We start from the raw sequence: 144,179 nt of genomic DNA, 5'->3' as shown, positions 1-144,179 counted from the left end.
TAAGCTGCATCTGTAAGATGGTGACTTACCATTCACCCCCTTATGGGAGAGTTGGGGTTAAATGAAATAAACCCTGTGAAAGCACCTTGCAGAGTACCAGCACTTAGTAAGTGCTCAGCAGCGGATCCTGGCTCCCCAGTGTATGGAAATAAAAGATGAGAGAGAAGTTGGGTCTTTGGGGTTTTGATTAAGGGGTTAAGCGTGATAGAGTTGATTAATGTGAGCAACCAGTAAATGGTATTTTAAAATAAATTTATTTTATTTATTTTAAAATTTATTTTAAAATAAATCAAGTGAGCTCATTGCCAGGAGTTAGGGTGGCTATAACAGAGAGGAAGGGCCTTTGCAGGGAGTAGAACAGTCTGTATCGCCATTGTGGCACTGGTCACAGGAATGGGTGCTTGTGACAAAATGTCATGGCACTTACACCGTCCCCGTGACACTGAAGCCAATGAAATCCTAATTCGGTCTGTGGTTGTAACAGCCCTGTACCTACGTCGGTGTCCCGGTTCTGATATAACACACGCTGGTAACGTAGGATGCTGCCATTGAAAGAAGCTGGGTGAAGGGTCTACAGGGGCCCTTTGTACTGCTGTTGCAACTTCTTATGAATCTCAAATGATTTCTAAATAACAGGATTTTATTTTTTTTTTTGCGGTACGCGGGCCTCTCGCTGTTGTGGCCTCTCCCGTTGCGGAGCACAGGCTCCGGACGCGCAGGCTCAGCGGCCATGGCTCACGGGCCCAGCCGCTCCGCGGCACGTGGGATCTTCCCGGACCGGGGCACGAACCCGTGTCCCCTGCATCGGCAGGCGGACTCTCAACCACTGTGCCATCAGGGAAGCCCCAGGATTTTTTTTTAAAGAGAGTTCAGGGATCACAGTTGAGAGACTGACGGGGCCGGATATGGTCTCAAGAGATGGAGTCCAAAGGAAATTAGTGCCTGGCAGGATTATCTATCTTTGTCACTTTTAATGTTGTGATTTTATTTATATTAATCATGACGTTAGCTGTCCCTTAGTGAGGGGCTTTCATGTGCCATCTGCATTGCACATTAGATTGTCCACGTGACATGGCCATTTTGGGGGATTCAACCTAATACTTGCCCATGACAGCTGCCCTGTTTTATAAATGAGTTTGAGGCTTAGAAGGTATGTGACTCAAGGCCACAGCACTGGAAGCACAGTGGGGCAGCCGGAATGTGAACTAGTGTCTTTCTGGCTCCATTTTTTTACACAACACATCTATGTTTGCTGCATTTTGAACATCACTGGTAAAAGGAACAGTGTATAAAATGACTCCTTTATATATATGTGTGTATAAATATGTATATATCTGGGAATTGGGAAACACAAAGTTCTGTTATGTCTCCTCGTGTGATGTACACCTTCCTATCCTGTTTGTCTGGAAGTGGAAATACCTATGGTTCAGTGCAGCTATCCCAATCCTCAGGGCCTGGGGCATCTTGGCCTCCCCAGGTCAGCAGCTCCCAGCCCCGCTCGGAGGCCAGCGAGGCATCCCCGAGTCTGCTTACTGACCTGCACTGAGGCTGCTCCTTTTCCTCAGGTATGGCGTGGCGGTGCAGGACTTTGCAGGCAGCTGGAGAAGCGGGCTGGCTTTCCTGGCAGTGATCAAGGCCATCGACCCCAGCCTGGTCGACATGAAGCAGGCGCTAGAAGACTCCATGCGGGAAAATCTAGAGAAGGCTTTCAGCATCGCTCACGACGCCCTTCACATCCCCAGGCTCCTGGAGCCAGAAGGTAGATGTGGTTCTCTCTCTTTCTCTTTCTTCGTTTTATATATATATATATATTTTACGTATGTAACACCTGCTGTCCAATCTGGAGAATACAGAAATATCTAATGAAGTCATTTTTATATCTCCTGTATTCCTGCCACTGAGATCATTTTCCCAGTATTTTTCCTTACATCTAATTACAATTTTTTTACCTAATTGGGATCATTCAGTGTATGTATGGTTTTGTATCCTACTTTTTTTAAACCTAATGTTATAATTGTGACATAAGTATGCTGATAGGAGGTCCCCATTACATATTTTTACTGGCCGCATAATGGTCCATTTAGTGGGTGCACCAAAATTTACTTAGCTCTTTACTACTGGTGGACATCGAGGTTGTTTCAGAATAGTCATGTTTATATATAACGCTGCAATGAACATCTTATTGGTTAAAGCTCAGTGTGCATCTCAGATTATTTCCTCCAGGACCAGGTCCCAACAGCGGAATGAATGACACAGCTAGAAACTACACACCTTTTTAGGGCACTTGGTTATCTCTGTCAAATCGCCTTCCATGTGGATTAGGCTAACTTAGGACTCCCTCTGGCAGTGAGTGAGGGTCCCAGCTCAACAGACTAGCTGATGGGGCAGGCAGTGAGCTGGCTGCTGGCAGGGAGGGACTAAGACAGTAGGGAACGACAGAATCTTGGGTGCAAGGAGAGCTGGAGTCTTCATTCCACCTTCTCTGCTCATCAGCCACTTGTGAGGCTTCACTCAAATCATTCCCCTTCTCTGCGCCTAGATTTCCTGAAGTGTACAATAAAGAGAAAAAACCTCCCTGGTCTGTGGGATCCTTCGCCATCAAGCATCCCAAGATCCCATGTAAAAACCACGTGTTCTTGTTGGTGGGAATGTAAATTGGTGCAGCTCTTATGGAAAACTGTATGGAGGTTCCTCAAAAAATTAAGAATAGACAATCATGTGATCCAGCAAACCCTCTACTGAATATATATCCAAAGGAAATGAAATTTAAAAAAACAACAAAAATAAACCAACCACCTCAGGAATTCCCTGGCAGTCTAGTGGTTAAGACTCAGTGCTTTCACTGCTGTGGGCCTAAGTTTGATCCCTGGTCAGGGAACTAAGATCCCACAAGGCACACTGCATGACCAAAAGCCCCCCCAAAACAAAAAAAAAGCCCCCCCCAAACCCCCCAAACAAACAAAACACAAACAAAGGAAATGACGTTGCAATCTTGGAGAAATATTTGCACACCAGCGTTCACTGCAGCATTATTCACGATAGGCAAAGCATGGTAACAACCGACGCGTCCATCAGTGGATGAAGGGGTAAAGAAAATGCTGTGTGTATGTACGATGGAATATTATTCAGCCACGAAAAAGAAAGAACTCCTGCCATTTACCACAGCACAAATGAACCTGGAGGACATTACGCTGAGCGAAGTAAGCCAGGCACAGAAAGACAAATACTACATGATCTCACTTATACGTGGAATCTGAAAAAGCCAAACTCATAGAACCAGAGAGTATAAGGGTGGTTACCGGGGGCTGGGGGTTGGGGGTGGGGTGGGAAAGTAGGGAAATGTACAAACTTTCAGTTATAAATGAATAAGCTCTGGGGAGTCTAACATACAGTATGGTGACTATAGCTAATAGTACTGTATTGTGTACTAGAAATTTGCTAAGAGAGTAGACCTTAAGGTTTCTCAGCACACCAAAAAAACCCAAAAAACAAAAAAGGTAACTCTGTGAGGTGATGGATGTGTGAATTAACTTGATTGTGGGAATTATTTCACAATGTATATGTATGTCAAGCCATCATGCTGTACACCTTAAATATATACAATTTTCATTTGTCAATTATACCTCAATACAGCTGGAAAACAATTTTTTAATTAAAAATGTCTTAAATAAATAAAGTAAAAACCGTGTTTTGCGTGTCCTTCTAACTCCTGTGTCTCTCTTAACAGACATCATGGTTGACACGCCAGACGAGCAGTCCATCGTGACTTACGTGGCTCAGTTTCTAGAACATTTCCCGGAGTTGGAAGCCGTATGTCTGTTTTCCTTACCTATAATTCAGAAACCATACATTTCCATCAGCTGGCCGTCCCACGGAGCTTGGGGTTCGGGCTGTGTTGTTCTGTGTGACAGCTGTAAGGATCAAAACTCGATCTCAAGCGCTTTGCCGCTTACTCATTTCAAAATCATAGATAACGTGTATGACATTTAAAAGCAGAGTGGGAAGCTAGGCACACCTCTTACAAACCTCTTCCCATCCCAGACTTCATTAAGATTAGAAGAGATGCCCACTTGTAATATGTCAGCTACTTGATTTTCTAGATGCAGATGGAACGTTTTAGCAGTCTACCAGATTTTATCAGAATGTGAAAAATTCTCATAGACAATGACCATTCAAAAGCATGCCTTTTTATTTTCAGAATCTGAGTATACTTGGTGACAGAGTGTTTGGAGCAGAATCAGACCCTTTAGAAGTTGTCATGGCTCTGTTGAACCTCCAGCCAATCTAGGCATAAGCCCTAGATGATAATAACGATGATCACAAGGATAACAACGGTCCTTTATTGAATGTATTGGAAATCTGCTGAACACCTACTGCTGGCTCGGGGGAACTTAGCAATAAGCAAGATGGATGAGGTCCCTGACCTTTTGTAGCTTTGTTCTAGTAGAGGAAACAGTTGGCAAGTCCGCGAACATGTCATCATTTCAGGTAGTTAGACGTACTAGACAAAAAAGAGAAAAGCATAAAGAGCTAACACTTGCAGGGAGAATGGGCCGCTCTTTTAGCTGGAGGCTTGTCAGGTAACCATCCCTTGTGTCTCTGGGCTGACTGCCACCTCTGCGATTCCACTTGACTTGGTATCGTTATTTCCACTTTGTAGAAGAGAAAACAGATACTCTAAGAGGCTTAGCTTAAAGAGCTCTCCAGGGTTGCCCAGCTACCAAGTGTAGAGCTGGGGTTTGATCCCAGTTCTCTGTGGTTGCAAAGTTCAGGCTTTTAGATTGCTTACAACGTATGCTGAAACTGAGACCCCATTTTGCATAGCTCAGAAGAGCCAGACTGGGTCTTCCCCAGGATGTGGCTCTCATTCCAGTCCCTACCTATGTGTGTGTTTCCCGTCTGTTTCTGGCCCACAAATCACTTTCCAGGGTACTTTAGAAGCAGGCATTCCACGGGCTGGAATGTCAGTTCTTCCACTTGAAGCTGTGTGACCTTGAGCCGCTTTCTTAACCTCTCTGATACATGTCCGTATGAGATGCCATCTGTAAAATGGAAAGATGACCCACGTTTCAGAGTTACGTGAAGAATAAATAGATACATAAAGTACTTACTCCTGTGCGCGGCACAGCAGTTGATGCCCAGAAAATGGTGGTGATATTATTTTGCAATTTAATCTTCATAGGTCATTACTAAATTCTGAAATACTAGGCACCAGGGATTTTATTAGCCCTGAGCTCTAAAGCTGTAGGCAGAGTTTAAAATTAACTAAAATTTATGATATTTGTGTGAGTCAAGGTCACGGCCGGGATTCAGCAGATCTGACACTTGGATCTCCCCAGTGCTGGGGTCAGAGACTAGGACTGGGGCAAGAGAGGTTGAACAAGATACGATACCTGGAGTAGGTCATCCTGACGCATGGGACACAGGGCATCACCACAGAACAGCCCATTGACATCCCCGGGGATACAGATGAGCCATCCCAGCGAATCTAGACTCCCATTAAACCGCTGTTTTTTGTAAGCTTAACAATTCAGCTGAGTTTAGTACATTTCAGTAAACATTCATTAAGCCCTGACTGCGTACCAGACACTGTGCCTGGCTTTATGGCCCGACATATGGTTTATTTGGGTAAACATACCATATGCACTTGCAAAGAATGTGTCTTGTGCAGTGAAAGTGTTGACAGTCTTTAAATATCAATTAGGTTGAGTTGGTTAATATGCCGTTCTAATATCCTATGGACATACTGACTTTTTTTTTTGCTTTTCCTATCAGTGAGTGTGAGGGAGAAAAGTTAAAAATCTCTGACTTATGATCGTGGATTTGTTGCGCTTCTTACTTCTGTCAGCTTTTGCTTTATGTATGTGGAAGCTCTGCCACACATGTATACACATTTAGGACTGTTGTCTCTTCCTGACGGCATCATCATGTTATTTTATTTTATTTTGTCTTGGAGTGTCCTTGGTCTGGCAGGAATATAGCCATACCAACTTCCTTAAGATTCGTGTTTGTGTGATACATCTTTTTCCATCTTTCTCCTTTCAGAGTATGCTTATGTTTAAAGCACGTCTCTTGCAAATAGTATGGAGTTGGGTCTTGTTTTTTTGTTTGTTTTTTTTTTTGCCGTACGCGAGCCTCTCACTGTTGTGGCCTCTCCCGTTGCGGAGCACAGGCTCCAGACGCACAGTCTCAGTGGCCACGTCTCACGGGCCCAGCTGCTCCGCGACACGTGGGATCTTCCCGGACCGGGGCACGAACCCGTGCCCCCTGCATTGGCAGGCGGACTCTCAACCACCGCGCCACCAGGGAAGCCCATGGGTCTTGTTTTTTTATCCATTCTGACAAGAATTAGTGTGGCATTTTATTAGTGTATTTTTTTACCATTTACTTCACGTAATCTCCCATCTTGATTGTTGTTTTTTATTGGTCCTATCTGTTTTATGTTCCTTTGTCCTTCCTTTCTAACTTTTTTTCTGATTATTCAATTACTTTTTTGGTTTCCATTTTATCTCCTCTGTTGACTTTAAAACAACATCTCCTTGTTTTATCTTTTTAGTAGTTTTCCTAGGGGTTATGATATTCATCTTGAACATAACTCAGTCTACTTTGGATTACTATAATACAACATTAAATAAAATACATATTTATATATTTTTATATATGCAACTACGTCATTCCACTCACCTCTTCTCCATTCCTTTGTGCTGTTATTGCCACTGACTTTCTTCTGCATATGTTTTAATCCTCAATGCTGTGTTATTATTTGTGCTTTAAACAGGAGACTTTTTAAGAAAACTTTTTAAATAGTCTTTTATATTGGCCATACATTTACCATTTCAGGTACTTTTCATTCCCCCCTTCAGCACCAGGCTTTCATCTCTGATCCTTTCCTTCAGCCTGAAGAAAAACCTTTGTATTTCTTGTAGTATAGGTTAAGCAGTTATTTTAGACTCTTTATTTCCTAGTTCTAACCCCAAGTTATCTTTGGGTCTACTTCTAATGACTATTGTTTCTCCTGATTATGGGTCTCTTCTCTTGCTTATTTGTGACTTAAATTTTTTTTATTTTATGCCAAATCTGGTGTATAAAGGAGCAGTACAGTTGAGGTAGATGACATTTTTCCCCCAGAGAATATAGCCCTTGCCCAAACATGGACCTATAATGAGGAGCTGATCATTTTGACCTTCTCAGGAGCTGATAAGGGCTCTGTTGAAGTTTTATTTAATTTCAGCCCTCCAGTTTCAAGCAATTGTATAATGAGGTCAGTCCACCCTCCCTACCAGTGCATTGGGAGCCACGCTCTGCAGTACCACCAAGATTGCTCTCTGCTTTTCAGCCCTGCTCGCAGCTGCTGCATCTTTTTGTTTCTAACTGAAGTGTAGTTGGTTTACAATGTTATGTTAGTTTCTGGCGTACAGCAAAGTGATCCAGTTACATACATATATTCTTCTTCATATTCTTTGCCATTATGGGTTATTACAAGATATTGAATATAGTTCCTTGTGCTGTACAGTAAGTCCTTGTTGGTTATCTATTTTATATATAGTAGTGTGTATATATTTACCTCAAACTCCTGATTTATCCCTCCCTTGCCTTTCCTCTTTGGTAACCATAAGTTTGTTTTTTACGTTTGTGGGTCTGTTTCTGTTTTGTAAATAAGTTCATTTGTATCATATTTTAGATTCCGTGTATAAATGATATCATATGGTATTTGTCTTTGTCTATCTGCCTTACTTCACTTAGTACGATAATCTCTATGTCCATACATGTTGCTGTCAGTGGCGTTATCGCATTCTTTTTTATGGCTGAGTAATATTCCATTGTGTGTGTGTGTGCGTGCGTGTGTGTGTGTGTATACACCACATCTTCTTTATCCATTCCTCTGTTGGTGGACACTTAGGTTGCTTCCATGTCTTGGCTATCGTGAATAATTCAGCTGCATCTTACTTAGCAGAAGTCTCTGTGTGGGAGAATTAGTATATGAAGAGAACTAGTTTTGTGTTTGGGCCCCTTCTAGATTCAATCTCTCACGCCAGCCCACACAATCAATAGATATTTAGCTGATCTTTCCTCATCTCGGATGAGTTCGCTCTCCTGTCCATACCCAGACCAGGCAGTGGCCCACAGGTATGAACTCACGGACAATCTCTGCTCACTTAGGAAGGGCTCATCCTTCTCCAGAGTTCAGTTCATTGATATGTCTTTGCAGCCATAGCTTTAAAAAAAAAAAACACATTCTTTTAAACTTTGGTGTTCTTACATTTCAGCAGGAACAGTAGTCATTTGCCAGTCTACATCTGCATCAGAACACTTCCATTCCTTCTGAAGTGCTTTTTCCACTTTGGTGTTTGTGTTTTGAGAGGGGACGCCGCGTGACACTTAGACGCTCTGCTGATTTCACGTTGCCCTGTATTTCTTGGCAGGAGGATTTTGCGGATTCCGACAAAGAAGCCCCTATTGAATCCACCTTCGTTCGCATCAGAGAAACCCCTTCTGAACAAGAGAGCACCGTCTTCTTTCTGACTGAGAACGGGGAGCGTGCCTACACCGTCAACCACGAAACGAGCCACCCGCCACCCTCCAAAGTCTTCGTCTGTGACAAGCCTGCGGGCGTGAAGGAGCCCTGCGTTACCAGCCGGGAGCTGGCAGACAGCTACTCTGAGTTCACGCACCAGATCATTGACCAGGTTCTCCAAGGGGTCCCAGGGAAGATCAACAGCACCGGCGAGCTGGCTCCAGAATCTTCAATCTTATCATCCAGAAAGGACAGCCAGAGGTCCACCTCTCTGCCAATCAAGAAAACTGTGCACTTTGAGGCTGACACCTACAAGGAGGCCTCCTGCAGTAGGGACCCTTTCTACAGTCCAGACCTTCACTTCGAAGGAAGCCCAAGGGAGACCAAGGAGTCGTCCAAGCAGGACGGACAGGTCTTGGCAGCTGAGGTTGCTGAGGAAACACCGAAACAGGAGGCCCTGGAGATCCTGGAAGCAGCCTCCAGTGAGGCCCCCAGCGACGTGTCTTCAGTGGATGGTAAGGTCAGTCATCCTCCGACTTCCCAGACCTTTCCCTCCTGGAATGGGGCGTCGGAGAGGGCAGCTGGCCCAGGGGAAGAGGGCCGTTCGCCGTCATCCCTGGGAGAGGATACCATTGTAGCCGATTCCATGGAGATCGAGGTTAAGCTGCTGACTGTAGAAGCTATGGATAAGGAAGACTCTTTCGAAGGCATACCATTAAAAGCCTCGAAATTTAACAGCGACCTCGTAGATTTTCCCTCCACCAGCCAGGCTTTCCACGAGGTTCCTTCGCCTCATGAGAAAAAACCTGCCGAGGAGGAGGCGTCCGAGGATCGTGCTGAGAAGTTGCGTAAAAGGAGAGGTAAATCTGCCCACAGGGAGACGGATTTGGATGAGCCCCCCGTGAAGCCCAACCAGCAGGAACCTCACAAGGACCCTGGACCAGAAGACCAAGGCTCTTCTTTGGAGGCACCGGTGGATAAAAAGCCAGAAGTGTATGAAAAGGCCAAGCACAAGTCCCCCCGGCGCCGTCGGGGTGAGGAGGGAGGGGAAGCCGAGGGCCCGCGGGGCCTTGGGGGAGAATTGCCTTCCAATCCAGCCAACAGCAGCAGCAGCTTGGAGACCCTCCGCAGCCCCAGCGAAGAGGGCCTGGATTTCGAGCCGTCTCCACCGCCCTCCAGGATCTCCATCATCCCCCATGACCTTTTCTACTACCCGCATTATGAGGTTCCCCTGGCTGCGGTTTTGGAGGCTTATGCAGAAGGCATGGAGGATTTGAAAAACGAAGAAGTGGACCTCGAAGAGCCAGAGGGGTATCTGCCGGACGCGGGGGCCGGGGAGGCCGAGGCCTCCCAGAGCAGCTGCAGCTTCGCCGGGCGGGGCAAGGGCCACCCCCAGGCCAGCATCGTGGAGGATGCCAGACCAGCCTCGGAACCCAGTCCCCCGTCCCCTCAGGAGGACCACCAGCCAAGTGAGGACGCAGAGAGTGTCCCCGTGCAGGGCCACCAGGTACTTGACTGCGGGTGCGGGAACGCTGAGTGGGTAATTCTGTGCTTCTCCTAAGCTCGGCTTCTTCCTCCATAAAACGGAGAAAGGCAGCTTCCCTCACAGGCATCCCAGGTCCAGAATTTAAGGAGACACTCACTCAGGCTCGGGCAAGGTCAGGGTTAGCACCCGAGAGGAACACTTGTCATCAATTTTGCACCCTGGGTGTCTCGCTGGCCTCCCCCTAGTCTGGGCCCTGCCCACAGGCTGCCAAGGAGATCAGATGAGGCCATGCTTGAGGTGCTTGAGGGTCCAGCACAGTAGTAGCAGAAATCCTTTTAAGTAGTGATCGCAGCTCTACCTAGCGCGCACTTAGCGAACCCAACCCCGCGGCAGCCTGAGAAAACCAGGCCAGATCTCACACTGGACTCCAGCCTTGATTTTTAAAGGGCTTTTGCTTGTTGAGCACTATTGTTTGGCTCCTGTGGTTAGAAGTGGGTTGTGTAAACAGGGCAAGGCGGACGCGCACTTCTGAGCCGGGGCAGCTGGGCACGTGCTCCTCTGCCACCTCGTGTCTCCACGTCATCTGGCCCAGCAGCTTCAGAGGGCCCCCCCGCCAGAGTGATCAGTGAGAGGGTGTGGGGAGCCCTGACTGCATGTCCCTCTGGGTCCCCCTCCCCACCCTCCCCTCCGGACAAGCCCACCTCCTCCCTGCCTCCCAGCCTGCCTCCGGGCTTTGCTGGAGCTGGTCGCCCCATCTGGACGCCCTTCCCCACACTTGGCTTGGCGAGCACTTACTCCTCTTCAAAGCCCAATGCCAACAGCATCCCCTCCCGGGAGCCTGCCCAGCTCCTCTCCAGGCAGAGCAGCCACTCTTCCATTTATAGTGATAACATTCTCGATGGTTCTGTAGTGGACTGCTGCTGCTTTCGTGGGTTGTGATTTTCTCTCCTGGGAGAGAGTGAGCATTTGTGTATTGATCTCTGGGCTCCAGAGGCCAGCCTGACAGGAAACAAGGTGCATTGCATGACAGTTTGGGGTATCAGGTGAGGGCAGGTAAATTAAACCCTGAGGTGCTGGAAAGTCAGGACAGGACCCAGCGGAGGCCCAGAGGTGCTCGGAGGAGTGAGAAAGCCTTGCCCTGGGGAGGCTGCAGGAGAAGGGGAATCTGAGTAGACTTAAAAGGCATTTAGGATTTAGATGGGCCAGAAGTGGTAGAATCATTTATGGGTCTGCCAGCTCCAGGCAGTGGGGAGTAGCTGCCCGAGTACTGGGAGGCCTCAGAGTTCTCTGGCACTAACAGTCCAGAAGCCACGTGTGGCCGGACCTATCCTTTGGTGCCGAGCACCCATTCTCTGTCCGTCTTCGGCTGGAGAAGAGGGCTGGGTGGCTCCATAGGTGCGAGGGACCTGCCTGCCACCTTCCCCTTCTGCCCAGGGGCAAGGAACCTAGTCCTGTCCCCTGCCCCTAGCCCTCTGTCTGCTGTCTGTCAGAGCAGGCTTGTCCTGTGGGAGACCCGAAGATCCGGCGGGTTGAGAAATGCCCCTCAGTGACATCAGGTCTCGGGGTCCCCAGGTTGGGGGATGACAACAGCAACTGGGGTGATTCTCTGGATTATTACAGGCCGAAAAGCTCTTTTAGAACAAAAGAAAAGGGACTGGGATTGGGGAGAGCCTGAGTTGCCTTTCTGCCCTTCTGTGTGACTTAGAATGGCCAATGAGCGCCTAAGTTCCCCTCCCCCAGTGATGGAGTGTGGCCTGTGGGCACGCGGATTAGGCATCCGAGGAGCAGGTGCCCACTGCTCCCAAGCACACCTTGCCATTGGCTCCCGAGTATAGCCCTAGCCTTGATCCCTGTGAGTGAGCAGGGGCGGGGGAGGGGAAGGGGTGCAGCCCAGGATGACTTGCCTCCTGGCAGAGAGGATGACGGGGTGGAGAATTTCTCCGATACCTGGCCCTTCTTTAAAAAGAAAAGAGAAAACTATCTTCTAAATGGACTAGAAAATGGCAAGTTCTACTTCCAGTCTTTAAGAAAGTAAGTCCTCTCCTCACTTCACCTTTCAGAAAAGGTAGCATTTGCTCATTGATAATGGAGGAGCAGCTGGCCTTTCAGATTGCTGAGAGCGGTTTTAATTTCTGCAGGGAGCTTTGTTCTCCTGGGCTGCACTGGCCGGCCACTCTGATCCCCTTATTGGGACACCTGTTGAGCAGGTTTTTCCAGCCCCTGTGAGAATTCTTGAGAGGTGCTGCCAACAATTCTCACGCTTCTCGATTTCACGTGGGAGCATCGCTGGTGGGTTTCAGAGTGCCTGGGGGCGGGGGCAGGTGGAGGTCAAAGATTCCTTATCGTATAAATGCTACAAAGGTGGCACTACCATACACCTTCGGCCAAAAGCACGGTGAAGATACATCTCTCCAAACACAGGAGCCACCTTCACACCCCTTGGCCCACCTGGCCTCTAGGATTTGTTCCTCTGTTTAAGTGGATGATGGTTGTGTGAAGGGTCCAACCATTGTCCACTGTGAGGCACATCCTTTATAGGAAGCACTGTGGTATAGTGGGAAGAGGCTGATAATCATTATACCCATTTGACAGACAAGGAAACCAAGGATCAGAGAGATAGTCAGTTGCTCAAGGTCAGATAGCTGACTTAGCCAGGATGTGAAACCAGGTCTTACTGACTGTAAAACCCATGCTGTTTTCGATCCATCAGTCTGGAGCATTTGGAACTCTGCCCGGGGAGCAGCAGTTCGGGTGGGCTTCTCCTCCATGGTGGGCTGTGCTGGAAGGAACCCATGGAAGAGGCAGGATTGGAAGGGGCGCCCTAGCTGGGCCTCGGAGTCAAGGTGGAGCAGGGCGCTGCCGGGTGGCGTCACGCACTCAACATCTCAGCGTAAAATTCTGATTTGTGTTTGGTTGTCATATCCTTCAGTCCCAGGAGTTTCCAAACTCGGAAAACTTAGCAAACCCATTAGAAGAAAAGGTAATGGAAGAACCGATCAGTAGTAAAAAAAAGGAAAAAAGAAAACATGTGGACCACGTAGAAAGTTCAATATTTATAGCACCCGGAACTGTTCGCTCCTCAGATGACCTGGAAGAAGACACCTGTGACCACAAAGTCCTTTCCAGGTATTTTATTAACAACTTCTCACCCCAGATCCTGAGCTGGGAAGCTACTCTCTGAACTCATCCCATTTCTGGTTTCTGATTGGATGGGGGACGCAGGGGTGGGGCTGGACAGCAAGGGAAACAGATTCAGGCAAAGTCCTCATTCTTCACACCTGGGCTCCCCCACTGACCTTCCCCCGCCATCCCGCCCCCAACCAATATCAGACCTGCCCGTAATCGGCAAAACCAGAAGGACTTGAACTTTGCCTTCTCTCCTCGCTCCACGTAGCTTCGGGTGGAAACTGGCAGGGAGCAGAGAGGTGGCTGAACCGTAGGTAGGGGTGGGGTATGAAAAGTAATAGCCTTGGAGACTCTGCCGGCCGTCTCTGGCCCCTGATAACCTCCGGTCAGTCTAGGTAGAGACCAAACTTAGCCGTTTATAAGCATCTTACAGGATCAGAAGGGAGGCACTGGATATGCGTGGAGGGGACCATTTATCACTGTCGCATGGAAGCTGGACTTTAATATGACCGCTTCACCCACGAGTTTGGGTCCAAGGCAGTAAGGGTGGAAACTTGAGGAAACTAACATGACTGTCTCTGTATCAGGCCCATTCACATGCAACACCTCTTTCTCCTGTGGAGCAATAGGGCAGGGCCACTTTGACCTGCAGTAGGCTAGTATCCCCACCAGCTCCATGAAGTAGGTAGGGTGGGAATGATGATCCATTTCACAGATAAGGAAAACTGATCAGAGATGTAAATATTTGACCAAGGTTGCCAGTTAATCAACCAGGAGCCAGGATGACAGCCCAGGCCTCTGGTTGGGTATCTTTTTGCCTTAGCCCCGAGTGAGCCAGCTTTATTGGAAGATCAGAGAAACACATCAGCCTCAAAGATATAGTCAGAAAATTAGCCTCCTCGTGTATGAAAGGAAAAGAGGTGGTCCACCCAAGAGCTAGGCAGTCAGCAGCATTGTGCACAGCAGGAAGCACTGAAAAGGGAGTCCAGGTCCCAGGTCTCAGCGCAGGTCTGACTTTAGCTTGCAGAGGACGTCTGGTGAGTCCCAAGACTTCGGGATACTTAGAAAAAGAGACCCTTTCCTGCCCCCAAATCCTATGATTTTTAAGAATATGTGGTCTGCTTTCTATTTGAAATTCTTTCTCGCTGTTTTCTTTTTTTTTTTCTTTTCTTGTTGACGAGGGCTCAGTGTGTCCCTTTTCACATCATCCTGCTGTTTGTAAACACACTCCACCCCGAGTGGGTCTACTGGATACCATGTCTCATTTCCATCACTAGGTCAGAAATCAGAGCTTGCCTAAATCCACATGTGGCAGCCTCAGGATGGGGGCAGCAAGAAGTTCTTGGTGGCACCAATTCAAAACGTGTCTTTATTTTGCAGGACAAGTCACAGTGACTCCAGCATTTACGTTCGACGACATGCTAATAGGTCTTTGGAACCGGTTAGTATGTGAATTTCTTCTTCTTTCATCCGGCCCCTGCTAATCAATTCCTTTCCATCCTTCTTCCTCCCCAGCCCAGAGCTTTGAAATTACTGACTTGCAACAGCTATGCTTTGGGATAGAAGACAAGCAAATTGAAACCTTGTCAGTAAGCATAGTCCAATCAGATGTCCAGTTTGGGCAATAGGGGATGTAAATAAAGTGATGATTTTAAAGCCCAAAGGCATCTTTGTCATAACAAACGCATCCAAGACCCCACCCCTGCACACTCGTCCAGAAAGATCACGTTCAAAGACAGAGGTGCCACATAAGCAGAGGGTTCGCTTTGTCTTCGCAACCACTTAGCTGTGGATGTGTTGGGACCCAAAGCCCTGGGATCCACAGCTTGCCCTGATTCAGGTTGTTATGGGGGAGGGGAGCCTTCCATCCGCCCGTGGGAACGACGTAGAATACTGTACAGTCATTTTACTTTGGAACTAGATGTTCGCAAGATTGAGAAAATCATGGCATGCTCGACTTCGTACGTTTAAGATCATTTCATTTTCTGTTTCAGAGATTTCATCTTTACTAATTGGGTTGCGGGGTTTTGTTTATGAATCTCACTGTAGGATCATTTTAGCTATGCTCAGTTGAGGGACACAGCAGACCAGGATGACAGAAGAAACCGAATGTTAACCAGGTAGGTGGCGGTAGTCCAAGCTTGGGGGGGCTGAAAAGGATATTTTTTCTTTAAGTTTGCAGCCTACCTTCTGCGGGGGGGGCTATTCTCCAACAGGGCTGTGTTGGATAACAGTATTAATAGTCTGGGCTCATGCAAGAAAATACCCGTTCCGGAAAAAATGAATGGAAATTGAATATGAGTGGGAGGGGAAGGTAGATATGAATTCATGTTGATGGGCAGGGCATGGTTCAGAAAATGACTCGGTTTAAAGACAGGTCTGGGTCATGAGCCTGTGGCTGTATTTAGATGACACAGTGGTATAAGCTGGCCCTCCGAGGCAGAGCCAGGCAGAAGAGGTAGGGATGGGATACTGTGTGTGTTCTAAACGCTGTAGCCCCTGACAACTGTGTTCATTCCGTGTCACCACTGCAGGTACAATACTCAGAAGCTCACTGAGCTGATTTTACAGTTTTATGACATCAGAACAGACATGAAGAGGGAATGCAAACATGCCAGGATGTCTATGAAATTATTTCTTACTGTTGGAGAACTAAGTGACCTAGACTAAGAGTGTCGAATTGCTCTAACACCGCCCGTTTAGAACATAGGCAGAGAAATCTAAAACTCTGACAACTCTGAGATGCCCCTATCTCTGTTAAAGTTATTGAATCACTTAATTTAATTGATTTTTAAAAAAATATTTGCCACGGATTTGAATTGGCTTGGGAGGACTTAGATTATTGGAATGGAAAGAGCTTGTCTGAAAATTGCCCAACACCCAGGAGTGTAATCTTTACAAATCCACCTGTCTGGCTACTAAAAAAAGAGGCAAGATTTGTTTCCCTCCCCTGCCGTAAAATGGAAATATTAATTCACGTTTTCCACCAGGTTTGACATCCTGATAGGAAAATAGTACTTTCAGCTTTTATGAGATAGAGTCTTAGAAAATTGGACCCGCAAGGTTGAGAAGTGCAGTCGTGTTTTCCATGCTTTTGAGCATTTATTACCCTTGCAATAAAAATATGCAGTTTAAAATTTCTCTAAAAACAGTTTTAAGAAGGAGAAAGAAATTCTGTCCGTTGTCTGTTATCTGTGTGGTAATCGCTGAGTTTCCAGACCAGGGCAAAGGTTTAACCCCCTCTTGGCATGGCCTTTCATTGTATCAGGAGATGCTCTAGGGAGGAGGAGGTAGTTTTCGCTTCTCATAATCTCCATCGCCCTGATGACCCTGAGAAGCCCCAAATGACCCTGAGAAGCTTACGCTCTAGGTTCTACAAATGCCTCTGTAGAGGCCCCCAAGCCCAGCTGCAATCAGATTACGGCTTCTGACCCTTTCCTGTCACCACCACAACAGTCCCCTTCTGGGCTTTCTCCACCAGGCAAAACTAAAATGTCACTTTAGCACTACCTTCTGTTAAAATAAGAGAAGAAAGATACATCCGACCAAAATCTGGTAACCTGGTAATTATTTGCAAGGTTATATTCCAAAAACAAAACCAAAAACTTGGTGGTACAAAGGTGTGTCTTTTTGTTGCTGATGGCTGTTTTTAAATGATCTGTCATCAGGGAACCTCCGATTCTTTCTTCAGATTCCTTAGGAAGTCCCCTCTATTCCTAGGGAAGAACGAAGAGCCATCAGCTTCTAACTCTGTGTTAAGGGCACTGCGGTGTAAGGGAAAGCATCCTGGAAGGGTGTAGACCTGGTCCAGGTCCCAGCTGTATCACGAAGTCATTGTATGGCCTTGAGCGAGCCCCCCTCCCACCCCCTCTCCACGCCCGTCTGCAGAATGGGGCTAACAGCTCCTCCCTCTTGGCGCTGTGAAGATGAACTGAGTGCGGTTAAAAGCTCAAAGCATCCCGGGACCCAGCCCTCCGCCAGGGTCTGCACCTCACTGGGAAGCCCTCAGCTCTCCAGTTGGGCAGTGAGGCTGGAGTACAGGGAGGGAGGGGGCTCCACTGGGCTGGGGACCCGCTTGTGACTGCCTTGGTGTGTCTCCTCTCCTGCAGGAAGGCCACCAACTCAGGCGAAGCCAGGCCGCAAGAGATCCACAGCCCACAGAGCGACTCGCTGATGCAGTTCGTCCAGCAGCCAGACGTGATGTACTTTATCCTCTTCCTCTGGCTCCTGGTTTATTGCCTGCTGGTCTTCCCCCAGCTGGACCTCAACGGACTCTGATGTGTGCGTCTGCATAATAAAAAGACAGGATCCTGGCCAGGGGTGGGCAGTCTCCTTACTTCCTTTTATTGCCTGTTCTGGATGGGACACTTCTGCAGATGGTGGAGGACCTCCGAGGAAACTTAGACTCCCTCTCTCCACTTTTCTTTTTCATGTTTCCTTTCTCTCCTGTAAGTCCTAAGCACGCTTTTCTCTTTGGCTATGGACTCAACACTCAGGTGTGTGGCCAGATCCTTGGGTGGGTTTGTTTGTGTGCCTTGCTGTCAGGTATTAAGCTTTGTTACTAATACTCATAACTGGGTCTTAGCTTGCCCCACGCGCTGGTTTTTAAGGTCCCAGATGGACCTGAGTTTCTCGCCTCCCGATGAGAAATAGGATGGATGCCTCAGGGAGACCCCCGCTGGGAAGAAAACTGCCCTACTTTCCTCTGAGAGGGGAGTCTGAGTGAAGGTGCTGGGGGTCTGCGCACCTGTTGTGGTCTGGTGATTGGTCGTTTTCTTTGGGGGGATATCAGAGCAGCACAAAGCTGCCGGGTCCAGCAAAGGGCGTCCATGAACGGCAAAGTTCGAGGAAAGCGAAGGCTAGCTCGTGAGCTGCAGTGCACACTTGTTCACCCTCGTTTTCTTTTTTGTGGGGGGCATGCATTTTAATTTTGCTTTTGCATTGATTGAACTGAGGTAAAGCTGTGATTTTCAAACCTTTCCCACCTATGGAATCCTCCTTTCAAGTGGATTCTCAGGGGCCAGTCTAGTTGATACATGAAAAGCAGAGCTTTGACTGACACAGGGCAAGGCCTGGGATCCCTCTCGCTTTGCCCGGGCAGCTCCCAGCTCCCACTCGTGCCTCCTGAGGCATCTGTGCTGGTACCCAAGGCCCGGCAGGGCACTGTCAAAAAAAAAGCCCCCGAAAGCCCCGAGGAGGAATGCAGAAGTGGCCTGGCTGAGAATGAGCTCTGACTGATGTTAGAGCAGGAAGTGGTCCAGCACGTTCCTGCTTCGAGAGAGCTTTTGTGCACACCTGCCTCACAGTGTGAGTCTCAGCACGGGCATCTTTCGTGGTCAGTTATGATGGGTTTCTTGAAAAGGAAAAGGGTTCCTGGAAAGCACCCTGAGAAGTAACCAGAACGGGCAGGTGGTGAGAGGACAGAGGCATCCACGTGCCCTTCCGTCTTCCTTCTGCCCTGGGCTCCCTCCGCTTCCTGCTTCCTGTCAAGATGCAGGCCATGCGTCCCTGTGTATTACTTCCTCATCCCGTTGTCCTCCCCCTCAGAAAGCGTGTATATGGGTGAGACTTATAAACCCACAGCCTATTAGGTCAGGAGGGGCAGTTAGACGGCATCTCCTCTGCTGAACCCAGAGAGGCAGAGCTGGTTGGCCAAGATCACACAGCCAACCAGGAATGGAGGCCACCTGATGCCCCATCCAGAGCTGTCCCCTCTTTTAGGGAAATTCCACTGGGCCCGTGAATGTCCTGAAAAAAAATAATAATAAAATGAATAGATAAGAATGTCCTCATTTAAACAAAACCAAAATTTTTAGGTCAACCACCCACCTTTGTTTTTTCTTGTGTTCTTCCCATGAGGAAGTTTTGTTCGCTTTCAGGCTCATTGCCTGTTCCTTCTAGAATGCCCTCGACAGCTCTAACAGCTTGTCAGCTGACACACCAGCTTTGCTGTTACTCCAGGAATCACGCTTCTCTCTCAGCAAGGCAGGGATTTGCTTATTTCAAGCAGGGGATCTCAAGTTTACAGAATTCCAGCATGGCCAAAAGAATTGACGTAGCGCATTTGAGTCGATGACAGCCAAAGCCTGGCCTCTAACCCACTCTGGCTATAAGCTGCTTTCTCTCCACGAACGAATCTAAGCCTTCCCAGCTGAAAGCTGTTGGGAGTTTGGAGCGATTCCATCTCGAAGGCCTAGTGTCCCATGGAAAATGAGCTAATTAGCGAGCTCCCTGGCATCACTGCAAGCTGAAAGGTACAGATAATAAAGATTATGTGTGTGATACTTTATAACCCTGGACACCAGACAGCCCTCACCTAAATTAGATGCTTGAAAAGCCAGGGAGGAGCTGACCCGGACGTTAATCATTTCACTTTACGGGTCTAGACCTTGTTCAGAGAAGCCTCTGCGGGTTTCTCCTCTCACCCATTACAAAGTGTGATGTTGTTTAAAACCATCTACTGGCAAGATGCCTGAAAGTCATTTGGTTCAGGGTGGCAGCAAACTGATTTTTTTTAAAAGAAAAAACAAATCTCACTTGATTACAGGCGTGTGTAAAAGAAGTCAGATATAGAAGGTGGGTGAGAAGCCTGAAGGACAAACCACTCCATGGCTTCCATTTAAGAATTTTTAATTCTTATCTAAGTAATACATGTTCATAGTTTAAAAAGAAACAAATACTGTAAGACTTAATGAAAACTAGCAACCCCTGTGGGTTGCTCTCTAGAAGTAACACTTTCACCTCTTTTAGCTGCTTCTTCTAATGTTTACCTTTGCATTTCTACATAACATGCTTATACTTCTTTTATTTTTAAAATTAATCTAGAAACATCTACTGGCTTGCTACCGTGGTAGAGAAGGATCTTGCTCTTACCCGTACCGTGCTTTGTTTTTCCAGTATAGTTAGATGTGTTATTTGGTACCTCTCTCTTCATTGTGGGCATATGAGGACTGTTTACCCGTGAGCCAAGTAGTGTGCTATATAGCTACACGTCCTTCCTCGTCAAATTTCTTCTCCCTCCTTGATGATGATTGATGATGATTTTGGTGTGGCGCATTCCTTAGTAACTTTCTTAGAAAAGAACATGCGAAGTAAATATTATTGTAAATATTTTGAGATTTTGCATAACTTAAAATATCCTTATTCTGCCCTTATCCAGGTGTAGCTGGATATAGAATTGTGGGTGGGAAATAATACCACCCATCGTGGTTGTTGAGATTCCTGATGCCATTCTGATTCCCAGGCCTTTAGCTGCGACTTGGGTTTCTCCACCCTCCCAGGAAACATTGAAGATCCCTTCATTCTTAGTGTTCTGAACTGTCCTGATGGTGTTGTACCCTTGATGGTGTACCTCGTGCTGGGTTCTCATGAGAAACTTCTTAAATTTTCTTGTAATTGTTCACATTCTTTCTTTCTGTACCACCTGTTGTTCCAATGTTGGACCTCCCAGGCTAGACCTTTAATATTTTTTTATCTTTTCTATTTCTCGTCTCTTAATTTATTTTTTTGATCTGCTTTCAAAGGTAGTTGTTTAGCTTTATCTTCTCAATATACCTGATGAATGTTTTATTAATTTTTAATTTCCAAAACGTTTTATAGTGTCCTGTTCTTGTTTCATGGGTGCAGAACTTATTTCTCTGTGGATGTTCATGATAATGGGGTTTGGGGGAAGTTCTTTTCTGCACTCTGTTTTGCCTTTATTTCTTCTAAGTTCTCTTTCTCTTAGTCGCACTCTGTCTTTCACATTACAAGTTTTCTTCGGATATCTAGTGATCCTGTGGATCGGTTCGTGTGTAAGAATGATACATCGCAAAATGGATAGGAAGTTCTGTGTGTCAACTGGTGGATTTTTCTGTAGGGTCACCAGGTGGGCACCTGGACTCTTCACGGGAGGACCACACATATCAATATTTGCAGGTCTTTTCTCACTGTGTTTCTTTAGAGGTGTTTCCACTTCTCTCCTGCCTGAGATAAAGGGACATACGCAGAGCTGCTACTAGCCTATGCAGGGCCCTCATGCAGTTTCAAAAAGGGCATTCCCTCTGAGTGGATGGATGACTTAGATATAGGTGCCCCTCTGAGCAGAAGCCACCCGTGGGCACTTGGCCACACTGGCAGAAGCCATCTTTGCCTCTTTCTCCAGGGAAAGGCCTGAGGAGCAGAGTAAGGGCTAGATGTTAACTCGCAATTGCCCCCTTAGCCAGGCACCTTTGTGCCGTGCACGGACTGGAGGGCTGTACCCAGAGATGCCGGCACACACCTGAGCGCCCGCATCCTGCTTCTGAGCAGGCATCTCATCACAGTCAGTGTGTACACTCACTGAATTGCTCCCGCCTCGCTGTGCCTGGTGTCCCTGGGTTAGAGCCCCTCCGCTTCCCCCCCCCCCCCCCCCGAGGAGTAGGCTGCTGGCGCTGCTGGGTCCTGGTGCCTCCCCTCTGCACAGGCAGTGCGTGGTGTTGGGATTCCTCGGCCCTGCTCCCGTCTCCCTCAGTTCTGCCCCTGCCATACATGGGTCGGCATCTCGCGCCTGCTGTCATCTCCTCTTCATCCCTTTGTCTTTATGATTCCATCCCTTCCATTCCTTGGTTCTTATTTCCCTGGGGTTTCACCAGGGAAGACACCCTCTTGAATCGCAGGTCCCACGTTTGCTCTCTCCCTGCTTGTTAGGTGGCTCGCTGCTCTGTGGGCGCGCTTGTGAACGTGCCCTGAGTCCTGCTGAGGCATGGTCTGTGAGTGCCTTCATATAACGCTGGGCCAAGTGAGGAGAGGCGAGAGGGCACCTGGAGCTCCCCTGGATGCCCCGGTACAGATAGGACTCTCCTTCCTTCCCTCCTTTCCACCTCCTACCCCGACGAAACTATCTTAGAGCTCCGTTCCCCGCCAGACTCCCGCTTCTTGGAGTTACGCACTTTCTAGGTTTTCTTTGCCACCGTCCCTTCACTGGGAAACAGGTAGTCCGCACTGGTGTCGGCCAGCGAGCAAACTGGCTGCTCCCTCTGTTGGATGGCTGTTTGGAACTTTGTGAGCAATTCCTCCCGGTCAAGCCCGGCCTCTGTAGGGAGTGGGGCTCCCACCAGGACTGGGAACCAGGGAGTACCCCACTCCGTGCCCCCTAGAAGCCACCCTGGGCACAGGCTGCTTCTCCCTTTCTGGGGTTCAGCTCTCTCTTCCCGTCCCCATGCAGTGCGAGCCTGCTCTTTGTGAGGGTCGAACTCGTAGAAGGCAGAAGATTTGGAGCCTGCCTGCCTGGGTAGTCGATCTTCATAGATTATAGGTCATTTCATAGCCTTAGGGATCACATAAGGGTCTAGTGCTTCATTTAAGAAATGAGAAAACTGACGCTCAGGAAGGAGAGATGACTAGTCACACTGCTAGTTAGTGCCCTCGGGAGGGACGTCCGGACGCCAAGTTCCCTACAGAACTCCAGCCTCCAGCCGCTGCAGCTCAGATGCACCTCCCTCGTCACCAAGGACTCAGGACATCACAGAGCTGATCTCTCAAACACAAGCCCGAGCAAACAAGGAAAGAAGGTATCTCTGAATCTCAGAATTCATGGTGGCTTCTTTGTTAAGAACTGTTCTCTTTCCGCGGTCGTGTCATTGGAGAGCACTCCTGTGACACACTCTTTCATGCAAGCTCGGATTTTCTTAACTCTCCAGCAGACCCACTGCTGTTTGGAGCCACGACCTTTCTTTCCTTTGGCTTGGAGACCTTCCCAGCCATTTCTGTTCACGTCCTCAAGTCCCCGAGGTGGTCTATGTGGGAGTTTCAAATCAACGTGGTTCCTCAGAACCTTCCCAGTGATATTCTGGCCAGGAAACAAGAGCCCACGAAACCCTCCGGGTCCGCGTGTGTTATTTCTCTTGCCCTGACATTGCATCATCTCTGCTGAAACCGCCTTTGGGGAGAGACTGAACGTCTTGGGGCTGCAGCTGCTGGCTGGAGTCCCCACTGAACAGCAGGCTCTTCCTCCGGCCCGTCCAGCTGCTCCTGGGATGAAGGCCTTGGCCTGGGCTGAGCAGCTGAAGCCTGAGAGCTGGCGTGAGTGATAACTCGCTTATTTGCTGGAAATAGCTGCGGAGTTTGCCTTAACGGTTAGCCAGTGTCAGGGAGCCAGGAAATGAGACGTGGGTTCTTTGCTGGACGTTGAGTCCCGTAGATCTTCTCGGCTCTGCCTCTTGTCAGGCACCTTGTTGAGGAGCAATAGTCACGCAGGGAAGTGAGCCCAATACCCGTGAAGCGTGGACCCTGCATGCATTGCGCCCAGAATCTTCCATTCCGATCTCACGCAGACCCCGTGGCTTCAGGCTCCAGGTGAGCCCTGGCCCTCCTGGCTCTGACGTGTGACAGCACCACAGTGACCTGCAAGCCGTCAAAGTCCTCCACCCCCGTGGGCGCGACCAGCTTGGGAAGGGGCAAAGGCCTGGAGGCTCTGAGCCCCTACTTCCCTAGGGTCAGCAGAGGCCATCAGAGTTCCGGGGCCCCTCTGACCCTTCTGGAATTGCTGGACCCCTCAGCGGCGGGAAGACCGACTTAGGTGCTTATAATTCATCTGAGAACCTTGATGAAAACCCAGCCCTGGGCTGTAGCACCAACAAGCCAGAAAAATGTCCTCGTTGATGGGAAGAAGACAGCCAGTATTTTACGCTGTTGGACCACGTGGTTTTAAATACACACGCCACTCAATAATCTACCGCCCTGATCCCACTGCTAACTTCAAGATCCCTGACACTTAGATGTCAAGGCCAGCTTTCATCTAGCAGGAATCTCTTTAACTGAAACTCCCCCTGCCCTCCTCTTTTTTTTTATCACTCCCTTCTCCCTTCTCCAGGAGGATTTATGGAATAGGGGAAGAGGGCAGGTTCAGGAATCAGCCAGATCTAGGTTCAAGTCCCCGCTGTGTCTCCAGATATCTGGATGACTGGGCAAATTACCTCTCTGAGCATCTTCTGTGCAGAATCGACACTCAGTACGTATTTGCTGAGTGAACAATAGCTCCCTTGTGAGCTTGTTACAGTGTCGTAAAATGCTCAGTATCTCCCTGTCTGCATGTCCCTCCTCGCCAAGCTTTGACTAGACCTCCTTTCAGTTCGTTCAGTTTACCATGGCTGCTTCTAGCCTCTCTCCAATCTGCCTCCATCTTGCCAGCTGCTCTCTCAAACCTAGCTCATGCCTTTTACAAGAGGAAGCCGAAGCCAGCGTGTACCCACAGACTCACTGGACCCTTAACAACAATCACGGGAGGTGGTTCTTTCAGAGAGGAAGCTAAAACACAAGAAGGAAAGATGACAAGGTCATAGAGCTGGCAAGTGGCAGAACCATGATCATAGGACTCTTCCTTCCAGATGTTGATTTCCACCCTAGACTTTGCTGCTTAGAAAATAAGTCATGCCTTAATGTGATTCTCATTGTTGGTGAATTTGGCCTAGTTGGCAAGCGTGGGTGGAGATCTCAGAGTCGGGCGGGTTTAGCAGTTGCATTGCAACCCTCACCTGGCGTCCTTCCCCTTCCCAAGTTTCTGCATACTCTGACCCCCGCCCCATATCAACACTGCTTAAATATCTCTTTCATCCTCATTTGGTAAAAATGATTAATATTGTACATCAACTATACTTCAATTAAAAAATAAATTTAAAAATGTGTAAATGACTGAGGACACCCCAAGTTCAGGTTTTAACCTAAGGTTGCAAATTGACAACCAAAATGACTGCGTCTAAAGGCCCATTAGCAGCATAACCTCAGTGTCTTAACATCCAAGATTGAATGACTTTAATTAATGCCCCCAGGTAGTCACTCTTCACTTCTTCTCACACATGCTTTTCAGGGTAGAAGTGAGGCTTCCTCCTTCAAAAAGCAAATCTCACTGTGCTGGGCAGAGCACAAGTTAAATAGGGATGAGACCATGGATTACTTGGAGGAAGTTAGAACTGGTTGGCCTGTGAGATAGGAATCATTACTTTTCCTTTGTTTTGAATTGAAAAGTTGTGATTTTTGCATTGTTGCAGAAAGGAATAGAAAAATGTCTCCTAATAGGTCTCTCTTCCATTTGCAAAAGTTCAGACTTCTTTTAGACCCACCAGAAGTCAGTAATAGCCTCTTCTCTGTAACACTTTCCTATGAGGACAGACACAACATGCCTGTATTCCTAAATGTCACACAAGGATTGAGACACTTTTTAAAAGGAAACTCTGGGGACTTCCCTGACTGTCCAGTGGTTAAGACTCCGCTTTCCAATGCAGGTGGTGCGGGTTCGATCCCTGGTCGGGGAACTAAGATCCCACATGCTGCACAGTATGGCCAAAAAAATTTTTTTTTTAAAAAAAGGAAACAAAGTGTCTGTAACCTAGAGAGTTGACATTATTCCAAAGTAGGATAGCACTGGCCTGGTCATCAGGACCCCAGGTCCTAGCTCCGGCCCACCTGCTGTGACACCTTGAATAATTCATTTACTTCTCTGGGTGGAAAGGTGGGAGACCTCTTTTTAAAAGTCTTTCCTAGGTTTAAAAATCCAAAGGTTAGGGCTTCCCTGGTGGCGCAGTGGTTGAGAGTCTGCCTGCCGATGCAGGGGACGCGGGTTCGTGCCCCGGTCCGGGAAGATCCCACATGCCGCGGAGCGGCTGGGCCCGTGAGCCACGGCCGCTGAGCCTGCGTGTCCGGAGCCTGTGCTCCGCAACGGGAGGCCGCGTACCGCAAAACAAACAAACAAAAATCCAAAGGTTAGCAAATTAGGTTTGTTTTTATTTTAATCTCAGTAAGTGGCCTGTTTGCTTAGAATAAATGCACCTCTGCATTTGTAAGTGAATTCCAAAGCTTAGAGCATGGCTCCCGGCTTTAGTATCTGAGAAAGGTCCCTTTGGAAAGGGTTTGGTAAAATAAAAGGTAGTCTGTTGAAAGTGTGGGGTGAAAGTTTGGAGTAGAACGTGGGAGAGCTGCTTCCTAGGACTCCCAGAACCAAACTGGTCTCCTTAAATTAAGTCAAGCATCCGAGGCAATTTTCTTGGATACTTTGAAATTCACAAGTTCAGCTGCAGGCATATATAGATGTAAACGACTGGACCTTCCTATCCTTCCCATCTTTTTCCCCGTCCCCTGGTAGACTCGAAATAGATAGGCACAGAAATTCCACTCGAATCAGAGACTGCTTGCACTCTAGCACTGGGTCCCTGAAGCCAAAGACTGGTATGTTTGCACAGAATGTCCCTGGGGTGGGAGTGGGACCGGGGGAAGGGGTGCCATGAAGCAGAGACCCTGTCTCCTTGAAATTGCACCCTGAGTTAGCTACCTGCATCACTTGCGTTGGTGTTGGTAACATCAGCCAAAGACAAAGAGTAAAAGAGGAAGGATGGTTGTTCCCTACCGTACATGGTCAGGACCAATTATTAAACCTGGAAGCAGGAGCTTGTTCAAAGTGTATTGTATTGGATGATGGTAGGTATTTATTTTTTCAAGGTCTGTAATACGTTTAACAGATTTAATGCTACAGTTTCTTGTAATGTCATGGCAGGACTTCATTGATAATGTCTGAATATTTTTACTGAGAGCTCTAAGAGAACCATTGAAAAAAAAGCAAAATGTTATTTTGTAGTACGAGAATTATTTTGTCTATTTAGCACATACATAGCTGTAGCTTTGTAAAAAAAGGTATCTTTGTAAAAAAAATTGTATGGACATGCACTCTTATTTATTGACTATTGTAAATGAAGATATAAATGACTATTTGCATAATTTATACCTGTGGGAAATTAACTGGAGTATTTGTTATTTGACTGTTTTCTATTAAGGACTATTAGGCGTGGTGCTATGATGAATGGTCTTGTAAAATTACATGTAACCTTAAGAAAAATTTTGAGTATAAATTTCATGAATTGACCAGCTCATTGATAATTCTTATTTCCATGTATGTTCACGCCTTTGCCAACCAGAGATGACTCTATCTTTCCTTTGTCCCAACAAAGAGTACTATTGCCAGGTAAAAGTGACACCAATTGGCTGTAGAATTGTAGAGACTGTAGGGAATCTACCCTTTTTAACTATTAACTTGTTTTGAGCCTTTGCAGGTGAACCTCCAAGAAGGAACAATAATGGTAGTGATGGTGGCTCTATGGCCGTGGAGTTACGCTGCCTGCTTGGGTTTGAATCCTGGGTCTGTCTCTTACCGACTGTGTGATTTGTAACAAGGTACTATAGTAGCCTGGGTCTTCCAGAAAACAGAGCCTGAGTCAAACCTTATGTGCTTACACATCAGTGCCGGGGGGATGGGGGCGCGGGTACAATCCCAGGGCAGCAAGAGTGAGGCAAGGAAGGAGGGAAAGCAAACCAGAAGTGGTGCAACAGGTATTTGTCGTGTACCTACTAGGCATCCGGCACTGTTCTGGTTGCTGAGAATAGAGTAATAAACGAAACCAAAGTCCCTGTACTCGGAGAGCTTACATTCTAGTGGCGGAGAGAGACGTAAACAAAATAGGTAACATACACAGTATGTCAGATACCTATCAATAAGTGCTGTAAGAATGATCAGGACAGGAGCGCCAGTTTGGGGGTGGATGGGGAGGTGATATAGTGTTAATAATCAAGAGAGGCCTCTTTGAGAGGGAGACATTTGACTGAAGACTTGAAGGAGATGCCAGGACAAGTCACTCGAATAACTGGAGAAGAGCTGTCTAAGCAAAGGGAGGAGCAGGTGCAAAGGCACTGTAGTGGGATCATGGCGGTGTTTGTAGGGGACGCCAAAGAGCCTGGTGTGGCTAAAGTACAGTGAGTGAGAGGGGAGAGAAGTAGGTGAGGAGTTTACTGGGGCAGGTCACGTAGGGCTGTGTTGGATGTTATAAGGACTTTGGCCTTCACCCTGAGTGAGCTGGATCCCCTGGAGGGTTTTGAGCACATGTTGACTTAACATTGTAGCAGGCTCACCCTGGCTGCCATGATGAGAATAGACTGGGGAACAAAGGCAGGGCATGGAGGCCAGCTAGGAGGCCACTGCAACAGTGCAGGGGAGAGGTGACGATGGTACAGACCAAGATGGGAACCGTGGTGGTGATGAGCAGTGATTAAATCTGGATATATTGATACTACGAGAGCAGACCCTCTGGATTTGCTAATGGATTGGGTGTGGGGTGTGACAGAAAGGGTCGAGAAAGGCTCCAAAGTTTGGCTTGAGCAGCAGGAAGGGTGGAGGTGCTCTGGGCTGAGACGGGGGAGACATGGGAAGAACAGGTTTCGAGTCTGAACTTGCCACGCTAAATTGAGATGACTGGTAGATGTCTCCTTTCCCAAGTGTACACGGTCCTACAGTGTGGGGAATGCCCCGGGGGTGACTGATCACCTGCCAACCCCGGGATGGCCCAGCCCCGATGGCCCCCTAGCTGCTCTGCTGCTATGTCACGTTTGAGGCTTGGGAATCCCTGATGGGTTTTGGAAGCCCAGGTCCCCGGTGTACCAGGAGGCCATTCCCGAGGAGCCCCCAGACTGGGTGCTCTCTCACTGCCCCCAGCTCTGCACCCCACCCCAAGGCGGGCCTTCCCTCCTCTCCCCCTGCTGTCTTTTAATCTTTCGAACACAGATGCCAGAAGGCCCGTCATAAACCTCCCTTGACATGTGCAGAAGCTGGTCCGTGCTTGAATGGAGAAAGTGTAGGGTGAAAACACATCGAACTATCTGATCATATTAAAAAGGGGGCGGGAGGGTAACATAGGAAGAGAGACCCCGCACTTGGATCGCTGAAGCCTGTAACCAGCTGTGCATAATCATGTTTGAACTTGGGGGCTTGAGTCTTAATTTGGACAGGGTGGCGATACTACAGAAAGCTCAAATGAAGATGGGGTGATGTTTTAATTTCCATTAATTGTCTTAACACATAGGATTAGTTTTAGCTGCCTCTGACAGAAAACCCACAAAAGCAGTGGCTTAAACCCAATGGAAGTTTTACTCTTGCCTCTCTGAGAGAGAGGCCATCGATCCAGGTTGGCTGGACAGCTTCTCGTCCTTCCCGCGGCCCCCAGTGTTCTAGCTGCATCCTCCCTAGACCACCATCTTTGTCCTCGTGGTCCAAGATGGCGTCTGTCCATCCAGACCACACATCCGTGTCCTGTGCTGTGGAATGGAAGGAGAGGCAGAAGTGGGCCACCCCGCCTGTAAGACTTCCCAGAAGAACCACACATCGGCTTTCATCCCATTGCCTGAGCTGAGTTCCCGGTCACAGCTGCCAGAGAGGCAGGAAGTGGGTCCTTTGACCAAACACTCTGCTCAGTGAATTGCTAACAGGAAGAGGGCTGTAGGACAGCTAGCAGCTTTGGTGACGCTGGGCTCAGTCCTGCCTGTCAGGTTGGGCCAGATGTGGGCAGTTCCTTCCTTACACAGTCTTGTATGGAAGGCCTTCTGGGTCCACGGGGCTAGGTGTCAGTGGTAAAGACAGGAATGAGGGCTTCCCCGGTGGCACAGTGGTTGAGAGTCCGCCTGCCGATGCAGGGGACGTGGGTTCGTGCCCCGGTCCGGGAGGATCCCTCGTGCCGCGGAGCGGCTGGGCCCGTGAGCCATGGCCGCTGAGCCTGCGTGTCCGGAGCCTGTGCTCCGCAACGGGAGAGGCCACAACAGTGAGAGGCCCGCGTACCGCAAAAAAAAAAAAAAAAAGGAGAGGAATGAGATCAAGTCCATCCTTGGAAGGAGCTCTCTGTGGAGCCAGAGAGGAAAGTGATGCCTATGGAGGGCAGCTACCGTTTCTTCCTTTCTTTCTTTTTTTTTTTAAATAATAAGCATGAACATTTAATTGCATTGGAAAGCAGGGAGAAAACTCACACAACTGGATAGATGGTATCACTAAAAAATCATGATTAGCATTGCCAAATGGGCACTGCTACCATTTCTGGAGCACTTTCCCAGATGCTGGACTAGAAATTCATTGCATGATCATAAACCTTTCAAAACATCCCGTGGGGTGGTGGCCACATCCTGCCCACGAGAAGGGGCAGGAAAAAAATGAAGGTGGGGGAAAAGGGGGGCAGGACAAATGAGGGTGGGAAAAATGATTTCATTCACATGCTGCCCAGCTGAGTGAGAATAAGAACATGGGGGCACCAGACTTTCCCATCACGTCAGCCTGCCTTCTGTGCCGCCCAAGAAATGGCCCCCGAGAGAACGTGAACTGAGGCACGGGGTCCACGGCTGCTCTGCGATGGGGCTCACAGAGGCCCCGAGGGACAGAGCAGCTGCCAGTTCCGGTCTGAGGCCCACATCCTGCCATGGGGCGGAAAACTGGACAGGGGAGCTTCCCTGGCCACCCTGTATCAGGGTCAGCTCTCCTAGGGACCCCAGGTAAGTCTCAGCGTTCCCAGGCCTCAGTTCCTTCAAATGTGAAATAGCAATAACAGCCCCAAGGCAAGGCCTGAAATGAGATACTGTCTGTGAAAGTACCCAAGAAATAACCCAAAGACAAATGTTCATGATATTAGAAGAGCATCCTTCTTTCTTTCTCCCTTAAGCAACAGAGTCCTAAAGTTCCAATTATTTTTGTCTTATAACTCAACCCCCTCCTACCCAATATTCATCATTGGCAGACTCTTTTGTGCCACTGCCATAACCCTCGAAATGTCCTGACAGCTTCAGTGTTCTAGCTAGACAGCAGCATTTCTACCCTACAGTTCTCTCTGGCCCTGGGCAGCGATGTCCCAGCTACTGAGATTTGGCATGAAGGGGCAGAATTCATTCACGTAGAGAGCTCCACCACTGCCGACAGTTTGAGAGCCCTTGTGTTAAGTCAGCCCTACTGGGTTATGTTGGCCGGTCTGTAGTGACCACGAAAAGAAACCAAAGGCTGAGTGTCGTCTTTCATCTTGTAAGTTGATTGTCTGTTTGGGGGCGGGGGTGGGTACAGTTAGCTTTCAAATCACATAGGTGCCATTTTATGTGAAATTACTCGCTAAGAAATACCAACATTAGCTCAGTCCCTGGAGACCCTGGAGGGTCCCAGACGACACCCCTTGCAAGAATGTACCCCCAAAGATGGAGCCTGGTGAGCACCGTGGACTGGAGCCCTGCCCATCTGAGCACAGAGTTCCCTAAAATCAAAATCTAGGCCTTCCCAAGCTATGTGGTAAAGGACATTTTTTAAATGTATTTATTTCCAGTCTATCATAGACCAACTTTTGTAAAATACAATACAAATTAAATACCCCAAAAATGATATTAAAAATGACATAAAGAATACAAGGCCTAATTTTTTATTATTAGATTCAATAGACAAAAAATTATCCTGTTGCATCCCTGGAAGATGAATTTACCTTGTAGAGGCCCAGGTACCTGCAGGAAGTCAGAGACAATGCCCATGAGTAGCACTGCCTGAAACCACCTGTACCTCCTATCTTCTAAAGGGAAATTATCATCTTTGTTTTTGTCTCAATGCAAGCACATAGTTTTTCATGAATAGTCACTACTTATCTAAACTAGGTCACAGCTGACTGGTTTATTTTCTAATAATTTTCAGTTTGCTTGCAAAGAGTACAAGGCACTTGAAGACATGGGGTCTAATTTTGTTTTGATGGTATCCCCCTAAGTTTCATAAAGGCCTGTGGTATTTCTTATTTGACCGATGGTATAGCTGGACTGAGAAAGGTCATTTGATTTGATGAAGAAGAGGGACGAGGGGCAGCCCCACCGCAGCACCCACTTGAGGTAGCCGACACCACACAAGCCCATCCCACCAGGGCTGCGCAAGTGCCCTGGGAAGTGGCTGATGAAGGAGTCATAGGAGTTTTGTCCCAGCCAGCCTGGACCGGTCCAGCCATGAGCCTCCCTCACCGAACACAGCTCTGGCAAGTAGGCCGGCCCGCCACTAGAAGAATTACATCCTGCCGGGGCAAGGCACTGTCTTGGGCCTGTGGCTACCAGAGATGTAGGAGATTTTGTCCAACTGTCACCCTGCAGACACAGGTGAATGCCTGGCTTCAGTAAGCCTGCATCCTCCAGGATCATCAAGGCACCAGACAGGACTGAACCAAACCAGACTTCTCCCCACCTTTTAAACACTCAGGGAGGCCTGGACACAAACTGGGGAGGGGGTCAAATCCTGAAATGTCCTCCTATGTACATCATGTGAAATAGTAGCTGGTGTTGCACTCCAGGGACCAATGAGACCTGTAACCAGAGATGGACACCCCTTTTCATAGATGCTATGGGAAGATGTTTAGTTTTCCTAAATCTGTCAAAAAGCAGTAAGCTTTCACTTTTACCAACTGTGTGATAAGTGGGATAAAAGTCTAGGCTGCCCTCCCCTTCTCTAGCACATTCTATAACTCATGTTTCAAAGTCATTATTAAGAACTAATTCATGGACTTCCCGGGTGGCGCAGTGGTTGAGAATCCGCCTGCCAGTGCAGGGGACACGGGTTCCAGCCCTGGTCTGGGAAGATCCCACATGCCGCGGAGGAACTAAGCCCGTGCGCCTCAACTACTGAGCCTGTGCTCTAGAACCTGCGAGCCACAACTACTGAGCCCACGTGCCACAACTACTGAAGCCCGCACGCCTAGAGCCCCTGCCCTGCAACAAGAGAAGCCACCGCAGTGAGAAGCCCGCGCACCACAACAAGGAGTAGCCCCCCGCTCGCTGCAACTAGAGAAAGCTGGCACGCAGCAACGAAGACCCAATGCAGCCAAAAATAAATAAAGTAATTAATTAAAAGAAAAAAAACTAATTCATCCCTGGGTCTGTGGTAGATGTGGTCTCCACATCATTTAGGGACTAAATTAAGCTGCATGTTAATGGAGATCTGGCTATGATGCTTTCACCATACAGGGTTAATGTCTCACACAGGACATTGAAGCGGTTGGTCCTGAGGTGCAGTGGCTCCATGATGTCATCAAGGGCTCAGGTTTCTTCCGTCTTCTATTCTGCCATCATAACATGTGGCTTCCCCGTCATGGTCTCTTCTGGTCACAAGATGGCCTCTGCAGCCCCAGCCTCACATCTCTGTGCCAAGAAAGTAAAAGGAAACTACAAGCAGAAAATAAAACAGACCCCACAGACTCTCATGTAAAACCCATTAGCCGACACTGTGAAATATGGCCAGCCCTGGGCTGCAAGGGAGGTTGGGAAATGTAGTTCTGTAGCTAGGACTTTTGCTGCCCCGTGAGAAAGAAAAATCTGTTAATAAAGAAAGGAAGAACAAATCCCGGGGAGGCAGCTGATCCTGTCTGCTCCAGCCTCCTCGTGTCCATCTTGGGAAATGGATTTAGCTCATTATTTTCCCAATGGAACAACTGATGATAATGACCACTAATTAAGTATCTATTACAAACCAGAAAGGTTGTCAGGCACTTCGTGTTCATGTTCTCCTTCAATCTTCACAATAATAACCCCGAAGGTAGATTATTATCCTCCCCATTTTATAGATGAAGAAATAAATGGAGACTGAGAAATGTCAAGTGCCTCGTCCAAGGTGGCACACAGGCAATTGACAATATCTAATTTTTAACCCTGATGTCTCTGTCGCTAAAATCTAACTTTCCACTGTAGCTGAACATACATCTTGATGATTGCCTCAGAGGACGGGCTGGGGCTGAGAGATTTTCACGTGGAAGATTATTCTTTGAAATTCAGCATCTTTTGTATCCTGGCTATGTTCCTTTGCTGCCTGTCTCATGGGTTAACTCACTGATGTAAACAATCTGGTACGCAGTCTCAGATGGCCATCTGCTTTATTTTGGTTTCCACAGATATTTTTGTAGCAAAACTCCTGTAAACACAAGTGCTTGAAAGTTCACTCCTCTCTTGGAGTCCAGTGGAACCTGAGTCTTAAGGAAATTGATCAGTGAGAAGTCTTAGTTCCAAGCAAAAGAAATTTATTCTGGATGATTAAGCAGAAAGAAGTAAATTAAGATGATAGGGATGGAGTAGGAATAATGCTGGGGAGGGGCTGGGAAGTGTGTTGTTTGTTTATTCCATTTGTATAATTAGCCATAAATTCCTCCAAAATTAAATAAGTAAATAAAAGGATATGGGCTTGTTCATAGAATTGTTGGGAGGGGTAGAGAACCAGGTTTGAGGCTAAAGCTTGAAGAACAATACCCAATTTGTTGAGAAAATCTCTGCAGGGGTCCTGCCCCACTGAGCCCTCAGGAAAGGCACCAGCCCCTACCCCCCCGCTGCCCATTCAACATGAAGAGCTCAACCTTGCAGGTCCCCACCATGGTTGCCTCCCCCAAAGCCAGATGCCCCCATCACCACCACACCAGCAGCAATACAAGAGCCTGTTTTCTCACTTTGCCCACTTCCAAATCAGTTTTACATGGGTGTGTCCGTGCCATACGCTAGCTTCAATTCTCATAAGAGTTCTCGTTCTTATATTGGGAGCAGGACTCCATAGGCAGGAATTTCTCTAGGTGTAGAAAGACCATTCAAAAGATGGGGGACGGGTAACACGAGGGATCCTTGCAGTGATGGAAATGTTCTGTATCTTGACTGTATCAATGTTAGTATCCTGGTTGTGATATTGTGCCATAGTTGTGCAAGATGTTACCACTGGGAAAAACTGAGTTGAGGGTACAGAGGAGCTCTCTGTATTACATCTTACAACTCTGTGTGAACCTACAATTATCTGAAAATAAAAGTTTAACTGTAAATGGCATTAAGAGAATGAAAAGACAGGCCACAGACTGGAAGAAAATATTTGAAAAACATATCTGTTAAAGGACTTGTATTCAAAATATACAAAGAACTCTTAAAACTCAATAAGAAAACAACTCAACTGAAACTGAGAAAAAGATCTGAATAGGCACCCACCAGTGAAGATATACAGGTAGTAAATAAGCATATGAAAAGATGCTCAACATCATATGTCATTAGGGAACTGCAAATTAAAACAACATGAGATACCACTACATACCTATTAGAATGGCTGACATCCAGAACACTGACATCACCAAATGCTGGCCAGGCTATGGAGCAACAGGAACTCTCATATGTTGCTGGTGGGAATGCAAAATGGTACAGCCACTTTGGAAGACACAGTGGCAGTTTCTTACAAAATTAAACATAGTCTTACCATAAGATCCAAAAATCATGCTCCTTGGTACTTACCCAAGTGAGTTGAAAACTTATGTCCACAAAAGAATGTACATGAATGTTTATAGCAGCTTTATTCATAATTGCCAAAACTTGGAAGCAACCAAGATATCCTTCAAGAGGTGAATGGATGAAGAAACTGTGGTACATCCAGACAGTGAAATATTATTCAGCAATATAAAGAAATGAGCAGGAATTCCCTGGTGGTCCAGTGATTTCATGATTTCACTGCTGAGGGCCCAGGTTCAATCCCTGGTCGAGGAACTAAGATCCCACAAGCCATGGGGCACAACCAAAAAAAAAAAAAAAAATGAGCTATGAAGAAATGAGCTACGAAGTCATGAAAATATAGGGAGGATTCTTAAATGCATATTGCAAAGTGAAAGAAGCCAGAATGAAAAGGCTACATACTGTATGATTCCAACTACCTGACATTCTGAAAAAGGCAAAATTATGGAGACAGTAAAAAGAACAATAGTTGCCAAGGTTCACAGGGAAGGGTAGGAGGGGTTAATAGGGGAAACACAGGGGATTTTTAGGGCAGTGAAACTATTCTGTACAATACTCTAATGGTGAATATCTGACATTATACATTTGTCAAGACCCACTGAACTATACAACACAAAGAGTGAACCTAGTGTAAACTATGGTTCATCAGTTGTAACAAATGGATGCAAGATGTCAATGCTAGGGGAAACTGGAAGGGGGAGTAGAGTATATGGGAACCTCTGTACTTTCTCCTCAATTTTTCCCTAACCCAAGAACTGCTCTACAAAATAAAGTTTACTAACTTTTTAAAAAATTTAATTAAAAAAAAAAGATGAGGAACAGCCATGATTATAACAGGGAGTTACTACAGAATTACCTAGAGGGGTTAGAGGGGTGCAGCATTTAGAGGATTAGAGGATCCGAACAATCAAGTCACATAAGAGAGAGCATGAATTGTAAATAAATGCGCGGGTGGAAAGGGCAACCAAAGAAACGTAACAAGTGCTACTTTAAGCATGTTACATTTATAAAATGTAAATAAAGCTATTATTTTACACTTGCTAAATTAGCATACAATTTCAAATGCGCCCTGGTGTTCACCAAGCTGTGAGGAATGTGACAGGTTAATAATACCTAACCAGTGGCAGTTAGGTAGGCACTGAAGAAACACTTCTGCTTGTAAGTGTCGTGAGCAACAGCCACACAGATGTTCATGCCCTTGGACCAGAAAATTCTAGAGGTTTATTCTAAAGAATGTTTCCTGAGGACCTAATTCAACAGAAGTTATCAGCTTATTGTGGGATATTATACTCAGGAAAAATGGCCTTGTCTCGCTAATAAATTGATGACATTTTAAAAAGCAGGTGTTGGGGAGATGTTACAGCATAAAGGAGACTTATAACAATAAAATGCAGTGTATGGACTTTGTCTGGACTGATTTGAATGAACAACTATAAAAAGCCTGGCGGGGTTTTTTTGTTTGTTCGTTTTGGGTATCTGGGGTAACTTTAATATGGACTGGAAATTAGATGATATTAACAAATTATTAACATTGTAATGCATAAAAATGGCAGATATTATGTTTTTAAAAATCATTACCAGAGAGGCATTGTGAAGTATTTATGGGTAAGATGGCATGCTAAAGATAATCCAGCTTTTATGTACATACACAGTTGGCCTTCTGTATCTGCAGATTCAGCCAGCTGCAGACTGAATTCCATCTGCGGTTGGTTGTATCCACAGATGCAGAATCCACGGATACAAAGGACCACTGAACTATGCTATTTTATACAAGGGACTTGAGCACCTGTGAAGTTTTGTATCCATGGGGATCCTGGAACCAATCCCCAGTAGATACCACGGGACTGTATTTTACCACAATTGTTTTTTAAATCCAGAAAAAAACCTGTAGGGGGTGGGGAAGTGAGCAGGATAAAGCAAGGGTGGCTAACAGTTGAAGATTTATGATGGGTACCTTGAAATTCCTTATACATCTTTTTTTTTTTTTTTTTTTGCGGTATCTGGGCCGCCTCTCGCTGTTGTGGCCCCTCCCGTTGCGGAGCACAGGCTCCGGACGCACAGGCTCAGCGGCCATGGCTCACGGGCCCAGCCGCTCCGCGGCATGTGGGATCCTCCCGGACCGGGGCACGAACCCGCGTCCCCTGCATCGGCAGGCGGACTCTCCACCACTGCGCCACCAGGGAAGCCCCATTATACATCTTTTATATGCTTGAAAATTTCCATAATAAAAAGTTTTAAAACATCCTATTGTGGCATACTACTAGCAGTACCTTGCTATCTGTTGTAGGTATTTAGCTCAGCACGTCGCCTCTTAGTAAAGACAATTTCCCAGCCTTCCTTGCAGCTACGTTCAGCCTTTCCTGTTATCAACATCCTACACCAGAGAGGTACATTTTGTTACAAGTGATGACACGTCGTGATCACCCAAAGTCCTTAGTTTACATTAGGGTTTATCTCTGGCTTTTAATAATGTCTATGACGTGTTCCAAATGCTTTTAATCAGAGTGCAGTTTTTAGGGAATCTCTTCAATAACGTTTTCTAACAATTTATAGCTAACAAGGATAAACAGGGTAAGCGAGTCCCATGGCTTTTAATTTATTTAAGCAAAAACAACTGATTAGGAACTGCCGAAACGTTAATAATTCCACATGATAGATGAAGTACAGAGTAGATCACAGTGGAAATATAGAGCTCCATCTACTGTAAATACTTTGAATTGGATATCTCTGGGTTTTGTACTTTATGGATCTTAGTTTGCTTTCACGGTGAATTGAATTTAGGAGTTTTGTAAGTGATTTCATGCTCTGAGCATTTTGCAAGACTCTGAGAGATATACATGTAATTAACACGAGGATGCTGCCCTCAGGAGCTCTGAACAGTTGAACAGTTTTAAGGCAGCCTCTAGCCCAGGCTGACATTTGGTGATCTGCCGATCCTGTGTTGCCCAAGAAGGGCTGAGGTTTGAAGATATAAAAGGAATTACTTTGCTTTCCCTAAAGCCACAGTCATTGGGATGGGATGAAATTAAATGACCCTCGGGAGGGGAAAGGACTTTTGGAAAGTGTTGGAGAGGTGAGAGGGAAATGGAAATCTAGGGGTGAGGGTAAGGCGGGGCCATGGTGTTCTCAGTTACCCTCAGCTGACCAGCATTTCAGGGTAACAAAAGGACATGGTCAGAAGTGATGGTTCCACGCAGGGCCAGGTGACCATACCCTGCAATAAGTGCTAGAATAAAAGTATACGCGATGTGCCTTGAAAGGAGACAGAAGGAAGACTTTGTTCTGCTGCAGGGAGTAGGGGCTGGAGCAGAGAGGCATCAGGTCTCAGAATGGGGTGACCTCAGGAGGCTTTGTAAGGGCACAGGAAGAGAGGAAGGGCATTTCAGGCAAGAGGAACAGCATGAAGTACTGCACAGAGGTGTGAAATTTCATCATGCGTTTAGGAAACGGCAGGCTGCTTGGCTGAAGTTTAGTAGGATGGTGGGGCAAGAAGATACATAAGCAGGGACCAGCTTCTGCAAGACCTTGAACTCCAGGGTGATAAGTTTGCAAACACTGGGAAGCACTGAGAACTTCGCAGCAGGGCAGAGACGAGAACAGTCATCTGGAAGCAAAGCGGAGGTGGATTGTAGCGGGTTAAGACTAGAGATCAGAGAGACTGGTTGGGAAGCTATTATAACGAGTTCAGAAGAGAAATAGAGGATCGGAACCAGGGCAGTGACAGTACAAAGAGGACAAAACAGAATCTCAGAAGGAGTTCAAATTCGCCTCTGCAATGGATGGCACTAGGCCACTAAGTGGACTTGGGTGACATCTTAAACAGGACAGGATGTTCGGAGAAGGAGTGGTCAGGCATCTGATTTTGATCCACCTGCTGGCACAGTAAATGGCACATAAAAAGTGTTCTATCCATGTAATCTACTATTATTACCGCTATTATTATTATTCTTACTTATCTCAAAAACTACATCATCTTTTGTTGATTTTTTCAGATACTCATTTTCATAGATACTTTGTAGGAAAGTTATATAATTGGCTTTCTTTATATTAAGCAAAATACAATCACTAGAATCACAGAGATCTCTAGAAAACCTGTTTTATTGCATACAAGATCATTAAACTTTAAATCAGAGCCTTGGTAACTTAGTCTATTCAATGTTGTCCCATAAAGCAACTGCAAAGGATTAGGGTAATACTACACCTAGTTTACCTTCATCTCCTGCCCTCACACTGGACCGAGAGCTTCCCAAAGTCAGACACTAGGACTTATTTGCCATTGTGTCCCCAGTGTTTAGGGGAATATTAGAATATGGCCAGCGCTCCAAAGACTTTTGCTGAAGAATGAATGAATAAATGATGGATGGATGGATGGATGGATGGATGGGTGGGTGGTGGGATGGATGGACGGAACAATAAAAAAATTAAATCCTTGAAAAAAATCCCTTCTTTTGGATTAAATATAATGTGTGCCATACTTGAAATTGGTCAGATGATTCAGCCAAGGGATGAGTGGAATGAATCCTTGCCAGACACACTGGAACCCACAGTGAACAAGGACCAGTCAGCTGCCCACCCAGGAGCAGCTGAAGTAAAGCCACCTACATCCCCCATCTCCAGAGCAGTTTTCTCAGCTAGCAAGATTCATCAAAGAGGGCAGGATTTTGCCCAAATAATTTAGATTCAGTTTCTAATATTGTTCAGATTTTTCTGCAGACTTCACAGAATTTTTGTATTGGGTTATTGATACCTCTACCAGAATAAAACCCCAAATGCCAGTGATCTAAACAAGGTACAAGATTATGTTTATCACCGAAGTTCAGACTCAACGGTGGCTCCAAGATACTGGGATTACAAATTCTTTCCATCTTGAAGCTCTGTCATCTTCAACATGCAGCTTCTATCATCTTGTCTAAAACAACAGATCTGGTTCCCTACCACTGTATGCCCACCCTATTCTAGTCCCAAAAAAGGGAGAAGAGAGGAGGTCATACCTAAAGGTTTGACACAGAAGTTGCACACATTATTTCTGTTCACATCTCTTTAACCAAAACGGGGTCACATGGCCACAACTAGCTACCAGGGATGCTGGGAAATGAAGCATTTAGTTGGCTATCCATATGCCTCCCTAAAACTTCTATCATTCTAGAGCAGGGGTTGTTAGCCTTTCTTATGCCATGGACCCCTTTGTCAGTCTGATGAAACTGCTTCACAGAATTCTCAAACAAAATTTTTAATTAAAAAACGTTTAAAATAGTTGCATTAAAAATAATGTGAAAATAGTTGCAACGTGCTTCTTATTATTGCATTGATAACAAATATGGCAGCAGGTTTTTTTTTTTTTTCTTGCGGTACGCGGGCCTCTCACTGCTGTGGCCTCTCCCGTTGCGGAGCACAAGCTCCGGACGCGCAGGCTCAGCGGCCATGGCTCACGGGCCCAGCCGCTCCGCGGCATGCGGGATCTTCCCGGACCGGGGCACGAATCCGTGTCCCCTGCATCGGCAGGCGGACTCGCAACCACTGCGCCACCAGGGAAGCCCAAATTTATTATTTTTTATTGAAGCTGCCATATCTTTGGAATTCTAAATCACCACTTTGAGTTACTTTTGGTTTAGGTTTCTCCCACGTGATGTGTGCTGCATGTTTTAACAAACTATTTGCTTTCTCTTGTTAATCTGCCTTTTAAGTACAAGAGTCTCAGCCAAGAACTCAGAAGGTAGAAAGAAAATTATTTTTCCTCCCCTACAGCTGCCAGCCTGGGCACTGGGAGAGCTGGGAGCTGGGGGACCTGCCTGCTTTGCTGTAACTGGTAATGCTTTAAGCTGGATGGCTTGTCAATAGTCCTTGTTTGATCACCAATTTGAAAATTTGCTCCATGTTCCAGCCTTGTTTGGCCCCAATCTATGGTTCTGGGCTTCTGCCCAAGTTCTTGGTTTGTCTCCTGGTTCTTTAAGCAAAGGTTCAAAAACAGCCCTGGGGGCTTCCCTGGTGGCACAGTGGTTGAGAGTCCGCCTGCCGATGCAGGGGACGTGGGTTCGTGCCCCGGTCTGGGAAGATCCCACATGCCGCAGAGTGGCTGGGCCCGTGAGCCATGGCCGCTGAGCCTGTGCGTCCGGAGCCTGTGCTCCGCAACGGGAGAGGCCACAACAGTGAGAGGGGCCCGTGTACCGCAAAAAACAAACAAACAAACAAAAGCAGCCCTGGATCCTGCCAACTAGGCTAGAACTTGGATACTTTGCTCAGCCTTTTCTATCTCATTCCTTGGAGCCCCACACTATTATCTAAGTATCCTCACTTACCAGTTGGAATCTAATCACAAACTAGAAAATTATGTGAAGTCTTGACGCTGTCTGAGAATCTTATCTGCTACTGGGCCCCATGCAACAGATTTAAGTCCTCTTGGACCAAGCCCAGACCTGTCAACATCTTTTGCATCCTGGGAACCTCGCTGACTCTAGTTTACAGGTGCCCTACTCTCACAAACCCCGACCCCCATCCAGTTCCTACTCTGCCTTTTCTCGTTGGTCCACTGCTAAGACCCGTGATGACTTGCCATTAAAGGCATCAGATAGCCAACAGCAAAGGTGGGAAGATCTAAGACTAAGACTAGCCTTAGGGAATGCAGAGGAGTTTCTACTGTTGTGGTTTTTAATGAGATGTATAGAAATACCTCCACCTAAAATATTCTTTCCTTCTGCTGTTCCCTTGTGTCATCATTCCTCCACCCCAAACACATACCTAGCCCACAGGCTCTCTCAATACTGGAAATACTCTCGTTTGTGATTTTCCCTTTTGGAGTGAAAATCATTGTGATTCCAGAAATCTCTTTCAGAATACTAATACATACGCCTGAGAGGGATAATAACCCATCATTATCCGTTAAAACTTTGCAGTGTCCTATTTCCTTCTTGCTTTCAATGAGCTGCCTGCAAATGGGGCCCTGAGGAGATAAATCACAGAACATACAAGTGTGTGTTGACTATACACCCAGCTTGTCTAGGACAGTGCCAGTTTACAAGTATTGTTCTGATGTTATTTTTAATAGTGTCCTATTTCACTATTGCCCAGGTTTTGACAATAATTAAATAGTCACCTTAACGAAGTGGGATGAGTCAGGAGCATGTGTTTTATTTGGGGAAGGGAAATCTGGAGGAAGGATTGAATTTACCAAGGAGCAGCATGAAGTATTGGGAAAAGGTTGTTGGAGAGGAAAAAATGCCATAAAGAGTGTTGAAGACAACTTTGTCCACTTTAGAATTTGTCCTTACAAATCTCCCAGTGTCTCCCATATGTCAATGAACCTGGAAACATTACGGATTGGCTTTGGGAGAGCATAGCCTAGGGATAAAAAGTCTAGTGACTCAGCCCTTGAAGTCAGTCTTGGGTTTAAATCCCAAGTCCACTACTACCTGGTGTCTGACTATGTCCTTAATTAACAAATCTTCTATTGATAATCTATGTCCTTGTCTATGAGCCAATTTATTTGCAAAATTGGGATAACAATAACAGCCACTCTTAAAGCAGCAGCGAAGGTCAAATAAATTAATGCATGTAAGGTATTCAGCATAATGCTTGGGGCATAGCCATCCCTTGATTTCATCAGTTGATACCACAGGAGTGGGTATCTTTGGGATGGTTTGTCCACCTGTCATTCTCTGAAAACCTATCTCACTGTGGTAGACTGAATAATGACCTCCAAAGATGTTCAAGTCTGAATCCCTGGAACCTATGAATGTTACCTTAGGTGGCAAAAGGCACTTTGCCGATGAGTTTAAGTTAAGGATCCTGAGATGGAAAGATTATCCTGGATTATCTGGGTCAATGCTAAAGGTAATTATAAGTGTCCTTACAAGAGGGAGGCAGAAAGAGATTTGACTACAGAAGAGGAGAAGGCTATGTAATGTTGGGAGCAGAATGATGCACTTTGAAGATAAATGAAGGGGCCATGAACCAAAGAATACAGGTGGCCACTAGAAGTGGAAAAAGGCAAGGAGATGGATTCTCCCTTCAGAGGTTCCAGAAGGAAGCAGCCCTGCCAACACATTGGCTTTAGTCCAATGAAATTGATTTCAGACTTCCGACCTCCAGACTTGTAAAAGAATACATTTCTGCTGTTTGAAGCCACTGAATTTGCAGTAACCTGTTACAGCAGCGATAGGAAACTAAGACACCACCTATAGTGGGAGACTCAACAGCCTTGGTTCTTTCACTTGGTCTAAGAGTGGACACATGACTTAAGCTGGGCCAATCAGATTATTTCTCCCAGGTTTGTGGAATTTTGAGCTGGGACTTGTGGGTGTTAAGTCACATACATGGCAGAATGCCAGAGAGATGGTGTGCGAACTTCTGCGGCCAAGGTTCTCATACCTCTCCTGCTTCCTGCCCTCCCCCAGATTATTCAGCAATCCTTCGGATACAACAGGGATATATTGTGGGATTTAACAGCATCCTTCCAACAAAATCCCTTTGTCAATTAAGGTAGCAAGTTTTGGTTTTTATTAGTTGCCACCTCTCAAAATTGATTGATACAGACAAGCTGTAATGAATAATCAACTAAGAAAACAGCATGTCTGCAACAGATCACTGGCTGCAGCCTTTCTGGCAGCACCAGTTCAGGCTTCTGTGGCTTTAAAGCAGACAGCAATGGCTCCCGCCAGAAGATGCTCTGCAGCACATCTGAGCTGCAATGCCATTCCCAAAGCAAAACTCCTAACAATGCTAGACTGCTGAGGAAATAGCTCACCTTGGCCTGGCACAGTCAAAGGGGGCCTGGCGCAGCTCATTTTGGGGGGAGGCCTCAAGGAAATGTCAATTTGAGTCAAGATGCACATTCTTGAGACGCTACTGGATTTTTGCTGAGAGACCATGGGTGGGAAATTGGAGAAACATTTCCACTGCCCGGTCGCCAAACCTCACAGGAAAGACAAGACGTGGATAGTTTCACCACCTTAAAAACTCATGGCTCCACAGAGCACGCCGTAGAGCTCTTCAAAGTGGGTCTACTTCAGGAAAGAAGCCTGCAGCTGAAACCTGGGGCTCCACGAGAGGCGGCCACAGATGAAGCCTGTGGAAATGCGTTTGTTTCTGCTTCCAGCCTAGTCTATATTCTTTGGTATCTGTTCAAAAGCCGGTTCAGTGACGGTCACTTCGAAAGGACAGATGTCTTTACCTTCAGGGTTCATTCGTTCAGCAGGATTTTACTGAGCTGTTGCTTTGTGCCTGGAATGATGCAACGTGCATGAGGTGCAAAGAGGAATGTGGCACATTTCCTGCTCCCAAGGGGCTGCCAGCTCATGTGGGGAGACACAGCGCCAAGGGAGTGGTGAGTGCCACTCATGCAAAGACTTGAATTCTCTTCTCTCTCTCTCCCTCCCCGCTCCCCCACTCTCTTTCTTTCTTTTTACTTTTCCTGTGTGTGGACTTTGGAGATACAGGGAGAGTAAGACACAAGCACCACTGTTTGTGTCCTTGAGGAGCTCGGCTTAGCGGGGAAGTGGGCTGGGGGACCAAGGAGGAAGCATGAACTCACTTTGGGGGAAAGGAGTCAGGGAAGTGACGTGATGAGGTCATAATCAAGTAAAGTTTTGAAGAACAAGGAGCTCTGCAGACAGAGACAAGGGGAGAAGGTTTTCCAGCAAGTACCTAGAGAATAACTCCGTTAATAAGCCAAAACACAGGGACCCAAACACCCTGCCTTTGGAAAGGAGAGTGTTTTCCCAGCAGCACGAAGAGGTCAGTGTTGCTGGAACCTAGGCAACAAGGAGACCAGGGAGCAGGATGGGAGGCCAGAAACCCAGATCGAAGCTGGGTCATGGGGGGCTTGAGTGCCACGCTCAAAAGTTCGGATGGGGTGCAACTGAAGAGTTTGAGCAGTGGGACGAGCTAATCAGGTCTCTGTGCCAGAAAAAAACTGGCCTAGAAGCAATGTGGTATATGACATAGGGAGAGGTGCCCCTAGATCTGAAAAGAAATGAGTTTTTAGGTGCTAGAGAGTTCAGGGAATTCACACCTAATAGCCTCTCTTTCTCCTCTGAATTATTAAGTAAGAGAGAAGTTTATAATAGGACACTGAACAAGCAAAGGAGGTGGCTGCCACCAGTGTTCAGGTCGGGATGGCATTCCGGGGGTCAGCTATGTGCATCCCGAGACCTTATTGATGGCAGAAGCATTGTATAGTGTTATGGGCTGGACTGTGTCCCCACAGAATTCGTATGTTGAAGCCCTAACCCTCAGTACTTCAGAATGTGACCGTATTGAAGATAGGGCCTTTAAGGAGGTGACTAAGGTAAAATGGGTAAATAATGGTGGGCCCTAATTCAATGAGCAGTGTCATCACAAGAAGAGGAAAGTAGACACACAAAAAGAGACACCAAGGGTGCGGTACACGGAGGAAAGACCATGTGAAGACAGAGGGAGAAGGTGACCACCTCCAAGCCAAGGAGAGAGGCCTCAGAAGAAACGAAACCTCCTAACATCTTGATCTTGGACTTCCAGCCTCCAAAACTTTGGGAAATAGGTTTCTGTTGTTTAAGCCTCCCAGTTTGTAGTATTTTGTTATGGCAGCCCTAGCAAGCTAATACAGTATGTCAAAATTCTCCCAGATACTGGATGTACATAGGAGAGTCTTAGTCTGTTTGGACTACTATAACAAAATACCACAGGCTCGTATGAATGACGAGAAATTTATTCCTCACAGTTCTGGAGGCTGGAAATCCAAAATCATGGTGTTAGCATGGCCAGGTTCTGGTGAAAGCCCTCTTCTAGGTTGTAGACTGCTGATTTCTTGCTGTGTCCTCACATGGTAGAAGGTGAAAGCAAGCTCTCTGTGGCTCCTTTTATAAGGACACTCATCTCATTCATGAGGGCTCCACCCTCATGACCTAATCACCTGTATAGGCCCACCTCTTAAAACCCATCAACTTGGGATTTCAACTTATAAATTTTGGGGGACACAAACATTCAGATCACAGCAGGGAACTACCCTGGTAGTATTTTTATTCTGATTTGCTTGGCTCATGTCACACGGGGAAGATGTAAGAGAATTGCATGGAAGAAAATCTGTGAGGGTGAGAACTAAGAGGAAAAACCATAATAAATTTAATTTGTCTAAGAAAATAGGTTGGTGAGGGGTAGTGAAGAGAGAAAGAATGATAAAGTTATTTAAAATCAATTTTAAAGTCTGTAGTTTGGTTTAACCACATTAAAAAAAATCTGGGCAAACTTGATTTTGTAATTCTTAGCTCCTTTAGAAAATCATTTATCAGAAGTACTAACACCGCGTGAATGTTGTTTACTATGTAAAATGCAATATAAATTAAGATTACGTGTTTTCCAAATGAAAAAGAGCTGATGCTAAGGTAGAGGAAAATTGTTTTATTCCAGTTGGTGGGAAAAGTCAATCAAATGCTGTGACACTGATGTGAGTACCACATGGCTGTAATTTTTCTGTTGTTTTATTTTCCCCTGTAGGAGTGAAAAGATGCTGAAACTCTGTAGGAGAGCTATTCAAGGTACTGGGAAAAGCAGAAAGTAGTTTTAGATAACTTCCTGGTAAAAGATTGCATACTCTGGAGGTCAAGGTTCTTTAGTTCTAAATTAAACAAGCCTCAGGGATTCAGTACTGATGTGAAGGCAAAAGACATCATTGAAGTAAAAGTCAACTTGAAAAAGGAGATGAGTTAAGTTCACTTAAGTCTAAAGAGAGGCATGATATAATTATGACCTGGGGCAAGGAAAAAGACACTGAATGTGCCCCAACTGGTATATTTTTTCCCCACATTTTATTCTAACTGAAGATGCTATTTGAGTAGATTAAGTTTCATGTTTAACTGTTTTAAGTATTTTGTTAAAAACAGAGCAAAATAACAACAAAATTTTAATCCTGTGACAAAGGCTGCTAATTAATCACAGTTAGCAAGGCTTTTTGGTCAGGTGGAAAAGCTCTACTGCCTGGCAGTGTTCTAACTGCACCTTCAACTTTCTAGAAAATAGAGCCTTGGTGGCCTTGAAACCACAACTATAAAAAAGGAGAGTAAAACACTTACATTTTTACCTCCCAAATATGTCTAATTCAGCTACATCTCTCTCCCATTAAGCCTAACCTCATCAAAGCCACCACATCTTTCACACTATTGCAAACAAACACTTCAGTTTTGCTCTTCTGCATTTTCTACACTGGCTGAATGAAGTTAACTTTTTCAAATGTACATCTGATCACATCACATTTGGCTTAAGAACTTTTCTATGGTTTCTATGAAACAGTAAATCTTTAACATGATACACACGTCCCTTTGCGTTCTGGTGCCATTTTCCTATCTCTCATCTCTTGCTCTCTGTTTGGGTCAATACCGGACTTTTCAATTCCTTGAATGAGCCATAACTCCTTGTTTTGGGGGTTTGGGCATCCTGTTCCTTCTACCTGGACTGCTTCCTATCCTTTACCTGGCTACTAGTACTTCAGTTCCCTGGAGCCCTTTTGTAGTCAAACCTCTCCTTCTCACCTTTTGCTCCCAGCAACCACAGATGTGATTTCTTTCCCTATAGTTTTGCCTTTTCCAGAATGTCATATAAATGGAATTCTACAGGATGTAACCTTTTGTGTCTGGCTTCTTTCACTTGGCATAATACTTTTGTGATTCAAGTGTCATTGCCTATATCAATAGCTCGTTCCTTTTTTTACTGTTGCATCGTCTTTCATTCTCCGGCTGAACCACAATCTGTTTCTCTATTTGCCAACTGATAGACATTTGGGTTGTTGCCAGTTTTCAGCTACTGTGAATAAGGTTGCAATAACATTCACATACAGGTCTTTACGTGGACATTTGTTTTTATTTCTTTAAGGTAAACATCTAGGAGTGAGATTGCTAGGTTATATGGAAGGTATATATTTAAATTTATGAGAAATTGCCAAGCTGTCTTCCAAAGGGGCTATTTGCATTCGCATCAGAGTATGAGAGTTCTAATTGTTCTATATTCCAGTCAGTCCTTTTAGCCATAGGTTAGTTATTTTAGCCATTCTAGTAGGTACGCGATGTAATTTTTTTTTTTTTTTTTTACGGTACGCGGGCCTCTCACTGCTGTGGCCTCTCCTGTTGCGGAGCACAGGCTCCGGACGCGCAGGCTCAGCGGCCATGGCTCACGGGCCCAGCCGCTCCGCGGCACGTGGGACCCTCCCGGACCGGGGCACGAACCCGTGTCCCCTGCATCGGCAGGCGGACTCTCAACCACTGCGCCGCCAGGGAAGCCCCGCGATGTAGTTTTAACTTACATTTTTCTAATGACTAATGATGTTGAGGAACTTTTTATGTTTTTGCTGTTTGTATATTTTCACAGATAATGCTTCTGTTCAAATAGTTTGCCCATTTATTTTAGTTGGGTTGTCTTTTTTATTATTGAGTTGTAAGAATTCTTTATATATTCTGGATACAAATAATTTATCAGGTACATATTTCAGAATTATCTTTCCCAGTCTGTGCTTGCCTTTCATTTTCTTAGCAGCATCTTCCAAAGAGCAGAAGTTTAAAATTTTGAGAAGTCGGATTTATCAATTGAAAAACTTTTCTGGTTTACAGTTTTTTCGTATCAAAGAAACCTTTGTCTAACCCAAGGTTACAAAGATTTTCTCCCATGGTTTGTTCTAGAAGTCTTACCCTTTTAGGTTTTACGTTTAAGCCAATGATCCATTTGAGTTCCTCCTCCTCCTCTTTACCCTCTCCAATCCCTCTACTCTTCCCTCTCCTTCTTCTTTGTCTTTAAATATCTAATTGTCCCCGCACTATTTGTTGAAAGGACTATCCTTTCTCCATTGAGTTGCCTATCCATCTTTGGGAAAAATCAATTGACTATGGGTCTTTTGTGTGTGTGTGTGTGTGTATGTGTGTGTGTGTGTGTGTGTGTGTGTGTGTGTGATGTTCTGTTATTTTCCATTGATCCAGATGTTTGTCCTTACATCAGTACCATACTATCTTGATTACCGCAGCTTCAAAGTAAGTCTTGAAATCTGGTAGTTGCATCTTCCAACTTGTCAACTTGTAAACTTCTACCCGAAAAAAGCCTGATGGGATTTTGATTGGAATCTATAGATCAATTTGGGTAGAACTGACATTTTCATAGTACTGAGTCCATGAACATGGTATCTCTAATTATTTAGGCCTTCATTATTTTCTCTCACCAATGTTTTGTATTTTTCAATGTAAAACTTGTGCATGTTTTGTTAGATTGATCCCCAAATACTTCATGTGTTTGATCACTGTGATATTTTAAAATTTCAATTTCCAATTCTTTACTGATGCTATATAGAAATACAAGTGATTTTTGCATATTAACCTTGTATCCAGTGATCTTGGTGAACTCATGTATTAGGTCTAGAAGGTCTTTTGCAAATTATTTAGAACTTTCTACAGTTTTCCTTGCTTTTAATTTTCACTTTTTATTTGAAAATAATTCCAAACATAAAAGATACAAAAAATTTGTGATGTTTAATTTTATGTGTCAACTAGACTGGCCTAAGGGATGCCTGGAGAGCTGATAAAACAATGTTTCTGGGTGTGTCTGTGAGGGTGTTTCTGGAAGAGATTAGCACTTGATTCAGTAGACTGAGTAAAGAGACCCCTCACCTTTACCAGTGTGCGTAGACATTATCCAATCTGTTGAGGGCCCGGAAGGAACAAAAAGGCAAAGGAAAGGCAAATTCCCTCTATTTTCTTGAGCTGGGACGCCTACCTTCTCCTGCCCTAGACACTGGAGCTCCTAGTTCTTGGGCCTTTGGACTCTGGGACTTACAAAAACAGCTCCCTGGTTCTCAGGCCTTTGGACTCAGGCTGAATTATACCCCTAGCTTTGTTGATTCTCCAGCTTCAGACAGCAGATTGTGGGAGTTTTCCATCTCCATAACTGCATTATGGAGCCAGTTCCTACAATAAATCTCCTCTTACGTCTGTCTATCTGTCTGTCAATCGATCAATTGATCTATCCATCCATCCATCCATCTATTATTCTATATCCTATTGGTTCTGTTTCTCTGGGGAACCCTGACTAATACATAAGAACAAAGAACTCTCATATGCCCTTCACCCAGAGACTCCATTCACCTTTCACCGGTGATGCCAATAATATCTTTTAGTGCAAAAAGTGCCAAACCAGGATTACACTTTGTACTTGTCATGTATCTTCAGTTTCCTTCATTCTGAAACTGTTTTTAGTCCTTTTTTGACCTTCATAATCTAAAATTTTTGAAGATTATAGGCCAGTCATTTTGTAAACTATCTCTCAATTTGGGTTTGATGTTTCCTATTAAGATTCAAGATATGCATTTTTGGCAGAAATACTGCAGAAGTGATGCTATAGCACCAGGTGTCGATTTGTCCCAACCCTTGTGACACTAATGCTCAGAGACAAATCTGCATGTCTCTGGAGACTCGTTTCCTTCCCTCTTTTCATAGCAGAGGTGAGAGCTGGCTGAGCTGCACTGAGCAGGGCTGTGGGGAGACAAGACATTGGGCTGGGTAGGCAAAGCTGTTCCTAGGACCCTCTGAGCAGACCTTTGCCCTTGGTATGCTTATTGCACTGGACACGGGGTTTCCCTTGATGTATTCCTTGCTAGAGAAACTAGGAATTCCCTAACCCCAGTTAGGCTAACATATAAATATTAATGCAGTGTGGGCGTGGGGCACGCTTTCTGTCTTGGGCTCTGGCTCTGTCTGTCCATCTGGCTACTGGCTAAGGCAGGCCTCGTCCTGCTGGAACTGTGTCCTGGAAACTTGACCATGGTACACACACAACAGCTATGCCTGGACTATGCTGTGTCATAAGGAAAGTTCAGGGGATTGTGTGCATCCTGCCACTTGTCTGCATGTAAGTTTCCCTCAGTAAGTCCCCTGTTATAGCTACACCACATGGCACTAGGGGGGTGTGTGTCTGAGGCTCCTTGTATGTCAGTTAACTTTGAATACTTGAGTAAGGTGGTATCTGCTAGATTCTCTTTTGTAAAGTTCTCATTTTTTAAATAAGCATTTTATGGGGAGATGCTTTGAACCTATGTAAATATCTCATTCTTTGTTCAACTTTTACCCACTAGATTTAGCAAACAGTGATACTTCTTGTCTGATGATTGTCAAATGATGATTTTCTAATTCCATTATTCCTGCTAAATTTATTAGTTGCGATCTACTTTAAGCAAGAGTTATCTTTTCCCCCTATTATATTATTCATTTAAAAAACATCAGCGTGGACTCACGGCTTCTATTTTATTCCGTGGGATAGAATCTCTTACTATCATAATTAATTTTGATGCTAAAATTGTCCCATATTTGGCCATTGGGAGCCCCTTCAAGCTGACTGCTTTGTCCTTTTGAAATTCTCCATCATTCCTTGAGCATTTTCATACTTTCTAGCACAATAAGGTGTTCCAGGCTTATTTATATATGATGCTTTCACATGTATATTTATTTTTATATCTATATATATTGAAAACTTTGAATTCACATCAATACTTCCAATTCTGATCCAATCACTCAAGCCTTCTTGCTGTTCCCCTTTCTGCATTTTAACCCCCTTCTTCAACAGTGAGAAATCTGGCTCACCTTATTCTTAACATAGTTTTTCTTTGTGAAGTCTCCCTGTACATGATAAGTCACCTGACTTTGCTTGACCGACTCCCCCCCTTGTCTGGGCTCTGACGCCCACACTGAGCTGACTTTCTAGCCGAATATGGGGGTGCCTATATTCTCCTGTGTAGATAGAAGAGTAGAGAGAACCAGTCACTAGAGAGGGATGCACAGATGAGACAGGCACACAGAAAATAATCACAGAAGAAGGACACAGAGAGTACCTTCTGGGTTCCTGGAAGCTTTCCAACTCCTGGTTCTAGCCTTTTGCTAAGGTGCAGCTGTATGCCTGCTCGCAGCTTTTGTGAGAAGCTCCTACATCCTTATGATAAATTCTTCCCTTTTGGTTAAGCTACTTCAGGTTGGTTTCTGTTACATGTAAATAGAGTCTTAAACGAAGGTATATTTATATCCTGGCTTGTTCTACAAAAAATAAAACAAATTGTGGAAATAATCAGGGAAAAGGGAAAACAAAAAATTAGCCCACAGAAAACGCATACCACATGGTACTCTACTGTTGCTTAACATGTGCTGAAATATTAGCTCTAAGATTTCTTGTGATCCAAACGAAGTGTGAAACACTATCCCTTACAAGGTTTTACGTCTACAGATTTAAACAAACCAGCAACTGGAGCATGAATAGATAGACCACTGGAAGAAAACACAGAATCTAGAAGTGAACTCTTCAACAAATGGCCAATAAACGGCAAACTATGTAGCCATCTGGAAAAAAAAAATTGGATTCATACCTCACACCATATACTGAATCAGGTCCAAGAGGATCAATGTTTAATTGCAAAAGACTGGAAGTCAAAACATCTTTCAGTAGAGAACTGGTTAAATAAACTATGGGCATATCCCTGCCATTAAATGTTATGGGGACTGAAAAAAATAGTGAGGAGTTCTGTATAAATTGCTATAGACATATATTCTTGATATACTAAGTTAAAAAAAAAAGCAAGGTATAGTAAATGTGTATGGCACACTACCACTTTTGTAAATGAGGAATGTCTTGGCTTGTACTGCATAAAAAAATTCTCTAGGAGAAGGAGCAAGAAACAGTGGTTACCTGTTTGGAGCATGGGGACAGGTGTGGGGAGAATTCTTTTTACTGTATACCTTTTTATGCTTTCTAATTAATGAACCATACATATGTACTTCTCTTTTTAAAAATTCAAAAAATGGTTGAAAATCAGACAAACCTGTTGGTGGAGAAGCTCAGCTAGTCTTGACAGATTGAGACGACTGTAGGAGGGGATGGAAATTTTACCTGCCCACAAACTTCCACTGGAGTGAACCCCAGTGCCTATTCCCACCCTAAGAGGCCATCCTTCTCATAAAGGATTATCTCCAAAAAGGCTTTATTTATATTACTGGGGAGGTCTTCTGCCTACAGTGCAATATAAGTGCTGTATATACATAAGAAAAGTTATTTTTATGGAGGTCCGCCAAGTGCATTCTGACTACTTCCTAATTTTGCCCATGAACATTCTGTTTATGTGAAACGTCTTGCCAATTCACAGTAAATATATGACCAAAATGTGGGCGTTGTAGTGACTGAATATACCAGCCCTGAAGCCAGACCGCCTGGGTTCAAATTTCAGTTGTTCACTTATTAGCAGCTTACTTGCTGGAGGTTATGAATTGTCTTCATCTGTTAAAATGGGGGGCAATCACAGCATCTACTCACAGGGTCCACATATCAATCAAAGCTTAGAACAGCCTGTCCAATAGCAATATACACGAGCCACAAAAGACATTAAAAACTTTCTAGTATTTACACTGAAAAAAAAAATGAAACCCATATGTAACCTAATATGTCAAAAATACTATCACTTCAAAACGTAATCAATATAAATATTAGTGAGATGGTTTACATTCTTTTGTGGTAAAGAACACATATATCTGATTTCCAGCTATCGTATCTCGACTAGGACTAGCCATATTTGAAGTGCTCAATAACCACACGGAACGGGTGGCTGCTGTATGGACCAGCGCCGCTCTAGACATGTCTAGCACGTAGTATGTGCTAAGGGCTAACTCTTAGCAGAAGCACGGTTGCTGTTACCATACCTCGCCTGGAGTAAAGCAATCTATCAGGTGAGTCATCCGAAGACAGGCCTACATTTGGGGATAAATTAATAGAATTTTCTTTTAGCCAGTCACTTACTGGATCTCTGTATTTTAATTCACAGCTGCAAGATAAAATACACTGTTCTGACCTATGCAAATGAACAATTTACATAAATGGGGCCGCTGCCCCCATCTCATTTTCTGGTTATCCCTGTTCCGGGGTGGGGCTGGGGGGGGTGGGATTAGTTGTCTCCCCACATGCGGAGGGCCCTGGACCACTAACGCTGGGGAAAAGCAGGCGAGGGGGTCGGTCCTTTAAAAAAGGTGCGGGGGCGGCGAAAGGAAATCCGAGCCCTGCGCACAATTACGACCATGGGGAAGGGCCTCGTTTAGGGGGCCGTGGGTGCCAGAAGGGGCAACAATGCAAGCGGACGAATTCCGAGAGCCAGCAGATTCTGCCGACTCAAGCGAGCGTCCGCAACCCCGGCGCGCGGGCCCGGAATGGTGACGAAGGTGCCGAGCGGCCGGCAGTGGAACGTCCGGGTACCGTCCCGGCTCTGGGCCGCAAACACCGCCTGGGCCTCCGCCGCTCGCGTCCACTGTCTCCCGGCTCCTGAGTGGCTGGGGGGCCGGGATTAACCTTTCACCGCCGCGCTCTGTCCAATCACAGGCTCGCTCTCATGCCGGCGCGGGGCGAGTGGAGCGTGGGGGCGCGGAGGGGGCGGTGCGGACGCCGGTCGGATTCTGCAAGCCGCTGTGCGCAGTTGCCGCAGGCCGTGCGCGGGCTGCGGGCGAGCAGGGCGCTGCGCAGTCTCCGCAAGCGCCGGCGGGAGGGGTCGCGGCGGAGGCGCGGCGCAGCGCGGCGCAGGCTGCTTCAGGCCCAGGTGAATGGAGTAACCTGACAGCGGGGACGAGGCGACGGCGAGCGGGAGGAAATGGCGGCGGCGGTGGCGGCGCCGGGCGGCACCGGGAGGCCTGGGCTGTGACGCGCGCGCCGGAGCGGGGTCCGATGGTTCTCGAAGGCCCGCGGCGCCCCGTGCTGCAGGTGAGGCGGGATCCCGCGGAGCCGCTTTGTGTCCGGGGCGGGGAGCGGCCCCGCCTGGCCCCGCGCCTGCCTGGGCTTCGAGGCCCGCGTGGGCGCCCGGCCCGGGGCCTACGGTGGCGAGACTCGCGCGGACAGATGGCGCGGCCTCGCCTCGTCCCGGGCGACGCGGCCTGTGGGCCGGACGTCCACGCCGCCGGGCTTTGCGCCTCCCCGACCCCAGCGCCCATCCTGATTCGGTGCTTCCCAGGGACTTTGTGCGGTCGCCCTGGCACCGGACGGGGACGGGGACGCGGGCGCCTCCGCTCCCGGAGTGGAGCGGGTCCTCGCAGGTCGCTCCCGGCCCGCGGAGAGTGGGGGTTTGACAGGTCCGGTTACGCACACGACGGTGGTACGGAGTCAACCGCCGCGTCTCGGGAGCATCCTCGGGAGCCTGCTTGGTGGCGGTGGCCGCGTTGGGCCTCCTGGGTGGACACCTTCGAGGGGGCAGGAGGAAAAGAAGCCGGGCCGTCCGCGCTGGCAGGAAAGCGCCAGACTTCGGGGCGCGCCCGGCGAGGATTGTTCGTGTTTATTGGCAGGTGACCAGATCTGGGTCCCCAGGGACGGGTGGCCGAGGCCATCTTTAAGCCCCTCCTCTCCGGTGTTTTTGTGCCAGCACGCCTGGACTCTGCAAAGGAGGCTTTCTTGAGGGTTTTCAGTCTTTGGGGAAATCAGTGTATGTTTTAAGTTGGCACGGCAGATTTTTTGTAGATTTTCCAGAAAAGCTGAGCTGCCCCATAGCTTTGCCCGCAGTACAGAACTAACAGACCACTTAATGTATCTTTAATGGCCTGAAGATTTGCAAAGACAGAGATGAGTGGGGCTCCTTGCTGTAGAGTGTTTAGTCAGTGCTTTTGTGAAGAAAGTCATGCTTATGGGACACGTTAGTTAACCCAGATGATAAGTCTATTGTTGTGACTGTCACGGTTTAAAAAATATTCATCTGATTAAAGAATATTACTTTGAAGTCTTTGCTTCTTGACGTGCTTTGGTCTTTAACTTTTCTGAATCTTCACAATTCTGATTTTCAGTTGTCTTCGTGTTGCTTCTTTTTCAAATGCAGCACACTCAGTGAATGGAAAAGGGTACAAATTAGGAGTCACTCGGAAAATACTTTAAAAAAATGTGCTTCAATAAAAGGTTAACTCGATTGCAAACATTAAATTTTTGAAATAAAAATGCCTATCTTAACCCAGAGCTGCAATAATTTATTAGAGGGTGGATGATGGTACAAGATGCTGAATGAGGCTGCTAGTGAATAGTAATTTTAGTATTAATATCTTTGGGAACTAGGTGGCCGTAATCAGCTTATTTTGCAAAGTGTTGTCTTTAAAGCTAGCTAGTAGCTATCTGTGGCATATGTATATTATATGTAATATATGCTGTATATACTTACATATATAATTATTTCAAAATTTTATTTTAGGACATAGTTTATAAAACTTTAAAGATTAGAAACACTACAAAGATTGCTTTTAATATGATCTTTATGAACATTTAAATGGCAGTGTTGGATAATGGACTTACTCAAGGCATCAAAATGCTGTTTTAAGAAGATGAGCACATTTAATTTGGGGAGAAAAGACCTTCTTTTCCTGTAGTTATTTCAATAAGGGCTTGTTTTACTTTCTTTGCTGTCATCTCATGATTAAAGGTTAAGTTCTGTCTACTGTATTATATCTGTGGCACTGTGTATGTGTTGTAAAGTGAGGTGGTTTTGCCATTGCTGAATTTTATTGTCTTGATTTAGAAGACATTTTATTTTGATGTGGCTCATGATTCTTATTTGATAGTGATTTTGTGGTAGTATATAGTGGGTAGTACTTTCAGTGTAGTGCTGTCTTCAAAGGAGGATGACTTTTATGGCATTGAGAGATTTATTCCCTGCCACTGTCTGATGTGTGAGATGCTTGTTTCGTTTGAGAAAATAGGTATTTCATCAACATTCTCTCCCTTGTGACCCTAACATCCTGTGGTCATTACTTGTGGCAAAGGAGAGAAGGGAAAACATTTATTCATAAGAAGTTCCTCCTTAACTGTGTGCCAAGATGTTTCAGGTGCTTTTATGTGTGTTCTTATTTAATCCTCACCGTGACCCTGAGACAGACTTGGTATTGTCTTATTTTACATGCAAGGAAGCTAAGACTCAGAGAGTTATGAATCTAGAAGTGGCAGAGCCAGGATTGAATCATGGTTTGATTTAAAAATCTTTGCATGTGGGCTGTCTTCCTTACGTTGCATTGCTGTTCCAAGTGGATTTTAGGGAAAAAACCTGTGTAACTTGCAGGTAAGTTTTTAGTTAATACTTGTTTAATGAATGGAACTCTGTCTTAAATGTTCAGGTGACCTTTGGTTATCTGAATAATTAAGATTTTTAACTTTTTTTGTGGTAAAATATAACAAAATGTACCACTTTAACCATTTTTAAGTGTACAGTTTTGTGGCATTAATTACGTTCACATTGTTTGCCTGCCATCACCACCATCCATCTCCAGAACCTTTTCATCTTTCTCAACTGAAACTCTGTACCCATTAATCACTAACTCCCCATTCCACCCTCCTCCCAGGCCCAGGCAACCACCATTCTGTTTTCTGTCTCTATGAATCTGCTACTCTTGGAACCTAATTGAAGCAGAATCGTACAAAATTTGTCCTTTTGTGACTGGCTTGTTTCACTTAGCATAGCTTCTTCCAGATCCATTCATGTTGTAGCATGTGTCAGAATAGCCTTCCTTTTTAAGGCTGAATACTATTTCATTCTATATGTATGCACCACATTTTGCTATTCCATTAATCCCTTGATGGACACTTGGGTTGCTTGTCCTTTTTTGGCCTTGTGAGTGATGTTGTTATGAACATAGGTATACAAATACTTGCTTGAGCCCCAGCTTCTGCTTCTTTTGGGTATACCCAGAAGTGGTCGGATTGTTTCTAGATCATCAGAACACTAGACTCAGAACTTATTGCAGTATGAGTTTTCTCAGGGTTTTTCCAGGTGGTTATACTTCCCTACAAATAGGAACTTTTTATTAATAGAAGACTTTAATCTTCTTGAGGCCCAGGATTTACTTGTTTTTATGATCTCGGTTCCCACCAGTGTTTGGCAAGTAACTGAATTCATTCAGTTGATCCATCATGGAGCCATGTTCTGCTCTGTTGGATGTCAGAGGAAGGTACTGGTCAGGTCCCTGTTTAACTTGTGTAAATAGTTAAGTTGGAGCTAAGTGATTTATCCTTGTGCTCTGCATTTTGGACATTCAAGAGTTCAGCTCATTTTCAAAGCCCGATGGATGTATGTGTTTTATTATTTGTCTCCTTTGAGAAAGGATTTGAGATGGTCTTACGATAGACAGATGTTTGAGAGGACAGTGAAAATAGTGGTGAAGGTTGAGGGGTAGAGTGTGGAGGGAATTAGATGAGGAGCTCAGCGCAAGGATAATTAGCGTCCGCATGTCACTAAAGTTTTTTTTTTTTTTAATATTTTATTAGTCAAAGCAAAAGAGGATACAGGACTAATTATAGTTGGTATTGATTGGTGAAAGGAAGTATAGCAGTTAATCAGGAGAAGCAGACTTTTCTCTTGTATGATGAATAAGCATTTGAATTCTTATGTAAAATGACATTAACAATATATGGAGAAAACGTTTTACATTTTATAAATGATGGAGAAATAGTTTTCACATGCCATTTTAGAGAAACTGGATAAAGGCCTCAGACATAATGGAAAAGCGTTAGTAATGTAGGTATACACGTTCTCATGATTTGATTCATTAGTTTAGTTAATTTCTCTTTCAGACGATGTCCATCATATATCAGTTGTCTCATTCAGGCTTTTGACAGACGCTGAGTAATAATCCATTCACAATGTACTCTTTTCTGGATAGTATAGGCAGTCAGGATTTTCCAGATTCTCTCTGCCAGTCTTTAGGAATTGTGTGTTGGTCTAAAAAGTAGGATTGCTTGTATAGTGGTATAGCCTTATTTTTGAGGTCCAGCTGATGAAATTGAAATTTTCATTCATGTAAGAAGGCCTTTGTTAAAATAAATTTTGAGTACAAAATGGCTTTCCTATTTTCCTGGAATTGTCAGTGAATTGTTGGTTCTCCTTTAATATGCAAATTTGCTATACATTTTAAGTAGGTGGCTAAGAAGATGCCACAAGAAAACATTGTCTGAGGCTGTCAGTAAGACTTACTAGAAATAAGACACGAAAGACTTGAATTTTGGCCTTGCTGTTCTGATGTTTGAAGCTCATAGTGACACTAAATGTGCTGTGTTAAGGTTTATGGAATGGTAAGGATAGTAAGGGTAGAATAGAGCAGTGCTGGCGTAAAGAGGGTGCTCATCTTTGTTGAGTGAATAAATTATTCTTGTATTAGTTTTTAAAGGACTTAGAAGTTAACAGTTTTATGGCAAATAATATTGCTTGTATATTAAGGCTTTTAAAAAGATCATTACTATTCGGATTTTGGACAGATCATGCTGCCTCATTCTTCATTAGTGAGGACTTATTATGTACACAGAGACATTGTGGATGGAGAGAAGGATTTCATAGAAGAAAATTGCTGTGAAATTGGGAGTTTTCCTGGTATTGTAGGCTTTCTCATTGCCGAAGCTGGCTAACCCTGCTAGCTGCTGTGGTGGTTCTTTCTCAGGTGATGGCTCAATGTGTGCAATAAAGTAAGAATTTAGAAAACACATTTGGAAATTCTTTTTTGATTAGAATATGTCAGCACACCAGTTCAGAATTTTAAAAATAATGTGCTTAAAGAACTCAGATAATGAGAGAAGGATCTCAGTTTAAGAACTGATCTTTGACATGATGTAGAAAGGTCCTTTGATTAAGGAGTTAGATCAGTAACCCTGTTTGAAGGGAAAGAGAAAGGCAGTAGACTTTGAGATATTTTGAGATTTTTTTTTTTTGAGAGGGCGAATTTAACATGCGGAGCCCAGAGCTTCGCGTGGCCTCTCCTCTCGCCCGTCCTGCTACACTGCCGTCACTCATGGGTAGCTCTGGTGAGTGGTGTTTTTAGCTTTTTCCATTGTGCGGAATTAAATATTAGTATTTTATCAAAGCATTATAAGGATGTTTAAGAGCAAGTCTTTGGTGTCAGAGAGACCAGGGTTCAAATTCTGATTCCTCCAGTTTATAGCTGAGGAGCACAGGGTGCCTGGCAGCCTTCCTGAGTCAGCTCCCTCATCTGAAATCCGCTCATACTAATAGTACCTGCTTCTTGAGGTTGTGAGGAAAAAGTGAGTTTCTTAAACTCTTAACCCAGTTCTGTCACATAACCACCATTTCATAAACTTTAGCTGATGTTGTTTTGCTTCAGATAACGTACATTAGAGGAAATTTTGCTCAAGAGTATATTCTTAATGTGATTTGATGATACTGTGATTTCCCCCAGAATTATGAATATTGAGATGTTATGCTTAGCTTTATAATGGAAGATGAAAAAGAAAAGAGGGCTTGAGTGCCGTATTTCACAGGCAGGTATTCTATATGAGGATTGTCTGTATTGGGTCAAATGGTTCAGCTACCTTAGTTGGGTCTCTATAATAGTGACCAAGGCATAATAGTGCCTTAAGTATTGCTAAATTTCCCTATATAACTATCATTCTTCTATTATGTATGAATAAATGCATCGTCCTTGAATCTGTATTTTGAAGCAGCATAAACTTTATATATATATATCATGTGTACTTGATATAGTCCAGTGATTCTTATTCTTTGGAGACTCCTGATTTGACAAAAGATATGAATCTTATCCCCAGAAAAATGTGCATGTGCATATTGAGAATTTTATATACAGTTATAGGAGGTGCAGGGACGCCTGCTGCACCCCATCCGTACATGCTGATGTAGGCTATATGAACACAAATAAAGACAAGTAATAGGTTAACCAAGGATAAAAAAATTTCAGATAATTGAGGCAGACATGATTGGTGGAATGAATGAACAATGTAAAATAACGAGTGGTTAGGAAACCTGTGTTCTAGTTTGGCTTTGCTTCTAAATAACTAGGTGTGTTAAGGGCAGGTCACCCTGGCCTTTCTAGACTTAGTTTTGGTTTTCTCACTTTTAAAATGAGAACATTTGTAAGGCTCCAGGCTATCTTATAGTCGGTAATCTTTGAAGCAGCTGTATAATTCAGGGACTTCTCCATTTCAAGCTGAATCTAAACTGCATGTGAGACTTGGAAAAGAGAGGCTGCATTTACTGAGCATTGAGGTTTGTATGTAGTGACTATAAGAAAGTAGGTGATGGAATTGTGAGCTGTTCGGAGCAGGAAAGGTAAGGTGAAAACCATGGGAAGTAAGGCTTGGAAAGTAGGTCAAGTTGGATTGACGGCCAAATCTTTCAGAGACAGTTGAGTTTTTTCATCTTTTTTCTCTGCATCTAGTACAGCTTAGTGAATGATTGTGAATGAATGAGAGTCTGATAGGAACTGTTTAAGCTCTTGATCAATATGATGAAGAGCAAGTAACCCACTGAGAGGCCTCTGGTACTATTAAAGAGGAAGAAAGTATTTGATAGGCACCTTCGTATTTTAATTTTAAAAGCTTATTATATTTTTGTATGGGACTTCCCTGGGGTTTCAGTGGTTAGGATTATGCGTTCCAGTGCAGGGGGTGCGGGTCCCATCCCTGGTCGGAGAGCTAAGATCCCACATGCCTCGTGTCCAAAAGGCCAGAACATAAAACAGAAGCAATATTGTAACAAATTCAATAAAGACTTTAAAGGTGGTCCACATTAAAAAAAAAAAATCTTAAAAAAATGCTTATTATATTTTGTATATAACACTACCGGGATTACCTACCTTTTCCAAGGGTCTTGTATATTGTATAGCTAAACATTAAAAAGAAAAAACCCCTAATTTAAAAATCTTTATATGTACCTGTTACATATAATAAACTCAAGTAATTTATTTATCTTAGACCAAACATAATTTTGGTGTTCAGAGGAAAATGCATAATTTTGTTGATTAAAAACATACCAACAAATAATAGAACAATCTAAATTAGGCATTTAAATGTAGTGTGTAAATTCTACTGGCGTTAAGGCAAGCTGTAATTTCCAAATGCTATTAGTGCTTAAAAAGAGTAATTCTTTATTGCTTACATAACACATGGACTTCAGTTTCCAACCCTTCTTCAATAAAATATGTGAAATGAAGCATTGTCAAAGGGTGCTTTCTTTTGGGGATAATTTGTAAAAAAAAGTTTTTGTTGACATATGACAGAATCCTGAAGGAGAATATTTATTGTTGTTATTTAAATCAGTCTTTGTGCATCTCTAGCTTTTCTGTTGCTGAACATTAGGAGAATTCAGGGAAGTTTTTTTTTTTTTAGATTTATTTATTTATTTTTGGCTGTGTTGGGTCTTCGTTTCTGCGTACAGGCTTTCTCTAGTTGTGGAGAGCAGGGGCTACTCTTCGTTGTGGTGCGCAGGCTTCTCATTGTGGTGGCTTCTCTTGTGGAGCATGGGCTCTAGGCATGTGGGCTTCAGTAGTTGTGGCACGTGGGCTCAGTAGTTGTGGCTTGCGGGGTCTAGAGCGTAGGCTCAGTAGTTGTGGTGCATGGGCTTAGTTGCTCTGCGGCATGTGGGATCTTCCTGGACCAGGGTTCGAACCCGTGTCCCCTGCATTGGCAGGCGGATTCTTAACCACTGCGCCACCAGGGAAGTCCCCGGGAAGTTTTTTTACATATGAATTGGGTCCATATTTTGGCCAGGAGTAGGGAAAAAAATAATTATCCTAAGGCCTCTTTAGCATGCACACGCTTATACATGTGCACACGCACGCATGTACCCACACATACATGTACACATGCAACACACACTTATACCTACATATATACATGTATGAAATCTGTGTCTTGCCTCAGCAGCAAATGCTCTGGCAAAATGCTTACCTGTGTTGTCTATATTGAGTGAAGAAAAAGTTACATGGTACATTGTAGTTTCTATAATATTAATTAATCTAGTTTATTTCACTATGTCTGAACCCCCTTTATAATAATCTGTCTTAAGGTAGCACTTAATTCATTTCACTAGAGAAAGAAGTCATTATGTAGTTTCTGTGTCAAGCAGTAAATCACGTTTAGTCTTCAGCTAAATGTAATAAAGGTATTGAAAAAAATGGTGAGATATATAGTCTGTTATTGTGTATTTATTGAGCATCTAAACTAGAAAGGCCAAGAGAAATATCCATAGTCAGGGCTGATTTCAGTTGCTAAGGCTTTATAATTAAAGCAATATTTACTTATATGTGTTTATGCAGATTCAGTTAAAAGTAAAATATTCAGTGGGCATCTGTTAACCTTAAAATGGATACATTCTTTTTCAGCCCCCTGAGGAGATCAAAAGGAACATATCCAGATACATATTTTGACCGGCAGATCAGTGTAAATGGGCACTTCCTTTGAGACCATAGTGTTTTGTATATTGTGAAAATAAAAATAGGAATCAGACAAAATTTTAAGCAGAATTCTACTTCTCCCATTCATTAGCCACATGGCCTTGGGCAAGTTATTTCAAATCCCTTTAAAATGGAGATGATAACTTGTCTTAGTGTTGCTTTGTGGATTAAACCAGATAATAGAATATAAGTGCTCAATAAAGGTAAATTTTCTCCCTTTCCTTCTTTACTCTGGGAGCTTTTGATATTTCATACTTGCCGTGGTATATGAAGAATTTTTACACATTGTATTAAGGATTGTTTACTTCTCTTTTATTTTTTATTTATTTTTAATTTTATTTATTATTATTTTTTGCGGTACACGGGCCTCTCACCGCTGTGGCCTCTCCCGTTGCGGAGCACAGGCTCCGGACGCGCAGGGTCAGCGGCCATGGCTCACGGGCCCAGCCACTCCGCGACATGTGGGATCCTCCCGGACCGGGGCACGAACCCGTATCCCCTTGCATTGGCAGGCGGACCCTCAACCACTGCGCCACCAGGGAAGCCCTTGTTTACTTTTCTTTTAAAATAAACTTCAAGTGAAATCAGTTTCAGTTGATATACAGGAAAGTACATATATCACAGGGGCACACATTGAACATACCGGTAACCAGTGCCCAGATCAAGGAACAGGTATGGCCTATGTTTTATAAGGTCTTCTCAATGCCCCCTCCCAGGCACTTCCCTCTCCCCCCTCCAGCCCCCACCAAAAAGAGTAAACACCATTCTGACTTAATTATTTTTCCTTATTTTTAATTTTATGTAGTGAAATTATATGGTAAGGTTTTGTGTGGTTTTTTTCACTTAATATTTTAAGTGTGTGAGATTCATTCTGTGTTGCATCATTGAGTTATAGCACTTAGTTATGTGATATGTCAGCATTTACTTATCTGTTATGTTGTTGATGGAGATTTGGCTTGTTTTCAGCTTTGGCTATTATGAATAGTGCAGTTCTGAACATTCTCGTGCATGTCTTTTGGAGAATATTTGTACATATTTCAGTTGGGCATACACTTAGGAATGGAGTTACTGGGGGGTACATGTATATTCAGCCATAGCAGATACTTCCAGTGTACAGTGTTGCCAGTAGTGTGTGAAAGTTCTCTAAGCTCCACGTTCTCCCCATCATTTAATGCTGTCTCTCTTCATTTTAGCTCTTCTGATGGGTGTGTGGTAGTAGCTCTGGTGGTTTAATTTGTATTACTCTAATTGCTGATGAAGTTTATTGACCATTTTGGTATCCTGTGCTTTGAAGACCGTTGCCTGCTATTTGCTTGTCTGCCTTTTTCTTATTGCTTTGTAGCAGTTGATTATATATCTCCTGTTCTGGCTTGGCTTTTCACTCTCTTAATCAGTTCACTTTGTAAACGGAAGTTCTTAATTTTAATGTAGTCCAGCTTGTTAATTTCTTTCCGTATAATAAATTTTTGCTCACCCCAAGAACAGGAAAGTATTCTTCTATTTTTTTCTAATAACTTTATTGTTTTACCTTATACATTTAGATATCCAGCTGGCATTGATTTTGTGTATCATGTGAGGCAGGAGTCAAGATACACTTTTTCCACCTAGATACATAATTAGCCTAGCTTTCATTTGAAAAGATCATCTTTTTTCCCTACTGTGCTACAGTATTGTTTTTGCCATTAATTAAGTAACCTTATGGGTGTGGGTCTGTTTTTACATTCTGTTCTGTTGCATTGTCTGTTCTTGAGCCAGTACCTCCATGCTGTTTTAATAAACTGATTGATTTTTGAATATTAAACCATCCTTGCATTCCTCTGATAAACTACGGCTGTTCACGATGCATTATCCTTTGTATATATTTCTGAATTCAATTTGTTAACATTTTATTTAGTGTTTTTACATTTTTTGTTTGAGAGACAGGTCTATAATTTTACTTTCCTGTAATGTACTCAGGTTTTGGTGTCAAGTTTATGCTGGTCTCATGTAAAGAGTTGGGAAGTATTTCTTCTTATTTCTGACCTCCTGAAGAGTTTGTCTTTGAGATCGGGGTTACTCTTTAAATGTTTTGAAGAATTTACTAGTGAAGACATCTGGGCTTGGAGTATTTCATAATCAGGTTTTTTTTTTTTTTGGCGGTACGCGGGCCTCTCACTGCTGTGGCCTCTCCCGTTGCGGAGCACAGGCTCCAGACGCGCAGGCCCAGCGGCCATGGCTCACGGGCCCAGCCGCTCCGCGGCATGTGGGATCTTCACGACCGGGGCACAAACCAGTGTCCCCTGCATCGGCAGGCGGACTCTCAACCACTGCGCCACCAGGGAAGCCCCATAAGTAGTTTCTAATTAAATTTCTTTAAAAGCTATAGGCTTCTTCACATTTTCTCTTTCTTAGATGTTAATTTTGGTAAATTGTATTTTTCAAGAAATTTGTCCATATCATCCAAAGTGTTCTCCAGAGTAAGATATAATTGATATTAAAACATAACCAGGGCTTCCCTGGTGGTGCAGTGGCTGAGAGTCCGCCTGCCGATGCAGGGGACACGGGTTCGTGCCCCGGTCCGGGAAGATCCCACATGCTGTGGAGCGGCTGGGCCCGTGAGCCATGGCCGCTGGGCCTGTGCGTCCGGAGCCTGTACCTCGCAATGGGAGAGGCCATAGCAGTGAGAGGCCCGCGTACCGCAAAAAAAACAAAAACAAAAAACAAAACATAACCAGATAAAACTTTGCTCTATGTGGAAAAAATTACAACTTTTTAAGAGAGTCATTTAATGATTTAATATAAAAAAATACTCTTTGTTGTGGTGTATGGAAGAATAGAAGTGTTTAATGTCACTGAAATTAGGTTTTTTATGTCCTTAGAATTTAGGCACAAGTATGATTTATATGGACAAATTTAGTTCCCTGAAAACTAATAGAGTTAGTTTCATGAAAATGATATTCAAAAGCTGTGTCAGTATGTGACATCTTTAATTAGATTGGAAGCTAAATTTTTAATCTTTGGCCAAAGTTCACTCTGGATAAATTTGACTAATGAATTATAATTTAACATATTCTTTGTTGTTCTTGGAAGGATTGTTTCTAAGTGATAGTAAATAAAAATAAGTAGTTAAGGTATGAAACAGTAGTATTTTAAAAACCTTCCGGGAGGTGGGGGGCAGTCAATATTCAAATGGCCTCTACCTAAGAGTTGCCTATTAGTGGTGAGAGTTGTCAGCCTTTCTTCATGTATTCAGATAGATCCTGCTTGTGCCTGGTACTCGGATTGGTTCTGGACATATGGATTATATATATTACATTACTGTCTTTTAACTGATATTGTTAACTTTGTGAAAATGTGACACTGGAGGTGAGACTTGAAGATTGAGGAGCAGATGGCCAGGGGATGGTGTGTGTAAAGGCTCTGAGGTAGGAGAGAGCTCGGTGGAGGGCCTAAGGCCCTGTGACTAGTGGGAGACGGGGGAGTTACCCAGCCCCAGTCAGGGAGAGGGAGAGGCAGGGTCACACATAGTAAGGATTTTAGATTTTATCCTAAGTGCAAAGGGAATTCATTGAAGGTTTTGAGCTGTCTTGCTGTCCTGGTTTGATTCATCACGTTTCTCGTACCCAGAGTCACCTGGAGCTTTACGCTCCATGAGTACTCTACCTTTGATTTTAATCCCTTTGTTTTTTTTCTGGGACTGATGCTTGTTGGTAGTCCTTGGCGAGAGGTTGAGTTTGGCAAATGACAGCTACTTCTTCTGCTCTTAGTGTTGGATACTGTGTCTCAGTCACATTGTCTATTTGCCATTCAGACAGTTTACTTACTGAGTAAGGTCCCTTAGAGGTGCCAGACTTTATCTTTGCAATCATGTGTAAGCAGATACATATGGGGTATCCTCGTGGCTTTGCTCATGTTCAAACAATGTAGGATTAAAAGCACTAGGGTACGGTATCCTTGCAGGATACGGTAGCCGCCAGTTTTGTCCTTTGGTCCAATGTGGGCGCTTGCCTGTTTTTTTAAAGAGGACTATAACAATTCTGAAAGGTGGGACCAGTTAGTTTTGGTTCTTGCTCTTCTTCCCATTCTCAGTGGTCCCCAGATTTGTGAACCATGTAGCATACTCTTAATTGACTCTCAAGGAGAGGCTCTGAGAGTCTTTTTGAGCATGGTTCCCGCAGTCTCTCACCTCTTCTCTCCAATGTGTGCAATTCCTTTTTCCACAACAAACATCTTACCTATTTTTTTAGTGATTTGCGTAGTTGACTTACGCTAGAGTTAAATGTGTGTGTTGTGGATTATGTAGGGAGAAGGAGGAGCCAAGGGGCTGCCATCTGTGTAGGTGCCATTGTAGAAATGAGGTCGTTTGCCCGCAAGTCTTAGAGCTAACGGGCTCATTCACCACTCTGACTTTGGAGCCTACTTCCTTTCCTCTCTTACCTGGATTCTTTCTATAATATATGTATATTGGGTTTAATTGTAACATAATTGAGTGAAATAAGAGTTGTTACCTTAGGAGACTGCATTTATTTTGATGCTGCTTTTCTTTCTTGAAGCATCTCTGGAATTCCTGTAAGAATGGTTGTGTGAGGGGGTGTTTTTTTAATTGTATTTAGCAGTAGCAGATCTTCATCTTTCTTTTTAGATTAATTGAATTTTTGGAAGTTTTGGAGAAGTTCCTTTGATCTCCAAGTGGAAATGTACTGTAGGCAGTCAGGGATAGTGAATTGGAGCTAGAGGTGGGGTGACCAACCATCTTGGTTCTTCCGTGGTTGGACTGGGTGGGTGGGTGGTTCCTGGGACAAGGGATTTCAGTGCACCAACAGGGACAGCTCCAGCCAAACCTGTATTCGTAGAGGCAATGATTGTAACCAGGAAAAGGAATGTCCCCTGTAAAGGAAAGAGTAAAGTTCAGGCGTCTCTTACTTTGTTGTATTCAGATGTTCTTGTATATGGGCCTTGATAGAGAGTCATTCTTAGGCTGAGATTAAGTAGGTGACAACCCTTGGTGTATGCTGAGACTAAAAAGGCCCACAGGACGAGATTCTAATCCCTTTAGAGCTGTGTATAAGGCCCTTTATGGTCTCGCCCCTGCTTATCTTACCACTTTCATGGTCTTGCTGTTCTCCTGTGGGACACGGCGCTGCAGCACACAGCTTGTAATTCCCTCAACTCGACTTGCCTGGTTTCTGTTTAAATGCTGCTTCACTTGCTGTCTCCTCGTCCCCATGATGTCCTGTATTATCTTCTCCCTAACTAGTGCTATTACTACACATTCTTCAAAACTGAACTCAAGTTCTCACACTCTCCAGAATACAAGTTTGCATTAGGGATGTCTTGCTTAATAAATACGTGTTGAATGAATGAACAAATAATTTGAGGGGCAGGAGGTGCAATGAGAGTTTTTTAAGTGGGGAAAACCACTTTAAATATCACTTTTTGTACTGCTCATCTGTGGAGGCTGTGATACACTCGTCGTGGAGTTACAGGGAAAGCAGAGAGCATGAGTGGCTGCACGTGGCTGTGGTGTAGGCTCTGCCTCTCACCTGGAACTTTGATGTGTTTGCTTCCTGACTCAACATTGACTAAGCGTCCATCCATAATCATATGTTTGTTAGGCTCATTTTGTCTCAGAACTGACCTCTCTTTAGTAGTGAAACGTTCACATTGTAGCATCTTAAAGCAGCTTGACATAGAGAGTTGTGGACCCTTTTCCCTCATGGATGTTCTTATGTGTTGTAAAAGGTAGAATTGAGTAACATTCTAGCACTTGTTGAACAATATTTTTGAGTAAAGTACAGAAACTTGGAATCAAACATTAACCGTAAAACTCACCTTGAAAGCTAGTGATGTATTAAATATTTACCTTTCTGAAAACAAAATTGCAAAGTAAGGTCATTATAGGTGACTTGAAGGGCAGGGGCGGGTATCTGTGCCATTTCGATGTGTTGGAAGGTGGTCTTTTGAAGAAGTATTCCAAGTAAGTGGGCCATTGGCTGGCAGCCTAGAGTTACTTTCTATATGGAGATTTTGGTGGATGGAATTTGTTAAAATGGTATTTGACCTGTATTCAACTTCAGTTTTGGACAAATCCCATTTTAGGCATAATTACATGGAAATGTAAATATAATATGTTTATGCTACAGATTTTAGAGAAATGCAGAAATTTGTTTGGTTCATAGAGTAGTGCAGGAAAAGAAGGCTGGTGAATTTGTGGTTTAAGTTATAGAAACTGGGGTAAATTTTACCACATTCAGTGGCTTAAGAAGGGAGTTTTTTCCCCCAATACTTAAGACAGAGTCATATATCTTTATTGTCTTCATCCTCAGTTTAAGAGTGTGTTTAATTCTGAAAGTAATAAAGTGTTCAAATTGTAGGGGATTTTAAAATGCAGAAAAGTTTTAAGGAGAAAGAAATTACTTATGGTAGTGATCCCAGCCTCAATTTTGGGTGCAATTTTCTATCCCTCCATTCCTCCCTTTCTTCTTTTCTTTAGTTTTTAACTTGAGGACACAATCAGATCTTCCTGTAAATAAAAGTTTTTTCATTGAATCCCATAACATAAGCATTTTTGTTTATTATAAACTGTCATCATTTTAATAGCTCAGTTGAACTGTAGTTCATATAAAGTGAGCCATCCATGGTTTACCAAACCATTCCCTCACTCATTGTTAGACATTTAGAGTTTTTGGGGGAGGTGGGAGGGACATTTTTTGCTATTATAAATGGTAATGCTGAAGGGTGCATATCTGAATGTGGTTTGTGTTAATGTTGTAAGCTAGATTTATATGCAAGGATTTCTGATTAATAATGACAGATATGACAAAAGTGAAAAGGAAATATTTCTCTTGTGCTGTGTATTTAACTACCTAAGACTAAAAATTCCAGTGTTTAAATTTTTGAAATTATTATCCCTTTTCTCTTTGGTCTGTCACTCTTTGGTTTGACCTTAGTCATTTCATAATCTATATTCCCCAAATAATAGTTGATAAATCCTTGAAATATTTATTTTATGTACAGTGGGTATTTTGGATGTTTCCTATCTTTTTGTTTTCTCTTTTCTTGCATTTTAATATTTTCAAAACTTGTCTGATGGTGATGATGACGACGGTTACTTGCCCAGCTGTGTACCATTTCGTTGCCTAAGAAACAGTTCAGTCATGTTTGCAGTGATGTCTGGGGAGCCAAACAGAAGTAGCACGTAGTACTTTTTGGTTTTTGCTTTTAAAGAGGACTAGTGGACACAGAGGTGTTTAATTTTATTTTACATTGTATACCATGTTTTGTGATTTAAATTTGTTTGATTTTCATTGTACTGTAAATTCATAATGACTAGGTAGTTTGGAGTTGGTGGTTTTTCAGGTTCATCTGATTAAAAATACTGTATAAAATCTTGTATAGTACTTTAACTTTGTATGAGACTAATTTTTTTATATTGAATCTTAGGATTGATACAACATTTTAGGTTCTTTAAGGAGTTCCTTAAAGTCTTAAGAATTGTATGACAACAGTGGTTGTAGATAGAGATGGTAGTGTGGTTTCTTTAAAACTTTCTTTTTTTGAACATTTTCTGGGCAAGGACTTTTGCTCTACCAAGGTTATTATGCGTTTAATTACTTAATCGTCATAATAGGTGCTCTATTTTATAGGCAAGGAAACAACCTTAGAGAGAGGTAGTAGAGTCTGATAAACCTTGGTCTTCCTGACACTGGACTCTGCTAGCATTCAGATTATTTTAAATGAAAGATACTTAGAAAGAAAGAAAGAGAAAAGACTGCTTTCTGCATCCGCAGTGGCCTTACCCAGCGTCCCTCCCGCATCAGAGGGCCTCGCTGAGGAGGGAATGACTATATTCCAAAATATTAAGAAGTGAGAGCATTGGCTTGACTTAGGAATTAACTTAAAACAGGCTCCTCTCTTTCTCCTCTAACTTTAATTTAGAAAAGGGAGGTTGTTTGGAGTTATTTGTAAATACCTTGGATCCTTCTTGTGTGCAGATTCCTTTTTAGGAACAAGAGGAGGTGTTTGCGCACTTAAGTTCTATTTTCATTTTTAAAACTGCTCTCTCTAGTGCAGTTGAGCAGTATATTTTAGGATTTTTCTACTGTTTTAAGTTTCAAGAAGTGGATTTTGTTATTTGGCGTGCATACTTTTTGAGAATTGGACTATTTTTTTTTCTTTAAAGCTAATGTTGGGGAAATATAATTAAAAACAAAATCTCCTCCCAACCCAGAAAATCTCTCCAAAAATGTAGAAGGGAAGGAAGAATTTTTATTGATTAAGCATTAAACTAGAATGTGATGTGTATCTCAGGCTATCCACTAAAGAGATTGCAAAGACAGAAACCTTATTCTTTTGTATAGCTAAGTGGTTACAACACTTTACACCCATGTTTTCAAGATAAAATTGCTAATTTTCTCATATCTTTATGACTGGTGGTAGGTTTTGCAATTTGGAGTCAGTTGCCAAATTAGGCCATCCTAGGAAACTGGGAGATTGGGCATTATCTCTCTTGGTGATGACATATCTTAAGGAAACATTCCTGAGAAGTGAGACTGGCTAGAGGCTTATTTGGCTTTTATAAAGATTCAAGTACAGCACAAAAGGACTGAAAAAGAAGTTCTGAAAAAAAAAAAGGAGGGGAAAGAGTCTCTTTCCTTTATTTTCAAGTGGGAGAATTGAACCACTTATTTTTAATTTGCCCTTACGTCAGCAACCTGTATTATAAACCTGTTATTTTATACCCATAGCCAAGGATGCTCTTAGCATTTAGGCTTTGGTTGGAGTTAAAATTAATGTCTTGGATCTCCATAGCATATTTGTTACTGTATTACAGACTAAAAGCTCTTCAGACGTTTTTTAGTTTTATCTGTTAGCTTCCAGGAGTATTTTTGACAGTGTTTTAATGTCACAATATTGATGTTGTGTGGGTGTGTTCTTTTGTTCACTATGGAACTTCATGGTAGTTGCGCATTTTGGGCTTCATGAGAGCAGGAATGAAATCTGGACAGTAATATTTGTAAAGTTAGTAGTATCAGAATCTGTGACACATAATAAAATGAATGAGTTGGAAGTTTTCTGTTACCAATTTTGAAAATATGCACCAGGAAGCTCTAGATGCCTTTAGACTTCAAACTAGGAGGGTTAGCTGTCTGTTGTTACAAGCCTTTGTCTGAAAGAGTACAGCCATATATGGGATCTAGATGCTAATTAGGTTAAGTTTGTTGGTTTATACTAGAACTTGACTGAGCATCTGGTATGTGGCATGTCTTTTTCAGAGTTATCTTAAAGGGACCTATCAAACATGAGTCATGTATGTAATTTAAATCGTAGTCATCAATTAAAATTAGAAAACTTGACCTATTGGCTCCGTAGTATGAACATAAGTTGTCATTGTACTTGGCATGTTAACTGTCTAATTTATCTCTATACAGAATTGTCTAGGGAAGTAAGTTGGATAACTCAGCAATAATTTTGTAATAGTGGAGTTGCGTCAAGTTTTAAAGGATTATCAGCGTATTATTTTGGCTACGGTGTTTCTAGAAAAGAGGTGAATATGAATTGGAAAGATGTCAAGTGTGACACATCAGGCCAAGTTGGTGTATTGCATTTACATCATACTAGGTGGCAGTACAGAACGGAATTAAAAGTCAAAGCATGAGGTAGTTTTTGAAAACACGAACTTACTCATTAGGAGAGTAAGGGGTTATAAGTTCATGTAAAGCATGGTACTGACTTACTGTAGTCTTTTGGTATTAAAAAAGGCCCGGTACGCGGGCCTCTCACTGTTGTGGCCTCTCCCGTTGCGGAGCGCAGGCTCCGGACGCGCAGGCTCAGCGGCCATGGCTCACGGGCCCAGCCGCTCCGTGGCATGTGGGATCTTTCCGGACCGGGGCACGAACCCGTGTCCCCTGCATCGGCAGGCGGACTCTCAACCACTGCGCCACCAGGGAAGCCCTCTTTTAGTATTTTTAAAGCCAGATTTTACTGGGGGGGGGGGGAAATGTAATTTACTTCCAGGAATTCTCCTTATATCTAATTGAATTGTACTAACAACTCTTAAAAATTCCCAATTGTAATAGAGCATAATAAATACTAATTTTTAAAGGGCAGCCCTTTCATACATATACTGTTTTCTTGATTCCCAATAGATAAATACAAAAATTGTTTTTATCAGAGATCTTATTCTGATAAGATAAATATCAGAAAAGTTTGTCAAGTAGGAAATTTCTTAAAGTTGTTTTTAAAAAATGAGTTGTATGTTCTAAAATATTCTCTCTGATTGCTTTTAGGTTACCTAGGGTATGAATTAATACAGACTTGGAAACTGAAAGAACTTAGAATCAGCATTTTGAGGTAAATATGTACATACTAAAGTAGTGTTAAGGTTTCCCCATTCTGCTTTGTTACCTTATTAGCGAAACCAATTTGTGTATGAAATGAGAAAGTTTAACCTCCATGCACGACCTATAGACTAGACTAGACTAGACTAGACACAAATAAGTGAAAAGAAACCACTGCCAATTTGTTTTTCCTGAGCTTGTGGTAGTAGAAGCATTGCAGTTAAGGAGCATAAATGAAATCCAGTATCAAATCTAAAAAAAGCAACATTTGTTGATTAAATCAAGCTTTTCACCTCAGTACTTTATGCTTCCTCATTTATTTTTTTTATTAATTAATTTATTTACTTTTGGCTGTGTTGGGTCTTCATTTCTGTGCGAGGGCTTTCTCTCGTTGTGGCAAGCGGGGGCCACTCTTCATCACGGTGCGCGGGCCTCTCACTGTCGCGGCCTCTCTTGTTGCGGAGCACAGGCTCCAGACGTGCAGGCTCAGTAGTTGTGGCTCACGGGCCTAGTTGCTCCGCGGCACGTGGGGTCTTCCCAGACCAGGGCTCGAACCCGTGTCCCCTGCATTAGCAGGCAGAGTCTCAACCACTGCGCCACCAGGGAAGCCCTACGCTTCCTTATTTTTTGACTTATAATTTTGATTTTGATTTATAATCTCTTAGGATTATTTAGGGCCACCCGTAAATTTAAATTTCTCCACAGTATTGACATTGTTGAACTGAGTTCTTAAATTTTTATTCATAAATGAATTTTATAAAAGAGTTTATCATTAGATTAAATTGTTCTTTGAGTTCGTACTTTTAATTTCCTTTGAGAAATTGAAATTGCTGATGGATTTCATACTTGCAGTGAAAACTTGCTACCGGGTGATTTGGATTACTCAGCCAAGTACTCTTCTGGTGATCTTCTTTACTTCTTTTGTATATATGAACTTAGGAAATGACACATCTCTGTCCTTTTATTTATTTATTTTTTCCATTTCCCTAATCACTGTCTTTAGAATTTATGTACTTTGTTTGATTTCCTTGCATTCATTTTTAAATCTTTCCTCTAACTTTTCTCAAGACAGCCCACGCCCCACCCCAGTCTCTGGGAATTAGGCATGCTATTGTTATAGCTCATTCTCTTGTTCTTTGTTTTAGAATAAGACTTAGTATCCTAAAATAACCCAGATGTCTTTTGTTTAAATTTTAATCCAAAGTAATGGCTTTTTATTCAGCTTTTCATATCCATAAGGCTTTCTTGTAGATGCGTTTATATTTAGTTTAAGTACAGGAGTCTTAAACTTGGCTATTTTTGCATTTATTTTTAGAGCAGAAGCTTGGGTATGCTGTGATTTTCCAATAAACTGCTATCACAATGTCAAAATGCAGTTCAGACAACAGCAACACAGAGATCTCAAACATTAAGACGGTAAATCGGGGCTTTATCGTATGTGGAAAGAGGAAGAGAGTTTTTATTCATGTGTTTTACTAAGTTATTTCTAAATGAACCATATATAAAAGCTATGAAACAACCTCACAGCTTTCGTGAGTGTTAATTGTTTGACCAGAAATTTGAAATCTGTGATTGGAAAATAGTCATGTGGATTACTCTGTTGGCTCTGCTGAAGCAGTTAACCATAGTCAGTTAATCTGTGAAACTATAGAACTTTCACTTACCAGCAGGGATTCAGAGCTTTTCATTAAGACCAAGTTAAGAAAAAAAAATCTATTTAAACACGCCAAAGAAAGTAAAAATTGGCAAAATTATAGGTTTTTCAGTTTTCACATTATTGGATTACTTGTTGACTTTTTAAATGTTGGATTTGCTTTCTTCAAATAGATAGTGTATCGCTGGGGCCAGTCACTGTGTACTAAATGAATGAAAATTAATTTAAATATTGTGACCTTCTGGAAATGTAACGGGGAGGGTTCAATTGCCGTCCTCCACTTCCCTGCAAATTCTCTGTCTTGTATCCACCCTTCAGGGTGAGTAGGAGTGGTGCGGGCATGGATTTCCAAACCAAATACTGTAGAAATAACTTTTGAACTATGATTCTGTTCTGTATGGTATTGTGTGGACATTCATGAATCTCTGATTCAGTTCATCAGATATTTATCTAAATGTACATATGGTACATTATACCAGGTAATAAGAGCTGTAAAGAATGAGACACACATCTAGTTCTCGTGGAGCATGTTTGCCAGTGTGCCAGTAAAAGAATAAGTCGTGTATGTATGTGTCTCTGTGAATATATGCAACGTGATGTAAGTTATAAAAGGCAAATAGAAACTGTTTGAAGGTTTTTATGTCACGCACATGGACAGTATTTGCATTTTACGAACCTGTATTTTTTGTTTGCCATGTCTGGGGTGTGATTTGGTTCGGTAGGTGGTAGGAATATGTGTGAGACATACAGCTCTTGTACTCAAGGAGATCCTAGTCTAATGGGTAATATTTATTTATTTACTTTTTAAAACTCTTTATTTGGAAGTAATTTCAAACGGACAGAAAATAAGATTAGGACAAAGGATACGTGCTTTACCTATTTTGCCCCATTTGCTTTATCAGTTGCACCCATTCTCTCTCTGTATATCTACGTGTAGTTTCTTCTTCTGAACCATTTGAGAATAAGTTGCATACGACGTGACCCTTTTACTCCTAAATATTTCACTATATATTTGTCAAGAATAAGGATGCTCCCCTACATAGTCATGGTGCGGTTATCAACTCAGTGAATGTAACACTGCTGTACCTACAGCCTTGTCAGTGGACTCTGTAATGGTCTTTATGGCATTGCTCTCAGGAAAGGATCCAGTCTGAGGTCAGTTACTGCGTTTAGTTGTCATGTCTCTAGAGTCTTCTTTAATCGGGAACATTTTCATAGTTTTTCTTTGTACTGATACTGATAATTTTGAAGAATATAGTTCCCCCTTAAGGAAATGGAACAACAACAATAAAAAAGGAACATTCTCCTATTTTTTAGACTATTCTAAAAATAGACTTTACTTTTAAACTACTTTATATAGTCTATAATAAATTTTTAACTAAATATTTAAATATTTATAAATAGACTATTTTTTAGACTGTTCTAAAAATAGAACATTCATTTACTTTTTAGACTATTTTCTGGCACTGTCATTATTATTAATGTTGTCTACATGAAAAGAAATGATGACAGTGATAGGAAGGAGGGTTCCTGCTGTACATGGTTTCTGGAGGTGGAAGAAGTGTGTTTGGGGATTTACACTGCTGCCCTCTTTTCTCCTTTGAAAATTTCCATCCACCACCAGGATTTAGGCTTCTTTCCTGATCCCTTCCACCATGTCTTTGTTTGGTCTTGGATTAACATTTGGGTTGGGTGAAAAGTGAGGTGTCAGGCTTAACAATGATAAATCGTCCTACCAGTAAGCAGCCTGGAGTCCTGAAGGACAAGTGCAGTTGTCCTTCAGTGCCCACGGGAATTGGTCCAGGTCCCCTGCAGATGCCAAAATCCATGGATGCTCACGTCCCTTGCATAGTACAGTTGGCCCTCTGTGTCTTTGGATTCATCCAACCAAGGATAGATTCGACCTGCGGGTGTGGAACCCGTGGATAAGGAGGACCATAGAGATATCCCAAGAATGGTAGGCAGGTGGGAAGTGCCTGCAAATCTCTTGGGCCTTCAGCGTAACCTGCTGGATCTTAGGAAGTTAGGTAAAATAGCCTTCCGCCTCAGGTTCTCTGCAGCGGTGTTAAGAAGCTTGAATGGTCAACCTGAGGGTGTTTATCCTGTGGGCCTGTACAGTTGTGAGAAGTGAATGCTGAGTGTAAAAGGGGTAAAAGGAAAGGCTGTTGGGACTTTGATTCAGTAGAGAGTGAGCACGTTATTTCTCATGAAAGACATAGTTCTGCTTGACCCAGGCAAAATAATGACTTGATAGTTTTTCATAATGTACTCTGGAATGCTGTGCTTGCCATCTTCCTCTGAGAGGGATAATGAGAATGGTTGTGCTGTCTGGTCCACGGACACGCCTGCCTTGCTGAGGTCCTTGGCCCTGCAGCCATTTGCCCCTTTACCATTTACTTGAGATCCTACTTGTATTAGCTGGATGTTGAATTCTTGTCAACTGAATTGAGCTCTGAAATCAGAATTTGGTATTATACCTATGCATAAAAGAGACTCTACTCTTGAGACTTCTTGTTGGATTAGCTGCAACAATTTAAGTCACTGTGTTGTACAATGGTTATAAATTTAACATGTCAAGAGATTCAGAGTTTTTGTTGTCAAGGAACAAAGAGTGGGGATTCTTTCTTTCCAGTGTCATAGAGTAATAACAATGAACACTGCAAAGCAGTACAAGGGAGAAAATTCCCTTCTACAAGGCAGGTAAATTCTGCTGCTGATGGACTTTCACGTAGAGATTTGAAACCCTAACCCTCTATCTGCAGGTTAGGAATTTTAAAAAGACTGAATTATTATTTTCTCATTTTACATAATCATTTTTATCTTTGGGGAAGAATATATGCAATATAGAAGAGTGCTTAGATACCATGAAATAACTTTTATTTCACAGAATGGTGTTGCCTTGTTTTAATTTATCTAGGATATGAATAATTTTAAAGATACATATGTAAATAGTTGAGCAGCTGTGCAGTTGTGATAGGTTGTCAATTGAGAAGAATGACCTTCTGTGTTTATGGTCCTTTGATAAAATGACCAAATGTTGGCAGGCATTTGAATCCTTCCTGTGTGCAGGCACAGTGCGAAGTGCCTTCCATACAGTTTTCTCATTATTTTATCAATAGTAGCATCATAGAATTTACAAAGAATGTTTGAAATATATTTACGTATGTATTTACATGTTTTGTATATATACACGTGTTTTAAAGGGCATCGATACTGTACATATTTTCTCTTAAAGGTATATTATGGACACAGTTCTGTGTCAGTAAATACAGATCTGTCTTATGGATTTATAGTATTCTATTTTAAGACTAGACCATAATTTACTTAGCTAATTTTTGATTAATTCATTTTAAGGTTATTTCTTGCTCTTAAGTAATAATGCAGCAATAAATACTCATGTGTTTACCTCTTTGTGCAGCCGCCTAATTCTTTTAGACAGGTTTCTAGGTGTAGAATTGCTGGGTTGGCGAGTACAGAATGCTTGACTTTTAAAACGATCCCCTTAGATCATGAAAAAGCTAAAACAATTATGAAGAGTTTGAAAAGGCCCATAGGAATGATATTCTGATGTTCCTCTTGTTTCCGTGCTTTCTTTTGTTTTTAACCCTGCATGGTTGTGTAATGGTATTCTTTTTCCCTTTTGTAGTAAGCTGTGCTAGAACAAAAATGCAATGAAAGAAACACTGGATGAATGAAAAGCCCTGCTTTGCAACCCCTCAGCATGGCAGGCCTGCAGCTCATGACCCCTGCTTCCTCACCAATGGGTCCTTTCTTTGGACTGCCATGGCAACAAGAAGCAATTCATGATAACATTTATACGCCAAGAAAATATCAGGTACTAATGAGAACACTAATACTGGAGCATTTTCACTAAAATGGAATAAATTAGCATACAGTTGACACAACTTATATAAAACTCCTTTACCTTTTCAAGCTTTCCTCTTCTGATTAATTTTCTCATTCCAGATACTTTTTTTCTTAATAGTCCTTTTCTTTTCTAACATCTGCTGGGTAATTGATTTGATAGTTTTATTGGTGAAATTTCTTTTTCTTTTTTTTTTTTCCCCCTGTGAAAACTTCACTGTTCCTTAGTATCTGTTTGGGTGTGTCTGTCCTCATGATCTGGGTAGGAATTGAGATTGGTTTGAGCAACCTTGGACTGGCAGAAGAACCATGGTTATAGTCATTTCAGTTCATATTATTCTAGAGAAGTTTTCTGTCCCTGTGAAAATAATTCTTAAAGAAATTGTAAATGCCATTTCAACACATTTACACAGCACAGCTATGTGTAACCGGTATTTTAATGTCTCTGATTATTATTCTTATATAAAGATGTAGAACGTATGCTTTTTGAAGGGGCAGATTTGTTGGAGGAAGATTTTAGAAAACAGTGAAATTTTCTGAATTAAAACAAATCCAATTTTCTAAATTCTGTACTTAGATAAGAAGTGTATAATCTTTTTTTCCCCACTGTATTTCTAGGTTGAACTGCTTGAAGCAGCTCTGGATCATAATACCATAGTCTGTTTAAACACTGGCTCAGGGAAGACGTTTATTGCAGTACTACTCACTAAAGAGCTGTCCTATCAGATCAGGGGAGACTTCAACAGAAATGGCAAAAGGACGGTGTTCTTGGTCAACTCTGGTAATAAAAAATTATTTTATCAAATTGTGTGGAGGAAAACTGGATGAGATTTTATGGTTAAGGAGATTTTTTCTGTGGGTATTAAGTTAAACTCTTGAAAGTATAGAGTGGTTGATGAATAATGTGTTTGTTGAAGCAGAAATATCATTCTGTCTTATTTCTTAACTTTATAGTATTTCTCTTAAATGTTAGTCATCTTACTTCATAGGTGTTAAACTTCAGCTTTTTTCTAAAACGTAATTGCATTTAATTCCGATTCTGCATTTTTTTTGAAGGATTACTTTCGGAATATAATCTGATCTAAGTAGTTATTTTTGTTTTTGATGTTTTAGCTTCACATAGTGTATCAAAAGGTGCTTGATTATGAAATAGGTAACTTTGATTTATGATCTTGCTATACCAGTTGTAGAAAGAAAGTTAGATGCTTAACTTAAAAGTTAGATATTCAGTAATAGTTTAAAGTACTGGTTTTTATGTGTTTGGGATTAGATATTAAACTAAAGAGTATAAAATGTGAACGTAAACTGCTCGGGTACTAATATAACCATGTCACTCCTCTTCTTTTTTTTTTTTTTTAGATTGTCTCAGCATGTGATGTTCTCATGTGCTTTAAATACATATTAGTCTGTCTTATTTCTTGGTGATACAGTCTGATTTTATTGAAGAAAACAGGAAGGGTGGATCTGGAGTAGTTGCCATTCCAACCTAGAAATTATATTCTTAGATTGGGGAAAATCACCTTTAAAGAAGGAAGGTGGTATAAGGCTCTCTGAAGTGAATGACAGAGGGTGGGGTGGTGAGTCTATTAAGTGTGTTTTGGGGATTACTGTGAAAATATGATTTTAAATTGGCTATCTAAATTGGTGGTTAGGTGTAATGTATAATAATAAGGATTTCCTGAACTGTTTAACTGTTAGTAGTCCAGAGAGCCGTTTAGGGAGGAGTTCTCGTATTTACACGGCATATTATATTTGTAATCAGCAAACCAGGTTGCTCAACAAGTGTCAGCTGTCAGAACTCACTCAGATCTCAAGGTTGGGGAATACTCAGACCTGGAAGTAAGTGCGTCTTGGACAAAAGAGAAATGGAACCAAGAGTTTACTAAGCACCAGGTAAGACTTGTAGAGAATTTTCACTTAATAAATCTGTACAAGTCCTTGGTTTATGAGATGATCTGTAGCCTTGGTTGTCTGAATTAGGTTTGAAAACTCTACTTTTCTGTACTTTGTCAGCCTAGAAGCTAGCCCTCATGCGTTTTCTTACTATAATCTCATCCTAAAGCCAGGTAAATTACTGACATTTATTGCTCTTATGCGATAGAAAAGAAACAGCTTTTACAGTATGATTTACTTGCTTGAAAAACACAAATTCCTATGACCTATTTCCATCTTGCAGATAACTTGCTTTCACAAAGTTTATTCTTGAGTTAAATGTCTTGAAACTGGAGACATTTCTTGGTTGAGGTCTTAGCGTCTTTGATGGAAGACTTCCTCGTAGACGTTTCCATGTAGCCAGCTTGTGTTGAGGGCCTTTCGTGCGTTGGATCTGAAGTGGTTAAGGGATGCTTCCTAACTAAGCTGAGCAGTCCCCAGTTTGCTAGTATGTCTTACATATTGGGGTAAAGCCCTCACTAGTAAAGCACTTAAAATCCACAGAATGATAAGCCCCTGTCTGCTTCCAGAAAACCTTGTCAGTTTGATGGGGAAAAACTGTGATAAAACTGATAGGTCTTATCAGTCAAAATTATGGCTCTAGGAACCTAAAAACCTGAAGTAGATTTAGTAGATTTATCATAAAAACATGGTCTCCATTATCAAAATTTTCTTTCTTGTCTCTTTCCGCGTTTTCCTAATTTTACACCTTGGTTCTCAAGTACGAGCTTCCATACGTTGAGGATTTGGGTTTTAATTTTTACGGATGAGTGTCTTAATCTTCACCTAAAATACAGTGGTTCCATAATCTGATTTCATAGAAGTGTGTCCAGGCAGGTGAATGGCATGTGTTGTATACTGATAGCAGTTTTATTTTAGGTTCTCGTTATGACTTGCTATGTCGCCTTGAATGTTCTGAAAAATGGTTACTTATCACTATCTGACATTAACCTTCTGGTGTTCGACGAGTGTCACCTTGCAATCCTAGACCACCCCTACCGAGAAATTATGAAGGTAAGTTTTTAGATTTTATCAGTCTTAATAATGCAGGTCAAATTACTGAGTATAAGCAATGTTTTTATAGATCAAAAGCAGTGTTAGTTACCAGTTTGGGGAACTTGGTTCCAGTGTAGGAATGAATGAATGAATATTAAATTAATGTTCATTTAAATCTATAACCTATAATATTAAACTGTAATAAATTTATAACAAGTTCTAAGTCTATAATAAAAATTTAAACATAATATAAATCAATAAATTATATGATCTATCATAAGTGAATTCATAATCCATCATAGCATATTTAAATGTTCCTTTTTGATAAACTGATCTTTTAAACAAGCTACAGTAATTCTATAAGGGATAATTTTAGTATTTGTTAGGTCTTCTTGACATGTTTTATTAGGATGCTGTCTCTTTGGTTAGGGCCTTGCAAAATGAATCCCTTACTGTCAGTGTCTTTTGTTTTGTTAGCTCTGTGAAAATTGTCCATCATGCCCTCGTATTTTGGGACTAACTGCTTCCATTTTAAATGGGAAATGTGATCCAGAGGAATTGGAAGAAAAGATTCAGAAACTGGAGAAAATTCTTAAGAGTAATGCTGAAACTGCAACTGACTTGGTGGTCTTAGACAGGTATGCACTTCGTATTGACTTGGCTTTAGTGAGACCTGCTATGACGGTTTTAGGCCTTCAGTCTCAGTGCCTTGCAGGTAGTCTCTAAGGGAACAAATGGCTACTAAAAGGAAAGAGCAAGACTAAGAATTCCTTATCAGGACAGTCATCTTCGAATGCAAGAATCTGACGTTATTTCCACAGAGAGTAACGGAGGTGTTTCTGCCTTAAGAGGAAGTGCTGCATAAGCGCGGGCCCATCCTATTTGCTGGTGTTGACGAGGACTGGGGAACTCTGGAAATCGGCGTCCTTTTCTGCAAGTGTGGACACTTTGTTGTTTTGACCCACGTGTCCCACATGATGCTTTGAAAGAGCATTTATTTATTTACAGGATTCAATATTTTACAACCTGCTTTAAAATAATAGGAAACACCCTCTAGTTTGGAAAGTGGGTGTGAATTTCTGAGAAGATGTTTATGACTTTGAGGTTTGTCTCTTCGAAGGGGTTGCTATTTCGAGTTTCATTAAAACGTGCAGACACAAACAGCCTTTTTGATCTAAGTTGGTGGAAGTGAGCCTATATAAATGAGGTTTTTAAATAAATATAATCCAATTCATATTAAAATACCCTTATTAGATATAGCCTTTAACAAGGTTAAAGATTACCAAGCGGTGGTTCTTAGAACAGTTATAATAGAGATGACTTATTTCTCAGGTTATGAAGTTAAGTCACACGTGGGTTTTGAGTACTGGCTCCACTAATTGTAAGCCATGTGACTTCAAGTGAGTCATTTATTGTTCCTGAGCCTGTAAAATGGCATTAGTGGTGTCAAGGGATTCTTTGATGACATGGAAAACACCTTGTGGTGTACCTGTCATTTAGTAGGATTTTGGAAAGAGTTCTCTTTGTGGAGTGAGGTGAAAAGGTAACTTGTAGATTCATAAAACTTACGAATCCAAATGTAAGGTGAAATACAAATCTCATGGCCTTAAGGACATGCTGTTTTCTGATTTTCCTGAGCTAAGACAGTCTGTGATGTAGAAGTGAAAGGCTGTACTTTTGCTTTTATCTGACCTGAATTAGATTGGTAGGCCTGTACTACTTGAAGTCTTTAGGAGAAGCAGTGGTATTAGAGTGTTTGGGTAAAACTGGTTTAAGTAATCTGTTGAGTCTGGCATTACCTAATTCTCAAAATGTGACTCTTAAAAATTCTCTTTGGGAATAATGAAAACTGTAGTATTTAAATATGTCTTTATTGTGTTTCTTTTCCTTAATTAATTATTATATGTGCTTTTAGGATTTTGTGTGTTGTTCTGGTTGTCGTATTATGAAAGTCATGAAAGATCCAATTACATGAATGATAATGTAATTGACTGAAATTTGGGGGAGGTTTCCTTATGAAGATATGTTAAAAACACATTAAAAATAAAATTGACATTTGCAAATGCTAAACGTTTTCAAATAGTGTGGAAATGGATAAATTTAATGGTAACACTTCCTCTCTATGATCTTCTCCCCTCCCCCTTCCCTGTTTCTGCTTCTGAGAAATCATCATTATTGAGTTTCTTGAGTATTTTGACTAACATTGTTTCTCATTCTGGATGATGCCTAAGGGGGCAAAAGATGAAAGGCTAAACCTAAAAAACCAAATGAAAAACCTGGGATGATAATGCAGTAACAAAATTCATATTGAGACCTAACAGGCAAACACAGTACGGATAGAAGGAGCACCACTTTAGGAATGCTTGTTGTGAGCCTGCTTGTTATTCCAAATGAAAATAGGAAGTTTCTTTTTTGGTTTAGATATATAATGGATTGTAATGCTGTAGTGAATTTGTGTATTGTGTATTGACAACTTTTGTTTCTGATATTAAAGATATACTTCTCAGCCATGTGAGATTGTGGTAGACTGTGGACCATTTACTGACAGAAGTGGGCTTTATGAAAGACTGCTGATGGAATTAGAAGAAGCACTTAATTTTATCAATGACTGTAACATATCTGTACATTCAAAAGAAAGAGATTCTACTTTAATTTCTAAACAGGTAAGCATATACAAAGTAAGTATGGGGGGTATAATAAAAGGCTTCTGTTTATTTTTAATGTTGAAATGAATATTCTTCTAATGAGGCTGTTTTATATACATTTTAGTTTAAGGCCTTACCTTCTTATCTCTGGACATTTTTCATTGAATGTATTGCATTGGGTTGAGTTTACTATTACCCGACAGACAGTTATATTATTAAATATAGACCTCCCTGGTTTAAGGAGATGTCATGATTATTTAAGTATAAGAAGTGAGTCCAGTTTTTGTTTTTTTTTTTTTTCTTGGTCAGATGAATTAGTTCCTGATCAAACCCCCGGGCTGAATGAATTCTTCGGCTCTTTCTTTGTATGTGACTGGATATGAGCTCGTCATCCCTGAACAGTGCAGCTTTGAGAAGCAATTCCTTAGGACAGTGGCCTTCAAAGTGTGGGCCCTAGATGAGCAGCTTCCCTCTGGAACTTTTTAGACATGCAGATGACAGGCCCCACCCTTGACCTGCTGAATTTGAAGCTCTGTGGGTGGGGTCCAGCAGTCTGAGATTTGACAAGCCCTTCAGTTATCCCGATGCCATTAAAACTTGAGAACCGTTGTCCCAGGACTTTGCAGCCAGTTGTGAACGGTAGCACTGTACTGAATCTTAAGTCTTAATTCTCTCCTGCTGGTTTTCTTCTGGAGCAGCAGTGCCCAGGCTCTGCTCAACACTTGTCTTCTCATTAAGTCCATGGTCAACCCAGTGTGTCTTTTACTTGCCTGCAGAACTGGCAGTCCCTCAGTTTTTAGCTTTAATATGGATTTACATTCTGCTCTGAGCTCGGCTTGTAAGATGTGGCACTCTGGGCATAGATAAAGTTCAAGGAAAATTGTTTTGCTTTTCTTTGATACCTAAAATAAAATTACATACTCTGTTGCATTTGCATGTACATATATATGTATATTCTGCTACATAGTTCTTTGCATATTTACCTAGAAGTAAATGACTCAGTTGTACTTCGAACTAATCACAGTTCTAAAATTGCTTTATTAACTGTATACAATTGCATCTTTTAATTTCTCTTATTTGATTATTTTCGCTGAGGAAAACAAAAGGATGGTTCTGGGCGTATACATGAAAAAGTAGAGCTTGAAAAGACCATTGGCCTTTCCCCCTAACCTTGGGGAATTAACCTCAGTGTTTATATTAGAGGGGTAAATTTATTTTGAAGGGGCAGACTAAAGACAACTTAAATCCCAGTTAAACTCCACATGAAAATAACTGCATGATTATTGTTTAGCATTTGGGCCTTTACATTGTTTTGTAGATACTCTCAGACTGTCGTGCGGTATTGGTAGTTCTGGGACCCTGGTGTGCAGATAAAGTAGCTGGAATGATGGTAAGAGAACTACAGAAATATATCAAACACGAACAAGAGGAGCTGCACAGGAAATTTCTATTGTTTACAGACACTTTCCTAAGGAAAATCCATGCACTATGTGAAGAGCACTTCTCACCTGCCTCACTTGACCTGAAATTTGTAACTCCGAAAGTAATAAAACTGCTTGAAATCTTACGCAAATATAAACCGTATGAGCGACAGCAGTTTGAAAGCGTTGAGTGGTATAATAACAGGAATCAGGATAATTACGTGTCTTGGAGTGATTCTGAGGATGATGAGGAGGATGAAGAAATTGAAGAAAAAGAAAAGCCAGAGACAAATTTTCCTTCTCCATTTACCAATATTTTGTGTGGAATTATTTTTGTGGAAAGAAGGTATACAGCAGTTGTCTTAAACAGGTAAATCTCTAAGATTAACATTTTTTCCATAGTAGAACAGGCAGCTTTTTGTTTTGTGAAGTGATATGTTGTAATAGCTTTAAGAGCTACCAGAAGGCTTTTATGTAAGTGTCCTGTACTTGGCACCATCCTCATAACTCATGTGTTACGCTATACTGGGATTGACAGGATGTTTATATATACAGTAGCTTTCCCCGAAGGCTAGATTTGATATGACTGAGGTTTTTTCCCCTAAAGGGTGCTAATCTTTTCTAATCCATTAAAATAGAGTGCAAGTGTAGAAAAATTGTTACATTACAGTAAAGCATTCCTTGCTTTATATTAATTGTTAGATTCAGTTAGATATTTACTAACCTGTGACTGTGATGTGTTAGGCATTGTGTTGAGCATTTCACACCAAGCTTTCTCCTTCAGGTAAATCTTAAAGATAAATTTTATCAGGGTGTTACTGCGGCTAATTTTTCTGTGTTAGCTTTTTTCCTTACCAAATGTCGATTCAAATTGGCACGTTTGCAGTGAAAAGTTTTCAACAACTGGATTTGAAATTTGGATTGGTTCATAGACTACATATTAAAATTTTCTGAATCAGAGGAAAATAAAAATGTTAGGGAGGAATTCAGAGGATATTGGCAGAGGTGACGGCGAATACCAATTAGGTTGTGAATTCCCACCCTACCCCCTTCTTCAATAGAAGTGTATTTTTCCTGAATATAGACCCAGCTAGCTGAGGAGCTACACTTCAGATTTGTGTCAAATGGTCACTTACTGTATGGTTCTTTTGACTTGTGGATGGATGCTCTACTATTTACAAGGGCCAAAAAGGGTCCTTATTTTGCACTTCAATCTACTTTTCTACAAGATCCATTAATTGGCCAAAGTTGATCCCTAAGAGCCTTTTCTGCAAGTATTGATCTCTGAGGAGAAATTAAGCTTTGTTTCCTGAGGTAATTTGGGATTTTTTTTTTTTTTTTCAAACTGCTCTGACTGTTTGGGGGCCCCCAGAACTTACCTGAATAACGAGAAATTGGACTCTGGGGAGGTCATCTGGCGGTTTTCGGCCTGGTAATTTTCATAGTCATTGGGCCTGATCCTTGTGATGAATATGAGGTAAAGTAACTTCAGGTAGTGAATTACATTGGAATCAGAAGTTTAAGGTTGGAAAGGGACTTCACTGACTATCTCATCCAACCCACTTACTTTTATAAAAAAGAGAAGGGCCTCAGGAGGAAGAGTGATTTGCTCTGAGTTAAATTGCCAGTCAGTGGCAGAGACAACTCTAGAATCCTGATATTCTGCCTCCTAGTTTTCAGTTCTTTGTGTAATCATAATGCCCTTGGGTATGACGGTGCATTCCAGTGGGAAGGCTGCCAGGAGACAGTCCAGGGAGTGCGTATCTGTTCCGGTTGTTTCTTAGAATGGGGGAAAGGCATTTTGGGGGTCAGAAAAGTTTAGCGTTGGCACAGTTGTAAGCCGAGTTATAGACGTACTCCCTGCCCCTATACAGGATGGTTTAAGAATTAAATACGTTTTCTGGGGCTTGGAGAGAAGTCGGGGTTCATTTTCTTCCTTTCCCCGCTTTTCTGCCTGCGTTTTTAAGTGTAGAGATGTACTCACTTTCACTGCAGGAATATTAGCCTGAAAAGGTTTATCAGAAGTCAATGTTGTTACTTCCTGTTGACTTTGAGGATCAGATTAGTTGTGATCAACTTTCATAAAATGTGGCTGGAATTCAGTGTTGGATGATGAATCAGGAGCGGTTTGAGGCTTGGCTTTATGGGCAGCTAATTAAATATACAATAGAGGTCTTGTCCCGGTAAGCTTTTTAATAAGCTTAGAAAAACTTCCTGCAATCCAGATTCTTTCCTTCCATCAGTTTAATGGGAGGAAAAACCCTTCTTCAGTGAACAGTTTAATGGGAGTACAAGCTATTGTAATACACAGGCAGTTTTCTATTCTCCTAATTAAAAAAATAAATCACAGCTACTTCTATATATAATGTAATATGTGTACAGTCTTCTGTTTATAGTTTTTCTTTTGCCTTTTGTGTTTAGGGCTTTATCATTTATAATTTACCTTTATATATTTTTTAAAATTTCAGAACAGTCCATGAGGGAAGAAGGTAGATGTTTTTACTATATCATAGATGAGGAAAATAACACTCAGTTTGTGACCTCCTAAAGTAATGCAAGTATCAAGTGGCAGAAAGTGGTTTCCACTCTCCAAGTCTAGAGCTCTTTTCAGTGTGTAATTTACTAGTATTGTGTGACTTCCACCAGTTTTTCCATTAATGTCCTCTTTTTAAAAAAAAAATATATATATATTTATTTATTTATTTATTTAGGCTGCACTGGGTCTAGCTGCGGCACACGGGATCTTTGTTGCGGCATGCAGGATCTTTAGTTGCGGCATGCATGTGGGATCTAGTTCCCTGACCAGGGATTGATCCCAGGCCCCTGCATTGGGAGCGCAGAGTCTTACCCACTGGACCACCAGGGAAATCCCTATTAATGTCCTCTTTTTAATCCAAGGTGTACCAGAGTTCATTTAGTTGTTATATTTCCCTAATTTCCTTTGGTCTGTTACAGCGTCTTCTTTCCTTGTTTTTGATGACTTTGATACTCTTGAGGAGTACTAGTCAGATATTTTGTAGAAGGCCTCTCAGTTTGAATTTGTCTGATGTTTTTCTCAGGATTAGACTGGGTTTTAGGATTTGGAAGAATACTACAGACGTGAAGTGCCCTTCTGCTCACTTCGTCTCAGAGGGGCTCATGGTATTGACACAGAGCATCACTGGTGCTGCTAGACTTCGTCATGTGATTATGATTGCGTTTGCCAGTTTTCTCCACTGTAAAGTCATTGTTTTTCTCTTTTCTTAATTCTTTGGAAGCAAGTCACCAAATCTAGTTTATTCTGGGGAGGGAGGGATTCAGTTTCATTCCTGGAGAGGGGCTTATATATGTATGTTACAGAAATTCTTCTGTAAGGAAAGTGTGTCTCTTTTATCCTATTTATCTGTTTATATTTGTTGAATCACGTTCTTTTATCATTATGAACTCGTGTTTGTTTATTTTATTCTTCGGTTATAATCTGATACTAGTTTTTTTTTTTTTGTATAAGTTGTTCCACCCTGGGCCGTTGGGGGCTGTTTGAGGTTAACTCCTGTGTCCCTTTGACATGCCCTCATCCTTTTGTTTTTTGAACACTTCCTTACTTTCTGGCACTTCCAGGCTCATCTTGTATTTTTCTTGCATAGGATCAGCCATCTCTCCAAGGAGCCCTGGTTCCTTTTATTTCTACTCACTTTATAGGTGTATGTTTTGTGCAAGTTATTTACCTTTTTAAAGTCTCAGCATCTTCATCTATAAAATAGTAATAATACCTCCCTCTCTTACTGGGTTGTTAATAAGAGACACTGTATATAAAAATGGCAGTCTTACCACCTGACATTGTACTTGGGGAGGCGGTATGCACACACACATGCACTGTGACCTGTGGGTCTGTGCCAGCTGCGTTGAGTGAGATACAGAGATTGAGGGTAAGCATAAACTCTTAGTTTTAAGAGTAAGTTATGTCCTCTGAATGTCATACAGTTATATTCATAAACTCTTAGTTTTTTATGTCTGCTGAATGTTATACAATTGGCCGTTGAATTTTAATGCTTTTAAAGTTACATTTTCTTAGTAGTTAATTTTCGTGGAATTTTACAAAAACTTTGGTTTCGGGTGAGTTTGAAATTAGGAAAAAAATAACCAGTTCTTTGCTATAGATTGTTTGAGAAACTCTGTGCACTAGAGAACAGCATTCTTTATCAAACAGCTTGCTTGTGGAACAACTCACATAAACTCAGTATAAAATTAAAAGAAACAAATAAGACTCTGTCCCAGCAATTCTGTGGTACTGTGAAATCTCTAGGCAGTGTGTGTTACTCAGTAACAAGCTCCCTGACAACAGTAGACCTTGTTTTGTTTCTCTGGAAGCCCATAACTTTGCAGGGATTTCTTAAATTTATCTGATAGAGAAATTTTTCTCTTTAAACGTTGTCAGCATAGGTATATAGAATTCAGCTGTTGCTTATAAGAGACCTTTTTTTTAAATTAACGTGCACATTGTTTCTTCTCTTCCCGGCAGTCCTGGTGAGAGTCTGGTTAAGGAGAAATAAAGGTACTTGTAGTGCTTCTGTTTCCCAGCTAGTTGAAGTCTACCAGATTTATTTTTTTAGGCAAATTAAAATACATTGTATACCTAATTAGGAGTAACGTGAAATGCATTTTTTTAAACCTCTGTTATGTTCAAATTGATGCTAATTTACATAAACTAAAATTTGGAAGTATAATTTCTAAGATAATTAATTTCATATTTTAGATTTTGGGGCATGCTGTTTGCATGTAGCACTGTTTTCTGTTACTGACGTCATAAGTTTATAATAACTAAACGAATCTTGGAACATATTAAAGAAGTTTCTGATTTTGAACTTTTTAAGTACTTGAACTATAGAGCAGACTCTCAAACTAACCTAGACACACAAGTGTTTTACTGATTTGGAGGCAGGAAGATATTCTAGATGGCCCTTCAAGGTTTCTTCCAGGGCTTTGATATTAGCCTGTTTCATGTACTTATTGGGGGAAAAAAAAAAAAAAAGAATGGTTTGACTTAAAAATGCAATTTTCTATTAGGAATTTATACTATGTTGTATGACTTCAGAAGAACCATATGGAATCGCTTAGGTCAGGTGTGGAACCATTTATCCTGTGTGCTGAGTTTTTGAATGTGGATATTTCCAAAATAGCTGTAACGGCAACACTAACTGTTAACCTTCTGCACCCATGTAATGTGAGCCCGTCCTGTAGCTCTTTTCCGTTTCTTAGTGGAGGACCCGTCTGAGGGGACAAGCTTTCTGGGTTAATACAGAGGTGCAGGCAGAAAGGGAGATGAGCTCGGGAGTATGTGCTCTTTCCTGACAGGATGGGGTGGGAACTCCCTTGGCCTTGCAGTGCCGAAGCTCAGTGGCCTTTTATGCAGAACTGTGGTCAGCGGCCTGCCCAGGGACATGAGTGTTGGGAATGGAGATGCTGAGCAGTGGATGGAGGCATCGCTTTCCCTAGAGCCGTGCTTCCAGTGGTACAGAGTGCTGGAGTAAATCTAAAAGAAATAATGCACTTCTTTTCATGCACAGCTGGAACTCTCTTACTATGTGCAGAGGAGAATGAAGTATTCCTTTGGGGTATTTGGTACTTTGCGTAAGTTTGGCCGTGGACGCAAGGGCATGACCATCGCTGCAAGCTGTGTGTGTGCTTAGGGAAGTGCGCTGAGAAAGAGTGTGTGGTTTTTTCATTATAAGACTTGGACTAAAGCCAAAATACATGAGGAATCCATGTTCCTCTTTGCCTAGCGCTGTCCCCTCCTGGGCCACATTTCTATGAAGGTCATCACTGCCAAATTAGAAAGTTTGAGGGACTGTGACCATTTCATTCATCAGTGTAAATCAGCCCTGTATTTGGTGTTATAAGTATTTGGTCCACAGATCGACTCAGAGAAGAGCGACAGTGATTTCTTTTTAAGCTAGTTGAAAAAAAAAAAAAAAAACCGACTGTTTTGTTAGGTATGTTGGCAAAAGGATATGTATTTCCATTTTAAGGGAGACCTTAGAAACAGAAGTTAAAATTTTTTTCCCTCAGCAGTGCTTAACTTCCAAATGTGTATAATTTTCTTAGATTGATAAAGGAAGCTGGCAAACAAGATCCAGAGCTGGCTTACATCAGCAGCAATTTTATAACTGGACATGGCATTGGAAAGAATCAGCCTCGCAACAAACAGATGGAAGCGGAATTCAGAAAGCAGGAAGAGGTAACTAAGTTCAAATAATTGTACAATAACAATTTTCAGAACATACACAAACTTTGCCCATAGGAACTTCCTTTCTTCATAGTTCCTCTGCATTTTTTGGGAATATAGAGTACTTGTTCATGCAGAAACTAGCCGTCTCCTTTGCGGTAGCTGTATAGTGATTCATACGTTGAGAATCTATCTGGAAAATTCAGTTCTGTGTCTTAATTGCCATCACCCATTTTGTTTTCCATTATTGGGCTGATGGCACACAACTGCATTTTATAGAAAAAGAAAGCTTGTGTAAACTTAACTCCTGTTGACTCCATACGACTCTGAAGCAACAAACTGAAATGTTTTCCTAGAAAGTGTTTTGTTTTCTACTTAAAGTCCTGCCTTGGTTGAATCCTTTAAAAATAACAATACATTTTAAAGATTTTGGCCTAATTTTTTTCATGCTTTGTAAGATTTTGATATAGGAAATAGCGTTGTAAAGATGCTAAAACTTAATACAGTGTTCCAGCTCGCAAGTAAAATCTTTTTATTTAAACTTTGTTATTTAACTTAAAAGTAGCAGAATAATTCACGTTGAAGCCATTTCTCTGTGATAGCTCTTTGGTAATATTCCAGGTTTGGGGAGTCTAACAGCCAGAGTCTGACAGATCAGTCTAAAACCCAACTTACTTTCGTATTTAACTTATTCTGGATTGGGAAATGACGTTACCTTAAATCTAGTATGAAAAAATTTTTCACTTTAAAAAAAAATCATTTCTGATCCCTTAAATGTGTCCCAAGATGCCAGAAAATAAGTAATGCTTTGCTTGTAATTTTTAATTCCAAGTGATTTAGGGATTTTAGTGAAAGAGTTTTGACATCTTCGGAGGGATGTTGGCACAAACTCACAGCCATAAGATCCCATTACGGAGGCTCAGAATGGCAACAGGACTCCAGAAGGGGATTCGTTTGGTCACTTTGGTTATTAAAGAAGCCAGCGCCTTCATCTTGAAGGCTGTGATTTGTCCGTGGGTGCTTCTGTAAAATAGAAAGGCACTTGGATTTTTCAAGTCACGTTCAGTGGCAAATGTCATGTGTTCACGCGTCTCGAGTTTTGTGAGGTGTTACCGTCACCCTCAGCCCGGCCTGGATTGAGCGTGCTCAGAGTATTGTCAGAAATGACAGTTGTCCCTTAATCCTACTACCTTGTTTTCTTTGGAAAATTTCTTAGAATTGCTATCCTTGGTGGATTTTTTTTCAGGTACTTAGGAAATTTCGAGCACATGAAACCAACCTGCTTATTGCAACAAGTATTGTGGAGGAGGGTGTTGACATACCGAAATGCAACTTGGTGGTTCGTTTTGATCTGCCCACAGAGTATCGATCCTATGTTCAATCTAAGGGAAGAGCGAGGGCACCGATCTCTAATTATGTAATGTTAGCAGATACAGACAAAATAAAAAGTTTTGAAGAGGACCTTAAAACATACAAAGCTATTGAAAAGGTAAGACTCATGTGTTATCTTTAAGTTGTTTTTATGTGTTTAGAAATAGTTTTATCTTCAGAGAATAGTCTCAACAGAGCTGTGCAGTGTGTACACTATTAGAAAGTTGAGACTAATTACACAGAGCCAGCAGTATTTTACAGGAAAATAGCAGTGAAAATGGTCATATGGATTACTGGGGAAGAAGACCTGGGAAGTGTACTGTTTATGTGGACAGTGTAGTAACAGTTGATTGCTTGAGATGCAGAGTGATTTGAGAGTGATGACATAGCCTCTATACTCATGAAAGACTGGGGATCACGTGTGTGTGTGTGTGTGTGTGTGTGTGTGTGTGTGTGTAGGTAGGTAGGTACAGTACCTTTTAAGCCTTGTTACCTGTATGGGGAACTTCTCCACATGATTGGAGCTGGAAGGGATTAATTAGGAGAAATTTTCAGCAGCAGGCACCTATGGAGTATTGCAGTGTATTTAGGAGAGATGTTTCATGTCAAGAGAGCTTTTTCTGTAGGTACAGAAGCAGACAACTAATGGCAGAAAAAGCATTTGTTCTCCTAAGTTCTGTTTTTAAAATGTTCAGATCTTGAGAAACAAATGTTCCAAGTCCGTTGATACCGGCGAGGCCGACATTGAGCCTGTTGTGGATGATGATGATGTTTTCCCACCATATGTGTTGAGGCCCGATGACGGCGGTCCACGAGTCACAATCAACACGGCCATTGGCCACATCAATAGGTATGGCATCAAATCATTTGCATGGAAAGCCTGTGAGAATTGCGAGATTTAAGTCTAAACCTGTAAGTATTGTGTTGTTTACCTTTTGCAGACAATCACCAGTCTTTCTGCTTATGGCCTGTGATACTTTGATGAGAGAAGGAAAAGAAGTTGCTTTTTTTGGTTCATTGTTCTTTTTTGTCAGCAGGCAAAACCAGTGTTGCATAGTAATAAATGTTTAGTTCTCATTGACAAGGCTGACATAATGAAGGCATGCGTATTTTAATTAGATTGAAATTAATTTTGCAACACTCACTCTTGAAAACAAATCTTGAAACTTGTTTTGTGTCATGAATGTTGGTGGATGTTGAATCTTCCATTAGCAGTAATGGAAGATTATGATAAATTAACCTTTTTTTTTGGAGTATGTTCTGTTTTACTTTGTCCTGAGTTGGTGATAACATTTCTAAGAACTAAGAAAAGCAGATACATAGCTAGATTATGTATCAGGATAAATTTTCTGCAGAGGCAAAATAAAGGAGCAGAAAACATAAGATTTTCTTCTTAACTTTTTATTTTGAAACAATTTTAGACTTTAAAATATTGCAAGAGTACTACAGAGAACTCACATATACCCTTCACCCAGAGAGACCCATTCAAGTTTCACGAGAATGTTCTTGGAGTGAAAGGGTCCAGTCCAGGATCGTGGGTTGTACCCATTTTCCTCATCTCTCTGGTCTCCTTCAACCTGGAACCATTCTTCAGTCTTTCCTTGACTTTAATGACCTTGAAACTTTGGAAGATGACAGGCCAGTCATTTCTCAATTTGGGTTTATTTGATATTTTCTCCTGATTAGACCCAGGTTATGTGTTTTCGGCCAGCGTATCATGGAAGTGATGCTGCGTTCCTTTCATTCTCTCTAACGGGGTCCCTCAGTGTTTATTTGTCCTCTTATTATGGTGGTGACTTTGATCACTTACGTAAGGTCTGCCAGCTTTCTCTACTGTAAAGTTGCCTTTTCCCCCTTTATAACTAGTGACTGTTTCATGGGGAGATATTTTGAGATTATATGAAATTTATTCCTCTTCCCAGTTTCACCCATCAGTGTCAGTACTCAATTGATATTTCTTGCCTGAATTGATTATTTCTGTGAGGTCTGCAAAATGGTGATTTTCCGACTGCATTATTCTTTCTGGTATTTATTGTCGTTTTACTGTGAGGAAGAGCCTTCTCTTCTCTCCGTTTATTTGTTCCTTTTATTTTTTTATCCAATGTGAACTAATGGGCTTCTGTTTTATTCAGTCATTTATAGTCTTTTGCTGTCATTTATTTTGTTGTTAAAATTGTGTAAAATTTGGCTAGTGGGGGCCCCTTCATTCTAGCTTCTATGTCTTTTTAACATGTCACCATTATTCTTTGAACATTTCTGTATTTTATGGCACACTAAGATGTTCTAGACTCATAATTTCCCTGCCCCAGCCTAGATATTGGCTATTTCTCCAAAAGGTCCTGGTTCCTTTTAGTGGAGAATGAGTTGTGTTTAGAAACCAAGATCTGTGCACTAGGTGTGTTCATTGCCTCTGGAGTATTACTGCTACCAGGCTGTTTAGTAGATGGAGCTAGAAAATGTTTATACCTATTCACATACACGTGTATATAAACATTTATATAAATACACGTTTGTAGTTATTTCTGTACCTGACTGCCTGTCTGTTGTTAACTCCATGTTTTAGCATGACACCAGAGGGTTTATTCTAGCTTCCCTTTTTTCCATCTTTGTTCCTGGCTTTTTTAATAGTGAGGAATCTGATTCCCATTGTCCTCAAAATAATTACTTGACTGTTCAGTCTCCCTATATGTAGCAGTCTGCAGGGCTGCCACCACGTTTAGGTGCCCTCATTGCACAGGTCCTGACCTTGCAGGGTTGCTGCCCATTCCGCTGCCCCCCTTGCGTGTGTCCTGGACCCCACTGGGTTGGCTTCCTGTCCCAGCACCCTCCTGACTTGGGCCCCAGCTCCCTCGAGGCTGGCTTCTTGCCCTGCTTGCAGTGCTCTCCTTGTGCTGCTGCTGGTTGGCCGTCTTGTTCTGCTGCCCTCCTTTGTGTGAACACTGGGCCCGCTTCTGATGCCGTCCTTGCATAGACCCCAGCGGTTGTGGGCAAATGTAAGGTCATTAAGGACCAAACACTGCCAGTTTATTCCCTTAACGGGCTCTGAGCAGTACTTTCTGCACAGTCCAGTCGTAGCACTGGACGCGTATGGCTATTTATATTCAAATTTCAATTTAGTTCCTTCGCTGCCCTTGCCACATTGCACGTGCTCAGTGGCCTCCCCGTCAGACAGCACAGATACAGAAAGAACATCATTGCAGAATGTTCCATTATGGATATAAATGTACTGTTCCATCTTATTGAAAGTTTGAAGCAGTGAAGCTCAGACTCCACATATAAATACCAATCCAGTAGAGGGCAAGAGGGGCATAAAAAAATCAAACTTTAGAATGTGAATATCAGTAAAAAATTTTTCCTCTGTTTCTCAGTTGTAGACTCAGCATCAGAATTTCTTTTTCTTCACAGATACTGTGCTAGATTACCAAGTGATCCGTTTACTCACCTGGCTCCTAAATGTAGAACCCGAGAGTTGCCTGATGGTACATTTTATTCAACTCTTTATCTGCCAATTAACTCACCTCTTCGAGCCTCCATTGTTGTAAGTTTAGAAAAAGAAATGATTGTGCCTTAAAATATGTCATTAATAGATTTGTTTTCAGCTTCTCTAAGGCTATGCAAGTTACAGGTAAATTTGGCTTTAAATCTACTTTTAAAAGTAAATTTGTAAATCCCTTTTGTAGTCGACTATATGTTCCAATCTTCAATAGACTGTATAATTCGTAGACTCCCAGAATTAGATTAGATGACCTCTGAAGTTTCCTTTAAGATCTTACTACTGTAAACATTTCTGGCAGAATCATTGATCTGTGGCTTAGATACTTACAGTGACACAGAATTCATTAAATGCATCTGGGTTGCTCTAGTTATTTTGTTGTTGACTTGAAAATCAGCCTTTGTGTAACTGCTATCCTTTGTCTCAATACTGATATATGAAATTCTTACTAAAATTTAAATTCATCAAAATTGTAAAATTTTAGTTATAACTGTGTAGGTTTTACTGAGCAGACTTTTTTTTTTTAAATTAATTAATTAATTAATTTTTGGCTGTGTTGGGTCTTCGTTGCTGTGCACGGGCTTTCTCTAGTTGCCGCGAGTGGGGGCTTCTCTTGTTGCAGAGCACGGGCTCTAGGCGCATGGGCTTCAGTAGTTGTGGCGTGCGGGCTTGGAAGTTGTGGCTCGCAGGCTGTAGAGCACAGGCTCGGTAGTTGTGGTGCACGGGCTTAGTTGCTCCGCAGCATGTGGGATCTTCCTGGCCCAGGGCTCGAACCTGTGTCCCCTGCCTTGGCAGGTGGATTCTTAACCACTGTGCCACCTGGGAAGCCCTGGGCAGGATTTTTAAAGATGGTTCTTCAAATTATGGAGATTAGGATTTTTTTAAACTTGCTGACGTTTTTCAAAATGAAACTTTGTTCTGGTAAATTTCAACTTTAAAGATTTCGGGGTAGAGGTTTAATATATGTTTTATGCACTAATGATAATACAGCTTCTTGCATATATAATGGGCACATTTTTTGTTACTTTCAGGGTCCCCCAATGAGCTGTATACGATTGGCTGAAAGAGTCGTAGCTCTCATTTGCTGTGAAAAACTGCACAAAATTGGTAAGAGTGTTTGAAAGGCACGTGTAAATAAAAATAAAGTTAAAAACACTGTAGAACAAAAGCACATCAAGGGCTTCATAGGTGCCTAAGGATTATGTGGGCTGTGAGCCTGTTGCTCTTGGTGTGCTTCGGTGAAGACAGGTGTAAGTATGGTGTAACTGAAGATCCTGTGTAAGGTGGAGGAGCTCTGTTTTCCACAGCTTAACAGCTACAATTTATTTGCTCCCGTTTCCTGACCTCTTTTCAGTATATAAATACCTAAAGGTCTTCTAGTAACTGTTGAATCATGAATATTTGTGTTTTGTGTTTTAATGTATCGGTCTCAAATTAGTCTATGTTAGTGTACAAATTAAAACTTTTTTTTTTAATGGGAAGACTCGTTTTCCAGTGGCATTTGTAAATGGATGACATGTGCTATTTTTCTGTTCATGTTTTTGTTTTTTAATCTTAGAACAGAATTTATAATCCTGACCATATTGAATATACAAATGTCAAAATAGACTTTGCTTTAAGTATCACATCTGATAACTTGCGTATTATTAAAAGCACAGATGCTTTAGTTTTCATGACTTTTCCAGTTGCTTCCTAACATAGTGCTGTTCTGGATTATTCACTGATGAGTCAGAGAGGCAAAATCAGGATTGTTTGTTAACTCTCTTTACATTTCTTAGGCGAACTGGATGACCATTTGATGCCAGTTGGGAAAGAGACTGTTAAATACGAAGAAGAGCTTGATTTACATGACGAAGAAGAGACCAGTGTTCCAGGAAGACCAGGCTCCACAAAACGAAGACAGTGCTACCCAAAAGCGGTTAGTATTGGTTAGAACCGAGTAAAAATCTAGCCTTTCTGACTTTATTTCTTGCTATATCAAGTCCAGGTTCCTTTGCTTGGCTTCCAAAACCCTTGTAATTTAGCCCACTCTGGATCTCAGCTCGTTTCCCTCCCTCGTTCACAGCTTCTCTCAGATCAGCCCCTTCGCTGTCATGTGGACACTGTGTACTCTTTCTCATTTCAGACATTGCTTTTTTTTTTCTTCTCAAAAGGATTCCTGGACTCATCTATCAGATTCTTTTTTCTTATTGGCTTTTTATTTTTTATTCTATTTTTTTAACATCTTTATTGGGGTATAATTGCTTTACAATGGTGTGTTAGTTTCTGCTTTATAACAGAGTGAATCAGTTATACATATACATATGTCCCCATATCTCCTCCCTCTTGCATCTTCCTCCCTCCCACCCTCCCTATCCCACCCCTCCAGGCGGTCACAAAGCACCAAGCTGATCTCCCTGTGCTATGCGGCTGCTTCCCACTAGCTATGTACCTTACGTTTGGTAGTGTATATATGTCCATGCCTCTCTCTCGCTTTGTCACAGCTCACCCTTCCCCCTCCCCGTATCCTCAAGTCCGTTCTCCAGTAGGTCTGTGTCTTTATTCCTGTCTTACCCCTAGGTTCTTCATGACATTTTTTTTTTCTTAAATTCCATATATATGTGTTAGCATACGGTATTTGTCTTTCTCTTTCTGACTTACTTCACTCTGTATGACAGACTCTGGGTCTATCCACCTCATTACAGATAGCTCAATTTCATCTATCAGATTCTATCCAGAGTGTGTTAATTTCATTTAAAGGGACGTTCTTTGTTTCATTCACTTTTGTGTCAAGGTTCTTGCTTTACCTTATGTTTGCAGCTAAAACATAGAGGGTGTGTATGATAAAACAGGCAAGTGCCCATCCAGATGAGGGGCACACCAGCAGGTGCAAGCACAGTTACTTGTCGGGAGTTAGGATGTGGCTAGACTGGAGTTAAAATTAGTTTTTTCAATGTATTGTGTCTAGCTGGATCTGTGGCATAGTTCTAGCTGTAACCATACTGGGCTGAAACACTTATTTAAAACATATTTGTCAATATCTTTACCTTATAAAAACCCCAAACAGAAGCAAAAATTTGCTGTGTACTTTGATCTTGGCCTAAATGTGTGATTTTTTTGTTTTATTTTTGCAGTTTTATTGAGTTTTTACTTTTTTAAAAAGTTTGCACCCAGCTAAGCATTTTCAAGATTCAAAATCATGTCAGTTTTTCAAAAATCATGAATTAAGTTATCCGATTTTCTGAAATGCTTATTTCCTCATAACCAGTTTTCCTGCTCTAACATATATCCTAGAGATTACTGGACTGGTTTCATATGACATCATATGTTATCACCAATAAGTGTTTTGAGAAGCATAGTACTGCTTTGCATCCTGTTTAATTAATAGGTGCATTCTGTATTATCTGATATTCTATTAACTATAACTATCCCATAGCCAGCATTTCTGTACCTTTTAACTGTGGGCATAATTACTTATGTTATTGAGCCTCAGAAACTGCAAGACTATTGGGTGAGGTTGTATGATTATTGAAAGTTCAGAAGCAATCTTAGTTTAAGTCATGGTTTACTCCTTCAATGAGATGGCCGTTAAAAATGATACTGATTTGTATTGACCCTGAAAGATGTTCTCATTGTAGTAACTGGAGATAAAAATCAGGTTATGATACAGTCTTTTTTTTGTGATTCCATTTGTAGTGAAAAATATGTATGTGTGTATGTTTATATACATTTATTCTGGAATGTGTACATTTATGCCAGAAAAAGTCTGGAAGATGATACAGTATATCACAGTGTTAATAAAGGTTATCTTTGAGTTTCAGGATTACATGGGATTTTAAAAATTTGGCTACCTTTATTTTCTGGTATTCTACAAGTGAGTAAAGACTAAGAAACCCAAGAAAGAAAAGAGTTTGTTCTCTAGTCAAAAGGAACAGATCAAATGCACAGTATTGTGTTGAAAGACCCTGCAGTGTTTGACGGTTTTATGTACTTTTGCAGACCCAGAAGTGCCGACTCTCCAGTGAGGTTAAGAAATTAGGAGGTCTCCTGCCTTGGATATTTTCTCAGTTTTCTCTCATCAGCTTTTAGTAAAGCCAGGAATAAATTTGTTATCTTGCCAACATCTGGAAAAGAGGTTAATACACTTGAACTTGATGCTTAATTTTTCTTCCCAATCCCAGATTCCAGAATGTTTGAGGGATAGCTACCCCAAGCCCGATCAGCCTTGTTACCTGTATGTGATAGGAATGGTTCTAACGACACCTTTACCTGATGAACTCAACTTTAGAAGGCGGAAGCTTTATCCCCCTGAGGATACCACAAGATGCTTTGGAATACTGACAGCCAAACCCATACCTCAGGTAGACATTTCATAATAACTGTTTATGTTGAACTGTCTTGTTCTTTTTTACAAAAGGAAAAGCTACTTTAACTATCTTTTGTTACCTCAGAATGTTTAATATTTTAAAATTAAGGTATCTCTTCTGTTCCCCTGATACAAAGCACCATTCCTTTTCTGAAGTTAAATGTTTGTAATGGACTGAAACATCTGCTAACCTTGGGGGTGCATTGTTTTTCTTTTTGTTAAGATTCCGCACTTTCCTGTGTACACACGCTCTGGAGAGGTTACCATATCTATTGAGTTGAAGAAGTCTGGTTTCACGTTATCTCTACAAATGCTTGAGTTGATTACAAGACTTCACCAGTATATATTCTCACATATTCTTCGGCTTGAAAAACCTGCACTAGAATTTAAACCCACAGACGCTGACTCAGCATACTGTGTTCTACCTCTTAATGTTGGTAAGAAGGACCCAGACTCTAAAGTGTTTCTGTATACTAGCTAAAAAATGAAACTGTTGCTTAACAATGAGCTTATTGTGTAAACTACAGGAATATCTTTGATAACTCTGAATTAGACACATGTAATGAATATATAGCTTGAGTAAAGATCTTACCTGTATTATTGTATTTTAACAAGCTAAAGGGTCTTTTTCTTCCCTAAGTTAATGGCTCCAGCACTTTGGACATTGACTTTAAATTCATGGAAGATATCGAGAAATCTGAAGCTCGCATAGGCATTCCCAGTACAAAGTATTCAAAAGAAACTCCCTTTGTTTTTAAATTAGAAGATTACCAAGATGCAGTTATCATTCCAAGGTAAGACTTTAAGAGGAAGGCTAAGTGGTGGTGATACTTCGTTTCAGAAGATTCCCTTGTTCATATGGGGAATGTAAGTGACCTGTGACTTTGGCATTGATGTTACTAGTAGAAAATATAGGTGTCTCTTCATGGTGGACCTGTTCTCTTCAGTTTACTTACTTAAAAAACAAAAACAAAACCCAAAACACTGTTGATGAAGGGATTTGACTTTGTGAAGGTCAGATCTTCTGAATGATGTTGGTAGTCTTTCCTCTTAGAACCTCCATCCTTTTAATCCCCAAAGTCTTAAAGAATTTGGGTGTAAATAATAGTTTATTAGAATTGTTAAAATGCATAGTGTTATTAAGTGCAGTGAAAACAGTAAATTACTATGCTTTGTTTCTTATTTTGTAGAAATTTAGGGGATGGAGTTTTTAATCAATAAAATTAAACATTGCACTTTTTAAAGAATTAAAGTACTGGCTGCAATTCAGTCTTTGGTTTTTGTTTTTGTTTTCTTTTTTCTTTGTGTACTTCAAAGCCATATTTTAAATGTTAGCTAACACCAACCTATCAATGTCATAAATGCCGCAGTAATACATTTTATGTGGCAAGTGTCTTTCATGTTTAGCGTTAGGAATATACACAGTATTTACTCGGTTGTTTAGATATTGAAAGTTTTCTATACTATTTATACTGATGAAATTAAGAGATACTTAAAGGAGCCATTTAGCTTTCATGTGTTATCAAAGTATAGATATTTAGAACAAGGACAGTAGTAAAATAGGGGAAGGGGGAGAGTCAGTTTTTACTTGATATAAATGTAGTTCTTCTCGTCTTAAATTCACTTGAAATGTATTATTTAGAATTGAAGTTTCTTTAATGTTACTTATTTGTAACCTTTTTGAACTCTTTAAGATCAAATAATTTGCATTAACGGCGCATTAAAAGCAGTTGTGTTTGAGAACAGTTGATTTAAGCCAGAAGGTCACTGATGGCTTTTCCTTTTTAGGTACCGCAATTTTGATCAGCCTCATCGATTTTACGTAGCTGATGTGTACACTGACCTTACCCCCCTGAGTAAATTTCCTTCCCCTGAATATGAAACTTTTGCAGAATACTATAAAACAAAGTATAACCTTGACCTGACCAATCTCAACCAGCCGCTGCTGGATGTGGACCACACATCTTCAAGGTAAAGGAGCTCTAGAAATGACGTTTTGATTTTACTTGTGGCATTATTTCCAGAGGTCAGTAGGCAGATGTGGAGGTTCACAGTCCACACAGCCCACCTGTATGTGGGCTCTGAACTCAGGAGGCCCTTTGCACACAGAGTTGCCCAGAGTGTGGCCCAGCGGTCTGCAGTTTAAATGAGCTCTTCAGGTGACTTGTAGACACACTGAAGTTTTAGAACCACTGTGAGAGTGTACTTGTTTTTGTCTGTTTGATCAAATTATTTTGAAATTTCTATAGACTGAATCTTCTGACACCTCGCCATTTGAATCAGAAGGGGAAAGCTCTTCCTCTAAGCAGTGCTGAAAAGAGGAAAGCCAAATGGGAAAGTCTGCAGAATAAACAGGTAGTGAGTTAATTGTGACTAGCATAACTTAATGTTTTGAAAGATAAGTTTGAATTTTATTTTATCAAGTGAATTGAGTGATTCGTGAGGTTTCTGGAAGTTGCCCAACCCTTAGGTTTTGTTTGGCTTTAATTAATATGATGTATTGACTCCCATTTGAATGTCTTTTTGGTAAGTGTGAGAGGTTTGGCTTTTATACTTGATCCACTCACTGATAGCAATTATATCATGAAATCATCCATGCAAATCCTAGGATAAATCCCATTTTCCTTAAAGGGTTATTTTAAAGAATATTTTAAAGATTTTTTTGCTAGTGTTTTATGATTTTTGTCTTTCTTCATTAGTGAAATTGGCCTTAAGTTTTATTTTTTATTCTCTTGTGTGTTTGCTTTCTATTTGTCTATCCACAATTTATATTTATCCACATTTTTGCTTACTCAAAGATACTGGTTCCAGAACTCTGTGCTATACATCCAATTCCAGCATCACTGTGGAGAAAAGCGGTTTGTCTCCCCAGCATACTTTATCGCCTTCACTGCCTTTTGACCGCAGAGGAGCTAAGAGCGCAGACAGCCGGCGACGCTGGTGTGGGAGTGAGGTCACTGCCCGCGGATTTTAGGTACGCCTGTGCTGTGGGCCAGGAAGAGCTCGGCTCGTGAGGTCCTGCTGGCAGAGGAGCGGAATTAAGTTCACATTTTAATTGTATGTAGAATAATTTTTAAAAGATTAGAAAGAAAACGTGGATGCCTATCTAATACGTGAAATAAATGCATCGCTTGACTCATAAGTGAAAATCTATACATTGGGTCAGTGAGTCTAACATTCTTGGGAAGTTACAGCTGGAGAGGAGAGCCTGAGGTCGAAAACAGTCATTCCCCCTTCAGAGATGGCAGTTAAAGTGAAAATGAAAACAGTTGTTTGCCACTGCTGACATTTTAAGACGCTTCCTTTTTTTATAAAATCAAATGTACATGAAAGAGCAACTGCCTCTGTGTGGTCTTTGTCTTCATTATTTTCTTCTCCTCTGTCAGGACTCTGCATTCTAAAGAAATTAGCCAGTTGGCAAGACCAAGATGGTTCAGGAAATGAGGAACTTTATAATAGCAGTGATCACGCCTACATTTATTGAGTACTTACTACAGCGTCAGACACTGGCTTAAATGCTGTAGCTCATGTCAGATGATTTCATTGTTAGGATCCTGTGGTGTAAGAGGTGTTAGTTCCTCTTCCAGGTGTGGAAGCTGAGGTACAGAGACATGAAGTAAGTTGTCCCAGGTTACCCAGCTAGTTACCTGGCTGGCCTTGGGTCCCAGCCCTCGCAATCGGTGGCTCTAGGTCCCGTAGGCTGGCCCCAGGCTTCATGAGCTAAGCCCTACACCGTGCAGAGACCCATGTCCCACTTGATGGTTTACACTGTGCAGAGTTCCAGGTGTGTTGATTTCTGCCTTGGAAACTTATTTATCTTGTAAGGTAAGAGTATATTTATAGGGATCTTCATTTATTTAATTTTTACTCAAATTGCTCTTGCTCTAAGCCTAGCCTTTTTGAAGGATCTGATGAAAAGCTATAAAAATGTCTTTGCAGATACCCCAACTTAGACTTCGGGTGGAAAAAATCTATTGACAGCAAGTCTTTCATCTCAGTCGCTAACTCCTCTTCAGCTGAAAATGAGAATCCCTGTAAGCTCAGCACAGTCGTCGTCCTTGAAAACGCTGCGCGCCAAGGTGCTAACAGAACCTCCTGTCTAGAAAGTCACGACCATGTGCCTGTGAACTGCAGAACGCTGTTCGAGTCACCTGGTAAGCTCCAAATCGAAGTTTCAACAGATCTGACAGCAATTAATGGTCTTTCTTACAATAAAAATCTCGCCAACGGCAGTTACGATTTAGCTAACAGAGACTTTTGCCAAGGAAACCATCTGAATTACTACAAGCAGGAAATACCTGTACAACCAACTACCTCATATCCCATTCAGAATTTATACAATTATGAGAACCAGCCCAAGCCCAGCGATGAATGTACTCTACTGAGTAATAAATACCTTGATGGAAATGCTAACAAATCTACCTCAGATGGAAGTCCCACGATGGCCGCCGTGCCTGGTACTACAGAGACTGGTAAGGCGCTCACGGACAGGACGGCTTCTGAGCAGAGCCCTTCTCCCGGGTACTCCTCGAGAACGCTTGGCCCAAACCCTGGACTTATTCTTCAGGCTTTGACCCTTTCAAATGCTAGTGATGGATTTAACCTGGAGCGGCTCGAAATGCTTGGCGACTCCTTTCTAAAGCATGCCATCACCACGTATCTCTTTTGCACTTATCCCGATGCTCACGAGGGCCGCCTTTCCTATATGAGAAGCAAAAAGGTAAGAAAGCGTCCTTTGATTTTTGAGCAGTTATATTATTCAGCGTGCATAGAAGTGGTCTCAAGCATCGGATAAATTTCAGAGGATGAGGAAAGTGTTACCGCAGGGATTGCCACACCCGACAGGGCAGCTGGAGCCTCCTCTGTACCCCCGTGGGAGTGACACTAAATTTAGTGTGGAATTAAGATTGAGGGAAGAAAAGTAACGAAGATAAATATTTAAATGATGATAAAAGAGATGTCACAAGGCGCCATGCACCTGCTTGACAAGTAACACACAAAACTGCTAAGCGCTCAGAAGGAAGGAATATCACTTGTGATCAGGGGAGGCGTTAACAGAAGAGGTGCGTTTGTGGTGTGTAAACAGGGAACATACGGCAGAGCGTGTCAGGACTCGGTGAATAAACTGTGGGAAAAGCGTGGAAAGATCCGAGAAAAGACTTAAAAAGGCGGGTGGGCTGAAGCTGTATTATGGAGGATCTTCAGTGCCAGGCTAAAGAGTCAGCACTGTTTTGAATGAGGTGCATGTTGAGGGTACTTCTTGTGTAAGGGACTATTAATATTAATAAAGCGGTAGTTTTAAATGGTCAGGCTGGAAGCAGAATGCGGCATGAGTTGAAAAGCAAAACCTAACCAAGCTGAGTGATCATTTGGGCCTTTGAAGAAGTCTAAGCTTAAGTGGGAAATGAGACAGATGTGGAGTCTGGCAGCAAGGAAAGCACTGAGGGGAGTGAGATTTCAGAGGCGATGAGATTCTTAGCCGACACCTACGAGTACTTACTCTAGCCAGACACTACCCTCGTCACCTTACATATATTAATTACCTGATTTAATTCTGTATACTTCTATTTATTTTATTTTTTTTGTAATTGTGTATATTTCAATCATCCCCATTTTATAGCTGAGGATACTGAGGCAGGAGAGATTACCTTGTTCAAGTTAACATGGCAAGTACGTGGCACGGCCTAGACAGTCTGGCTTTAGAGACCTTGCTCTTGACCACTACACTGACCTCCCTCTGAAGTTGTCTGTAACACTAGGCACTGCACTGAGTGTTCTACACACCTGCTCTTTCCAGTCTTCTCAGCGTGCCCCTCAGCGGTAGATGACATGTCCCCATTTTGCAGTTGAGAAAACTCTTGCCCAGGGAGTTTCATTGGCTCGTGCAGGTCATCCAGCTAGTCTGGGATGGTCGGGAGCGTGACTGAGGCCAGAGCCCATAGCCTCACCCACTCTTCTCTGCTGCCTCCCGGTAGAGAGGGTGGCGCAGAACTAACGGCCATAGCGGCTGGGGCTGCTGACGGGGCTGGTGCTGAGGAAGACAGAACTATAGGAGTAAGAGTTGGGGCTAGAGTTTTTAGACCTCATGGACTAGGAAGTGGAATGTTCAGGTAATTAAGAATTTAGGACTTAGGTGCAGTCTGGGGAAACAGTCTTCGTACGAGTGATAATTGAGAACAAACGAGATTTCCCAGGGGTGGCTGCAGGAAGAAAGTATCAGAGGCTGAGAATGAGCACAAAGTAACAGCACACTCTTAGGTAAAAAGGGAATTATTTTCCTTTTTGAAAGTTCATCCATCGTCTTCTCAGAAAGCTCTGACTCCTTACATGCTGCAGAAATCACTGTCGCTCCCGCAGCATGGTGGTGAAGGCCCTTTCAGGGTGCCCCCCGCCCCCAAGGGTCCTGGCCGGGCTGCCGCCCCTGGCTGTCCTTCGCGGGACCTGCGCACACACCTGCTGTCGTTCCTTCCCCGCTGCTCGCCCCGTTTCTGCGGGCTGAGCTCTGCCTGCCCCACCTTGTGCCTCACGTGGGCCCTTACTGAGCTCTTCTTCCTTTTCCACCCGGCGGACCATTTCTGCTGACTTTGAATGTGATTTCTGTCCCTTTCACGCCCCTGTCGCACTTTACCCTCTTGTTGGCTTCTGTGATGCTGTGTTCCCATGGTGTGGAAAGGGAAACCAGCGTGTACTTAAGCCGTGCAGGCGGCGTGGGAAAGGGCTTCGGCCCAGAGTGAGCGTCATGGGGGGCTCCCGGCCCAGCCTGCGGGCTCCAGGGACCGCTCCTCTGCCTCGCTGCCCGCCAGCGCCTCTCCGACGTGGGTGCTTGTTCAGGGGTATTGAGTTACGTGGAAAAAGGGCTCATGAAGTACTTAAATAAAAAGGAACCCAGTTTTTAGAAAATGAAAATGAGATTGACTGTTCTAGACCTTGGTTTCCAAGTAAAAATGAGATGGAAACATGGATTTGAGTGAATTAAGGAGGAGATGGAGGCCTTAGGAGAAACAGACTAGAGGGTAGACAGTAAAGCTGTTTTATTGATGACAGTAAACATGGAGCTTTTCTTTATTGCCTTTTGCTCTATTTTAAAATGGTTGAACAAAATATCTTGAAATGCCATCCAAAACTAAGGAATAATACTTGAGAAAGCATTGCAGTCGAAATCATATTTATAGCTTAGGTTCTAGGAACATAAAATTATTTTAGCTCAGTTCAGTGCCAATTTTCACTTTATAGCTAGAGTTTATGGTATTTCCTCCTTTTATTTCATTGAGAATATTGTGACATCTTGGACTTATGTGGAATTGCATTCTTTTCTATTTTGATAGTCCCAATTAACAGTTTGAATTTTATATCATCAGATTACATGAGAATTTAATATTTCCTATCATGAAGAGGTAGAGAAACTATACAGTCTGAATAATTGATGACCAGTTATGGAATATGAAGAATATTTAGCTAAAAAATTATGTTAATGCCTTATATGAATTTCAGCAGTGACTGTTTATGGATAAGTATCTTATAAATTTTTTCTGCTAAAGGTCAGCAACTGTAATCTGTATCGGCTTGGAAAAAAGAAGGGGCTGCCCAGCCGCATGGTGGTGTCAATATTTGATCCCCCTGTGAATTGGCTTCCTCCTGGTTATGTAGTAAATCAAGACAAAAGTAACACAGAGAAATGGGAAAAAGATGAAATAGTAAGTTTTTGGTAACTGGATGGATTTATTTTCTGGTGAGGGGCAGAGTCTTGTTCTATTAATTTTTTGTTTCTTTTCCCTGGTGTGTTTATAGTAGAGTAGAAATTCAATATATTGAATTAATTCCTTTAAACAGATGTCTTTTCATGAATTTAGAACAGTGTTGTAATTTTGATGGAGAACAATTTCTGTGATCTTCCTTTTCCAAAGGCAAAAGAGTATCTGATGCTGTGACTCCAAAAAAAAAAAGCAAAGCTCTGTAACATTTCACTTTAATATTACATATTACGATTTATTGTAGATCCTTAGCTCTGTTCAGTGAAATGACTTTTCAGTGACCTATGATCTCCAATCTGCATGTGCAGTAATTTCAGTAAAATCTTGCTTTTGCAGCTCAGGGCTTTTTCAGGACTATTTCTCCTCTTGTGACCTTAAAAAAAAATACATAAAGGTAGTTTTCTGGAAATAGTTTAAAATCTTGCCAGTGACTTTAAGTCTCCAAACGTTAGCTGCAGCTGCTTCATTTTGTCCTGTCTCGAAGGCCACCAGAGGGCACCTCGGAGGGCCTTGCGAGCCGGAGAGCTGTGGAAGCAGCCTGTCCAGTGTGGTTGGCTGGGAGGCCATCTCGCGGGCAGTTTCATTTTTCAGGCATTTATTTTGCACTAATGATAAACTGGCTCGTTGTTACTTCATTTCCAGGTAGCATGCTCTGTGACTCTGTTTTGATTTTTACTTATTCATTGAGTATATTTTTAACTCGTGCAGTACTCGACTTACTACAGAAATTGAACTTATCTGGAAAAGCATTAAGAGAATATTTTAATGCAAGTTGGGTTAGAAAAATTATATATGTTATTAATTTAGAAACAGAACCTTAGAGGAAGATGTGTAAGATTTTGAGCACTTTAGAGGAAATATTGCATTTCTTTGCAAAACATTCCAGTAACACATATCCTGCCTTATAAATCCTGTTTCATAGTATCATTGGTTCTTTAAATAAAAAAAAAAAAATTAGCATAGAGGTGATGTTAGCATGTCCTTTTAATTTAAAAAAATTTTTTTATTTTAAGATACAACATAAAGTTATTTTCCTTAACATTTCAAATGACCTGGCACTTTGGTTCTTAGAATACATTAAATACCGTTTATACTTTCATTTACTAATTTCTACTTCTTGAAATGGACCATTATATGATATTGGAAAGCATATGCTGGATCCATTCCTGTTCTACCTGCCTCGCTCCTCAGCAGATAGGTTTAAGTGAAAGCTTTGCACACAGACGCCGAAGGTGGGAATAACGCAGGTGGAAAGTGAACTTGAACTGTAAAAGGAGTTTCATGCTGGTGGTTTTGCTTTTTTTTGTTTGTTTGTGTTTGTTTTTTTTCGTTTATATTTTTTGAGAGCTTGAAATGCTCTTGGAAGCCATTTAGTGAGGTAGACTCCCACTATTTTGCAGATAAAAAAAACCCAAAACCCAAAGGCATTAATGAACTTTGCCCAAGATCACACAGCTTATTTGTTGATAAAACCCAGCCTTTGTTGTGAGTTTTGCCAGTGTCTGGTTATGATAGCATCTTACTAAAGATATATAAGGATTTTTTAAAATTAAAAATATTATTTAGTCTTTATTTTTTTTTTTTAGTTGCAATTTGGCCTTTTTTTCCCTAAGGACCAGCTAGTCAAAAACATCTCACGTTACCTTGGGAAAGTGTAATTTTTATTAGGTAATAGTCCCTAGAGGTGTCCACCGTTTTAGGTTTTTTTTTTTTGGTTTTCTTCCTTATTCTTGAAAAAAATTTGTAAACTTTTTAATTAAAATATACAGACAGATAGTTGTAGGTATATGGATGGCTTGGCTCATTGCACTTATTTCTTTTCAGACAAATGCACTGTTTGCATCTCTTTTGAGTCTGGCTTAAAATGAGAGTATTTGCAGCATTTAAAAAAATGGTTGACAAAGTTTGAAAACCTTTTTATCAGAATACTCTGCAAAGTTGTCACTATTGAAATTGAAGCACACCCTCACTGAAGCACTCCCTCCCGCCTTTCCCCCCCAAGTAAAGTCTTGTTTATTTATTTATTTTTTTTTTTGAACAACAGAAATTTGGTATCTTTCTAGCATTGCAAAAAAGTTACATCATTACTGAATCCTGGCCCACTATTAAGGTTGTCATTCACAAATAAGCTTTTGGCAAAGAAATTGGAATTAGCAAAGATCTTCTGACAGAAATTGGATTGTTGTGTTTCATGTTAGTCTAAATTGTCTTCTATTTTTGTCAGTTATGCTATAATCTGTTACCCTGATTACTCTAGCTCACCGAAAGGGAAAAGCATAATTTCTCAAATTCATAGCGTAGTTCACAGTGATCACTTTTAGTTTCCAAGCAAAGTAGTTTAGTTTTACATTGTAGCGAATGAGCTTTGAAGTGGAAATAGGGACCAAAACTTTATTATGAAACCCCACTGTACATTTTTAATGTTATAAAGAAAATAATTTTATCTGTTTACATATTATTCTCTTATTTAATTGCAAAGATAATGCTTTTTCTACATCTGGAATTTAATTTTATTAATTGGAAAATCTTTTAAAAAACATTTTAAAACTTTGTCAGCCAACTTGAAGCTCTCTGTGATCAGCATATGAGAGCTTTCCTTGTGTCTCCTGCTACAGTTAGAATTCTTAGCTGAAGTTTTGCCTTGTGGAGCTTAACTTTAAACTTTATATCCATGTATAAAATCCTTGACTTAAAGCTTCATACTGGATAAAGGTCATTTTATAACTCAGAAAATGAACATTCAAAGAACGTGTTTTACTTTGTTTATATGATTAAATAACTTATTTTATGTTAATTGAAAACAAATGGCCATGATTTGAAAGTTGCCTTTTAGTATTTGTGGTTGTCATTTGAAATTATCCATAACCCTTGCTTTTATTGAGTCTCAAGCCCTTTTAAAAACAGCAGCTATGTCTCCCCTCCTTCCCCATTCTCCCTCTTGCAGACAAAAGACTGCATGTTGGCTAATGGCAAGCTGGACGATGACTTCGAAGAGGAGGAGGAGGGGGGGGGCCTGACGTGGGGGGCTCCGAAGGAGGACGCCGACGACGAGGAGGACTTCCTGGAGTACGACCAGGAGCACATCAAGTTCATAGATAGCATGCTGATGGGATCCGGAGCTTTTGTCAAGAAAATCTCGCTTTCTGCTTTTTCAGCCACTGATTCCGCCTATGAATGGAAAATGCCCAAAAAATCCTCCTTAGGTAGTATACCATTTTCATCAGATTTTGAGGATTTTGACTATAGCTCTTGGGATGCAATGTGCTATCTGGATCCTAGCAAAGCTGTTGAAGAGGATGACTTTGTGGTGGGGTTCTGGAATCCATCAGAAGAAAACTGTGGTGTTGACACAGGGAAACAGTCCATTTCTTACGACCTGCACACCGAGCAGTGCATTGCTGACAAAAGCATAGCCGACTGTGTGGAAGCCCTGCTGGGCTGCTATTTAACCAGCTGTGGCGAGAGGGCTGCTCAGCTTTTCCTCTGTTCGCTGGGGCTGAAGGTGCTCCCGGTAATTAAGAGGACTGATCGGGAAAAGGCCATGTGCCCGACCAGGGAGAATTTCACCAGCCAACAAAAGAACCTTTCAGGGAGCCGCGCTGCCGCCTCTGGAGCTGGCCCCCGCTCCTCTGTGTTGAAAGACGTGGAGTATGGGTGTTTGGAGATCCCACCGAGGTGCATGTTTGATCACCCAGATGCAGATAGGACACTGAGTCACCTTATCTCGGGGTTTGACAATTTCGAAAAGAAAATCAACTACAGATTCAAGAATAAGGCTTACCTACTACAGGCTTTTACACACGCCTCCTACCACTACAACACTATCACTGGTAAGGAGCCCCCAGACCAGAGCTCACTGCCCTGAAAATGAGACCTTGTGTTAATGGAGTTGTTCTGTAGAATAATGTAAAAAGAATAACCTATGCATGTACATTAGAGTTTAGTGTGCACGGTGGGGGGAGGAAGCACAAGAAAGTGAAAGAAGCCTTTCTTTTTGGGAGCATGCACTGTTCCTTACCTTTGACAGCTGGGAGCAGAGCTATCTTAGCTCCTCGTGTCTCTGTCATTTGATATGCAGCATAATTAGACAGGTTCGGGCCTTAGTATTTCGGTGTGTTTTTGCCATTTTATGCTCCCCCGCCCTTGTCCTTCTGATGCCCGGTCACTGCTGCTTTTGGTTCTTGAATAATTTATTCGTGTATTCTGGATGTCTTTCCACATCTTTTTATTGTTCTTCCTGAACAAAAAGCCCCCTCCCTTTAAGGTCTTTTAAAATCTAAAGATGAACCGATTAAAAGAAACTCTTTCACAGGAAGGTTTCATTGCTCTGACTCTGCTGTCACCTTCTGCTTTGCGCTGTGCTCCGTGTTTTTTTTCCTCCTTTATTTAATAGGCTCCCAATCCATTCGATTAGAAGGGGGAGAATAGGCGCCTAAAACCAAAATCGGCTTCAGGTTTCGAAACAGCTAAAGTCTGTATTTTTTTTTCTGTGTCAGAGTAATAAGCGCTTGAATTCAGAAAACCAAAGCCGAGTATAAAGTTTGTATAAGAAAAACAGTGTAGGTTAAGATGATCAGAAAAATGTAAAACCAAAAGTGAAAAATTATCTGACTCTGGACTAGAAAGGCTGGTGAAACTAAAACCTGTTCTTCTTTGTGGAGAAGAAACGAGGCCTCCTTTTCTACCACGCTGTACTGGCAGGAGCCCTGGGTTCTAGTCTGCCTCGGGCCCTGCTTCTGAGCTCATCGGCTGTGCGGGGGCAGCTCACTATCTCTGTTCCCGCCTCAGTGTCCACGGTTGGACGACTTCTTTTTTTTTTTAAAATTTTTATTGCTTTACGATGCTGTATTACTTTCTACTGTACAGCAAAATGAATCAGCTATACACACACACACACACACAAATGTGTGTATCTCCCCTCTCTTTTGGACTTCCTTCCCGTTTAGGTCACCACAGTGCATTAAGTAGAGTTCCCTGTGCTATGCAGTGTGTTCTCACTAGTTATCTACATTTATAGCAGTATCAATAGTGTATATGTGTCAGTCCCAATCTCCCAGTTCATCCCACCTGAACAGCTTCTTTTTAATCACTGTGAGATGATAGAGGTGTTGATCAGTGTCGATAACTTCTCACATTTTGACATCGATCATTTTTGCTTAAGGTCTTTGCTCGCCTCCACGACTCTCCTTTCTCAGCCTCTTGGTTTGTGTCAAATTCAACATTTTTCATTCAAGTTGAGAAGAAAACTGTCTTGTACTAACTGTCATCTTGTGTAGCAAATGTAACCCAGGAGTGGCGAGGCGTGGTATCACTCCCACACTTTCCAGAGTGTGAGTGGACAGTGTGCAGGGGTGACAGCAGAGTGTGGGGCAGGACTATGTGCAGGGTCTGGCGTTCGTTGCTAGGTGACGATGTGCGGTGGAGCCTTTAGAATGGTGCCCCAGCACCTGCCTGGCCAGCACAGCGCCGGAGGAAAAGGGTTGGGTGATGATGATGTCGCTTGGGAAATGCTCTTTTCTTAACGAGCGTTAGTCTTTTGGCCACTTAAAAATTTTATGACCCCAATTTCTATGTAAGAAATATGCTTAATTTGTCATTAGAACTTAATTTCCAGAGGCTTCCGTATGATGTCAAATAATTTTGTCACTGAAGAATATATATGAAAATCCCAATAAAAAAGTCTTTTCAGTGTGTCTGGGGGATCAGTTCTTTATCTGAGTTATTATTTGAAAATTGTGTAAACGTTTTTGCCGGAGCTCAGGGCTTCACTTTGGATCTTCCCTCAGATTGTTACCAGCGCTTAGAATTCCTGGGAGATGCAATTTTGGACTACCTCATAACCAAGCACCTTTATGAAGACCCACGGCAGCACTCCCCAGGGGTCCTGACTGACCTGCGCTCGGCTCTGGTCAACAACACCATCTTTGCATCATTGGCTGTGAAGTATGACTACCACAAGTACTTTAAAGCAGTTTCTCCTGAGCTCTTCCACGTCATCGATGATTTTGTGCAGTTTCAGCTCGAGAAGAATGAAATGCAAGGGATGGATTCTGAGGTTAGTGCCATTTTAAGATATGTTGAAGTCAGTGTTTAAAATAAGCCTTCCGACTAGGGTTCTCGACAGAGCTGTCTAGAGAGCCAGCCGAAGGCCAGGGTTGTGGTCCCCAGCACGCTCTGCGTTTTCCAGGGAGAAGTGAATGGGTCTCAGTCTTCAGGGAGGCCTTTTCAACTTGACCACTCATACTGTGGTCGTTCTGGCGAGGAGAGGGAGCCAGGGGGCTTTCAGCTGCTTCACCACCCCCAGTCCTTGATTCGGGCTCCAGGCGTTTAGGCACGCCAGAGAGGTGCAGCCCTCCCCCTGCCCCCAGAGAAGCTTTAACCTCAGTGAGAGCTCGGCGTGGTTGGTTCTGTCTTTCTTTCTGTTTAAAATAGGACAGGAGTATTTGCTAGTATCTCAGGTAAGCATCACAAATGTATATTCTGCTTCTACTTGAAATGGGAAAATCTCATTTAAAAACCAAACTTGTGAATTTTTAGGGACTGGAATTTGAGAGGTTTCTACTGTAAGTTCAGCCAAAGGTTCTTTGGTGATGGAGCTAATTCTGATGTGTTTGTGAACTATTTTGAAATTTTGTAGGAAAGGATTTTGCTGAGATCTTTCCAATCTCCTGTAATCCTTCACTAACATCCATCCACGTACCTGGCTACCCAGGAGAGCACTTGCATTTCTTCTTCTCCTCATTCTGATTCCTTTGTTCTTCTTTCTGTAGATTTCTTGTAAGTCATGGAATCCATTCATAACTCTGGTAGCCATTTTAATTACTCTTTCTTTAATTTGTACCTTCCTGTTTTTTAATCGCACAAACCGTCGTTAGGGAGTAGTGCATTTCCTTGGCCTCCTGTGAGAGAAATGAAGAGCCTGGGTTTTGAGGTGTAGCCACGGGGCAGAAGGGTCAAGCATGTTGAACGGGATGGAGGATGTGCTGAAGGGGAATCAGTAGGCAGTGCCCTTCCTCTCCCCTTTCACCCTTGCACACTCTTCCAAGATTAAGGGTCTGAGTTGGAGCACAGCTAGCGGTGAGACCAGGAATTAGAACCATCTCAGATATATTCAATATTATTTCTAGTCTCATTCTGTAGCAATATTTAAGCTTAGAAGTTGAGGAATTAGCTAAACCCAAAGTTCTCTTTTGATGACAGTTGGACATACTGGCTTTGTTAGTTTTTGTTCATTCTTTTCCTTCCCTTCATTTATATAAACATATGTATAGAAGTTACAAAAACTGATTGGGAATGTCATGGTCTGGCTTCTCTGACTTACTGTTTGATCTTAAGAAAGTCTCTCCACCTCTCTGGGCCCCAGTTTCCTCATTTGTAAAAGGAGAGAATTAAACTTGATAAGTTTAAAAATTCCCGTCTACAACAGTAAGTATCTTATTTTTTCCGGTAGTCAGCATCTATTATATAGAACTTTGTGTGGCTAAACCATCCATTTAGAAATTACTATCCCCTCTTCTTTTTATTTCTCTTTCACAAGTAATGTGTGTGTATTTTAGAAAATACAGATAACCGAAATTAACATTTTGTGGTGTTTTATTGCTAATGTACATAGACATAAAGTTAATGTACGATATAAAATGAAGTTATAGCATGCACAGTGTACCATACCCTATTCTTTTCACTTAATATATTGTGGATGACTTTCCCCGATCATTAATAATTGGGATTACAACTTTCAGTAGCTGCACGCTAGTGAGTATATGGCTATAATGTAATGCGTTTAAACAATCCTTTGCGACTGGGTGGTTAAGGTATTTTTTGTTAGGGTTTGTAATAAACGTGGATGCGGTAAATATACTTAAATATCCAGTTACCTCCTTAAGATGAATTCCTAGAGACGGAATTGCCACATCAAAGAATTGTGAACTTTTGAAAGGCGTTTGATACATACGTGAGTTTTTATTCTATTAATCTGAGTACCTACTGTGTGTCAGGTTCTCTGTCATAGTGAACATTTATTAAGTGGTTTAATAAAAGGGGAGCTTGGAGGAAAATATCTTCCAAATAGAATTCCCCTGTCAAAAAAGTGGCAGTTTACACTCCCCAGGACAGTGTACACCCTTGCTCGCGCTGCACCGACGAGTGTTCTGCCTGCTCCTTGCCAAGCCGCCAGGGGCTAGCCCTGTTTCAGTGTGCAGTTCTGTGATTATGAGTGAAATATGAAACTTCTTTCCATCAATTTATTGCCTATTTCCAGTTCGTGTTAGGGTTGTTTTTGTTTTTATTTGGAAGTAATCTTCTTTCCTTTGTTGACTATAGAATACTAAATAGGGAAGGGCTTTTTTTCTTTTTCTTTTTTTTTTTTTAAGGTAAGGTAACGTTTGTGAAGAACCTGTTAACGGTGTAATTGGCATGTCATAAATGTTTGATGTTGTTACCCTTGTTAAAGATATAGTAAGAGTCATGTCCAAGAAAAGAAACACATCTCTGTAGACTGCCTCTCAAAGCGGCCTTTTTGCTTACGAGTCACTTTTCTCCCTGTAATAGCTTAGGAGATCTGAGGAGGATGAAGAGAAGGAAGAGGATATTGAAGTTCCAAAGGCCATGGGGGACATTTTCGAGTCGCTTGCTGGTGCCATTTACATGGACAGCGGGATGTCGCTGGAGACGGTTTGGCAGGTGTACTACCCCATGATGCGGCCGCTGATAGGTACGGTTGCTCCCCTTCGAGAGAGGCGGAGGCACAGTTAAAAACAGCTTCAAGGGTACTGATCACATTATTCTTTCATTTTGATTACAGAAAAGTTTTCTGCAAATGTGCCCCGTTCCCCTGTGCGAGAATTGCTTGAAATGGAACCAGAAACCGCCAAATTTAGGTAAGCAAAAATAGGCGTGGAAAACAGTTAACTTACTGAAAAACAAGGGGGAAGAGTTCTCGAAGATGCCATACACGAATGATTTTGAAAAATGTTTACCCTGGGACACGCTCTTATGCAGTTGCTGTTTGTAGCCCGATTGACTTCTTTTGGTTTTGTAAAGTAACGCTGAGTGAGGGAAGGAGCTGCAGCCCTGTCTGTTGGCAGTGTGCAGCAGCCATAACGCATGTTTCCTTCGTGTGGTGTCAGCTTGTATCGGGGGCTCTCAGCCTGAGAGTACATACTTGGTGCTGACTGACTATAATAATAAATACTTCTGACTTCTAATTCAAGCTGTTTGGCTTTGTTACAGCCCGGCTGAGAGAACTTATGATGGCAAGGTCAGAGTCACCGTGGAAGTAGTAGGAAAGGGGAAATTCAAAGGTGTTGGCCGAAGTTACAGGATTGCCAAATCTGCAGCGGCAAGAAGAGCCCTACGAAGCCTCAAAGCTAATCAACCTCAGGTTCCCAACAGCTGAAACCCCTTTTTAAAACTAAAAAAAAAAAAAAACAAAAAAAAGCAGAATTAAGGTGGAAAATATTTAAGTTGAAAAGGATGATTTAAAACTGATAGTGGAACGAATTGAAGGCAGAATTTAAAGTTTGTTTGATAACAAGATAGGTTACAGAATAAAACATTTAACACATGTATAAAAATTTTGGAACTAACTGTAGTTTTAGTTTTTTGCGCAAACACAATCTTGTCTTCTTTCCTCACTTCTGCTTTGTTTAAATCACAAGAGTGCTTTACTGATGACATTTAGCAAGTGTTCAAAGAAATTATTGAGAGTCTTTGTTTTGTTTTGTTTCGTTTTAGTTTAATTCTGTCAGCTTTGCTTAGAGTTCGGAGGCCAAGGAGCTTAAACCTGGAATAGCCCCCAGGGTTCTGTTGAGAGCCCTTGACACCCGACGGTGTGTGTGGCAGTGCCAGTCCTGCATAGTTGATAAGCTGAGTAGAGCGATGCAGTTTGCGAGACAAGTGTGCCAGCGTTGTCTTTCCTTTCCACATTATAGCGTGTAAGATGATGTTTCCTGGTCGCTGTTGCACTTAATGGTAAGGGACAGATTTTTAATTAGCATTGGCTGGCATGTTGGCAAATCACATTTTAGTTTTCTCATGCCATGTTGTCTTGCATAGAAGAGGTTCTTGCCTTAAGAGTAAAACCCTCATGGATATTCTTTCATTTCTGATCTTTTTGGAACAAACTGTTTTACATTCCCTTCATTGTGTTATTATGCATTAGACCTTGAGACAGCGTGATACTTACAACTCACTAGTATAGTTGTAACCTAACTTATGACGGGATTATATGAGAATTTCTGTCATATGTGTACTGAAGACATTTTCAAAACCAGAATAGGTAGTCTATGGAGTTTTTAAAATACCATCATAAAAATAATCGTTGGCTAAATACCCAATTTTACTGAAAACCTCCTGCTAGGTAGTTCCGCTGATGGAAATTGTTTGTGGCAAATAATTTTGCCCTGTAGGCTATTGCTCTAACAAAATAAACTCTAGACATATCACACCTAAAATATGCTGCAGATTTTATAATGGATTGGTTACTTATTTAAAGAAGCAAAACAGAGCACCTTACCCTTAGTCTTCTCACATACATTTCTTACTGTACTTTTCGGAGTGTTGCATGCGTATTTCACCTACCAAAGCTGTGCTGTCAATGCCACGAAAGTTTAACGTTTGCGATAAACTGCCGTAATTTTGATACATCTGTGATTTAGGCCATTAATTTAGAGAAACTAGCTCATTGTTTCCATCTTTGGAAAAGGAAGAAAAAAAGGCATTTTTAGGCATTTGCCTAAGTTTCTTTAATTAGACTTGTAGGCACTCTTCATTTAAATACCTCAGTTCTTTTGCATGCATTTTTTCCCCTGTTTGGTGCTATGTTTATGTATTATGCTTGAAATTTTAATTTTTTTTTTTTTTTTGCACTGTAACTATAATACCTCTTAATTTACCTTTTTAAAAGCTGTGGGTCAGTCTTGCACTCCCACCAACATACCAGTAGAGTTTTGCTGCAATTTGCCCCATTAATTATGCTTGAAATTCAAGAAGCTGAGCAGAGGTGTCTAAATAATTTCCAGCACATCATTGTGAACGTGATGCCTCATGCAATGCTGCATTTATGTTTTAAATTGCAGTTGAATACTGTACTTCTTGCTTTATCTGCACCACCTACCCCCAGAGAAACACCTCTGTGCGTGTGCACGCAGAAAACTGTCAGCTCTGCTTTCTAAGGAGACCTGAGTGAAGGGGACGTTAAGCTTCTCCAGTGTGATTTGTTGTCTCCAATCTTAAACTTCAGTTGAGATCTAAATTATTAAATGAGCTTGAGAGCAAATCAGTTTGGGTGGACATGTTTTTAAAATATTTAATTCTGATTTGGAACCTTAGATTTCTATTTGTTTTTTTTTTTTTTAAGGAACCTCCATGTAAGATCTCCTGGCAATTTAAAACCAAGCAATTGTTGGATTATGTAACTGTAAATGTATACAATTAACAAGTAAGGCTGGATGTGAATTTCACTTTTGAGGGTGATTCGTGATAAAGTTGTATCACAAATCTCTTGATAATTTATAAACTACCTGATGCCAGGAGCTTAGGGCCTTGCATTGTGTCTAATGCACTAATCCCAGTGTTAAGGGATTCACTGGCCTCCTGGCACCAAAATCAGATTGTTTCACAGTTACAGTTCCCGTGGGGAGAAAAATGCCTCAATATATTTTGTAACCTTAAGACGAGTATTTTTTGTTAATACTAAAAAGTTCAGACTTGGATGAGATTAGGTCACACAGTCTCAGGGGCTCAAATTTCCTGCTACCATTCAAAATGTTTTTACTCAACAGCAAACTTCAGCTATTGCTTTTTTTATTTTTTTGGTTGGAGGACAATAGCTGATTTTAATTGTGACTCACGCTTTGAAGCAATCTGTGATCCCCTGGTTACTAAGTTAAAAAATAAAAACTATGAGTTAGACGTATGAAATGGTTATGAACGCTTTTGTGCTGCTGATTTTTAATGCTGTAAACTTTCCCCTAGTTTCGTTTATTGAAATGTTTCCCATCCATTAATTAAGGGAAAAAAATCACTCTTGTTGCTCCACTTTACCACCTTGTCTGTCATCCTTTTGTTCCTGTGATTGCCATGTGAGACCGAGTGTGATTTGGAAACCCCCCTGGTGTGGCTGTGCGGCCAGCACGTGCGGGAAGGACTGGGCAGGCGCGTTTTGAAAAGCAACTGCAGAAATTCCTTACGGTGATTGTGTGGAGGTTAGTTGGCATGAACCTTCATTGTAAATGTTTTTTGATTTTTTTTTTTTTTTATAATACACTTTCAGCAGTCCTGACTATGCTGCGTTTTGTGATAGCTTTTTTCCCCTCTGTTCTGTTCATGTAGCACAGATAAGCATTGCACTTGGTACCATGCTTTACCTCATTTCAAGGAAAATATGCTTAACTGAGAGGAAAAAATGTGGTTTGGCCTCGCTGCTGTTCTGATTTACCGAATTTGAAAAAGATAATTACAATGCCTGCAATGTGTCATATACTTGCACAACTTACATAGGTCATTTTTGTCTGTGGCATTTTTACTGTTTGTGAAAGTATGACGAAGATTTGTTAACTGAACTCTTAATTATGTTTTAAAGATGTTTGTTACTTTTTTTTTTCTTTTCTCTTTTACATTATGTGAAGTGATTAAATTTAGAATGACCTCTAACACTCCTGTAATTATCTTTTGAAATACTAATAGTTTTCCTCTCTTAATAATAGCTTGCCCTCAGAAAGATTCAAATTGCCCTGCCCGAATAGTAAGAGACTGGAGGCTGCTTTGGTTCTGTTGGTTCAGTTCACAAATACAATTATTCACCCAGCAGTCGGCTCTTTTAGTCATTACCTGACATCAGCCTGTGTAACTGCGGAGTGCAGAGACTAATCGAGACCCAGACCTACCACAGTTCAGTCTTAAGGCCCAGTTGATTTAAAACTTTCTGTCTTCCTCTGTTAGGGTGTCTAATCCTTTTACACAAAATTTAAGCCACCAAACGGAGACCTTGATGTCTTCATTTCAACTGCATCTGAAGTTCTTTTAGTGCCCCGAACCAGTTTGTGTTAGCTGCGGAATTGAAACTCGTGTCTTGTTTATTACCTATATGGTTATTTTAATTACATTTAAATAGGTATATTTTTTCAACCACTGATTACTTTTCAGGAACTTAATTATTTCCAAATAAATTTCTTTATTTTATATTGTACATGAGAAGTTTTTAAGATATGTTTAAGACCAAGAATATTGAAATGATTTTAAAAGTTGTTGGATTCGCCAGTAGCAATATCTAGGGAATTTGCGTTGAGACTATTGTATTTTCCACTAGCAGTGAAAATGATCTTTTGAAGCTAACTTGTAAATATATTTTAATCGTTAATTGCTTTTTTTCTCTAGTCCATTTTTATTTGGACATCACCCACAATTTAAATTTTATAGATGCACTCAGAATTCACTGCAGCAGCAGGTTAGATGGCAAAAACGCAAAGGTGAACAGGAAGTGAAATTTCTGGCTTTTCTGCTGTAAATAGAGTGAAGGAAAATGACTAAAATCAAGTAAAACTAACACATATATAATTTGATTGACAAAAAAGTATTTACCGTCACACGCTGCAGCTGTGTCTAAGGAACACGATGTGACTCATTCATACGGCGGTCATGCTGCAGAAATCCGCGTCTGCACCTTACGGGTCACAATTACCTTTAGTCGTTTTTTTTTTTTTTTTTTTTGTAATAATTGTAGCCAAGTAGATCTCCAATAAAGTTATGGTCGGTTCACTTTGTGTCCTTTTGTCTTTTTCTTTTCTTGTTTTGATTCAGGTCAAGTTTAAATAGTTGTAGCAGAAACGTCTTTAAAGTGTTTTACTTCCATGGTCATCTGAAAACGCATACTTTAATATGGTAAAACGTTGTTTACCAAGTTATGCTTCCCGTCTACTGGTGGAGTTATCTCCTAACAACTGCCTTGTTCTTTTTCTGATTTAAATAATAGCAGTGTGTTTGCCTGAAATTCTGCCACATTGACTGATGTTTTCCAGGTCCTGGATTATCTGTGACACATTTGACACATTCCTTAAGGGAATTTGGTTATTCTGAAGTCAAGTGGACAGAATGTTCGGCTTCCAGGTTTTTAGGACCCACTTCCAATACAGTATTGGTTAAGAAAGAATTCCGTTATTTCAAGCTTTGACCCAACCTTTCTGTAACTCAGTAAACCAAGCACTAAAAGGAATGCCTTTGCCGTAGGAACAAGATGGTAAGTATAAGTTTCTTAGAATGAGAAAAAAAATTCAGTTTTCCTTTATAAGAGTTTAAATTAATCTCTTCCTTTCCCCTCACTCTGACTTCTCGAAACTGAAGGAGGAAAAAGTATACGTATTTTAATCCTGAGGAATTTGGTTGAGTTCTACGTACTTGCGTTCGTTGGTGTTGCTGCCCAGAATTCACTGCATGGTTCAGGCCAAGCCTGAGAGCCACAGCCCTTTCCCGCCGCCTCGCCCTCCCTTCCTGTGGCTGGAACAGGGAACACAGCCAGGCCAGGCCAGGCACATCAGCTTGCAGGTTGTGATGTGCATGAAAAGAATCCAGATGGAAGTGAGCTTTTTTCTTTTTGTGGATCTGTAAGTGTATAATGTAGGTATTGGATGGAATGGTGGGTGCTGGGTGCAGCCCGCTTAGGCGTGGACTGAGTTGTGATCCCCGCAGAGACACCAGGGGCCAGGGAGTGCCGTCACGGTAGACGCGCGGCCAGGAGCGTTCCCGACCTGTGTGCAAGGCAGTGTGGGAACAACTCGTAGATCTTTTTTATTTCTCTTTTTTCTTTTTGTGGTAAATTATACGTAAAACTCACCACAGAGCCATTTTTAATTGTAGAGTTTAATGACATTAAGTACATTCACATTGTTCTGCAACCATCACCACCACCTCGTTCCAGAACTTTTCTGCATCCCAAACTGGAACCCTGTCCCCGTTAAACGCTAACTCCCATCTGCTCCGTCCCCCAGTCCTGGTATCCACCATTCTGCTTTCTGTCTCTGAATTTGACTATTTTAGCTACTTACAGATGAGTGGAATCAGACAGTATTTGTCCCTTGGCGTCTGGCTTGTTCGTTAGGGTCCGGCCGTGTTGTAACAGGTGTCAGAATTTCCTTCCTCTCTAGGGCCGAGTAACATTCCGTTGTATATATAATATATAGACCACATTTTGTTTATCCGTTCATTTGCCGATGGGCGTTGGGTTGCTTTCACGCTTCCACTTTTTGGCTGTTGTGAATAGTGCTGCCGTGAACGTTGGTGTACATTTACCTGTTTGAATCCCTGCTTTTATTTCTTTAGCGTATGTATCCAGGAATGGAATTGCTAGATCACACGGTAAATTCTCTGTTTGATTTTTTGAGAAGCTTCCGTACTGTTTTCACAGCGTTGCACCATTTTACATTCTCGCCACACCAGTGCACAAGGATCCCAGTTTCTCTTCACATCCTCACCGGCTCTTTATTTTTATTTTTGATACTAGCTCTCCCAGTGGGTGTGAGCTGGTATCTTATTGTAGTTTTGTGCTCATTGGCCATGTGTACGTATTTGTAGAAATAACTCTTCAAGTCCTTTGCCCATTTTTGAATTGGGTTGTTTTTTGTTGTTGAGTTTTAAGGAGTTCTCTATATATTTTGGATATTAAACCTTTATCAGGTTTGTGATTTACAAATACATTTTTCCATTCTGTGGGTTGCCTTTTTACTCCCTTGAAAATTCTGTCTTGAAGAATTCTGAATTGCAAGACACGTTGGCCTCAAGGATTTCAAATGAGGGCTCTCGGACCTATAATAACTAAGATTTATTGAACAGGTACGAGGTGCCTGATCTGTCCTCAATGTTTTACACATTTTATGCCATTTACTCCTCACCACGATTACAGAAATGGTAGCCTTTGGAGGGAAGTAGAGCATAGCGCGTCACACTGAGAACTGGGGTCACAGTGTCTGGCTTCCGGCACTGTGCAACTTCAGGCAAGTTGTTAAGCCACCCTTAGCCCCACGTCCTTGCCTTTACAATGAGGGAGAGTCATTTGGCTTCAGTGAGGGTTCGTGTAAAACGCTGGGCTCAGGGCCCCACACATCCTAAGCCCATAACGAACGCTCATTGTTACTATAATCCCCATTTTACAGATGGGAAAAATGCATAGAGAAGGGAAGTAACTTGCCTGAGGTCACAGCAAGTCAGGGCTGGCCCTTGAACACCCATCTGCCTAAATCAAAAGGAGTGTTTAACCATCATTCAACAATTCCCTAATTTATGGGGCTCCTTTAAGATAAAGGTGAAATTAAAACATGTGAATGTATGTGTGTGTGTGTCATAGATTTTTCACGTTGGGAAGAAAACCAGATGGTGACTCATAACGAACATGGGCGGCAATTGTGGGATTTGTTTCTTTGTTTTGTATGTAACCCTAGTAGCTCCTGAGGAGAAGATTCATGGTCTTTGTTAGAGAGCCCGCGTTAAAACCTGCCATTACTGTTACCCAACTCACATTAGTCTGAAAAACTAGGGATGTGCCCAGCGGCTGTTTAAGGGCTGTGCATGAGGCCAGTAGTCTTGGTAAGAGAAGCCATTGGTTCCCCGTTTTAAATAACACTCTTACTGGTCCAACAAGGAATAAGCGTTTATTTTAACCTCCCTGCTTTTTTCCCTCCTGCTTTTGCATTCACTGTATTTTGAAAAGAAAGGAAAGCCCTTTTACCTCAGTAAAGCCACTCCCGTTATGCTGCAAGGTGCCATTATAACAGGACCAAAATGAGTGAGTGAAGTTGGGCTGCAGTCCAAAGTGTGTGTTTTTCGCGCGCACGCGTACACACACGCGTGCATGCGCGCGCGCACACACACACGCACACACACACACAGCTTTGCAGCAGAAGTGTGGCCCATGATGGCGTTTATGCCGTGCAAAGTGAAGGGGATGTTCCCTGATCTTGGTGACCTCCTCCCAGTTTTCTGTGGTTGTGGGACCGGGTGTGGTGGTTGGTGTGTGCACAACCTCGAATCTGTAACTAGGAAGTTACCAGGTGATGAAGCAGCGCCCGAGTGCTACTGGTGTCTTGAAATGTTTTTCTAACATTTTTAGGGAATAATTTTTGATGCGCCTCTTACTAGTGCTGAGTGTTGCCTGGGTTTTTTGTTCTGAACATTGCCTCTCATTCGTAACACTCCCTACCCACCCCCACTTTCCGATCAGTGCCTGAATCTGCCTTTGAGATGGAGACTTGGGTAGATTCCAGGGATGTTCATAGATGTGATATGGCAAAAAAAAAAGGTTCCATGGTTCGCTAAGTTTGGGCATTTATGGGTTAGACATAGTTGAACAGGATTCTTTGCGGGGCTTCCCAGGTCCTTTATTATGCTGAAGTGCCTTGGGCCTGAGAGAGGGCTGCATTTCCCAAACTTACTAGACCACAGACCCCTTCACAGTCGATCTTAGGTACCAGCATCCTGAGCAACACGCTTGAAGACGTGCCCTGCCAAGCATGCGGGCGTTTGGGGAACCATGTCTCTGCCAGTGCCCAGGAACCCAGCAGCCTGTGCTCGGTCAGCCAGTGGGCCCAAGGTCGCACATGAAGGTGACAAGCGGCCCTCGCGGCTGATGAACTGGAAGGGGCCCTAAGGGGTTATTCACTGTGTCACTTTGGCTCCCCAGGCATAGGTGAGTCCAAGCCCTGTTGTCCTGGCTACACGTGACTTGCAATTGGCAGTCACGAAGTCATGCTCCTGTTGGGTGTGTTTTCTGTTAAAGCGAGTTTTGCTTGTGCAGGGGTTGGTCCCTGACAGCCCTAGAGCAGGACACACTTCAGGACATTTGCCTCCTGCTGAGGGCTGCCCCTTCGTCATCTCAGGATGATGGATGCTGTCTCCCGTACCATCCCAAGTCTGCAGCTTTCAGGGAGGCCTTTCTGTGTGCTGCTGACTCTGCCTAAAGCTCTCCTGGCCCTCTCCCCACCTTTTTTATTCATCCAGTGCGACCCTTCCTCGCAGACAGAGCTGGGCCCCTGGCCCCCTGGGACATCTTCCCATACCCAGCCCATACCCTTCTCATAGTACATCTCGCACGACTGCCCCGCCTCTCCACACGTCTGCGAGCCTCCAGAATGAAAGGACCATGTCCTAACCACCACCGTGTGTCCTGGGTCCCAGATGCCACTGGACCACAGGAGAACCTCAGTATGTGCTGATCTCAGCCCAGTGCCGTGTGCCCTCTGTCTGCAGGTACTAATGATCCTTCAAGAGACAAGGGCAGGGTCAAGAGAGGGTTGAGGGTGGAGGCAGCAGAGAAGAGAGTGGGGAGAATCCCTGCTTTGCACAATGTCTTCACCGAGGGGAGAGGGACCTGGGTCCTCCTGACTATTGTGTCATAGTCTGGGGTGAAGAGTGGGTCTTCTGGTCCATCGGACACAGTTGGTACATGCAGAGCTGAAAACCCAGTCGAGAAATGTCTGGAAGAGCCTGTGCTTTTCCTGAAGATCTGGTTTGAATGGACACTGATCTTGTAACTGATCTTTTTTCCCCTTTTTGCTTTGACTACTCGGCAGCTCAGAGCCAGATTTGCAGCAGGCCTACGGGTCACCTGTTCACTGAAACATTTGTGGGCACCGTCTGTGTGCGGCACTCTTCCAGGTACTGAGGACAGAGCTGTGAGGGGCACGAAGACCTCGTCCTCATCACAGGCTGTCACATCCCACGGCCAAACCAACGGGTGGTTGCTTTCTGGGAATAGAACCCTGTGTTTGTGTCAGTTTCTCATTTCCCTTTGCCCTCATCCCCCTAAGTCTCCATCCTATCCTGTTACAGCATCTCTGCCGTCGTTGCCCCAGATCTTGGGAATGAGGTGGGCTGTAACAAGCATACCGATGTGTGTTCGGCCGGAAGCTGACCTAAATGAGTTAGTAGTTCTTGAGAAGGCCGGTAGCCCAGTAGAGTCACAGCTTTGAACTTTGTTCTGGTTTTGCTGTGACGTCCCAGTGGGCCGGCCTGTTAAATGGGTACAGCCACAGCCCACGCGCTGTTATGTGAGGACAAGCAAGGCGACGGCCGGCCGTGCTCTCCCACGACAGGGGGTGTCATGCTCTCGGTGTCCCCCCCCCCCCCCCGCTCCCAAGCCCAGGCTCAAATGTGGGCAGACACAGTGGGACACAAGTTGATTTTATGGGAACGTGTGTTTGAGCTTTAATTTCTCTTAAGAGCCGTAAGGCCACTTTGGGTTTTGTTTGGTGGTTAGTTATTTTTACTTATATTTACCTATTTTGGAATAAAGGGCTGAATCAGTCCTTAACAAGCCAGAATTCCAGCTTGAGGCTGTGTTTATAAATAGAAAATCAGAGCTTTCCAGAACTAAAGCTCACTAAAACCAATTCTGTTGACAAAGGGGAGGTACTGTCAGCTAGTGGTCTGAGCATTTCTAGGCATCGGGAATTCCTGAGTCCCAGACACGCCCCCCTGGGTGATCCAGCTTTAACCCTCCTGTACCAAGGATGCTGAAAGGAGCCGTCAGCTGGTGCTCGGGAGCCTGCACTGTGGCCAAGTCATTAGCCTCCCAAGGCCTCTGCCTCCTCTCTCTACAGTAAGGGATCCAACAGCTGATAAAGCCACAAAACTTGCACTTGTGAATGCAGAAGTAATAGATGTCTGAGTCATGGCTGGTCGAGATCATGAATTCCTGGAAGCCAAGACCATGTTCTTGTTCTTTCGCTCGAGTCATCAGCTATGCAATCATCCGTGAGTGTCGCTTCACCATCCACGACAGTCAAGCCCTGTCCGGGCCCCCGAAGTCAATGGGATTCAGTCAGTCAGGTCTCTCACATTCTGGTCGGGTGGGGGTGGGAGGGAAGACAGATCCGAAAGAAATCTGATAGTTTTGGAGAATAATTGCCTGGAAGACAGTGAAACAAGGTAGTGTAAGTGAGCGGCATGTGGAGTGGTGCGGCCAAGGTTGGATTACAATGATAGATAACACTTATTGAGTGCTTACTGTTCTAAGCACTGTCCCTGTGGTTCATACAAGAGGAGGTTCGACCACCAGTTTACAGATGAGTAGAGATATGCAGAGATGCTGCTGATGTCCTTGAAAATGAGTAAAACACAAGATGCTGCATTCAGGGCTCAACTTACGGTGGGGGCACTTGTGTATAACCAGATAACTTCAATCCCGTGTCCTCTCCGATGAAGCACTGACCAGGGCAAAGTGGAACAAAGCTGGAGGATTAATGGAACCTTTATGGAAGGAAGGGGCAATGCTTGAGCTGGGTTTTGAGGGATGAGTAGAAGTTCTCACAGAATGTCTCCCTGTGGGAGCTGTTGGTCCGTGGCACCGTGGATATTTGCAGGCTCTTTAATAGACCACGTAATTCTTTGGCATGATGGATCCAGGGAGGCTCCTGAGACGTGGGTCATGTTATATGGCCATTTCATAAAGCCCTGAATGTTTTTGAGGAATTATTTAAAGGGAGTGATCACTATAAGTCTTCAAAATTGACTCGCACATTTTAACCCAGATTTATAATGTCGATGTGGCTAATTACATCCCTGCAGACATTCTGAGGGCAGGCTATATTTTTCTGGGTGGGAGCTTTAAACCTGTACTTCTTTTAGCAAATCTCACGGTCTCAGGTTCCTCAGAGGTAAGGTGGTGGTGGTGGTGGTGGTTGGGGGTGGGGGGAGTTCAGCCAAACCAGTGATTCTGAGTTAGTATCACACCGAAATCAGAATGTCTGGGGTGAGGCCCGGGCATCTGCATTTAAAAGAAAGTTGCCCAGATGATCCTAATGTGTAACCAAGGTGAGGGGCCACAGGAGCAGAAGCAGGGTCTCCCCGGTGTGCTGTGGAACGCTGACGAGGCCCCTGCTTCCTTCCTCGGCCACAGCCATTCCAGTTGGCTCTGTTCTATTCATTGAGCTTTCTTAGGACATTGTGTGGAAAGAAAGGGCCCTACTGCCAAAACTCATGTTTGACAACCATTGGCCCAGAAGCCTGCTCGGACCCTCTGACTCTACATCTGCGGTTCTCTGTGGGATTTTCCCCCGAGGGCTGGATCTTGGTACCATTTCTGCACTTCGTAAAGCAGCTGCCTTCTCTCCCAGATCTGGCTCCCTTGCCTTGATAGGTGAGCTAATTCCCAAAGGTGGCAGCGGCAGCATTACAATGAGAGTTTTGATTACCTCGTTGTGAATTACAGCACAGTGCCCTGGTGAAGGGTCAAAGGTATTTGAGGTCCTGTGGGATCAAATGTGAGATATTACTAAAATGAGGCTCCATTTAATAGGTGATAAATCTTGATATTGTAAGTTTAATATAGTTTGATGGTTGTAAATCCAGTGAATCTACTGTAGGAATTTGGTGTGTGTTGCATTTATGAAATATTTAGTCAGATGTTTTTAAAGGTATGATTTTACTCATAAGGTACTAATTTTTATGGGCTTTAACAAGCAAATTTCGTATTGGTGTCAAGAAGGCTGCTGTTTGCGGGCCTTTGAAATGAAAAAAGGGAAGGTATTGTAGTTTTTTGGTTTTTTTTTTTGAATTATAAGAAAGCTCTTCGGTAATATTCACAGTAATAGTCAAATCAAGAAGTGGATTTTAGTATACTCCAGAGTATATTTTAGGATAAGAAAATGGCTGAATAAGAGCAACTTAAAAGTAAGTTTATATTTGATGTGTAGACTGTAAATATGAGAAAGGAGTACACATCTGGGGTGGAAATACGGCCACAGCGTAGATGTCGGGGCAAGTCTACCAGGTTGGTGGGCAGGAGGCCCTGAGTTCATTCCTAGTCATGCATGTTTGTTTTCTACTGCTACAAATAACCATGCATTTGATGGGTCAAAACAACATGCATTCGGGACTTCCCTGGTGGCGCAGTGGGTAAGACTCCACGCTCCCCATGCAGGGGGCCCAGGTTCGATCCCTGGTCAGGGAACTAGATCCCACACACATGCCTCAACTGAGGAGCCCGTGAGCCACAACTAAGGAGCCTGCCCGCAGCAACCAAGACCCAGCGCAACCTAATTAATTAATTGTTTTTTAAAAACATGCATTCGTTATCAGGTTCTGTGGGTCAGGAGTCTGGGCACCAGCTTAGCTGGGTCCTCCGCTCAGGTCTCGTGAGGCTGCAATCAAGGTGTTGGCTGGGCTGAGGTCTTATCTGGGCTCGGGGTGCTTCCAGGCTCACATGGTTGTTGGCAAAATTCATTTTCTTGCAGATGCAGAGCTCCTGGCAGCTTGCTGCTTCAAGGCCAGCAGGAGAACTTCGCTCCCACGTCAGTCCTCCTTTTCGGGGAAGGCTCGGACCCACCTAGGATAACATCAACTGACTCAGTCAACTGATTAAGGACCTCAATTACATCTGCAAAATCCTTGCACCTTTGCCACGTAACATGACCTGACCATGACAGCGACGTCCCATCGTATTCCCAGGTCTCGCCCACGCTCAAGACGAAGGCGTTATAGGAGGTGTGTATGCCGAGGGGTGGGAATCCTGGGGGCACCTTAGAATTCTGCCTGCCACACCACACATGTGACCCTACACAAGTCTCTTCACCCCTTTAGCTTTCCTTCTGATGTACTGTCAAATGGGGAGTAATTCCTACCTGTCTTGGAGGGACATTGGCAGCCTCAATGAGATAATGTGTAGGACATCAGGGGGTAAACTGGGCAGCCCCTGGTGCGGTGCCCAGGCAGTGTGCTGCATGCCACGGGCAGGTAGAGGTGCCTGAGTGGACGTATAAGATGCGGGGAGTGTTACCTGCTTGGGGGCTGCAGGTACCACTGAATACACTGAGTGGGTGTAAAACTGAAGACACCATGGACACATCTTCAGTCCCCTTCATGTGATCAGTGACCTGAATGGGCACTGAAGTTGCCTGTGGTTCATTTTTCAAAACACTTGCTTTTCCAAATCCTCACACTTTTAATAACGACCACTGACATCTTTTCTGGATTGGGAGTGGTTGCAGTGTCCAGTCGTTTACTTTGACTCCCTAATCTCCTCCCAGCCATTCCCCAGGTTCAGAAAGACACCATGATCAACAACCCTGTGATTTGCCACATGAGGGCCATTCGGTGGGATGCATTTGCCCCTCCTGCCCACCTACCTACCCTCTGGCTTCCTGGTAGCCCTCCGCCAAATAGTCCCCGTCCATCACTTTCCATTTCACAGCTAATGTAGAACCCAATTGGAGACAGATAGGGACAGACGAATTTTTACACAGTTGCTGCAGGTCACTGGTTAAGTTACTGGTCAAATAATACTTGCAGTACAGATAACTGCTTTTGCCATTGCAGCCTGGCTCTGCACAGCAGTAATTACAGATGCAGGGAAATGGAGGGAAAATCCATCTTATTTAAAAGTGTTTTAGTGTCAGCAAACACACCGTGATACCATTAAGAAAGTTTTTGTTAAGGACACGCTCGACTTGAGGTTTTTAATTTGTTTGAAGTATTTTGCTAAAACAGAATTATGTTGGAGTTTACATAAAAGTAGAGAATGACATGAAAAGTTTTAACTTAAGCAGCAAAATATAAAGGCTAATCTTATTTAAAAGTAATATGTATGTCTTGATTGAGTGCCCAGATACGCTCAACTGGGACTTTTTAGTGGAATCGGGTCTAAGCAGTTACACTGAGTTATACTGAAAAGGTTTTCCCTGAGCTTATATTGCCAGACCTGAAATACTCTTGTGGCTGCATTTAATAAAGAAACGAAAGTCTTGAGTAAGGGGATATGATTTTTTATGACAGAAGGAATGCAAATAACTTTTAGTCTCATTGCCTTGACCGGGGTTGGTTTGATTTGATGGAGTTTAATAATGACTTATAACCTGTGCTGACAATATGCAGGCCCGCACAACGTCATTTAACTCATTTATTCTGCGTGCTGTAAAAACAAAGAGATGGCAAATAAATATATGGAACGTTCATTGTTTGTCAGAGGGCCCAAGCCAAGAGTTTTCAGTGACCTTTTAAAATATGGTCCCAGGCTAGTACTAAAATGTCTGTCACTCAACACACACACTTGCATGCTTTGGCCTTTTAACCCATGCATCTTGTGTTTTTCTCTTTCAAATGGGTGTATGAATTTCCAATCAGCTGTGGCGATGTCGGCTTTTGCATCCGAGGATTACTGTAAATTGCAGCCTGACAATTACAATAGGCAGGGCACCGGCGAGTTATTTATGGGCTCGCCTACTGATGGCCTTTCAGCACAGCCTCGGACCTGCTGAGCCTCAGCCTAATTAGATCCAGGGGTAGAGGCCCCGGTGGATGAGGCGAATGGGGAGGGGGCTCACCGAGACCCCGCCTCCAGCAGAGGAAGATATCAATTGATTATGGATGGCTCCTGTCCGCCATGTCGGATCTCTAATTCACCTCCTCCTTAATGACTTGTATTGGCTTAAGGAGCTCTGCCTGATTTGACAGCATCAAGCTCAGCTGACAAAGACCAGCAGATGACTTTAATTGAAGACTTCTATGGCAAGAGATTTTATGCAAGACAGAGCAACAGTTCAACAGACACAAAAGAGGCTTGTAAAAAAAAAAAAAAAAAGTCTGCAGCAGTTGTAGAAGGAGACTGGGACCAGACCTGGAGTTAGCTACTTGCTTGCGTTTAGTTTACACTTTTTTCACCCCTTCAGTGGTGGGATCGGGAAGGGAGACCCCCTTTCCTACCCCCCGCCCCTGGAAATTCTGCAGCCGTCTCTCCTCTCTTGGGTTTCAATATTTATCTTTAGGGATGAATTATGTCCAGGCATAAATTATGTTTGACACATCTTGATGCTGGGGTAAAAAATTAAATTTTTCACTGCTCGGAAAAACATTCCCCAGAACATATCACACTCCGAGTGCGTCCTGAAAGAACTCAGCATGCTGTTTAGTTTTACAAAATTAAATGGACGGCCTGTCTGAAGCATCGGAAGGGTGGAGGATAATGATCACTGAGTGAATGAATGAAAAAAAAAAGAAAAGATGACTGATAGGATCGCAGACTTGGAGCGCTGGGAAAGGAGGGGAGAAGGAGGGCTAAGCGGGGTACGGCCAGAATGCTCCTCACTGGTAGGGTCAGTTAGAAAACTCTTCAGGAGATGACTTGGTTTTTAGGAGGGTCGAGACAACTAAAGGTATCGTGTCATCCAGGTGGCTGCACGGCCAGCATCTGCTGGGGGCCTCGGATGTGGCTGCCTTCTTAGATACTCTGTGGGCAGTTCATCTGATCCAGCCCCCAGGAACTCCATGTCCTAGTCAGCCAAACATCCTATACTTCGCCTCACCCAACTTCTTACCAGGATCTGAATATGCCAAATATTCTCATACCTCTACCCTTTGCTTTTGGAGCTTTCTCTGCCTGAACTTTCTTCCCTCCTCCCTCCTTCTTCATCTTGCAAACTCCTATTCAGCCTTCAAGACATAGTTTGGTCACCTCCTCCAGGAAGCTTTCCAACTCCTCCCTTGCCCTCCCACTGGAGCGTTCTGACTCCAGAGCCTGCACTCGCATCCACTATGCTGTGCTGCCTCCTACAAAGGGGTAAAAGGAAGTAGTTGAACATCCAACTAACCAACCAGAACGCAGTTTGCACCCCAAGGGAGGTACCAAAGGGGTCCCAGATTTAGAAGGGAGTGATGGATTGTGGGGAAGGTGGGTGGAGGCGGAATCGGGGGCACCTGGGAAGGGACATGGATGCTGGCAGGACCCTGGAGCAGTGGTAGGAGCGGGCTTTCCAGGAAGCTCAGACTCCGGAAGTCAATTGGGCATCCGTGCCAGACGGTTTAAGGGCTGGGAATGTTGCCCAGAAGAACTGATTTGGAATGACAATGTGATTAGGAAACTCCAGAATCCAATAAGGCTAATAGCCTAGCTTGGTCCATATGTTATGAACAGATTGGCAGATGCCCCAATCCCCCCACCCCCACCCCCAAACAAGCAAATCCATACTCTTCAGCCTCCCCACACACGCCACAGTCATGGCCTCAACTTCCTGGCTTCTGCTCTGCAGAACAACTTTCTCTCTCCACCTGGCTGGCCCTACCCAGCTCTCAAGGAACCCCACCCCACCACACACACACACACACACACACACACACACACACACACACACACACACACACACACACACACACACACACACCACCACCACCACCACCACCACCACCACCACCAGGAAGCCTTCCTGGATTCCTCCTCTTGGCAGAACCATTCCTTGGGTATGCCTGCCTCACACACCTATCACATGTTATCAGTCTTACTCTTTGCATTCCTGGATCCCCCTGGGAGCCACTTGGGGGCAGATTCATTTCTGTATCTGTACTCAGGGTGGCCACGTCTGTGGCTGAATGAATGTGAAAACAAAATGGGGGAGCTGATCCCAAAGAGCTATCTTCAGCCACAAATTTGGGAAGTTACATTGCTTTTAAAAAAAACAAAACTTGGAACAGTTCAATGATTATTTGTCAGTGGGGAACTTTATTAGGTAACGAAGAAGCGTAGTAATCAAGGTTATCTTATTTGGTTGCTGTGCTTCTACTGTGCGATGGGCCCTGTGTGTGTGTGGGGGGGTGGCTCCTGCCACAGAGATGACGCCAGTCCAGTTGGGGAGGTGATGCACAGAGGCAACCAGAGATAGATGCAGTGAAACGAAACCCGTACCTGGACCAGGGAGATGCAGGTGATGGAGACGGAAGTGGATGGCGATGGGGGAGGAATAGAGACGGGGTGGTGGAGATGGGAGATAGGTGGAGACAGGGTGATGGGGGAAGATGGAGGTGGGTGGAGATGGGAATGGGTAGAGATGGAGGATGGATGGAGATGGGGATGAGGGAGATGGAGGTGAATGGAAAAGAGGATGGATGGGGAAAGGGGTAGATGGAGATGGGGGAGTCTAGATAGGAGATGGATGGAGATGAGGGTGGTGAGAGATGGGGGTGATGGAGATGGGGATGGATGGAGAAGGGGGTGATGGAGGTTGGGGGGCAGATGAAGGTGGGGGTGATGGAGATGGAAGGTGAATAGAGACGGGGATAGGTGGAGATGGGAGTGATGGAGAAGGCGATGATGGAGATGGGCTAAGGATATGGGGGTTATGGCTATGGGGTGATGGAGAGGGGGATGGACCGAGCTGGGGGTTGTTGAGATGAGGGCATCCTGGGTCTTGTCTCAGAGGAAGGAGAAGGTGAGGACTCTGAGCTGTCACCCCTGCTGCGGGGATGGGGGAGTCTGAGCTCCTGCAGCACAAGGACCATTGCAAAGTCATCTTTGTCTCCCTCATTGTCTAGTCCCGAGCCTGAAACAGGAGGCTTTTCAATGCATATTTAATGAATGAAGGAATGAATGTTGAATGTGCAGAGTGGCTCCTAAAACCACATTCCAGCCCTGACTTTAAGCCCCAGGTTGATTTTCCCAGCACCTCCCCAGCTTTCCCCAAACCCAGCCTGTGCCCAGATGACCCATTTTTCCTCTGCTTTTCTTTGCTGGGTTGATGGCCCTGCTTTTCTCCATCTCCAGAAACATCAGGCCACCTTGCCCTGCTCCTGTCCTCAGCATCCCTCTATGACCATTCCAGGCTCTGCCCTCCCCTCGGGCCCACCGGACCCTCCTCATGGCTCCTAAGCCGCGGCCCCGTCTTCATTCTTCCTCTCCTGCCATCCCTGTCCCGTGCAGCTGGCAGAATTTTTGGCAGCTCAGATCATGTCCAGCCCTCCTCAAACGTCTTCCGCCTCCTCCCTCTTCGTCCGGTGCCGTCACCACCTACCCCGCCCCCTGGCCTCCTGGCTCACTCCTCAGCTGGCCCATCACCGCCGTTGCCTGGCTGCAGCCTTCCTCCTTCACCTCCTCGCCATCCACCCGCCTTCACGTGGGCCACACAGGACTAGGCCCCATACATTTGCTGGGTGATCTGTGGAAGCCACTTACCCCCGACTTCGGTTTTTGCGTCGCTGTGATGAGTAGGTTGTTTGGAGCGAATGGTCGGAGATGGAGTCGACATGACATAACAGGGAGAAGCACAGCTTTGGACTCAGGCAGGGCTGGGTTCGAACCCAGATTGTTCTTCTTAGCAGCTGTCTGACCTCACCACACGAGAGTGACCGTGACCACACCGTAGCAGAAGTTCTAGTGCCCAGCACAGGGCCTGGCACAGTGCATGTGCAGTAAATGTGCCTATCCTTACTGAAGTCTCATCTGTGTCTGGAAGACGACAATGCATCCCTTTCCATCATCCCCAAGCGAGGGGAAGGGCGCTGCTCTTGGCTGCACCTCCATTTATTTTGGGGCCACCTTGCATTCTTTTTTCCGAAAGGGCGCAGCCCTTGGGAGCCGTGAACATCCGAGAAGACTAGAGCTGCCAGGCTGAGCTGGGGATGGATTGCTGCAACGAGGCATGGCCAGGTCCGTTGTTCCAGGACTGAGTTGGTCCCCCGATATCCTCAGCGCTTTGGCCTCCTCTCCTTGCAGCCGTTCACTGGAAGCGCCTCATTAGGCCGCCTCGGGGAAGGTGGCCCGGCCGGCCTGTCAGACTTGCTCTGCCGGGCATAACTCAGGCCTTGGCTGGGCCCCTTGCCCTGGGCTCAAGGGGGCCCCCCAGGCAGATTGAAGTCATCTGTCCCTTCGCTCATCACTCTGGGGAGGAGAGTGGAGCCGCCTTCCTCCCGGCTGGGAGGCTCCTGGAGGACAGTTTGTGAATTTCATTCTCCTTCCAAAGACGCAGCTGTGATGGATGCATATTTTCTGGCCAAATCCAGCTGAAGTTGGACCCTGCATTTTGAAGTGTCAGGCTGCAAAGAGCAAAGGCTGGGAGGGTGGAGTGTAGGGAAGAGGACGTGGGGAGGGTGGAGGCAGGACGCATACAGGCTGGAGATTTCTGCACTCAGGAGCTGGCCCAGGAGGGCACAGCCTGGAGGGTGACCCTGCCGGGGTGGCTGTTCCTGCAGAGATCAGGGCACTGATGCCTCCATGAGTGAGCCCGCTGGGCCCCACATAAGGAGGCTCCAGTGAGAGGCATCCAGAGAAAGGAAGGGCCTGTCAGGAGAGCTGGGAGCTGAAACCCTAATCCCCCAGTGGGGTGTGGAGATGCTGCCCAGATTTTAGAGGCTGGGGGCTGTGATGACAGTTTCCTCTGCCCTCTTCAAGGAACGCCCAGACTAGGGGCCCCCTCCCTCCTCCCTCCTTCTCATGCTCTTGGAATCGTGCAATGTGAAAACTGCATGGGGCTTTCAGATCTTCCAGCAAAGTCCTTCCTTCCTTCTCCTCAGACCATTTTCTGAATGAGGAGACTGAGGCGCAGAGATGGGAAGTGGCTCGTCTGTGTCCCCACCTACCTGGCCGTGGAGCTGAAGCAGCAGCTTGCCTGGGACCCTTTCACTTTATACCACATGCTACTTTCTTCATTTCCACTCCAGCCCCCATCCTCTGTGTTTTACATGTTTCTTCTCCAGGATCCTTCTATTTTAGCATCCCCAAAGCAAAAGGAAGAAGTAGAGACAGAGGGGATTTGAAAAGAAGGTCATACATGGGAAATAACTGGAAAGGGGGTAGGAGAACTGGAGGGAAGTTCCTAGATGACAGACAGAAGGCATCTCCTGGTGTGGGGGAGGAAGAGGCAGTGTAAGACCTGCAGAAAGAGAGGGGGGGATGAGATGGGGGAAGGAGGACACCCAAGAAGGAGTCTGTAGACCCAAGATCATGGTGGCTAAGGTGCCCTAAATCCTTTTTGAAACAATGTTGGGTTTAAACAAATAAATGGTGGTGATGGTGATAGTGACGGTGATGGTGATGCTGGCGATGGTGAGGCCGATGGTAGCGATGATGGTGATGGTGGTAGTGGCGATGATAATGATCGTATTAACTCGCTGTAGGACCTTGGGTAAGTCCTTTATCCTCACTGGGCTTCAGTTTCTCCATGTATAAAACAAAGAGGTTGAACTTCTGCCTCTTTTTTCCTCTGAGATTCTGTTATCCAAAGAAAGGATCAGCAAAATGTAGGAAAATCTTTTAGGGAAGAAAGAAAAAGGGTTGGGGGAAAACAGGCAAGTGGGGGCCAAACAAACAGAAACAGAGGAAACGTTTGTGCAGTCGTGACGCAAAAGATCCCCCTCTCCTGAAAGCCTCTCTCCTTCCGGGACTGGGCAGGCCTTCCCTGTGCTTCTCGGAGATGAAGAGTTGCTCCGGCTGGAATGGAAGTGGGTTAACAACCGCACAGCCTACTGTGCGCTGACAGCACCTGATTTCCCAACCCAGAGAGTCCTGCCTGCTAATTACATCTACCAGGCCTGCCCCCGCAGGGAATTTGTCTTCACGCCGTCACCGCCCCAGGCCCCCAAGGGTCTGGAGTAAATCATTAAAATATCAGGTTTCCCGCCCCTGGGGGATGAGTAGGTGCTAAAAAGAGGCCAAGCTGGATTTGTCAAAAACCAATCAGCTCTCACACACCAAACAGCCCCACTCAGTGCAAGTACCCAGCCCAGGGTTTAGGGGCGTGAGACGGGGCGGACGGGGGCTCTGGGAAAGCGCTTAAGCCCGGGCCACCAATCAGGTGCCCTCAGGGCCAGACAGAGCTTTGGGGAGCCAGGGAAGGGCCCAAGTGTCCTGCCCCGCTGAAGGCAGGAGAAATTACCCCATGAAGCACCTGTAAGTTCAGTTCGCCACCAACTGAGGAAGTTTTTGGAGGCCCGGGGTCAGTCTTGCTTGCCCCCCTCTAAGGGTCAAATGGGCCCAGAGCTATGGCGGAACTTTGCGAGCTGCAAAGCACTAAGGAAATGCAATTCATTCGCGCACTTTTTCAATCAAAAAAGTCGTCTTACAGGGAAAGACAAATACTGTATGATATCACTTATATGGGGAATCTAAAAAATACAACAAACTAGTGAATAAAACAAAAAAGAAGCAGACTCACAGATACAGAGAACAAACTAGTGGTTGTCAGTGGGGAGAGGGAAGGGGGAGGGGCAAGACGGGTAGGGGGAGAAAAGGGTAATTATGGGATTATATGAAACCATGTGTGTGAAACTCTTGAAAATTGTAAAGCACTACAGGATTTAAAGAATTTTTCATTCAATAAAAAAAAAAAAAGGCATCTTAGAGCAAGACTGTGTGCCAGCCCCAGGGAGGCTCTGGGGACCCTAACATTCTACCCTCGACCACCTTGTCCTTTGTGATCCAGGTTGTCCTTGGCCACTGTGACCACCCTTAGTCATCATACTGGCTTATCCTCTGCCTGACCTTGAATGTGGGAGCTCCTCTGCCCCGGGGTCTGCTCTCCCCTGCCCTTTCCTCCTTCTCACTGGGTGATGTCTTCTACCCTCATGGTCATAATTACTGTCAGTGGCAAGGGCTTCCCAGGTCTGAATCCCCAGTCCCACCAGTCTTCCCACTTCCAGACCCATCTATCCGTCCATCTGCTGGAATCTCCCCTCGGATGGCCCTCAGCGTCAGCTCATGAAGCACCGTCGTCGTCGTCTCAGTCCCTCCAAAGCCACTCCTCCTGTGCTTCCTGTCTCAACTGAGGGCACGTCTGTCCATCCAGAGCTCCAAATTGGAAGCCTGGGAGTCAGGCTCCTTCCCTCCCTCCTCCTCCCCTCCCCCCGTCCAGTGAGCCCTGGTCCCGCCACTTCTTCTGTTAGAGCTCTTGCTGGTGGTCCTCTTTCTGAGCCTAGCTGGGGCACCTGTCTCGGCAGCCCCCCTCTGTAGCCTGTGTGACAGATGGTCTTGCAGCTGCAGGGCCACCTTCCAGAGGTTTTCACCTACTTTCTAGCTGAGGTGTAAGCAAGTCAGTCACCGCAAACCCTCGGTCTCCATTTCCTCATCTGTGGGGATAAAATATGCCTAATGCACAAGATCGGTGTGAGGTTCACACGAGGTGAGATTGGTCCTATTTTCACAAACTGGGTCATGGATATCTTGGGGTGTGTGTGTGTGTGTGTGTGTGTGTTTATCAGTGTGCCAGGGAGTCCAAAGAGTTGCAGGGTAAAATGAAGCACTTTTTAATAATGCCAGATTTGCTCAATTCTTGGGGCCCAATATATACATTTTTCTAAATACTTTTATATTAAAATCAACACGGACCTATTATGGAATTGAATACAAATCTTGCATCCACGTAAAAGAGTAACAAGAGCTCTAGTCGATGCGGTTGGTGTCCTGCCCAGATCTCCTCACCTTTAGTCCTTCGGGTCTGACCACCCAACTCCCAAATGTTGGCACCGGCATTTCTCTGGCTGCAGAAGCCCACACCACCCAGCCCCGTGCAGGCCAGGAGACGAGCAGTCTCTGGGGGTAGGCTCAACCTATGAGCAGCGGGCATGGGTGTATCAATACCACAGCTCCCAGGCTCACGCGGGTGGTGGAGGGAAGTGTGGACACTGAGGCATTGGTCCCGGAGGCCCCAGCAGGATTGGGGGGCAGTTGCCCACAGTGATACAGGGCTTAATCATGCACCCCTTCTTGGCTGCCTTGGCCTCCCTGTCTCCTCTCGCCACCCCCCACCGTGGTGTGTCTTGGGATCCTTCCTTCCCACCAACCATCTGCCTCCTGACCTCAGAGTCGGCTTCTGGGAGAATGAAACTAAGACCTGGGATGCCTACCAACAGCAAGAGCAAGAAAAACACCGCAACAGCAATAAAAGTAGCCGCCGATTAGCCGGCTCCCATTTTCCGTGCGTCGTCTTCCCTTGCTCTCGTTTCCCTGCAGAGGTACTATTTACAGATGAAGATACTGAGGTTTAGGTCACACGCTTGCCCGAGGCCTCACAGCCCGTGAGAGTGGAGCTGGTAGTCCAGCTCCTACAGAGTCAGAGCCCACGTTGCAACCTCTAGGCAAACAGCCACTTTGGCTGGTGCCCTTGGTGGAACCGTCTGGGAAGCGCATTGCCGGGGAAAGCGCTGGTGGGCTGTAATCCAGGAAGTCTCCACGTGGATGCGGGGCGCACCCGCGGCTGTTGTAAAGGAGTCCTACGAGCCCAGAAGCTCTGCAGGCCGTCCCTCCCATCCCACTACTCTTTTTGAAACACTGCCTTTCTTTTTTTTTTTAATTGAAGTATAGTTGATTTACGATATTGTGTTAGTTTCAGGTGTACAGCAAAGTGATTCGGTTATACATATATATGTATGTACCTATATCCTTTTTTTGATTCTTTTCTGTTATATGTTATTACACGATATTGAATATAGTTCCCTGTACTATACAGTAGGTCCTTGTTGTTTACTTTATATATAGTAGTGTGTATCTGTTAATCCCATACTCCCAATTTATCCCTAGTCCCCCTTTCCCTTTGGTAACTATAAGTTTGTTTTCGATGTCTGTGAGTCTGTTTCTGTTTTGTAAATAAGTTCATTTGTAACATTTTTTTTCGATTCCACATATAAGCGATATCATATGATACTTGTCTTTCTTTGTCTGACTTATTTCACGTATGGTGATCTCCAGGTCCGTCCATGTTGCTGCACATGGCATTATTTCATTCATTTTTGTATGGCTGAGTAATATTCCATTGCATATATGTACCACATCTCCTTTATCCATTCCTCTGTTGATGGACACTTAGGCTGCTTCCATGTCTTGGCTATTGTAAATAGTGCTGCTATGAACATTGGGGTGCATGTATCTTTTCTAATTAGAGCTTTCCTCTTTTCTGGATATACACCCAGGAGGAAACATTGCCTTTTTAACTGATGTCTTCCTTTCCCATTTGATACAGGCACAGGGCACGAGAACCACCGTCTTTTCAACTTGCTGGAAGGAAACCCCAGCACAAGGGCGGATGCTTGTGGCCTTTTGGGAGGTGATGCTGGCTCCACTCGGCCAGATGGGATATTTTATGAAAAGCGTGAAATCCAGATCTCTATATGAAATTTCCTCACTTTAAAATATTGGCCACTATCTAAAAATGCTTAAAATCCACCATTTCGTAGCCCAAATAACCCCATCTGGGGGCTGAATTTTGCCCAGGGCCCACCAGCGAGTGACCCTGGTTGAGACATGCCACCAGCCCCGGGGCTACAAGGGTAAACGGGCATCCATGTTTCCGAGGCCCCCCGACTTCTGTCATGGAGAAGGACCAGCCGCCCGAGGGATGGAGCCTTTTTCTGGTACCCCCATGTGGGCTGAACGGGACCTCCCTGTGCAGCCCGAGAAACCGAGGCCGGCGGGGCAAGGGGGTGCCGAGTTGCCACCCTGCAGGCAGCGTCTGAACTGGAGAGGAACCCGCCGTCCCCGGTCTCCTTGGTGGCATCCCCACTGCTGGTTTGGCCCCGGCAGGGCCGTGGGAGGTGCTCGGTTTGGGCGGCCCCCGCGGGCACCCCTCACTGGCCTCTGTGGGTGGCTCTGCCCATTGGTTAGTTTTCAGGCTCTGGGACTGTGGAGTTTGCTGACAGCTGCCAGATCCCTGAGAAGTGGCGAGCCACCAGACTTTGGGACTGTGGCTGTTTATTTAAAACCTTACAAACAGTTTACAGCCAACGGAGCAGAGTTGACAGGCCAGGACCTCACTGCCCGGCGGCCCTGAGGGGCTGCGGAGAGAGCAGACTTCTAGCCGGTCCGCACACTTTACGGACGTGCCTGCTGCTTGGGGCCGCCTGGCTGGGCGTCTCAGGGAGGCCCCTGGCTCCTGCCTGGCTTGACACACTCTCTGGGGTCCTCCCACTGATGTGGGTTGAATGTGTCCCTTCAAAAATGTGTTGAAGTCCTAACGTCAGATACGCGATAATGTGACCCTATTTGGAAATAGAATCTATGCAAATGTCATTGAGTTAGAACAAGGTCATGCCGGAGTAGGATGGGCCCGGAGTCCCATGCCTGGTGTTCTGATGAGAAGGTCAGGCCAAAACACAG

The 144,179-nt window shown here is 43.1% G+C and overlaps 2 protein-coding genes across 3 annotated transcripts in view; both read left to right on the top strand.

The window, feature by feature from the left end:
• Positions 1 to 21,477, top strand: part of CLMN (calmin) — a 111,649-nt gene extending 90,172 nt beyond the window's left edge. The window contains exons 7-13 of the mRNA XM_029237631.1: positions 1,566 to 1,759; positions 3,728 to 3,810; positions 8,424 to 10,022; positions 12,931 to 13,127; positions 14,508 to 14,568; positions 15,177 to 15,247; positions 17,237 to 21,477. Of these exons, the coding sequence (XP_029093464.1) occupies positions 1,566 to 1,759; positions 3,728 to 3,810; positions 8,424 to 10,022; positions 12,931 to 13,127; positions 14,508 to 14,568; positions 15,177 to 15,247; positions 17,237 to 17,405 (2,374 nt within the window). The 3' untranslated portion in view covers positions 17,406 to 21,477. The remainder of the gene's footprint in view (positions 1 to 1,565; positions 1,760 to 3,727; positions 3,811 to 8,423; positions 10,023 to 12,930; positions 13,128 to 14,507; positions 14,569 to 15,176; positions 15,248 to 17,236) is intronic.
• Positions 21,478 to 54,484: 33,007 nt separating this feature from the next.
• Positions 54,485 to 123,109, top strand: DICER1 (dicer 1, ribonuclease III). Of its 2 annotated transcripts, XM_029237210.1 has the most exons (29): positions 54,485 to 54,905; positions 73,630 to 73,693; positions 74,996 to 75,096; positions 78,981 to 79,169; positions 79,817 to 79,979; positions 80,961 to 81,091; positions 82,010 to 82,144; positions 82,604 to 82,764; positions 84,621 to 84,789; positions 86,090 to 86,562; positions 92,274 to 92,406; positions 93,641 to 93,883; positions 94,461 to 94,615; positions 97,171 to 97,303; positions 98,290 to 98,365; positions 99,037 to 99,176; positions 101,419 to 101,598; positions 101,827 to 102,040; positions 102,244 to 102,397; positions 103,392 to 103,574; positions 103,853 to 103,958; positions 104,402 to 104,577; positions 105,543 to 106,323; positions 109,142 to 109,297; positions 112,299 to 113,184; positions 115,141 to 115,409; positions 117,902 to 118,064; positions 118,155 to 118,230; positions 118,583 to 123,109. In XM_029237210.1, exons 4-29 carry the CDS (start codon positions 79,026 to 79,028, stop codon positions 118,746 to 118,748), a joined length of 5,766 nt encoding a protein of 1,921 aa, XP_029093043.1. In that variant the 5' UTR covers positions 54,485 to 54,905; positions 73,630 to 73,693; positions 74,996 to 75,096; positions 78,981 to 79,025; the 3' UTR covers positions 118,749 to 123,109. The 2 variants fall into 2 exon arrangements, with proteins under 2 accessions (XP_029093043.1, XP_029093042.1); XM_029237209.1 differs by lacking the exons at positions 73,630 to 73,693; positions 74,996 to 75,096.
• The last annotated feature ends 21,070 nt before the right edge of the window (positions 123,110 to 144,179 follow it).

Source organism: Monodon monoceros, unplaced genomic scaffold (genome assembly GCF_005190385.1).
Source record: "Monodon monoceros isolate NGI ecotype Baffin Bay Population unplaced genomic scaffold, NGI_Narwhal_1 Super_Scaffold_21, whole genome shotgun sequence".
In the NCBI taxonomy this organism is placed as follows: domain Eukaryota; kingdom Metazoa; phylum Chordata; class Mammalia; order Artiodactyla; family Monodontidae; genus Monodon; species Monodon monoceros.
The sequence above is the reverse complement of the archived record's forward strand: the minus strand, read 5'-3'. Positions and strand labels throughout refer to the sequence as shown.

Excerpts from the sequence above, each read along its gene's own strand:
- DICER1 (XM_029237209.1), top strand. The coding sequence starts at position 79,026 with ATGAAAAGCCCTGCTTTGCAACCCCTCAGCATGGCAGGCCTGCAGCTC. Across the intron at positions 81,092-82,009 it reads AAGAGTTTACTAAGCACCAG|GTTCTCGTTATGACTTGCTA; the intron begins GTAAGACTTGTA and ends GTTTTATTTTAG. Across the intron at positions 82,765-84,620 it reads GACTTGGTGGTCTTAGACAG|ATATACTTCTCAGCCATGTG; the intron begins GTATGCACTTCG and ends CTGATATTAAAG.